This window comes from Vigna unguiculata, chromosome 6 (assembly GCF_037176805.1).
Source record: "Vigna unguiculata cultivar grain cowpea cultivar isolate G323 ecotype 2 chromosome 6, ASM3717680v1, whole genome shotgun sequence".
Classification (NCBI taxonomy): Eukaryota; Viridiplantae; Streptophyta; class Magnoliopsida; order Fabales; family Fabaceae; genus Vigna; species Vigna unguiculata.
The window spans coordinates 31,899,079-32,015,987 of NC_140797.1; the positions used below are offsets into that span (position 1 = coordinate 31,899,079).

A 116,909-nucleotide genomic window follows, 5' to 3' on the forward strand; every position below is an offset into this window, starting at 1 on the left:
TTCTTATTATTATTAATTTTTATTTCATTTCAATAACTCTTTTATTTCGCTAAAACAATTTTTGTTATTTTTCAACCATTGAGTATATATGTTGATATTTGAAAAGTTTTCTTAGATCTCTAAGATATTTTTCGTCTTATCATACCCTAAATTATACATTTATTTTTTCTTTGTGCAATTCTTTCCAATAGTCTCCAAATTGTTTATAAGACACACATTTGTTAATTTTTTAATATTTTTATTTTTGTTTATTTTCATCATGTAGAATACTATTTCGATAATTTTTATCTAATTATTTTTTATTTTCTAACTCATTACAATCATACTTTAATTTTTTCACTATAATTGTATAAATAATTTTTGTTTACTACAATATAAAAATTTAATGTAATTGTCATGAATATTTTTTTATCACCATCCAACATATATTGGAGTTTAAAAGATACAATATCTATGATAAAATTTTATTATGTTTATTATTTGTTCTTTGCGTCATTTTTTTTTATCAACCATTGAGTATATATGTTGATATTTGAAAAGTTTTCTTGATCTTTAAGATATTTTTCATCTTATCATACCCTTAATTATATATTTGTTTTCTTTTGTGTGATTCCTTCCAATAGTATCCAAATTGTTTATAAGACACACATTTGTTAATTTTTTAATATTTTTTTTTGTTTATTTTCATCATGTAGAATACTATTTCGATAAATTTTATCTAATTATTTTTTATTTTCTAACTCATTACAATCATACTTTAAGTTTTTCACTATAATTGTATAAATAATTTTTATTTACTACAATATAAAAAATTAATGTAATTGTCATGAATATTTTTTATTACTATCCAACATATATTAGAGTTTAAAATATACAAGATCTATGATAAAATTTTATTATGTTTATTATTTGTTCTTTGCGTCATTTCTTTATCAACCATTGAGTATATATGTTGATATTTGAAAAGTTTTCTTAGATCTCTAAAATATTTTTCATCTTATCATACCCTTAATTATATATTTGTTTCTTTTTGTGTGATTACTTCCAATAGTCTCCAAATTGTTTATAAGACACACATTTGATAATTTCTTAATATTTTTATTTTTTGTTTATTTTCATCATGTAGAATACTATTTTGATAAATTTTATCTAATTATTTTTTATTTTTTAACTCATTACAATCATACTTTAATTTTTTCAATATAATTGTATAAATAATTTTTATTTACTATAATATAAAAATTTAATGTAATTGCCATGAATATTTTTTTACCACCATCCAACATATATTGTGGTTCAAAAGATAATGTTAAAATTTAATTATTATGTTTATTATTTGTTCTTTGCATCATTTTGATCAACTAATGTATTATAACTTTTATTAGTGTATAAAATATAGATTCATTATAATTTAAAAAATTGAAGTAAACAAACATTTAAAATATATTTTAATTTAAATATTTTTTTCCTTTTATATTTTTTAAAAATATTTTTTCCTTTTATAGTTTTTTTAAAAAATATTTTTAAAGTTTATCAACTAGGTTTCATTAATGTTTGCAAATTTAATAAATGTTTGTGTTCTCATTAAATTTTATTTGGTATTCTAATCTAAAATGTAAACAATTATAATTTATTTCAAAGTATTTGATATCAAAGAAACAACCATACTCCTAATATTGAATATTTGATAATATTATGTTTCCTTTACCGTAATTTTTATTATTTTATAAAAATTAGTTAAAATTAATATTAAAGTAGTAAGTAAACGGGTACGGGTATGGGTACGAGATTATACCCGTTACCCGGTGGGGATGGGGATGGGACAAAAGTTTGATACCCGTTGGGTTTGGGTATGGGGATGGGGATGAATTTTTTTTACGGGGATGGGTATGGGATAGTGAAACCCGTCCTCGCCCCGCCCCGTTGCCATCCCTACCCGCACGAGCCTGCAGGCTCACTACCCTGGCCCGCCCCGTGTTTTTTCTGCGGGCCTGTGGGCCAGGCCCTAATTGCCATCCCTAGTCCAGAGTGAGCCCACTTTGGGGACCCCATTTCCAGCCCTAATGCCCTCACTTGTCTCATTTTAGAAAAAACAGTTTCTCCCCCTCCTTTGTAGCACTTAAGAGCTCTGCTAGGACACAAGAAACCTTCCATTTTCGAGCTAGCTAAGTCCGTTCTGCCTCCAAGTAAGTGAACCTAGAACTTTCTTGTCCTAAGCTTGAGCGAGATTAGCAGGTTTCTCATCTATTCACACCTACAACATCATTTTCAGCCAAACACACACACTCCAGAATATATTTATTCAGTGATCAACATTTCTTAAGCACCAGAAACGTAAAACAGATTAGGAATAAGCAAAATAACTAAAAAAATCCTAACCTTAGCTTTCCTTACCTGAAAAACGCTAGAACGGACTTAGCTAGCTCGAAAATGGATGGTTTCCTGTGTCCTAGCAGAGCTCTTAAGTGCTAAAAATGAGGGGAAGAAACTGTTTTTTCGAAAATGAGACAAGTGAGGGCATTAGGACTAGAAAGGGGGTCTTGAGAATCCCCAAAATGGGCTTACTTTGGATCCTCGGTCAGGTCGAAACCCGCTCTTAAAACAGACATTAATTAAAAGGAATCTCACATATATTATAAAAAAAAATTATTAAAATTTAATAATCAAAATAAAAATGTTATCTATCAACTCTCAACCAGAACGTAACAAATAAACAAATCAATGCATTTCGCTTGCCAACAACATAAAGTACTGTAAGGTATAATAATAATAAAAAATCCTAATAAATAGCTTATTAAATTCATCGTATTGTTAACCTGTCCCATTTATATTCTTTAGGTCAAAATTTGGTCCCTTCCCCACATTTATTTTTCTCAGTCTGTTACTTTCCTCATATTTAACCCTTAATCTAGAGAATTGCTCCTTCCTCGCATTTATTTTCTTTCTATCCCCAAGTTTGAGCATTAAAGAGACTTAGAAATGTGTGTGGTAATGTGACCCATTCATTTATTATTGCCAACTGCCACAGAAGTAGAAACGTGTCATTCAACTCTCTCTCACACTCATATATAAGCATGTACATGCAATTCCAATACCACGCAAAGCATAAAGATGGTAGCCATTGTTGCTTCTTACAGTGTCTTCCCAAGTAAAGAAACTCCCAAAGGTCATTTATGGCTATCAGATAGTGACCAAGTCGTGCGTTCAGGTCACACACCCACTATCTATGTATACAAAGCAAAACACAGTGATGACACCACCAAGAGGTTGATAAACTCTCTTGCTGAGATTTTAGTGCACTACTATCCACTTGCTGGCAGGTTGAGCTTAGCAGAAAGTGGTCGAATTGAAGTGGATTGCAATGCGAAAGGAGTGACTTTTATCGAAGCTGAAACCACAAAATCATTGGGTGATTATGGAGATTTTTCACCTTCTGAGTCTGTCAAGGAGCTTGTTCCAAAGATTGATTACACTCAACCCATAGAGGAAATTCCTTTGTTGCTTGTGCAGTTCACAAGATTCCGTGGTGGTGAAGGCTTTGTCGTTGGAGTGGCTTTCTGTCACCCTTTGGCTGATGGGCTTGCTGGCACTCAGTTCATCAATTTATGGGCAAAAGTGGCTCGTGGAGAGACACTTGAGCCACATGAATTGCCCTACCTTGATAGAACAATACTCAAACTCCAACACTCATCAGCATCACCATGCTTTGATCACCCCGAGTTGAAGCCTCTACCGCTAAAGCTAGGAAGCTCTGACGTCAATGCTGAGCAAAGCAAGAAGACAAGTGGTGTGTTACTGAAACTAACGCCAGAACAGGTGCAGAAGCTGAAGAAGGAGGCGAATGAAGAAGCCTTGGAAGAAGGGGTTAGAGAATATAGCAGATTTGAAGCTATTGCAGGTCATGTATGGAGATGTGCATGTAAGGGTCGTGAACTTGATGAGAAGCAACCAACGGTGGTTCGGTTCAATGCGGATATCCGCAGCAGATTAATCCCTCCTCTCCCTAGGAATTACTTTGGGAATGCTTTGGCAGCAACGGTGTCAGCCGAATGCTATGTGGGAGAAATAGTGTCAAAGCCGTTGAGCTATGGTGCACAAAAGGTAAGAGAAGCGATTGAAAAGCTTAGTAATGAGTACATACGGTCACAATTGAGGATTGTGTTGGGCGAGGAGCAATTGGATTGCATAAGGGGTTTGTTCTTGGGACAGGGAGAGCGTATGAATGTCCCTTTTGCTGGGAATCCGAATCTTCAAATCACAAGCTGGATGAGCATGGCAGTGTACGAAGCAGATTTTGGATGGGGAAAGCCTGTGTTCTTCGGGTTGGCGTATGTTTCTGCGCAAGATAGGGCAGTGATTCTTCAAAGTCCAGATGGTGATGGTTCCATTATTGTGTCCATGCACTTCCAAGAACCACATTTGGAGCTTTTCAAGAAATTCTTCTACCAGAGTTTGTGAAATTGACCCGCGTTAGGAGAACTTTATTCAGCTTTCGCACTGCCAAGTTTTACACGTAATTTGATCAAGTTTTCTTTGTGGTTCAGTTTACTTTGGATTGCGTTTTATGTTCACCCACTAGGATGTTTCTATCTGAATGTTTGTCTACGCTTCACGTTGATTACATCAAATTATTTGCCATATATAATTTGGGTTAATTAAGTTAAAATTATTCTAAATTTGAAAGATATACGTTCTTATTCAATATTTTATTTTACTTTTTTTTTATTAGATATTTAAATTTTTTTATATTTTTAATTGAATTCATATTTTTTAATATTTATATTAATGAGTGATGTGATCTTTATATTATAATAATAGAAGACACTGCTACGCAAATATGTTTAATATTTAAAAAATGTTCTAAAAATTTAAAAAAATATTCTCAAACAACTATAATCCCTATAATCCCTGTGTTTTTCTTTCACCAATTTCAATGACAAACTCATAAGGAAAAATATTTTTTGATAATTTATTTTATAAATTTAACAAAGTTTTTATAAATGAAATAAAAATAGATTAATTTAATATTTTTTAGCTAAAATAAAGTAATAAAATATGACTTTTTTTTAGTTAAAGTTTATAAAAAAAATTGTTAATCTATTATTTTCTTTATTGCATATGAAAAAAATCTTCTCACAGCTGTATTCCCTTTAGACAATCATTTAACCTTTTCGATGACAATTTAATTCCTAACTCGATTTAAGACATTGATTTTAGCTTTATTTCATTTTCTTGTTAAACCTTGATGAGTGACCCAAATCAAATTCTTCATGTTGCCTGCATAATATATATATATATATATATATATATATATATATATATATATATATATATAAACATTAAGTAAGAATCGCAAGGTTTAAAGAAAAATTTAAACAGGCTAACACTGTGTTAACGAGACCCTAAAAAATCTGAAAAGATAGTGATATTTGTAAAACTAATTAAGGATCTTTAAGATTTATAATTCTCACACGATAAATCATAATAAAGCACCAACCTTGATCCATGAGAGATCCTGTGAATATGCGTTCTTCAAATTTATAATCTTGTGTGCTCTTCAACCACCGTTTTCCAATCTATCTCTTTGCCTTTCTCTCTTCTCACACGTTCTTGATGGGTTACTGTGAAAAGAACCTTATGGCCAGAGACAGAACCCTAATTCCTTTTATACCAACGTCCATCAAGTTGGTTTTTATTTTATCTTTATCTTTATTTTATTTTATTATCACTTCCCATAATAATAACCAATAAGTCTTTATATTTTATTAAATCACAATTGGGCCCATCATAATATTTCAAATGAGTCACTAATAGAATTAATTCGTCAATTAATTCTAACATTCTCCCACTTGACTCATACGATGTCATAACATTATGTGATTTAATACATAAACATAATGCGCAATAAAAGACCTTGCATAAATTGGTTCCATCATTATTCATAATCAAAGATACAGAAATAATAAGAGTCATGGCGGTCACACATCATTTGATCGACATGATCCCTTCCATGTACTACTATATCATCCCTTTCTCCTTAATATGACCTTAAAAACGAGAAGTCCATAATGGGTTCAAACATAATGTCATTTTACAAAGCAATAACATAACATAATTTGTTTTCTTCATCATAATTTGCATGCATAAACATAAAGAAGAAAACACAGATTTCAGAAATTTATACATTAGGGAGCTCAAAGTGTCACATCAACATTAAAAACATTAACATTCAACATTTAACATTCACTAGTAGACATAATGCCCATATTCTTTACATGACCAGCATACAATATGGGCGGTAACCCTTTTGTTAAAGGGTCAGCAATCATAAGATCTGTGCTAATATGTTCTATTGACACTTTACGTTTCTGAACTTCTTCTTTAACGGCAAAGTATTTCAACTCCATATGTTTAGCACCTTTAGAATACTTGTCGTTTTTAGAAAAGAAGACTGTTGCAGAATTATCACAATAAATTTTCAGCGGCTTGGAAATACTGTCAACTACTCCAAGTCCTGAAATAAAGTTCCGCAACCAATTGGCCTGAACTGTGGCCTCAAAGCATGCCACAAATTCAGCTTCCATGGTGGATGCAGCAATGACAGACTGCTTCGCACTTTTCCATGAAATCGCTCCTCCGGCTAAAAGATACACATAACCAAATGTAGACTTTCTTGTATCCACACAGCCGGCAAAGTCTGAATCTGTATAACCTATCACCTCAAGGTGATCAGATTTTCTATAAGTAAGCATGTGATTCTTTGTTCCTTGTAGGTATCTTAAAACTTTCTTTACAGCTTTCCAATGCTCCAGACCTGGATTACTTTGGTATCTACCAAGCATACCAACTGCAAAGCTAATATCTGGCCTCGTACAGGTTTGAGCATACATCAAACTCCCAACAACAGATGCATAAGGAATATTTTCCATCTGTTTCCGTTCCAAATCATTCTTTGGACATTGCATGAGACTAAACTTGTCTCCTTTCTGTATTGGAACAGGAGATGCTGAACATTTATCCATTCTGAATCTCTCTAAAACTTTATTAATATATGCATTCTGAGACAAACCTAACAATCCTTGTGATCTGTCACGGAATATTTCTATTCTTATCACATAGTATGCCTCACCCATATCTTTCATTTCAAAGTTATTAGAGAGAAACATCTTAGTCTCACTTAATAGACCAAGATCATTAGTCGCAAGCAAGATATCATCAACATACAGAATCAGAAATATAAACTTACTCCCACTGACCTTCAGATATATACACCGATCAACGGTGTTTTCCTTAAATCCAAAAGACACAATAGTATCATTGAACTTAAGATACCATTGCCGAGAAGCTTGTTTAAGTCCATATATCGATCTCTTAAGTTTACACACCATGTGCTCCTTTCCTTCTTCAGCGAACCCCACTGGTTGGTCCATATAGACATCCTCTTCTAAATTCCCATTCAGAAAAGCAGTTTTAACATCCATTTGATGCAACTCAAGATCATAATGAGCTACTAATGCCATGATAATTCTAAAAGAATCTTTCTTAGAAACAGGCGAAAATGTTTCCTTATAGTCAATGCCATCTTTCTGAGTAAAACCTTTGGCAACAAGACGGGCCTTGTAACGTTCAATATTGCCTTGAGAGTCACGCTTAGTCTTAAAGACTCATTTACACCCAACTCTCTTGCATCCTTCTGGCAATTCCACAAGGTCCCATACGTCATTATGTGCCATTGATTTAAGCTCATCTTTAATGGCATCTAACCACTTATCAGAATTATCACCATTAATGGCTTCTGAAAAAGAAATTGGATCATTATCAATACTTAAGTCATTTTCTGACTCTTGTAGATAAACCACATAATCATTCGAAATAGCAGACTTTCTATCTCTGTGAGATCTTCTTAATACTATTTCTTGTGGTTGTTCTACTATTGGTTCATTGTTAACCTCGGGATCATTAATTTGTTGTTCTTCTTGATTGTTGTGAGTTTCTACAACATGTGGAACAACAACTCTTGATAAAGAAGTACTAGTTATAGGAACTTGTACTCTAACTTCTTTAATCTCCACATTTCGTGAAGCTTCACTCCCACTGGTTTCGCCATTTTCAATGAACCGAGCATTTCCAGTTTCAACGATTCTTGTACTATGGGTAGGACAGTAAAACATATACCCCTTTGATTTTTCTGGATAACCAATGAAAAATCCACTGATTGTTCTTTCATCCAGTTTCTTTTCTTGCGGATTGTATATTCTTACTTCTGCCTGACAACCCCAAACATGCAGGTGTCTCAAACTGGGTTTCCTATTCGTCCATAACTCAAAAGGAGTCTTTTGAACAGCTATACTAGGAACCCTGTTCAACAAATACATGGCAGTCTTTAAAGCATACATCCACAATAATACAAGTAAATATGAATTACTTAACATACTCCTAACCATATCCATTAAGGTTCGATTACGCCTTTCTGATACACCATTTTGTTGTGGTGTGCCTGGCATTGTGTATTGAGCACAAATACCACGTTTCTCAAGGAACTTAGCGAACGGACCAGGGTGTTGTCCACTTTCATCATATCTTCCATAATATTCACCACCTCTATCAGACCTTACGATTTTCACCTTTCTGTCTAATTGCCTTTCCACTTCATTTATATAAACTTCCAAGGCATTTACTGACTGAGATTTCTCATGCAGTAGATAGACACGTCCATAACGCGAAAAATCATCAATAAAGGTGATGAAGTACTTCTCTTTATTGAAAGAATTTACATCAAACGGACCACATATATTGGTGTGTATGATTTCAAGAAGCTGAGTGCTTCTCGTGGCTCCTTTCTTTGTGTGTTTAGTTTGTTTGCCTTTAATACAATCCACACACACATTCAGATCAGTAAAATCTAAATCCGGAAGGATTTCATTCTTTACTAATCTTTGCATTCTTTCTTTGGAAATATGTCCCAAACGTTTATGCCACAAGTAAGCAGATCGTTCATCCACTAAACTACGTTTAGTGCCAACATTGTGATGCAAAGTCATAAGAGTTTCAGCATATAAATTATCCAAATTCAATTTATATAAACCATCATAAAGTGTACCAGATCCAATCATAAAAGTACGCTTAAATAAACTGAAACAACCATTCCCAAACTTAAAAGAATATCCAGCAATATCAAGCTTAGACAAAGAAATTAAATTCCTAGTGATACTAGGTACATAAAAAGTATCCATAAGGTCTAAGTGATATCCAGTGTCGAGGATTAGACGATAAGTCCCGACCGCTTCCACTGGAACTTTCTCTTTATTGCCCATGAAGACAAACTTCTCATTTGGGTTTATGGTTCGGGTTGTAAGAAATCTCTGCATCACATTAGAAACATGAGTCGTACATCCAGAATCAATCCACCACGTATTATGGGGAACTTCAGTTAAGTTTGATTCAAAACATACATAAGCATTATGCTCACCTTTCTTTTCGAACCAAGCCTTACGCTTTATGCAGTCCTTCTGGAAATGTCCAGACTTCCCGCAGAAATGACATTTGTCATTTTTCTTCTGGATTTTGGTTGAGGACTCGTCAATCTTCAGTGGTCCTTTACCCTTTCCATGTTTCTTAGCAACTTTCTTTCCAACAGCTCCTTGATTCTTCACATATTGAATAGAGTGGCTTCCTAAGTTCTTCAGTCGGGTCTCCTCCTGAACTAGCATACTGTGCAATTCATGTACATTCCATTTGTCTTTCATGGTGTTATAGTTCATCTGGAACAGACCATACTCAGACGGTAATGAGTTCAGAATGAACTGCACGAGAAAACCTTCATCCACTACCATTCCTAAAGACTTAAGTCTTGCTGCGATATTTGTCATCTCGATCACATGCTCATGCATAGTACGCTAACCGTCAAACTTCATAGTGGTCAACGTACTCATCAGTGTCCCAGCGAGAGACTTATCAGCAGTTTGGGAGCGCTCTTCCACAAATTTCATGAATTCTTTTGCGTCATCAGTTTTGGGAAGAGCTGACTTTATATTACTTGCTATGCTCATTCTCATAAACATTAAGTTAAGTCTGTTTGATCTTGCCCAAGCTTTGTAATGGGCTTTCTCTTCATTGCTACTAGCATCCGTGATAGCAGCCGGCTTTTCAACTAGAAGAGCTAGATCAAGATCCAACACACCTAAGTGAAATTGGACTTGCTCACTCCAGTCAGGGAAATTCAACCCATTAAAGACTGGAACAGACGAAGCATGCGCGTATAAAGATACCGGAACAGAGACTGCAATTAACACATGCCTAACATTAATGCTTTGAGTCATAAAACTAAACGTAAAAACAGATTCAGATATAAACAATCATTCTATGCATACTAATGTTCTCCTTTGGGAGATCCACTAATACACAAACATAAACATAATGATGTTAATCATATTATAACATTATTGATAATTAAAATATGCATCAACTAGAATCACCTACTACCTTTGGGTATATAAATAAAACTAGTGACGCATACAAAATTATCTACAATCATGTTCATTAATTATGAGAACAATTAATCAACCTTTGGGCGATCCTTAAATGTCTTATAATTAATGAATTTTAATTAACCCATGAATTTAATTATTCATAATTTAGCATCCATACTATGGGTAATTAAAATAAAAAACATTAATAATTTGAAATCATATAAACTTTAAAATTTTGGCCACTTTGGTGACTAACAAAATTTATCATACTTAATTTCAAATAAATAAATACACTTACATTTAATTGCTATAAACTTTATATAGCTTCCTCATTAATTTTAATTTAACAATAACAAACATAAATATTATTGTAAATTAAAATAAAATTATTAATTATTTATATAACTAAAATAATTAATATTAATTTATTGGGAGCGTAAACCAATAAAAACATTACACTTTAATGTTAATAAATAAATTAACATAAACAACAAGTAAAATAGCGTAATAGAGAATGAATTGGAATTGGCACATACATACTAACGGTTTACATCACCGCATTCATTCCTTTATTCCAATCAAACATAATGCATATTCACGTAATCCTAAATCTTGAATGAAAATAAAGAAGTAACAGTAGCGAAAAGTAACTTCACACATGATGCACGTTCACATGTAACTTCACACGTAACGAATTTTTTTTTTCTTTTTCTTCAATGCCAAAAAATAAAGACACGTTACAGTAAACACGCAAACAATTCCGGTTAATGGCAGCACAATAAGATTCAGTTTCAACAGCGAAAAACAATTCTCGTTTCCAACCATGACATTCACATTCAATTTTAAAGTAGCGGAAAATTTAAATAACCCTTCAAACTTTAATTAGGGTTCATAAAAATTGGAAACGAACATCATAAAAGGAGAATCATAAATCCTACAACATAGGCTCTGATACCACATGTAAAACTAATTAAGGATCTTTAAGATTTATAATTCTCACACGATAAATCATAATAAAGCACTAACCTTGATCCATGAGAGATCCTGTGAATATGCGTTCTTCAAATTTATAATCTTGTGTGCTCTTCAACCACCGTTTTCCATTCTATCTCTTTGCCTTTCTCTCTTCTCACACGTCTTTGATGGGTTACTGTGAAAAGAACCTTATGGCCAGAGACAGAACCCTAATTCTTTTTATACCAACGTCCATCAAGTTGGTTTTTATTTTATCTTTATCTTTATTTTATTTTATTATCACTTCCCATAATAATAACCAATAAGTCTTTATATTTTATTAAATCACAATTGGGCCCATCATAATATTTCAAATGAGTCACTAATAGAATTAATTCTAACAATATTATGTTATTTTTTGCAATGTTTAATGTTTGTTATTTTTTCTTATTACTTGTTAACTAACAAATAACATCTCTCAATTTAAATTTACTTTGAAATAAATTAAAATATTATTTTAAAATGTAAATTTTAAATTAATATTAACGGTTTCAATATTATAATGAAATTAATTAATTAATTAACTTATTATTATCATTTTAAAATTTCGTATAAATTTGCAACTAAGAAAAAAAAAACGAAAAACTTAACTATCTATAATAATATTTATTTTAAAATGTTACAATATCATTATTAACATTAATTAGCATTCAAGGTAACATTTTATAAGAAGCATCAGTTCTGATACTCAATTAATAACTTTTTTTACATCAAAAATAAGATTTCGTGTAATAAATTTTGATATTCAGATACTTGTTAAAAAATAATCACAGAAATCATAACATTTATCTATCCAACCATAAAATAATATTAGATGTACCAGAAAAATATTGCTAAATCTAATAAATTTGTAGTAAGAATAAATTAATTAGATTACTACCTTCAGAAATTGATTTGTCAAAAATGGATAGACTCATGTCAATCCTTTCTATAAGATAAGATTTACATAGAATTTTACTTACAAATTTGTTACAAAAATTTAGTAGAAAATATATTTTTTTTGTTATTTTTTCTAAAAATCTTAACTAACAAGTAATTTTTTGTGAATAATTATTGTTTACAAAATTATAAAATTTGTAAGTAGTTTTTACAAATTTTGTTGTAAAAATTGTTTTATACAAAATATTTTACAAAAAATTGATAGTAAAATCTGCAAATTTTTTTTCATCACAAAATATATAAATATTTCTTACAAAAAAAAATTAAAACAAAATTAGAAAAAAATATAAATTTTTTTAGTAATTTATATATATATATATAATGAATTCCTATGTGAAACAAACTCATCCGTCCATGAGAATGCTTTCATTGTAAACTATTTTTTACTATTAGAAAAAAATCAAATTAAAATAATATACAAAACCTGAAATCATGCTTATAATGCAAGTTTTTTTTTATTATAAAAGAATATATTAAACAAAATGGAAATGGTATTTCTAAATACAAATGTTATTAAAAAAATAAAAAGAATATGAAAACAGATTCGAAGCACGATTTTAATAACAAAATTTCAATTGACCTCACAATTGTGTTTAAGAGTACGATTTCTTAATATTTTTCAAGTACGATTTATCTGTATCTTTATTTTTTTTCTAAAATTTATCTATTTACATAAAATCATGTAATATTACATCAATTTGATCAAAAAGTCGATAATACTTATATATTATATTGCTCATGTAATTATAATAGAAGGGATGGCAAAAGTATGTATTCTTATGAAGCTTTTTTTGTTGGTATTAAAATTCAGGGTGCAAGCTGAAATTCCTGATTTTATATGGGTCAGGTTAAAATAAAATATCAATCTATTCGGCGTAATTAATGATTGGTTGATAATATAAATGTTGAGTCCTGTGTAACCTTTAAATATCAAATATTTCTTTGAAAATATTTTGGTTATCCTTTCTTAAAAGATATGTCTTCAGTATTTTCATTCTTAACTAATTTAAGATATTTGCAATGAATTCTATAAAATAATAGTTTTCCTCATTTTTGGTCATTCAAAATCATTTTTCTTATTTTTTTTTCTAGTGACCTCTCTTGCAAACTTCCTTATTGTTCTCACTTCCTTATGTTATCTCTTTTAAATAAATGATAAAAATGAAAATATTGATTCAAATAAACGAATTTACCACATTTTTTCAAACTTATTCTCTCACATAAGTTTTTCTTATGAACTAGTTAGAATGCAGACACCATTTTTTCAAACTTATTTTACTTACAGAGGAACATGATTATCAACTTTACCATTTTGTCTTGAACTTAAAAGTCTAGGTCATCGTGAAAGAACCAATAACAACAACTTTTTATGTCTCCTACCATTCACACCAACCCATTGTTCCTACCAGCTATATATAGATAAAGTATAGTAGTATAAAAAAAATTGTAAATAAATAAAGCTATTTCTTCATCTCATTTTTTTATTAAGAAAATTATAAAAAAAAACTCTATGTTAAATGTAAAAAAACATACAAAACCTAAAATACTAGAAAAAAACTATCAAATAGTCACCAAATTTATGACCATATATATATATATATATATATATATATATATATTTAGAGACAAATTTAAAAATTAATTTATTAGTTAAAAACTAATTTAGAGACTAATTTAGGGACCAATTTTTTTAATAGTCAAAACTTAGATAGCTAATATTACTGACCAATTAATTTAAAGACCAGTTCATAATATAAACTATATTAATTACTATTTTAGATTTTAGAGACCAATTATAACTTTTTAAAACTATTTTAATTACTATTAATTTTAAATTTATAAATTAGTATTTAAATTGATCAATATTAATTTTCCATTACTTTTTAATTTTATTCTTTTTTGTCCAACAATACAGTATTTTGCAAGAAATGTTAGAAAAAGAAACTCAACTAAAGAAACCCATATAACCAAAAAAATTACATATTAGATCACTTTTGAATTAGATCACTTTTGAATATTGACGTGAGTTAATCATTTAGAATTTTCTTTTTAATTTAGATATTTTTATCGTTCAAGTACAGTTTCATCTTTTACATTTTTATTTTTCTTAAATATTTTATCTGACATTTTTTTATTTATTGAAATTTTTTTCAAACAAATTTTATTTATCTATACGAAATGAGTGTTGAACTAAATTACAACTAAAACAAATTATTATCATTTTTATTATTATTTTAACTCAATTTATTTCAGTAAAAAAAATATTTTTTAAAATCTACATTCATCTTAAAAATTTAATTCATTTTCTTATCTCATCAAGTAAGTACTTTACTTAAATAAATATACATTTAGAATATATAACTTTACAAAATTTGCTTTCCTTGCATTTATTTTAATTCTTTGAGTAGCCTTCCTTGCATTATTTTTTCTTTCAATCCTAAATTTGCGTATCAAAGAGACTTGAAACGTGTAGTAATGTGAGTCATGCATTTATTGGTTGGCAATTTCTGCAGAAACGTGTCATCCAACTCTCTCTTTCACACTCATATGTATGTATATGTAAGGTATAATCCGACAAGAAAAGGGTAATTTGAATAATAAAAAAAATAAATAAATAATTTTTTTAGGTGGGTTGGTGAGCCAACCCACTTAACCCACCAACCCGTGGTGGGTTGAGCCGGGTTACAAAATTTCTGGCTCACCAGAAAGTGAGCCGGGTTGGGTTCACTCATTTTGAACCCGGCTCGTGGTGAGCCAACCCGGCTCACACGGGTTGGCTCACTTTGACATGTAATTGTTAGGCGATGTGAAATATTTTTTTTAATATAGTGGTAGTAGCTAATTAAAGTGATGGATAGTTTCCTAAAATGTTTATATGCAAAAAGTTTCGTAAGATAATGTGTTTCTTAATTTTTCGGAGATTTTGAAACTTTTTTTGAGATTCTATAATTCTAAGGTTCAACCATAAGATATCATTTTATTTTATTTTATTCAATACTAAAAAGATAAGATCTTTCATTTGTGAAATTCTTATACAACATAAAAAAAAAATACACATAAAAGAAAGACATTAGTTGGAGTGACAATTTTTCTTTAAAAGAATTAAAATTAATAAAATCTATAGCACTTACAATTTTGTAATCTTGAACAATAATATTTCTCTACAATGTAAAAGATTATTCTTTAGAAAAACAACTCAAATCATTTGTAAACATGAAAAAAATGTTTTAAAACACAAGAAAATTCTTGACTTTTAAAAACAGTTTGAAAATAAAGTGACGGTTGACGAGATAATGGTTTATATTTAATTATAATCGGATTATTATATTTTTATATAGCATATAAAATGTTTTGAATTAGTAGAATTAATTATTACTAATCATAATTAATTATTTATGAAAGTTAATTTTCTAGATTCGATAATACAATTGAGATTTTTTTTTTAAATAATCAATTATTTGAGAAATTAATAAAAGTATTTTATTAATATAATTAATTTTTATTAATCATGTAACATATTATTATGATATGATATAATCAATTACTCACGAATGAAATGAATCCACTTTTTTTTTCTGCATAAGCTTAACATGATTAATAATGATAATAAAACCGAATATAAAATTTTAATATTAGATGTCGATCTACAATTTCCATCTAATATTCTAAATCGATCAATAATAATAAAAGAAAAATTATTTTTTGACTACTAAATTTTGAACAACTTTCTCTTACAACATGACGTGTCATTTTCTGAGTGATTTTTCATTTTTTCATTTTCTCATTCTCAATATTCCAAAACTATTTAAAAGATGACACCTCATAAGGCCCCTTTTAATTAATGTCTGTTTTAAGAGTGGGTTTGGGCCTGGCCTATTTGAAGGCCCAGAGTAGGGGTGGCAATGCGGCCCGGTCCAGTCCGTTTAGGCCCGGTCCGCATAAGGCCCGCACAACGCGGGCTGGCCCGCCCCACATACTCCTTGGCCCACGGGCCACGGACCGGCCCGCTTTTTTAAATTTTTTTTTTTTAATTTTTATGATAAAACTTTCAATGTTTAAAAATTGGGAAACTTAGTTCACAAAATTAAGTAAAGACTTTGGAGAATTAGATGATAAATTGATAATTCAACATTTTCATCATATTCATACTATGACATACACAATGTATTCTTTAAATTTTAGCACATTAAAAATTACATAATACTTGTCTTTTCCAATTATACAAGAATTTAAAATGTTAATGCAAGAGTCCATAAAAGAAGTAATTAATATACACAAGTGCAAGTTTTTTTTTTATGCGGGCTTGCGGGTCGGCCCGCGCAGGCCGCGGGCTAGCCCGAGCGAGCCGCAGGCCTATGCAGGCCAGGCCCGCACGTAGAGATGGCAAATAAACCCGTCCCCGTGGGTATTGTCCGAACCCGTCCCCGTTTTGACGGGGAATCCCCGCATTGACTGGGTATGGGTATGGGTATGGGGAATCCCCGATTTTTTCAATTGGGTATGGGTATGGGGATGGGGATGAATATATCCCCGCCATAATACCCGTCCCCGCCATATTTCCATCATCGTTTAAATTATTAAAATATTCACAATTAATTAAGTAACCCTATATATTCTTTTTATTTTTTATTTCTTCTAAATATTTGGTTTGTCATGAAACTCATTCTTATCTCCAATATATTTTTTATCTTATCATAATTTTTATGTAATTATGTTAAAATGATGTATGTCAATTAAAAAAAAAATTATGTCTGACATTTGAATATTTCTATTATTTTTTAATATTTTTATTTATTGTATATTTTCCTTTCACATGAGAATGTTTAATACTCTTAATTTAAGTGTTTAATAGCATAAACATTTCATTTACTTGGTAATATAAAAAAATCTTTTCTTATTATTATTAATTTTTATTTCATTTCAATAACTCTTTTATTTCGCTAAAACAATTTTTGTTATTTTTCAACCATTGAGTATATATGTTGATATTTGAAAAGTTTTCTTAGATCTCTAAGATATTTTTCGTCTTATCATACCCTAAATTATACATTTATTTTTTCTTTGTGCAATTCTTTCCAATAGTCTCCAAATTGTTTATAAGACACACATTTGTTAATTTTTTAATATTTTTATTTTTGTTTATTTTCATCATGTAGAATACTATTTCGATAATTTTTATCTAATTATTTTTTATTTTCTAACTCATTACAATCATACTTTAATTTTTTCACTATAATTGTATAAATAATTTTTGTTTACTACAATATAAAAATTTAATGTAATTGTCATGAATATTTTTTTATCACCATCCAACATATATTGGAGTTTAAAAGATACAATATCTATGATAAAATTTTATTATGTTTATTATTTGTTCTTTGCGTCATTTTTTTTTATCAACCATTGAGTATATATGTTGATATTTGAAAAGTTTTCTTGATCTTTAAGATATTTTTCATCTTATCATACCCTTAATTATATATTTGTTTTCTTTTGTGTGATTCCTTCCAATAGTATCCAAATTGTTTATAAGACACACATTTGTTAATTTTTTAATATTTTTTTTTGTTTATTTTCATCATGTAGAATACTATTTCGATAAATTTTATCTAATTATTTTTTATTTTCTAACTCATTACAATCATACTTTAAGTTTTTCACTATAATTGTATAAATAATTTTTATTTACTACAATATAAAAAATTAATGTAATTGTCATGAATATTTTTTATTACTATCCAACATATATTAGAGTTTAAAATATACAAGATCTATGATAAAATTTTATTATGTTTATTATTTGTTCTTTGCGTCATTTCTTTATCAACCATTGAGTATATATGTTGATATTTGAAAAGTTTTCTTAGATCTCTAAAATATTTTTCATCTTATCATACCCTTAATTATATATTTGTTTCTTTTTGTGTGATTACTTCCAATAGTCTCCAAATTGTTTATAAGACACACATTTGATAATTTCTTAATATTTTTATTTTTTGTTTATTTTCATCATGTAGAATACTATTTTGATAAATTTTATCTAATTATTTTTTATTTTTTAACTCATTACAATCATACTTTAATTTTTTCAATATAATTGTATAAATAATTTTTATTTACTATAATATAAAAATTTAATGTAATTGCCATGAATATTTTTTTACCACCATCCAACATATATTGTGGTTCAAAAGATAATGTTAAAATTTAATTATTATGTTTATTATTTGTTCTTTGCATCATTTTGATCAACTAATGTATTATAACTTTTATTAGTGTATAAAATATAGATTCATTATAATTTAAAAAATTGAAGTAAACAAACATTTAAAATATATTTTAATTTAAATATTTTTTTCCTTTTATATTTTTTAAAAATATTTTTTCCTTTTATAGTTTTTTTAAAAAATATTTTTAAAGTTTATCAACTAGGTTTCATTAATGTTTGCAAATTTAATAAATGTTTGTGTTCTCATTAAATTTTATTTGGTATTCTAATCTAAAATGTAAACAATTATAATTTATTTCAAAGTATTTGATATCAAAGAAACAACCATACTCCTAATATTGAATATTTGATAATATTATGTTTCCTTTACCGTAATTTTTATTATTTTATAAAAATTAGTTAAAATTAATATTAAAGTAGTAAGTAAACGGGTACGGGTATGGGTACGAGATTATACCCGTTACCCGGTGGGGATGGGGATGGGACAAAAGTTTGATACCCGTTGGGTTTGGGTATGGGGATGGGGATGAATTTTTTTTACGGGGATGGGTATGGGATAGTGAAACCCGTCCTCGCCCCGCCCCGTTGCCATCCCTACCCGCACGAGCCTGCAGGCTCACTACCCTGGCCCGCCCCGTGTTTTTTCTGCGGGCCTGTGGGCCAGGCCCTAATTGCCATCCCTAGTCCAGAGTGAGCCCACTTTGGGGACCCCATTTCCAGCCCTAATGCCCTCACTTGTCTCATTTTAGAAAAAACAGTTTCTCCCCCTCCTTTGTAGCACTTAAGAGCTCTGCTAGGACACAAGAAACCTTCCATTTTCGAGCTAGCTAAGTCCGTTCTGCCTCCAAGTAAGTGAACCTAGAACTTTCTTGTCCTAAGCTTGAGCGAGATTAGCAGGTTTCTCATCTATTCACACCTACAACATCATTTTCAGCCAAACACACACACTCCAGAATATATTTATTCAGTGATCAACATTTCTTAAGCACCAGAAACGTAAAACAGATTAGGAATAAGCAAAATAACTAAAAAAATCCTAACCTTAGCTTTCCTTACCTGAAAAACGCTAGAACGGACTTAGCTAGCTCGAAAATGGATGGTTTCCTGTGTCCTAGCAGAGCTCTTAAGTGCTAAAAATGAGGGGAAGAAACTGTTTTTTCGAAAATGAGACAAGTGAGGGCATTAGGACTAGAAAGGGGGTCTTGAGAATCCCCAAAATGGGCTTACTTTGGATCCTCGGTCAGGTCGAAACCCGCTCTTAAAACAGACATTAATTAAAAGGAATCTCACATATATTATAAAAAAAAATTATTAAAATTTAATAATCAAAATAAAAATGTTATCTATCAACTCTCAACCAGAACGTAACAAATAAACAAATCAATGCATTTCGCTTGCCAACAACATAAAGTACTGTAAGGTATAATAATAATAAAAAATCCTAATAAATAGCTTATTAAATTCATCGTATTGTTAACCTGTCCCATTTATATTCTTTAGGTCAAAATTTGGTCCCTTCCCCACATTTATTTTTCTCAGTCTGTTACTTTCCTCATATTTAACCCTTAATCTAGAGAATTGCTCCTTCCTCGCATTTATTTTCTTTCTATCCCCAAGTTTGAGCATTAAAGAGACTTAGAAATGTGTGTGGTAATGTGACCCATTCATTTATTATTGCCAACTGCCACAGAAGTAGAAACGTGTCATTCAACTCTCTCTCACACTCATATATAAGCATGTACATGCAATTCCAATACCACGCAAAGCATAAAGATGGTAGCCATTGTTGCTTCTTACAGTGTCTTCCCAAGTAAAGAAACTCCCAAAGGTCATTTATGGCTATCAGATAGTGACCAAGTCGTGCGTTCAGGTCACACACCCACTATCTATGTATACAAAGCAAAACACAGTGATGACACCACCAAGAGGTTGATAAACTCTCTTGCTGAGATTTTAGTGCACTACTATCCACTTGCTGGCAGGTTGAGCTTAGCAGAAAGTGGTCGAATTGAAGTGGATTGCAATGCGAAAGGAGTGACTTTTATCGAAGCTGAAACCACAAAATCATTGGGTGATTATGGAGATTTTTCACCTTCTGAGTCTGTCAAGGAGCTTGTTCCAAAGATTGATTACACTCAACCCATAGAGGAAATTCCTTTGTTGCTTGTGCAGTTCACAAGATTCCGTGGTGGTGAAGGCTTTGTCGTTGGAGTGGCTTTCTGTCACCCTTTGGCTGATGGGCTTGCTGGCACTCAGTTCATCAATTTATGGGCAAAAGTGGCTCGTGGAGAGACACTTGAGCCACATGAATTGCCCTACCTTGATAGAACAATACTCAAACTCCAACACTCATCAGCATCACCATGCTTTGATCACCCCGAGTTGAAGCCTCTACCGCTAAAGCTAGGAAGCTCTGACGTCAATGCTGAGCAAAGCAAGAAGACAAGTGGTGTGTTACTGAAACTAACGCCAGAACAGGTGCAGAAGCTGAAGAAGGAGGCGAATGAAGAAGCCTTGGAAGAAGGGGTTAGAGAATATAGCAGATTTGAAGCTATTGCAGGTCATGTATGGAGATGTGCATGTAAGGGTCGTGAACTTGATGAGAAGCAACCAACGGTGGTTCGGTTCAATGCGGATATCCGCAGCAGATTAATCCCTCCTCTCCCTAGGAATTACTTTGGGAATGCTTTGGCAGCAACGGTGTCAGCCGAATGCTATGTGGGAGAAATAGTGTCAAAGCCGTTGAGCTATGGTGCACAAAAGGTAAGAGAAGCGATTGAAAAGCTTAGTAATGAGTACATACGGTCACAATTGAGGATTGTGTTGGGCGAGGAGCAATTGGATTGCATAAGGGGTTTGTTCTTGGGACAGGGAGAGCGTATGAATGTCCCTTTTGCTGGGAATCCGAATCTTCAAATCACAAGCTGGATGAGCATGGCAGTGTACGAAGCAGATTTTGGATGGGGAAAGCCTGTGTTCTTCGGGTTGGCGTATGTTTCTGCGCAAGATAGGGCAGTGATTCTTCAAAGTCCAGATGGTGATGGTTCCATTATTGTGTCCATGCACTTCCAAGAACCACATTTGGAGCTTTTCAAGAAATTCTTCTACCAGAGTTTGTGAAATTGACCCGCGTTAGGAGAACTTTATTCAGCTTTCGCACTGCCAAGTTTTACACGTAATTTGATCAAGTTTTCTTTGTGGTTCAGTTTACTTTGGATTGCGTTTTATGTTCACCCACTAGGATGTTTCTATCTGAATGTTTGTCTACGCTTCACGTTGATTACATCAAATTATTTGCCATATATAATTTGGGTTAATTAAGTTAAAATTATTCTAAATTTGAAAGATATACGTTCTTATTCAATATTTTATTTTACTTTTTTTTTATTAGATATTTAAATTTTTTTATATTTTTAATTGAATTCATATTTTTTAATATTTATATTAATGAGTGATGTGATCTTTATATTATAATAATAGAAGACACTGCTACGCAAATATGTTTAATATTTAAAAAATGTTCTAAAAATTTAAAAAAATATTCTCAAACAACTATAATCCCTATAATCCCTGTGTTTTTCTTTCACCAATTTCAATGACAAACTCATAAGGAAAAATATTTTTTGATAATTTATTTTATAAATTTAACAAAGTTTTTATAAATGAAATAAAAATAGATTAATTTAATATTTTTTAGCTAAAATAAAGTAATAAAATATGACTTTTTTTTAGTTAAAGTTTATAAAAAAAATTGTTAATCTATTATTTTCTTTATTGCATATGAAAAAAATCTTCTCACAGCTGTATTCCCTTTAGACAATCATTTAACCTTTTCGATGACAATTTAATTCCTAACTCGATTTAAGACATTGATTTTAGCTTTATTTCATTTTCTTGTTAAACCTTGATGAGTGACCCAAATCAAATTCTTCATGTTGCCTGCATAATATATATATATATATATATATATATATATATATATATATATATATATATATAAACATTAAGTAAGAATCGCAAGGTTTAAAGAAAAATTTAAACAGGCTAACACTGTGTTAACGAGACCCTAAAAAATCTGAAAAGATAGTGATATTTGTAAAACTAATTAAGGATCTTTAAGATTTATAATTCTCACACGATAAATCATAATAAAGCACCAACCTTGATCCATGAGAGATCCTGTGAATATGCGTTCTTCAAATTTATAATCTTGTGTGCTCTTCAACCACCGTTTTCCAATCTATCTCTTTGCCTTTCTCTCTTCTCACACGTTCTTGATGGGTTACTGTGAAAAGAACCTTATGGCCAGAGACAGAACCCTAATTCCTTTTATACCAACGTCCATCAAGTTGGTTTTTATTTTATCTTTATCTTTATTTTATTTTATTATCACTTCCCATAATAATAACCAATAAGTCTTTATATTTTATTAAATCACAATTGGGCCCATCATAATATTTCAAATGAGTCACTAATAGAATTAATTCGTCAATTAATTCTAACATTCTCCCACTTGACTCATACGATGTCATAACATTATGTGATTTAATACATAAACATAATGCGCAATAAAAGACCTTGCATAAATTGGTTCCATCATTATTCATAATCAAAGATACAGAAATAATAAGAGTCATGGCGGTCACACATCATTTGATCGACATGATCCCTTCCATGTACTACTATATCATCCCTTTCTCCTTAATATGACCTTAAAAACGAGAAGTCCATAATGGGTTCAAACATAATGTCATTTTACAAAGCAATAACATAACATAATTTGTTTTCTTCATCATAATTTGCATGCATAAACATAAAGAAGAAAACACAGATTTCAGAAATTTATACATTAGGGAGCTCAAAGTGTCACATCAACATTAAAAACATTAACATTCAACATTTAACATTCACTAGTAGACATAATGCCCATATTCTTTACATGACCAGCATACAATATGGGCGGTAACCCTTTTGTTAAAGGGTCAGCAATCATAAGATCTGTGCTAATATGTTCTATTGACACTTTACGTTTCTGAACTTCTTCTTTAACGGCAAAGTATTTCAACTCCATATGTTTAGCACCTTTAGAATACTTGTCGTTTTTAGAAAAGAAGACTGTTGCAGAATTATCACAATAAATTTTCAGCGGCTTGGAAATACTGTCAACTACTCCAAGTCCTGAAATAAAGTTCCGCAACCAATTGGCCTGAACTGTGGCCTCAAAGCATGCCACAAATTCAGCTTCCATGGTGGATGCAGCAATGACAGACAGCTTCGCACTTTTCCATGAAATCGCTCCTCCGGCTAAAAGATACACATAACCAAATGTAGACTTTCTTGTATCCACACAGCCGGCAAAGTCTGAATCTGTATAACCTATCACCTCAAGGTGATCAGATTTTCTATAAGTAAGCATGTGATTCTTTGTTCCTTGTAGGTATCTTAAAACTTTCTTTACAGCTTTCCAATGCTCCAGACCTGGATTACTTTGGTATCTACCAAGCATACCAACTGCAAAGCTAATATCTGGCCTCGTACAGGTTTGAGCATACATCAAACTCCCAACAACAGATGCATAAGGAATATTTTCCATCTGTTTCCGTTCCAAATCATTCTTTGGACATTGCATGAGACTAAACTTGTCTCCTTTCTGTATTGGAACAGGAGATGCTGAACATTTATCCATTCTGAATCTCTCTAAAACTTTATTAATATATGCATTCTGAGACAAACCTAACAATCCTTGTGATCTGTCACGGAATATTTCTATTCTTATCACATAGTATGCCTCACCCATATCTTTCATTTCAAAGTTATTAGAGAGAAACATCTTAGTCTCACTTAATAGACCAAGATCATTAGTCGCAAGCAAGATATCATCAACATACAGAATCAGAAATATAAACTTACTCCCACTGACCTTCAGATATATACACCGATCAACGGTGTTTTCCTTAAATCCAAAAGACACAATAGTATCATTGAACTTAAGATACCATTGCCGAGAAGCTTGTTTAAGTCCATATATCGATCTCTTAAGTTTACACACCATGTGCTCCTTTCCTTCTTCAGCGAACCCCACTGGTTGGTCCATATAGACATCCTCTTCTAAATTCCCATTCAGAAAAGCAGTTTTAACATCCATTTGATGCAACTCAAGATCATAATGAGCTACTAATGCCATGATAATTCTAAAAGAATCTTTCTTAGAAACAGGCGAAAATGTTTCCTTATAGTCAATGCCATCTTTCTGAGTAAAACCTTTGGCAACAAGACGGGCCTTGTAACGTTCAATATTGCCTTGAGAGTCACGCTTAGTCTTAAAGACTCATTTACACCCAACTCTCTTGCATCCTTCTGGCAATTCCACAAGGTCCCATACGTCATTATGTGCCATTGATTTAAGCTCATCTTTAATGGCATCTAACCACTTATCAGAATTATCACCATTAATGGCTTCTGAAAAAGAAATTGGATCATTATCAATACTTAAGTCATTTTCTGACTCTTGTAGATAAACCACATAATCATTCGAAATAGCAGACTTTCTATCTCTGTGAGATCTTCTTAATACTATTTCTTGTGGTTGTTCTACTATTGGTTCATTGTTAACCTCGGGATCATTAATTTGTTGTTCTTCTTGATTGTTGTGAGTTTCTACAACATGTGGAACAACAACTCTTGATAAAGAAGTACTAGTTATAGGAACTTGTACTCTAACTTCTTTAATCTCCACATTTCGTGAAGCTTCACTCCCACTGGTTTCGCCATTTTCAATGAACCGAGCATTTCCAGTTTCAACGATTCTTGTACTATGGGTAGGACAGTAAAACATATACCCCTTTGATTTTTCTGGATAACCAATGAAAAATCCACTGATTGTTCTTTCATCCAGTTTCTTTTCTTGCGGATTGTATATTCTTACTTCTGCCTGACAACCCCAAACATGCAGGTGTCTCAAACTGGGTTTCCTATTCGTCCATAACTCAAAAGGAGTCTTTTGAACAGCTATACTAGGAACCCTGTTCAACAAATACATGGCAGTCTTTAAAGCATACATCCACAATGATACAAGTAAATATGAATTACTTAACATACTCCTAACCATATCCATTAAGGTTCGATTACGCCTTTCTGATACACCATTTTGTTGTGGTGTGCCTGGCATTGTGTATTGAGCACAAATACCACGTTTCTCAAGGAACTTAGCGAACGGACCAGGGTGTTGTCCACTTTCATCATATCTTCCATAATATTCACCACCTCTATCAGACCTTACGATTTTCACCTTTCTGTCTAATTGCCTTTCCACTTCATTTATATAAACTTCCAAGGCATTTACTGACTGAGATTTCTCATGCAGTAGATAGACACGTCCATAACGCGAAAAATCATCAATAAAGGTGATGAAGTACTTCTCTTTATTGAAAGAATTTACATCAAACGGACCACATATATTGGTGTGTATGATTTCAAGAAGCTGAGTGCTTCTCGTGGCTCCTTTCTTTGTGTGTTTAGTTTGTTTGCCTTTAATACAATCCACACACACATTCAGATCAGTAAAATCTAAATCCGGAAGGATTTCATTCTTTACTAATCTTTGCATTCTTTCTTTGGAAATATGTCCCAAACGTTTATGCCACAAGTAAGCAGATCGTTCATCCACTAAACTACGTTTAGTGCCAACATTGTGATGCAAAGTCATAAGAGTTTCAGCATATAAATTATCCAAATTCAATTTATATAAACCATCATAAAGTGTACCAGATCCAATCATAAAAGTACGCTTAAATAAACTGAAACAACCATTCCCAAACTTAAAAGAATATCCAGCAATATCAAGCTTAGACAAAGAAATTAAATTCCTAGTGATACTAGGTACATAAAAAGTATCCATAAGGTCTAAGTGATATCCAGTGTCGAGGATTAGACGATAAGTCCCGACCGCTTCCACTGGAACTTTCTCTTTATTGCCCATGAAGACAAACTTCTCATTTGGGTTTATGGTTCGGGTTGTAAGAAATCTCTGCATCACATTAGAAACATGAGTCGTACATCCAGAATCAATCCACCACGTATTATGGGGAACTTCAGTTAAGTTTGATTCAAAACATACATAAGCATTATGCTCACCTTTCTTTTCGAACCAAGCCTTACGCTTTATGCAGTCCTTCTGGAAATGTCCAGACTTCCCGCAGAAATGACATTTGTCATTTTTCTTCTGGATTTTGGTTGAGGACTCGTCAATCTTCAGTGGTCCTTTACCCTTTCCATGTTTCTTAGCAACTTTCTTTCCAACAGCTCCTTGATTCTTCACATATTGAATAGAGTGGCTTCCTAAGTTCTTCAGTCGGGTCTCCTCCTGAACTAGCATACTGTGCAATTCATGTACATTCCATTTGTCTTTCATGGTGTTATAGTTCATCTGGAACAGACCATACTCAGACGGTAATGAGTTCAGAATGAACTGCACGAGAAAACCTTCATCCACTACCATTCCTAAAGACTTAAGTCTTGCTGCGATATTTGTCATCTCGATCACATGCTCATGCATAGTACGCTAACCGTCAAACTTCATAGTGGTCAACGTACTCATCAGTGTCCCAGCGAGAGACTTATCAGCAGTTTGGGAGCGCTCTTCCACAAATTTCATGAATTCTTTTGCGTCATCAGTTTTGGGAAGAGCTGACTTTATATTACTTGCTATGCTCATTCTCATAAACATTAAGTTAAGTCTGTTTGATCTTGCCCAAGCTTTGTAATGGGCTTTCTCTTCATTGCTACTAGCATCCGTGATAGCAGCCGGCTTTTCAACTAGAAGAGCTAGATCAAGATCCAACACACCTAAGTGAAATTGGACTTGCTCACTCCAGTCAGGGAAATTCAACCCATTAAAGACTGGAACAGACGAAGCATGCGCGTATAAAGATACCGGAACAGAGACTGCAATTAACACATGCCTAACATTAATGCTTTGAGTCATAAAACTAAACGTAAAAACAGATTCAGATATAAACAATCATTCTATGCATACTAATGTTCTCCTTTGGGAGATCCACTAATACACAAACATAAACATAATGATGTTAATCATATTATAACATTATTGATAATTAAAATATGCATCAACTAGAATCACCTACTACCTTTGGGTATATAAATAAAACTAGTGACGCATACAAAATTATCTACAATCATGTTCATTAATTATGAGAACAATTAATCAACCTTTGGGCGATCCTTAAATGTCTTATAATTAATGAATTTTAATTAACCCATGAATTTAATTATTCATAATTTAGCATCCATACTATGGGTAATTAAAATAAAAAACATTAATAATTTGAAATCATATAAACTTTAAAATTTTGGCCACTTTGGTGACTAACAAAATTTATCATACTTAATTTCAAATAAATAAATACACTTACATTTAATTGCTATAAACTTTATATAGCTTCCTCATTAATTTTAATTTAACAATAACAAACATAAATATTATTGTAAATTAAAATAAAATTATTAATTATTTATATAACTAAAATAATTAATATTAATTTATTGGGAGCGTAAACCAATAAAAACATTACACTTTAATGTTAATAAATAAATTAACATAAACAACAAGTAAAATAGCGTAATAGAGAATGAATTGGAATTGGCACATACATACTAACGGTTTACATCACCGCATTCATTCCTTTATTCCAATCAAACATAATGCATATTCACGTAATCCTAAATCTTGAATGAAAATAAAGAAGTAACAGTAGCGAAAAGTAACTTCACACATGATGCACGTTCACATGTAACTTCACACGTAACGAATTTTTTTTTTCTTTTTCTTCAATGCCAAAAAATAAAGACACGTTACAGTAAACACGCAAACAATTCCGGTTAATGGCAGCACAATAAGATTCAGTTTCAACAGCGAAAAACAATTCTCGTTTCCAACCATGACATTCACATTCAATTTTAAAGTAGCGGAAAATTTAAATAACCCTTCAAACTTTAATTAGGGTTCATAAAAATTGGAAACGAACATCATAAAAGGAGAATCATAAATCCTACAACATAGGCTCTGATACCACATGTAAAACTAATTAAGGATCTTTAAGATTTATAATTCTCACACGATAAATCATAATAAAGCACTAACCTTGATCCATGAGAGATCCTGTGAATATGCGTTCTTCAAATTTATAATCTTGTGTGCTCTTCAACCACCGTTTTCCATTCTATCTCTTTGCCTTTCTCTCTTCTCACACGTCTTTGATGGGTTACTGTGAAAAGAACCTTATGGCCAGAGACAGAACCCTAATTCCTTTTATACCAACGTCCATCAAGTTGGTTTTTATTTTATCTTTATCTTTATTTTATTTTATTATCACTTCCCATAATAATAACCAATAAGTCTTTATATTTTATTAAATCACAATTGGGCCCATCATAATATTTCAAATGAGTCACTAATAGAATTAATTCTAACAATATTATGTTATTTTTTGCAATGTTTAATGTTTGTTATTTTTTCTTATTACTTGTTAACTAACAAATAACATCTCTCAATTTAAATTTACTTTGAAATAAATTAAAATATTATTTTAAAATGTAAATTTTAAATTAATATTAACGGTTTCAATATTATAATGAAATTAATTAATTAATTAACTTATTATTATCATTTTAAAATTTCGTATAAATTTGCAACTAAGAAAAAAAAAACGAAAAACTTAACTATCTATAATAATATTTATTTTAAAATGTTACAATATCATTATTAACATTAATTAGCATTCAAGGTAACATTTTATAAGAAGCATCAGTTCTGATACTCAATTAATAACTTTTTTTTACATCAAAAATAAGATTTCGTGTAATAAATTTTGATATTCAGATACTTGTTAAAAAATAATCACAGAAATCATAACATTTATCTATCCAACCATAAAATAATATTAGATGTACCAGAAAAATATTGCTAAATCTAATAAATTTGTAGTAAGAATAAATTAATTAGATTACTACCTTCAGAAATTGATTTGTCAAAAATGGATAGACTCATGTCAATCCTTTCTATAAGATAAGATTTACATAGAATTTTACTTACAAATTTGTTACAAAAATTTAGTAGAAAATATATTTTTTTTGTTATTTTTTCTAAAAATCTTAACTAACAAGTAATTTTTTGTGAATAATTATTGTTTACAAAATTATAAAATTTGTAAGTAGTTTTTACAAATTTTGTTGTAAAAATTGTTTTATACAAAATATTTTACAAAAAATTGATAGTAAAATCTGCAAATTTTTTTTCATCACAAAATATATAAATATTTCTTACAAAAAAAAATTAAAACAAAATTAGAAAAAAATATAAATTTTTTTAGTAATTTATATATATATATATATAATGAATTCCTATGTGAAACAAACTCATCCGTCCATGAGAATGCTTTCATTGTAAACTATTTTTTACTATTAGAAAAAAATCAAATTAAAATAATATACAAAACCTGAAATCATGCTTATAATGCAAGTTTTTTTTTATTATAAAAGAATATATTAAACAAAATGGAAATGGTATTTCTAAATACAAATGTTATTAAAAAAATAAAAAGAATATGAAAACAGATTCGAAGCACGATTTTAATAACAAAATTTCAATTGACCTCACAATTGTGTTTAAGAGTACGATTTCTTAATATTTTTCAAGTACGATTTATCTGTATCTTTATTTTTTTTCTAAAATTTATCTATTTACATAAAATCATGTAATATTACATCAATTTGATCAAAAAGTCGATAATACTTATATATTATATTGCTCATGTAATTATAATAGAAGGGATGGCAAAAGTATGTATTCTTATGAAGCTTTTTTTGTTGGTATTAAAATTCAGGGTGCAAGCTGAAATTCCTGATTTTATATGGGTCAGGTTAAAATAAAATATCAATCTATTCGGCGTAATTAATGATTGGTTGATAATATAAATGTTGAGTCCTGTGTAACCTTTAAATATCAAATATTTCTTTGAAAATATTTTGGTTATCCTTTCTTAAAAGATATGTCTTCAGTATTTTCATTCTTAACTAATTTAAGATATTTGCAATGAATTCTATAAAATAATAGTTTTCCTCATTTTTGGTCATTCAAAATCATTTTTCTTATTTTTTTTTCTAGTGACCTCTCTTGCAAACTTCCTTATTGTTCTCACTTCCTTATGTTATCTCTTTTAAATAAATGATAAAAATGAAAATATTGATTCAAATAAACGAATTTACCACATTTTTTCAAACTTATTCTCTCACATAAGTTTTTCTTATGAACTAGTTAGAATGCAGACACCATTTTTTCAAACTTATTTTACTTACAGAGGAACATGATTATCAACTTTACCATTTTGTCTTGAACTTAAAAGTCTAGGTCATCGTGAAAGAACCAATAACAACAACTTTTTATGTCTCCTACCATTCACACCAACCCATTGTTCCTACCAGCTATATATAGATAAAGTATAGTAGTATAAAAAAAATTGTAAATAAATAAAGCTATTTCTTCATCTCATTTTTTTATTAAGAAAATTATAAAAAAAAACTCTATGTTAAATGTAAAAAAACATACAAAACCTAAAATACTAGAAAAAAACTATCAAATAGTCACCAAATTTATGACCATATATATATATATATATATATATATATATATATTTAGAGACAAATTTAAAAATTAATTTATTAGTTAAAAACTAATTTAGAGACTAATTTAGGGACCAATTTTTTTAATAGTCAAAACTTAGATAGCTAATATTACTGACCAATTAATTTAAAGACCAGTTCATAATATAAACTATATTAATTACTATTTTAGATTTTAGAGACCAATTATAACTTTTTAAAACTATTTTAATTACTATTAATTTTAAATTTATAAATTAGTATTTAAATTGATCAATATTAATTTTCCATTACTTTTTAATTTTATTCTTTTTTGTCCAACAATACAGTATTTTGCAAGAAATGTTAGAAAAAGAAACTCAACTAAAGAAACCCATATAACCAAAAAAATTACATATTAGATCACTTTTGAATTAGATCACTTTTGAATATTGACGTGAGTTAATCATTTAGAATTTTCTTTTTAATTTAGATATTTTTATCGTTCAAGTACAGTTTCATCTTTTACATTTTTATTTTTCTTAAATATTTTATCTGACATTTTTTTATTTATTGAAATTTTTTTCAAACAAATTTTATTTATCTATACGAAATGAGTGTTGAACTAAATTACAACTAAAACAAATTATTATCATTTTTATTATTATTTTAACTCAATTTATTTCAGTAAAAAAAATATTTTTTAAAATCTACATTCATCTTAAAAATTTAATTCATTTTCTTATCTCATCAAGTAAGTACTTTACTTAAATAAATATACATTTAGAATATATAACTTTACAAAATTTGCTTTCCTTGCATTTATTTTAATTCTTTGAGTAGCCTTCCTTGCATTATTTTTTCTTTCAATCCTAAATTTGCGTATCAAAGAGACTTGAAACGTGTAGTAATGTGAGTCATGCATTTATTGGTTGGCAATTTCTGCAGAAACGTGTCATCCAACTCTCTCTTTCACACTCATATGTATGTATATGTAAGGTATAATCCGACAAGAAAAGGGTAATTTGAAAAAAATTTGTTTGAAAAACTTTAACAAAATGTTTTACTTTATTTTTTTAATTTCTATAAAAAAGTAAAAAGTTATTTAATAATTTTGTCAACTTTATTAATATTTGTCAAAAAAATTTCGAATCCAAAGATCTATAAATAGTTTAATAAATTCATCATAAAACAAACTGTCCCATTTATACTATTTCACGTCAAAATTTGGTCATTTAACCCTTGTGTTTGAATGTTAAATTTCAATAACCGCAACAAATTAAAATATTTAGTAATTTTTAATTAAATTTTATTTATTTTTTTAATAATTAATTTGGATGACGTAACTCAAATATTTTGGATTTTAAATTTTTTGTTGGATAAAGCAATTTAATTTCATTTTATGACAAACTCAAATCTATATTTGAGTCTAACTTAACTTAGTCCGATTTTCAATTTAGTATGATTAATCTTGACCTTTGGCTCAAGTCAACTCAAGCCAATTCAACCTTAGTTAGTTTGACCTACTCCAATTTGAATTGATTCGACCTCAGCACAAATTGCATCGATTCGACCTCAGCCTATTCGAACCGATTCAATTGGAGTTGACTCGATTCAACCTAAACTAGTTTAAACCTTATGTTTATGCTAAGTCGACTTGACCTTCGGTCCAGACCAACCTAGCTTGACTAGGGCCAACTCAGGTTAGAGCCATTTCATTTGGACTTTCGACCTGGGGCCGACTCGGTTCGGTCTGGGTCGACTAAGCTCAACATTCAACTCATAATGACTCAATTGACTTACAACCCAGACCGACTCGGCTCGAACTAAGGCCCGACATGACTCAACTCGACCTGGGGTATGGGCTTACTTGGCTTGACCTTCGAGTCGTCTAGTATCGACCTTTGGCATAGGCCGATTGGGCTTAACCTCTTGTTGGACCGACTCGACTCGACCTATTACTTGGGCTGACTCGGCTTAACCTTCAACCGAGCCGACTCAGCTTAGAACCAAGTTGTCTCGACCTTCGATCAAGACTGACTTGGCTTGACCTTCGATTCAGGTCAACTCGGCCTATCCTTCGGCATGGATCGACCCTCTTGACCTTGGTCCCAGACTGACTTAGCTGATCTTCATTTAGGGTCGACGTGCTTAACCTTCATTTTAGACTAACCCAATTGGCCTTCATTCTAGATCGATCCAGCCCGAGCTGGCCCGGTTGGACCTTTGTCTCGAGCTGGCCCGGCTGGACCTTCATCCCGAGCTGGTCCAACTAGACATTCGTCCCGAGCTGTCCTGGTTGGATCTTTAACTCCCCCAGCTCGACTCGACTTTTGGACCTATGAACTTTTATGTCTTAACTAATGAACAATTTCACAACTTGAAGAATTTTAATTTCCTTTTTTTAGTGAATTTAAAATTTGAAATACCTTCTTAAAATTTTAAAAACCCAAATTATTACTTGGTTTCCTCTTAGTTTAACACACACAAAATGTTTTCGTAAGAGAAGTAAGAAAAACCTAGGAATAGAATAAACCTGAAATGAAATAAAAATCAAACATGAATAACCTAAATACTTACCCCTAAACTTCAAAAAACAACAACTTTTTTCTTTATCCTTGCATAGAATAAACATTAACAACAGACAAGATGCATCAGAATATAAACCAAACCCTTTCGATATATAGAAAAAGAACTCACTTTTAAATTTTTGTCCCATGACGTTTTTTAGCTTCATCGTCTTTTTCCCAACAAAATAATGTTTTGTAGGAAATGTAAAAGAGAAGCCCATATAACAAAAAACCACATATTAGACAGGTATTAATAAAGTAAATATGGGTACTAAATTATTTTTTTTTTTCATGTTTATTGAAACGTCTCATTTAATAAATAAATTTACTTAAACGACACGTCACACAATGTAATTAAGAGCAAAGGTTCAAAGTATAAAGATCACTCCTTAAAGATATCCAAGGTACTTAAAATGGAATCCCGAGGCACACCATGATGACAATACAAGATAGAGTACAAAGTTCAACAGTAACCACGTTAAGATTAAAAGACACGTCAATACATGGGCCATAGCCCTAAGAGGAACTCAGATGCGCAGAACCAGCCCAGATGGCTATGCAACGGAACCTCCATCACCCTGATGACCATGGGGAGTTCTTGCATCTGCTCATATCAATAAATTGATGATCATCGTAAAAAGGAGAAAACCACACACAGGAACACAAGCAAGCAGAAGGGTAAGCTAGAGTCAAAAACAATTTATCATATAGTTACATACAATTTCACAGTCCAAGATGCATATGTCAACCAAACATGTTATGACTTTCCAAACAGTACACTAAGACTCAAGACACGACTCATCCGGATACATATAATTAGTCGGATTCAGCGAATGCTTGCACTTGTGGTGACCTTTCCCACGCTACTGAGTTGCACTATCGAGCTATATGTTACAGTGTTTCATCCCCCCACACAAGGTTAGCCCTTAATGGGTTTCAGGCCTCCTACTACTCTCACCGCTCGAGTCAGTACGCTCTATGTAAGACTAATTAACTCTTTAGAGTGTCAAGATGCAATCCTTACCTTGAAACCTTACTAAATTATATAAATGGGGCACCACCATGAAATCCCACTAACAATGGTCATGGAATTACGTCCCGACCAACTGAGGCACCACCATGAGGTCTCACCTAGAGGCTCATGGAATTACGCCCTAACCTATGAGGCACCACCACGAAACTATCGTGGAATTACGTCCTAACCACATACAAATCATGTTTCACCAATCAATATATGATCATTTCTCATGCCAATTCCATACTACTTTTATAACAATCCTTTCCATACATCTCATATGCCAAATATCATGTTAAACTTATCCATCACAGACCCTAATCCATGTTACTCATGCATTTTCACTCAATTCATGCTTTTAAAGAGTAATCAACCCAAATATATGGCAAACACCCAAAAATAGAGAAAGAAACAGAACAAACACACCTTCTCGCTCAAGCAGACGAGTTTCGCTCATGCAAGAGGTTTCCCTCGCTCATGCGAGCTCCCTTCGCCTAGGCAAGAACTCAAAAAGTGGAACAATGGGGTTGTCGCGCTCTCTCGCTTAGGCGAGACATCCCCGCTTGAGCGAGATGGGCTTTGGCTCAAAACAAGAGCTCGTCGCCTGAGCGACAGCTCGCGCAACACCTAGGAGGGGTTTTCTGATACACTCGCTTAGGCGAGCTCCACTCGCTTGGGCAAGATTATCAGATCTCCTCAAGTGTTCACGCAGGCCAGTACACATATTCACCCAGAACAATGTGGAATATACATTCCTATCATGCTGAGCATCATACACACACCATAAGTACGAAACAGAACTAAAAAACAAGCAAAACACATCCAAACTCGAAACCTAGCTTTCCTTACCTAGAAAGAGCTAGCAAACTACTTTGACACCTAAGCCCACAAACACAGCAGCTCCAAGAGCAGATTTAAGAGTTGGAAATACTGACCCAGACATAAAAACAAGGTTAAACTCATAAATCTCTGTTGACTCACAGAAAATAGAGATTAAGGGAAGAGTATATGGACTAAAGGTCAACTTACGTGGAGAAGAAACAAGATTGAGGTAGCTTGCAGGGAACTAAGGATCAAACCCTAGCAGAGCTTCTGGAGAGATTGAGAGTAGTAGGGTGGTTGTTTTTCTGTAAAGTGATAGAAATAAGAGTGTTAGCTAGTTTAGGGTCTTTGGCTCCTTATGGGCTAGCCTTAGGCCCAACTGATTTGGGACCACCCCTTTAAAATTAGGGTATAAAGAATAGTGAGCCTTACATTTATACCATTTTTGAATATTAACGTGAGTTAATCATTAGAATTTATTTATTCTAATTTAGACATTTTTATCGTTCAAATACAATTTCGTGTTCTACATTTTTATTTTTATTTATTTTTTTCTTAAATTTTTTATCTCACACTTCTTTTATTTATTGGAAAATTTTTAAATTTTATTTATCCATACGAAATGGGTGTTGACACTTACAAACCAAATTACAACTAAAACAATTCTTACTTTCTTTTATTATTATTTTAATTCAATTTATTTCAGTAAAAAACTTAATTTTTAAAATATACATTCATCTTATAAATTTAATTCATTTTCTTATCATCAAGTCAAGTCATGTACTTTACTTAAATAAAAAGACATTTAGGATATATTACTTTACAAAACTTACTTTCCTTGCATTTATTTTCTTTCAATCCCTAAATTTGGTTATTAAAGAGACTTGAAACGTGTAGTAATGTGAGCCATGCATTTATTTGTTGGCAACTTCTGCAGAAACGTGTCATTCAACTCTCTCTCTCTCTCTCACTCATATATAAGTATGTATATTACATGCAATTCCAATAACACGCAACAGCATAAAGATGGTAGCCATTGTTGCTTCTTACAGTGTCTTTCCAAGTAAAGAAACTCCCAAAGGTCATTTGTGGTTGTCAGACAATGACCATGTCTGGCGTTCAGGTCACACACCCACTATCTATGTATACAAAGCCAAACACAGTGATGACACCATTCAGAGGTTGAGAAACTCTCTTGCTGAGATTTTGGTGCACTACTATCCACTTGCTGGCAGGTTAACCTTACGAGAAACTGGTCGAATGGAAGTGGATTGCAATGCCAAGGGAGTGACATTGCTTCAAGCTGAAACCACAAAATCATTGGCTGATTATGGAGACTTTTCACCTTCTGACTCTGTCAGGGAGCTTGTTCCAAAGATTGATTACACTCAACCCATAGAGGAAATTCCTTTGTTGCTTGTGCAATCCACAAGATTCCATGGTGATGAAGGCTTTGTCATTGGAGTGGCTTTCTGTCACCCTCTGGGTGACGGGCTTGCTGGCACTCGGTTCATCAATTCATGGGCAAAAGTGGCTCGTGGAGAGACACTTGAGCCACATGAATTGCCCTACCTTGATAGAACAATACTCAAATTCCAACACTCATCAACATCACCAGGCTTTGATCACCCCGAGTTGAAGCCTCTACCGCTAAAACTAGGAAGCTCTGACATCAATGTTGAGCAAAGCAAGAAGACAAGTGGTGTGTTACTGAAACTAACGCCAGAACAGGTGCAGAAGCTGAAGATGGAGGCGAATGAAGAACCCTTGGAAGACGGGGTTAGAGCATATAGCAGATTTGAAGCTATTGCAGGCCATGTATGGAGATGTGCATGTAAGGCTCGTGAACTTGATGAAAAGCAACCAACGGTGGTTCGGTTCAATGGTGATGTCCGCAGCAGACTAGTTCCTCCTCTCCCTAGGAATTACTTTGGAAATGCTTTGGCTGAAACAGTGTCACCCGAATGCTATGTGGGAGAAATAGTGTCAAAGCCATTGAGCTATGCTGCACAAAAGATAAGAGAAGCAACTGAAAAGCTTAGAAATGAGTACATAAGGTCACAAATGGAGATTGTGTTAGGAGAGGAGCAATTGGATGGTATAAGGGGTTTCTTCTCGGGACAAGGAGAGCGTAATAGTTTCCCTTTTGCAGGGAATCCAAACCTTCATATCATAAGCTGGATGAGCATGCCAATGTATGAAGCAGATTTTGGATGGGGAAAGCCTGTGTTTTTTGGGTTGGCGTATGTCTGTGCACATGATAGGGCAATGATTCTGCTAGGTCCAGATGGTGATGGATCCATTATTGTGTCCATGCACTTCCAAGAACCACATTTGGAGCTTTTCAAGAAATTCTTCTACCAGAGTTTGTGAAATTGACCCTCGTTTGGAGAACTATATTCAGCTTTGGCACTGCCATGTTTTACACGTAATTTCATGAAGTTTTCTGTGGTTGAGTTTACTTTGGATTGTGATTTTATGTTCACCCACTAGATCTTTCTATTTGAAAAGTTTCTCACATGCTTCACGTTGATCTCATCAAGTTATTTGCCATATATAATCGGTGCTAATTAAGTTAAAAGTTACTCCAAATTTGAATTATATAAGTTTTTATTAAATTTTTTAATTTATTTTTATTTTTTTAGATATTTAAATTCTTCATATTTTCTAATTAAATTTATATTTTTAATATTTATATTAATGATTGATGTGATGTTTATATTATAAGAGTGGCAAAAGGAATTAACTAGATTTCTTATCGACTTGTCAGAAATGAGTGGAGCCTGGTTGGTGTTAGGAATAATCTAAATGAATCTAAATTTTTCATCGGATAAAGATAACACAATTAAACATTATATAAAAGAAAAGATTTATAAATTTATTATCTAAGACTCATTATATAACATTTATATAATAATCTAATGAATCCTATATAAAATAAATTCATCCGTGATATCAGAGTTCAGTTGACCATGATCTCTGCTTAAATCACTATAACAACAAAAACACAATGGTATAAGTATTTGGTGACATTGATTTCATTGTAAATCTACTATTAGAAAACAAAAGAATCAATTTATAATAATATACAAAACCTGAAATCATGCTTATATATGTAAACTTTTTTTTATGTAAAAAGTATATATTAAACAAAATAGTAGAGTTATCAAAATGGGTTGGAACCCACGAGTCAATCTGGCCCGTCACAGATTCGAACCGGGTTAGGTTGAAAGTTTTTTACAAATTTCAATGAGTTGATTTTTGACTTGACCAACCTAGAATCCAGCTCATCCGAGTTGAACCCATGGTGAGCAGGGTTGACTCACCAACTCAAAAATAAAGAGTCACGCAAATTTGTTTTTGTTAAGTTGGACTTTACATTTAAGTTAGTGTAGGTTATTTTTTTTAGCCAATATAGATAATTTGTATTTATGTAATTTTGGTTTGTATTTGGATTGTATTAAAGTTTATTTATATTTTAATTATAATTATAATTTAGTTTTGATTGAAAAAAATTAAAAAATTGTATTTTTTTTAATTAAATGAGTCCGTAAGCTAATCCATTTAATCCACCAACCCGTGGTGGACCGAGTCGGATTCAAATTTTTTTGACTCGCTAATAAGTAAGTCGGATTAAGTTGACTCACTAAGTAATTAACCCGTGATGAATTAAATTGAATCAGACTAGATTACTTGTTTTGACATCTCTACATATGGTATTTCTAAATACAATTCCTATTAAAAAAAAAAATATGAAAACAGCCCCGAAACACGATTTTAATACAAAAATTTTCAAATTGACCTCACAATTGAGTTTAAGAGTAATCCTTTTCAAGTACGATTTATCTTTATGTTTAATTTTTAAAACAATTCTCTATTTACATAAAATCAATTTATATTACATCAATTTGGTAAAAAAATCAATAAAACTTATATATTCTCTTTCTCATGTAATTATAAGGGGATGGCAAAAGAATTAGTATGTATTCTTATGAAGCTTTTTTATTGGTATTAAAATTCAGGGTGCAACCTGAAATTCCTGATTTTATATGGGTCGGGTTAAAATAAAATATCAATCTATTCGGCCAAATTAATGATTGGTTGATAATATAAATGCCGAGTCCTGTTCTCTTTACCACTTTTAAATATCAAATATTTCTTTTAAAAAGATTTTGGTTATCCTTTCCTAAAAGATATGTCTTCAGTATCTTCATTCTTAATTAATTTGCAATGAATGCTATGAACTATGAGATAAATTCTTTTTTTTTTTTATAATGGTAAAAGATAACTAATTCAATAGATTGAAAATTATAATTCTATAGTTATTGCTACGTTGATTAAGTGGAATTGTTTTCTTATTAAATATTCAAAATGAAAACGTCGTATAGACGCAGCATGTTTAATTTATCAAAGCAGCCTGATTTTTCAAAAGTGTTGTATTTTTTTTTCTTTTTCATTTTGAATTATATGTTAGAATATTTTTCCCTTAAATATATTATTTAATATTGGTAATGTATTTATTTATAATCAATATGTGGATCAATATAATGGTTTCACGTTACGATCAATGTTGAGAATTTGTAACAATGCCATAATATTTGAAAATATGATTCGGAGGAGAAATTGGTGAAGTTAGTTACTTGTTGCATTTTCTTTTTCAATTCTACTTTGGCGATTTTTTTGAGCATTAACACTGTGTTTGCATTGGAAAGTTCATAATTTATAAGATTTTAAAGCATTTTTAAATTTGAATTATAAGATATTTAAGTATTTCAATCTCTCAAATAATGTCTTGGTCTTAATTAAGTTGATGATTAAGTCAATTACTTATAGAGGAACATGATTATCAACTTTAGCATTTGCCTTAATCTTAAAAGTCGAAAACCAGTAACAACAACTTTTTATATGTCTCCTACCATTCACACCAACCCATTAATAAACTTGTTCCTACCAGCTATATAGATAAAGTAGTAGTATAAGAAAATTATATATATATATATATATATAAATAAAAGAAACTGAAATCATTTTTCTAAACATGTTTCTTATTAAAACTAATGGAAAAATACAAAAAGTGTGTTTTGCAGCGTGTGAAATTTCCAATTGATCATAAATCGTGCTTGAAGTTGAGAGTATTATTTTGTCATTTTAATTCGTGCTTTTATAAGTACGATTTATCCAATATGTAAATTAAAAAAGAAAAATTCTTTTGTGTAATATTACACCAATTTTGATAAAAAAATCGATAAGACTCGTATATTCTCTTCCTCGTGTAATTATAAGAATAGGTGACAAGAAAGATAGTTTGTACTCATTTAAAATTTCTTGTTGGTCTTAAAAATGATAGGGTGTGAAAATTTCTTATTTATTTGGCTAAAATAAATTGAGAATCTAAAAATAGGAAAATATTTCACTAAATTAGTCGCTGGTTGACAATTTGAGAGTTGGTTCGTGTCTACTTTATCACTTCTAAATATAGAATAGTCCATACTTTGATTATCCTTCTTATAAGACATTTCTCCGGTTGTTTTCTATATATCTTAATAGTCTTTTTGTTACAATATTTTGCCATAAATATTATAAATTATGGAAAAACCAAAAAAGATTTAATAGTTTTGTTTAGATGATTTGTTTTGTTTTGTGATTATGGAATTTAATTATATTGATATGTGGTCTTTTGTTTATGATTTTATGTAGAATCCAAACTGGCAACGAAAGTGGTAGATCAAGTTTATGTTCCATGACTATCTTTTTGGTATGTTGTTAGGGATAAAAAAAAATATGTATTTGCGGGTACATCTGTGGATAAAACTCGCGACGGGTAGGAAATGAATACATGCATGTAATGAGTATGAGTAATTTTTATACCTACATGCTAACGGGACAAGTATGGGTATCATCATAGTATCCATATCCGTAGATATCTATACTCGCTATACTTTAATTTGAATTAAAAAATTATTAAAATATTAACACATTGATTTTGAATGGGTTATTTTTTATTAATTAATTTTAAAAAATCTTCACTTATTTGTAAACTATCATTCAACACTGTTTAAATGAATTATTTTCACTTTGTTTGAAATTTATAAATGTTATGCATTGTAGTTTTATTTGAATTTATGGTTAATTTTTTTTATTAAATATTAAATATTTCTTTTGTAAATACCCACAGGTAGAGCTATCAAAACGGCTAACTCGACTCGGCTCGGCTCAGCCCGGCTCGACCCACCACGGGTTGATCACTTAATGACCTAACTTAACCCGACTCACTTATTTGCAAGCCAAAAAAAATTGAACCCGGCCCGACCCAACAGGGGTTGGTGGGTTAAACGAGTTGGCTCACGGGCTCACTTATTTAAAAAAAAACTACAATTTTTTTTTCGGTCAAAACTAAATTATAATTTTAATTAAAAGATCTAAATTAACTTCAATACAATCCAAATACAAACCAAAATCACAAAAATACAAATTATCTATGTGTTGGCTAAAAAAAACAACCTAACATGACCCAGATGCAAAACCCATTTTAACAAAAAACACTTGTATGACCCTTTATTTGCGGGTTGGTGAGCCAACCCGGCTTACCATTGGTTCTATCCGGACGAGCCGGGTTCTAGGTGGGCCAAGTCAAAAATCAACCTGTTTTGAAATTTTTAAAAAATTCTCAACCCAACTCGCCCCGAACCTGTGGTGAGCCAGGTTGGCTCGTGAGTTCCAACCCATTTTGACAGCTCTACCCGCAATGGATATCTGTGGATATTAAAAAATATGCAGCTACCTGCATAACGGATACCCACATGAATATGGGTACGGGTACGGGCGAATATTTATCCAGCGATTAGCGTACGGGGGAGCTACTACCCATACCCTACCGCATCGTTGACATCCTTATTTGTTGTATTCTTGTAATTTGGTGGACAACAATTATGGAAGAGAAAGATATGTATGGTTTATAATTTGTATTGATGATTTTTTTCTTTGTTTTTTGTATTTGGGTTGGGACTAGGGGTGTCAAAACGGACTAGTCCGGCTTGTTCTTACCCAGTTCGCCCGTGGCTCGCCAAAAACGAGTCGGGCCGGGCTGGCCTGCCACCAACAAACGGGTCAAATATTGTAATCCATCATGTCTTAGGCAGGACTGGCCTGCCACTTCTTTTTTAATTTTTGTAATTTTCTATTAACATTTTTTTAATCTTTGTTTATAATTTTTTATATATAAATTCATTTACATAATATAAAAAAATTATTTTTTAATTATTTTTTATTTTGAACATAAAAAAAACAGATTGGCAAGCTAGGATGGACCGACCCGTTTTGGCTTACCAAACTAACGGACTAGGCGGGCCGGACTTTTGCAGGTTGAAAACTCCAACCCGACCCGCTCTTTTTTTTTACAGACTGGCGAACCGGTCCGTCGAGTCTGACCCACTCTAACATTCCTAGTTGGGACAATTTATTACTCCTATTAATATATTTGTTATTGCTTATAAAAAAAACTATAAACTATAACATAAATTTAAGTTTTTGAGAATGGTACGCGATAACTGCTACAAATATTTAATTGAGTCGAAATCATGAGTGGAAAGAGTGAATAGGTGATTTGGTATATAACCTAAAAATTTACAATAGATTTAACTATCAAAACCATCAAAATCTACTATATATCTAAGAAAATGTTAGTATAATGAAGTTACTGAATTAGACATTGTCATTCGTTGACATCTGTCCAAAATTGAGGTTTTTTGGTCTTTTTGTTGTTGTTTGTGTTTTGGCCCGTGATAACTTTTGCATTAATTGGTGATTGACGTTGGCAGTCAGAAATTATTATTCTTCCTCTCCAAGCCAAGCTATTTTGAATGTTGGATGCTACCTTAAGCACATTTGTGGTTATTTTCTCTGTGCATCCTTCTACTTCTTGACGAATGTTTGAATTTTTTTTACTATTGCTTCTTTTCCTTCATGAATCGATCTTCTTCTTCTCCAAGAAAAGTTATTTTCATTCTTCTTCCTCCACAAAAAGGCAATTTTACAGAACCAGAACAAAACCTTTCGGCCTCAAGGTTAGTTCTCCTTCTTGGCTTTTTTTTTTGTTCTTCCTTTTTGAAAGCCATTTTCAGATTTGCTTTTACTTTTGCTTCATGAAAGCTTTAAATTTTTTGAGCTTTTTTGTGTTCAAGATGGTTTCTCTGTCCATCTTCTTCTTCTTCACGAAGGTTTGAATTTTTTTTATTATGTTCTTCTTCTTCTTCTTCATGCATCCTTCTTCTTTGTGTATCCTTCTCCTTCTTCGTGAAAGGTTCTATTTCAAGTGAACTTTGTTTCTATTTCGTCTCTGCAGGTCTCCTTCATCAAAGGGTATTTTTCTACTTTTTATTCGGCCAAATATATCCAGACATCCTTACTGTTCTTAGATCTTGCTGTTCTTCTTCTATTTTTTTTTAACTGAACTTTGTTTCTATTTCGTCTTTGCAGGTCTCCTTCATCAAAGGGTATTTTTCTACTTTTTATTCGGTGATATATATCTGTTGTTCTTATATCTAAGAAGTTGACTTTCTTTTGGGTATGTGGAGGTTTGTTGGGTATTTTTTTTTTCTAATGTTATTGTCGGGTTAGTTGGGTATATTTTTATGTTTTTGTTCTATACTTAGGGGTTTGCTAAATTTTGTTGTAAAAAGCTTTGGTTTGTGTTTGCTATGGATGTTGTTGATGAATTATTTGTTTGCTTTGTATGATAGTCTAAAACAAGCATTAGCTTTCAATCCTATTGACTTGAAGTTTGAGTTGAGTTTCTTCTAGGTCTGCGGAGATATAACCTCAAGACCCTGTTATGAGATTTCCTGCAGTGATTACTGATTTTTTTGGTGCTTTTTTCCTTCTTTTGTGTTAACCCGAATCTTCAAGGTAGGTGTTTCATAATCTTCGTTTTGGAAGAAGGTTTTTTCGTAGCTTTGTATATTTTAGATGTTATCTTCGTATGTTATCTTATTTTGTTGGTTCTGTTACTATGGAGTGGTACATTTAATATCTATGTATACTTTTGTCCATGTTTTTGTACAAGATGAAGATGAGCATAATAGAGTGCCACTCATTGAAATTGTTTCTTGCTTTTGTAGATTAGAGGATTTCAAACCCATATGATCAAATGGATTGAAGTATGTGGCTGCATCATAACAAAATCAAGTTATAGAAATTTCATATTTTAAGTCCTCCTTCACATCTTATTGTTTGCAATTAGGCTCATTGTTTGTTTGAAATTTTCAGGATGGACGGGTACAATGGCAGAAGCATTGATCATAGGGCTTCCCATAATTATCTGATAGGATGGCTAACAAGTTTGATAGCATAAAGGAGGTTGCTTTTTGTTCTCAAATAACTCAAGGTATCCAAAGTATGATATGTGCTTAATTTATTATTTAATTTTTGACTTTTATGAAGTGTGGTTGCTATGAAATTTCATATGAATTCATAGAAAATTGGGAACTTTGAGAACTGGATGAAAATCATGGAATATGATTGTAAAAATATCACCACAAAATACCAAATATCACCATGTAATTCTAAGTATCTAATCATTTTTTATATGTTTTTCTACTCTAAACATAATACCAAATATCATGTATTAGTTTTAGATAATCATTTCATTTTGTTGTAGTAATCGACATTCATGTCATAGATTTTAAATTGTAGCAAAGGTCACCCTCAACACACTATTATGTTGATCGGTGGAAAGGCCGTTGAACTTCGAAGTTATATGGAAATGCCCAATCAAAGGTGAAGAGGATTCTTTTGTTGGTAACTATATTGCAAATTGTATATATTTATGTGTGTGGATGTCATTGCAGACAATGATATATTGATGCGCACACCCAACTGTGGTTAAATCCTATAGAAGAAATTTTGCAGTATGTTGATACTGGAGATCCAATAGATGTGACTTTCAGTGTAAAAGAATTGAAGGTATGGTAAGCCTAGCCTTTTGTTTGCAAGTTTTTGTTTGACATAGGTAAGTTTAGCAAATGATATTAGAGATTAAGTCAAATGATATCATGTTTTTTAAATTTTGTCATGTTATCTCTCAGAATTTGTGTTATTCTTTCTTTCTTCCATTCTACGATAAATTAAAGTATTAAAGTAGACTTGGTACTTTAAATATTTGGAGCAAATAATTTTTTGTTAATCAAATTTTTCATTAGCTTTTTCATTGTGCAGCAAGTGCATACAAAAGCTTTAGTCCTTTGGAAGAGCAACATGCACAAGGAGAAACAATTTTGTATGATGATGATGGAAGAGAAATTCAAAGAATTACAATGCAATAAATTACAATTCAAACACCTGGTTGAATTGTCATAGCAGATACAAAGTTTGGGGTGCTCAAACTACACACTAGGAATATTGTCCAAAGCTTTATTAGCTTATAATATATTTTGTACCTTCTCATCTTTATTACTATAATTAGTGATTGAAAATGACCGAAATCCATGAGTAAAACAATGTGAAAATAAAATGTGTATCCAACTTAAGATTTTTTTTCCAAACAATTACAGACCATTGGTTATGTATTAACTCAAGTATGTACAAATTGGAATGGATTTATACTATCAATAATTATATGATTTGTTTCTAAAATTGTTTTATTAATTGACCGATTAATTTCATTCATTGTTTTTAATGTTCTAATTATAAATGAATTTTGTTTTATTCCATCATTTTGAAATCGATTAAACTTATACATTTGTAATTAATAATTATATGATTAGTTTATAAAGATTTATTATCAATTATAATTAATTGTAATTATAATTAATAATTATAAAGTTAAATGTCTCATAAAATTCCAGGATCCATACTAAATATATCAAGAACTAATTTTGATAATTGTTATAGATGAAGACATGTCTTTAGAAACACCAATTCCAATACGGTCTCTAGCTCGAAATCCATTTGGAGAGAAAAATTGTTTCCACTGATAATTGAGATAGAATTGTCTCGCATATCTTCCTCTCCATCTAATAGTGCAGGTCAACATCATTCATTCCTTGCTGACCAAAATGTAATTCTTACAACCTATAAGGAAAATTTTTGATGCAAAGTTTGCATTAAGGTACTGACAACAATAAAATTTAACTTAATTAATAGAAATAATAAGGGTATGAAAGATATTAATAACAAATAAAATCAAGGAATATTATTTGATAGCATAACTGGATAAAAAAATTCCATAGATCAGGTTTACGCCTGAGCATAAAAATATCCGTGAAACATTTTACTATTAACTTTTTGTGTTTATTTATTCTGCGCAAGATTATATTACATAATATATTTATATTTTACTTTAACAATAATTTGTGCATGCATATTTCATTTTAATACAATATATAACTAAAAAATTTAATTTTAAGTTTTATCCTATAACAATTTTATTTTACTATTCAACACCGATCTTAATACAATATATCTAGGTTTTACATAACAATGAACATATATATTTTATTTTAATTTAATATATAATTATAAATTTAACTATAAATTTTAATAATATAATAACATTATTTTATTACACTTTATTAATTAATTATATATCATATATAAATATTAACTTTTTTTAATCTGATAATTGTTATTATTTGTATTAATTAATTTAACTAAAAAAACTTATAATTAATGATTTACGTATCCAATATTATGTGATTCTTTATTTAAATTATATTTATAATTGTACATAACTAAATTATTTAATTAAAATTATTATTATTATTATTATTAGTATTATTAGTATTATTTATATATACATTTGTTTCTATTTAAAAAATTTACATCAATTTCATGTTTTATTTATTTTTGTTATTACATAATATATCTACATTTACAAATTTTAACATCAATCTTATGTTGTATTTATTTGATACTGGACCATATTACACAGTATACCTACATTTTACTTTAACAATAACCCTAACATATGCATTTCATTTTAATGTAATATACATGTATTTGTATATGCATGTGTTCCTGTTTCTATCTAAAAATGTTAACATCAATTTTATGTTATATTTATTTAGTACGAGACAATATTATATAATAAGCCTACATCTTACTTTAGCAACAACATGTGCGTACGTATTTCATTTTAATCTAATATACATGTGTTTATATCTACATGTGTTTCTATTTAAATTTTTTAACATCAATTTCATGTTGTATTTATTTTATACGGGACCATACTATACAATATGCTTACATTTTTACTTTAACAATGACGCGTGGATACACATTTTATTTTAATATAATATACATGTATTTATATCAGCATGTGGTTTTATTTAAAAATTTTAACATCAATTTCATGTTGTATTATTTTATACAGGACAATATTACACAATATGTCTACATTTTACTTTAGCAACGACGTCATGTGGATACACATATTATTTTAATCTAATATACATGTGTTTATATATACATGTATTTCTTTTTAAAAAATTTAACATATCAATTTCATGTTATGTATATTTTGTACGAGACCATATTACACAATATGTCTACATTTTACTTTAGCAACAATATGTGCATATGCATTTCATTTTAATGTAATGTACATGTGTTTGTATGTACATGTGTTTCTATTTAAAAATGTAACATCAATCTCATGTTATATTTATTTTGTGCGGGACTATATTACATAATATGACTACATCCTACCTTTAGCAACGACCCATGCATACTCATCTCATTTTAATATAATATACATGTGTTTATATCTATATGTGTTTTTACTTAAAAATTTTAACAACAATTTCACGTTGTGTTATTTTATACGGGACAATATTACACAGTAGGTCTACATTTTACTCTAACAACGACCCGTGGATACATATTTTATTTTAATATAATATACATGTTTATATCATTTTGTGTTTCTATTTAATAATTTTAGTATCAATTTTATGTTATATATATTTTGTACGAGGTCATATTACACCATATGTCTACATTTTACTTTAATAATGACTCATACATACGCATTTCAATTTAATATAACATTCAAGTGTTTAGATGTACATGTGTTTCTACTTAAACACATGTACATATAAACATGAAACACAAGTGTTTAAATTACATATAAATTAAATACAACATGGATATCAATTTCATGTTGTATTTAATTTATACGGGACCATATTCCATTATATGCCTACATTTTACTTTAATGATTATTCATGAATATGCATTTTATTTTAGTATAATATAATATACATGTTTTTATTTATATCTACATGTGTTTATATTTAAAAATTTTAACATCAATTTCATGTTGTATATATACGGGATCATATAACATCATACGTCTACAATTTACTTTAATAACAATCCATGCATATGTATTTCATTTTAATATAGCATATTTATATGTACATGTGTTTCTATTCAAAATATTTATACATATGCATTTCAATATAATTTAATAATAATAATATTATTATTATTATTAATACTATTATTATAAATTGTTATAATTAATTAAATCGATAATATATTTAAATAATAAAATTAATTATTATATGCAATTAAATTAATAATAATAATAATTCAAATAATTGATTTATATAATTACAACAAAATTTCGGTTTTAAAAATTACAAAACATAAAAACTAAAAAAACACGAACCGTGCGTATGCACGAATCTCCTACTAGTCGAAAGGAAAACAATAATTAGTTAGTTAATATTTTTTTTAAAATTAATATTGTTCTCTAAAGTTACACGTAAAAGTTAACCAAGCACAATGGTAAAAAAAAGGTTTTAACATTTTTTTTAATACACGATAAGTTTGCTTTTTAAAGAGTGTTTAAAATATTAATGTATTGCATTAACTGTTTTTTAAACTTATAAAAAGTACTGATTATTATAAGAGAGAATTTTATTAAAAATGCAAAACAAGTTCTAAATTGATTCTTTAAATAAAAAGAATTAATTCAAACTTTTACACAAATCTTTTAATTATTTTTAATTAATAATATTAATTGTTAGTATTTGTTAGCGAAAAATTGAACACTTTTGTAATATTAGAAACTCTGATAAACGATAAAGTGCATTTACATACGTTGCCACAAGATTTTAGTAATTTTACACTAGTCTAACGATTTTCGTGGGATGATTTTATTTTAAAATTAATCAGTATTGAAACTTAGAACTTTAATATTTCCTCCTTGGTTGATTTAAGTGAAATTCTTTTTGAAAGTTTAATTTATGAAACTACTGATTAATTGTTCACGAAGAAAAATCGGCCTAGTTGTGCGATCTTTTAAAGGTGTTCTATTTTTGTTTCTTTTTCTTGCAGAAATTTGGTTACCATAAGCATACATTTACAGGTTAGATTCATTAAAAAAATTGGTTAAATATATTTTTATCTCTTAATTTTGAGTAAAAATTAGAATTAATCAATTTTTTAAATTTGGTCCAATTTAATCCTCAACTCTAGATAGACGTGAATTTAATTATTTTAATCAAATTTTATTAAGTTTATTTAACATTTCAAATACATTTCATAATATCATTAACATAATATTAAAGCAGAAAGTGTCAAACGATATAAAGAAGTCAAATGTTATTACTCAATGTGTCAAACAATATAAATTATAAGACTCACTGAATGCAATAACAATTTTAAACAAACTATTTTAAGTATATAATTAACCAATTTTTAAAAACAAAAATATATATTAACAACAAATGAGAAAAATAAATATTTCAAATAATTAAATACAATATCAAATAAAATTTTTGAAGCCAATAGCCATGAGAGGAACTTAGGAACATTCTGAGACCATGCTCTTTTGGAGGTGTTTCCTGTTTAGAGACAATAACGAATGATGAATTGGGAGAATTTTTACGTTCTTTTATGTGAATTTGAAAGTGAAGGAGGGCGTTGATTTGTGGGATTGCTCTCTATACCCTATCTTGTTAGCAAGGTGAGATTGAAGAGTGATTGGAAACATTTTATGATTATGTCCTCGTTATTTTATTCAAAATAAAACAACCTATCAATGCTTTTCGGGTCTATAAGTGAGCTTCACGATGAGGCGAAATTTTCACGAAAATGGATCTGTACAAGGATCCCTTTTGGAATCGCATCTGTTTTTTTGTTTATTGAATGGAATCGGATCTGTTTTTGACAAAAGCAAATAGAACCTATTCCCTTTTATTTAGATCCTATTCCAACTTCTTAACCACACATGGTTCGTTTTGTTTTTCTAAATTAAAATATTGAAATTTTTAAATTAAAAATATTATTATATTAATTTTTTTTCAATTAATAAATATTGTTAATATTTTTATTTATGATAAAATATATCAAAAATTAACTACAACTTATCTAAATATCATTTTATATTCTTTTTTAACACTAAGGACAATTAAGTAATTTTACATTTTCATATATTAAATTTCTTTTATCAATTATATCACTCAAATTTTTCACAAACTTTCATAAAAGTTACTCTCAAATCTACTCCACTGTCACCTCCAAATTCATAAAAAAGAACAACATGCACATCACCTTCTAACCAACCAAAATTAATCATCTCTCTCCCTCGAATCATCACCCACGTACGAACACACCTTTAATATAGACTCAAAAGCTGGAGACGGCGACAATGGGTAAGAATGCACCATTGGGGCCGCTAAATGTGTTTTGGAAGCTAAAAATATGCTTCACAGTGACAATGGCGATACCAAAAATGGTTGAGTGTGACAATGCAAAACTTGGACTCCAATGGCAGCACCAAATGCGTCACTACGTTAGAGGTATGAAGGAACAGCAGCGAAACAAAAAAAGAAAAAGAGGAAAGAGAGAAACGAACCTTAACGAGTCACTTTGTGGAGGAAAAATTGGAGGAAAACACGAGTTTCGGTGTATGAAGAAGAAACTAGACGAAGTATGAGTTTTGTTTAGGAGAGATAATGAATATGGAAAGGGTTACATGAAAAGAATTATCAGTTCACTTATTTTGCTTTCTTTTTCCTTAGGCACTTTTTGCTTTTTCTTTTCTTCATTCTCTTTCTAAAAAAAAATCGCATCGATAGTCATATTACCTTATTGCAGAATTAATTTTATGAAAATTAGACAATCTGTATGGACATTTTTTTTTTTTTGGATTGCAACGTGGTTATGGGTCAAAAGGTTTTTGAATTAAAGGATATAAAGCCCAAATAAATGTTTGTGGTTATTACTTTTTAAGATAAGGGTTACATTTAAGTATTGCATAAGTTATTTATCTTTTTATTGTTCACATTTTTATTTTTAATTTTATCTTTTAATAAATAAATTTTTTTAAATTAAAATAATTGTTTTATCAACTGTTTCTTAGATTGAACTATTTTATTCATTTAACTTTTTTTAATTAATCAGTTTTAAGTATTTTTAACAAAAAAAACTCTACATACAAAATAAATAAATAAATAAATATTTCTAATAAAATTTAAAAATTTATTTATATTTACTTCTAAAATTTAAAAAGGTAAACCGCGTATGTGTTTTCACCTGATATAATAAATAGTATTCTACGCATTCATTATGCAGACTCATTTATTTTTAACTTTACATCTTCTTAACATCAAAGAATATTTAGGAGTTGAATAATCTCTAACACAAATGGACACACTTGCACAATGCAGAATCATTTTCCATTTAAATTCCACAGAATCTTCATGTCTCACATTAATATCCACCACAAGAAAAAACAAAAATCCTTATTCTTTCTCCTTATGTAACCACTGCAGAATTATCTCCACCCTCTTCATCTCCCCACACACCAGCTGTTACGAACTCTCTCCCACTATTTAAATCCCACACAAGTTTTCACCAAAACCACCCAAGTAAAAAACCCACGTTGTTTTCTGCTAAAACTAATGGCTTTCTGTCGCATACCCTTTGTTCTGTCGGTTCTTGTGATTACTGCAATGGTCTTACATGCATCTGTTGCTGATTCTAGGGCACTCTCGGACCCATCTACCCCTCTAAGCCTTGCTCTTAGGTTGAAGGTGGAGGGTGAACCCTCTAACTGTTGGGAATCACTGTGGCGAATGCAAGCATGCAGTGGAGAAATCATAACGTTTTTTCTGAATGGTGAGACCTACCTAGGGCGAAGTTGCTGTGAAGCTATTAGGGTTATTGGACATGATTGCTGGCCTAACGTTGTTGGTTCTCTAGGGTTTACCTCTGAAGAAACTGATGTGTTGGAGGGATATTGTGATGAGGTTGTTCATTCACCACCACCACCACCTTTATCAGTAGATCCTTGAAGGGGTTTGAAAGTATGTGCCAAATCTAAGTGAATAACAATGTCATTAGACATTGATGAATCAATAATAAAAATCTATGTTTGTTTCTTTTCTCATAGATTTCTATACATGTCCTTGCCCTCGTTCAGAAACTCAGTATTATTTAAAATCTGCTGATATATGATCTGCATGAGCATATAATATTGTGTTTCTTTGCAGAAACATTTCTGTTTTTAGTATACTTTAGTTTGACTTATTTCTTGTTTAATCGATAAAATATGAAAGGATAAAAATTTTGTGACACGCTTTTACAGTTATTTAACACATAATTTTTAATTTATTTAGTATAAAAATTATGTTAAATGAGTTTTGGTCTTATGTGCTAAGTGTTCGATCTAATACGTCGTATAGTATGTCACGAGTTTAATAGTCTAAATATAGTTTAAAATATTATAATAATTTGTAATATCAAAATCTAGTGTTTTGAAATATTTTTATAAATATTTGTAATAAAAAGAAAAGTATAGTGTAAAAAACCTATAGGATTAAAAGAAAAGAGTAACTATTATACTGGGAATTTAGTGTTAAAAGCAAAAACCTTTTATGTATAAACCTATTTGAATTTTGCAACCTAATTCACATAATTAAGGAAAATTGTGTTGGATTTGATTATTTGTGAAATTCAGAGTGTGGCGTGGAATTATTCCTTTTAAGATCATATCTGGTGGCTTTTTAATAATTTTAGTAATACGTATTACTTAAATTACTAATTTTTGAAATTATATTTTCCCAGCATAGGCTAAGAAATAACATTTCTATTTTAAAAATGGACTCAGTAAAATAATTTAAATTAAATATTTTTCTCAAAAGTTAAATAAATTTATCCTTGAGAGCAAGAACTGAAAGAAATTTATCTTTAGAAATTAAATCTATGATTTAAAATTTAAAATTTACTTACATTAACAATTTTATTCTGATACGTGTAAATTACCTTTAATATCAAATTTCTATTTTTTGTTTTAATTATCAAGTAATTATCAATATTTTATGTTTCTTAATTAATTAATTATTTTAACAAATTTATAGTTGCCCATATTACATCTACTACCCCAACTTTGTATATAGTCACAGGAATCAACTTAAAAACTGAATTAATAATATAATTTTAGCCTGAACTAATTTTATTTGTGTATGTAAATATATTTTTTTGGCACACAATTTACTTTGAATGAAAAATAGCAACGAGATTAGGAACTCATTTTTGGATGAGAGCATTATACAGAAGAACATTCCAAGCATCAGGAACACCAGGAAGACACCAATGGCTGCAATCCAAGCCCCTGTGCCCTCCATTACCATAAATAGAAGGATGTCCATCTTTTCTTAGCTGTGAAAGTGTAGTAAAGTCCAACAACTCCACTGCCTTTCTCATCGATCTTATCACTTTCTCTACGCTCAACTCTGCTGGAACTGCTCCTCCTGGATACTTGGATCCCAAAACTGGCCTACTTTCCCTCAAACATGTGTTTCCTGCATTTGCACCCCACTTTTGTGCACTGGAACAATTCACACTTCTGTTAACTCCAAATTTTGAAAAATTATAGAAGAGATTTGTAATGTTCCGAAAGATGAATTTAATGGCAGAAGTACTTACTCCTCGTGATCTGGAGAGACCCCTTGGAAGAAAACCCTTGTTTGTGCAGGGTTAACATTGGTGTCAACCCATTTGGCCCATGTTCTCATTGCTTTCTCATATGCAACCAATCGATCCATGTCTCTAACTGTTTGATTCCCGTCTTCAATGAAATCCCATCTGCAAAATTATGAGAAGAAATTTTGAATGTGATGAAGTGATGAAGATAGTGAAAGCAGCTTAATTATGTGGTTTTACATACGGTTGCTTTCTTCCTGTGTGAAGCCACCAATGCCAAGAGTCAAATATCAGTACATCTATTCCTTTCCACGTTTGGCCACCTTCAATTGAATCTAGTTTTAGAACTCGACCATTTTTTTCTCCGACAATGTCCACCAGAAATGCATTGCGTGAGAACATCAACTTCACATCATAGCTCTGCAAATTATGTCATACATTATTAACTTATGTGCTATTCACCCAGTGAATTCAATATGAAGTTAGATTGGCATAGAAACATGTTTCAAGTTTCAAATTACATTAACTTTTGTTAGATCAAGATCAACTCTATATCAGACACTGTTGTCGACATGTTTTTGTATAATATAATACTTACCAATATACCACACACATACGATTATGTTCTTCTCTTGTGTGTTCTTAAAACTTTTAAAAGAACAGTACTAAAAACCTAATAAAAAATATAAAATCATAACAATACATCGTTTAAGTTCTGAGAAAATAAAATGATTTGTTTATTGGTCATTGATGACTAATTGTTAATTTATTATTTGTGGTTAATCTGCAAATTTTTGTGCTTAAAATGAAAATTATGACGAAATTTGCCAGAGCCTTTTTTCCAATTGGGTCAGTGCCTACCTAATAATACAAATGTTATATGAATAGTTAATTAATTGGTTATTATTTATCGTTGTGGACCAAGATAATGATTAGTTACATGTTTCAATAATTGAGTTGAGTTTATAGTCAAGAACTAGGATCTTAATAAGTTGTTTTCACACATAATTTTAAGACCAACCTACAGGTGTTATATTTCTTTGGGATAGATTCGTTTCAAACTAAACAAATTCTTTTTTTAAAAAAAGGTCGAACCATTATTAGTTTTTGTACTCTGTAAGTGAATCCGGTTTTGGTTATAAAAAATTTAAAAAGAAAATCAATTCTTTTCCTTAAACTTTAAAAATTAAATTTTAGTTCTTCAAGTTTATAAACTAAACATGACTTTGAAAATCATTTTAGTGTTTTAAATTCAATGTTTAAAGATTAAAAATGAATTTTTTTTATTTGAGAGACTATATATAAAATTTTGGAATTCACTTCTAATTCTAAAAATTAAAAACCTAAAGTAATATATTTTCCGACTTCAACAGTGTCAAACATACATTCACACTACCTATTAAATCAATAGCTATAACTATATATGTATTACGTACCTTCTTCTTTTTTGTTTGAGGAAAGACTAAGAATTTCTTATTAATGCAATTATGCTATACAAAAAATTATGAGGGTAACTACATTATTTGTTTCTTTCTCCTTCTTTAATTATATGTCTGTGTGTTTTCAACTATTATCTTTTTTCTTCTGTTATGTGTCTGAATAATTAAAAACATATATGTCATGACTGTTCAATGATGGAGAAACCACACCAAAGCATTAAATCAATTCTTTTCAATTTTTTGTCAACATCACCTTCCTTCTATAAATGTTGTTTTCCATCTATATGTTTCATTCAAATCTATAATATTTTGAGACTCATACATAGTTAACTAAGAGACCAGTTGTTAGAATGTATCATTAATATATGTTACATGATTGCATTGCAATAGTCATTGTTTAACAACAACAATGTTATATTTAATTTCAAGATTGTCCATGCATGCATGTAAGATAAAATTTATTTGGAGTCAAAATTGGAAGCACAACCACCTTGGCATAGCTAAAGCAACTGGTGTGAATGTGAAATTGTGCAGATATGATAGGTTTGTGTTGTGACAGTGAATAGGAAGAAGAATAAGAAAGATGAAAGTCGAATTTGAATTTTCTTCTGGGTTAGGCTTTTATGATTGCTTTTTTTTACTGTGCTTTCAAAATATATTGATTTTAATATTTTAAAATGTATTAAAAAGAATTTTATCATACCAACATTCGATATATTTTTAATGTTTAGCAGAAGATACTAAAAAATTCAATAGAAAATCTGAAGTCAGATAAAAGTCGGATAAAAAGATGTCTGACCGGGAAAGTGAAAATGGATAGACCACCATTCTTCACCGATGAGTATGGAGCAGATGGCAGAGCTGAGTGAAGCATGCAAGTCAGTGACTGCCATTGGTTCAAACTCAAAGAGTCACCCACAAACATGAGACTCTTCCCTTTTAGTCTTCTTAAGAAATCTTCACCATTGAATCTGCACAACAACAAGGTTCATATTCAGAGTGATGATAAGTGGGTCCAACACATTTTGCATGCATATCTTTCAAATGATTTTTGTTTGAACCTAAAATGTATTCTAATTGAGGACAAATTTTGTTGAAAGCAACCTCACAGCAGCATTCTCTTAATGGAGGAAATCTCTGCTGATTCAAGCTCTAAATTTATGAGGTAGTTCAAACGTACAACCCTAACAACCTTATTACCTAATTTTTCTTTTATCGATAAGAAAGGAAATGTAAAACGAAAAACACTTGGAGTGTTCTAAAAACAGACAAAAGTAAGGTTTGAAACATAAAAAGAAAAAAAACAAGTTAAAGGATACAATATAAAATGTTACAAAACAAGAAATTGTGACAGAAAGAACCGCACTCTTCTCATGTTTTTTTATTATTCTAACAAAACTCTAGAGAACTTCAAAAACCTTCATTGCCAATGATAATTTGTCAAAACCATAAACATAATATTATTATTCCTTAATGGATCAGATAAGAATAATGATTCAGAAGAAAAACCTGAACAGTTTAATAAAGTTAACTGGAGATGGCTGCTATAGAGATCAAAAAGCATAAGCTGGTTCTGACATGAATAACACTGACCATTGGTTTGTGTATTTTTTTTTTTCTTCCCTTCTCATTTTTAGTAAGAAACATTTTAAATAAATAAAAGTACTATTAATGAATTAGTAGCAATGAAATGGAAATTTGTCCAAATTGAAGTTATATTTTTAACATAAAATGAACAAATAGAGTCAGGAAATAAAAATAGATACACTATCAAACTCTTGTTCAAGATTTCTAAAATCACAAACAAAACTGAGTCATGCAGCTTACTTGTAAATGTGATTTGCTACCACATATCTACATATTTGTCATAAGAAACAAGTAAAAGGCCCTTTCATGATTCAAACATTTTCCTTTTTAATAAGTTTTCACATAGTGTTTTTGAGATAACAACACCATCTGATATTAATTTCAATGTTCTTGATTTTTATTTTTACATAATAGTCATTATTTGACAAAGGTCTTTTACCATATAAGGTTAACTTGTGAATTAGTTGTTGATATGTACTCTTCATATATTTCCAAAAGTAAAAGGAATTTCATTACTTGAAGAAAGAGTACTGGATAAAGATACTTCCCTAATTTTCTAATTTCCATTGAAATTTCATGTCCAGAATTTTTTCTTTCTATATTCAAGTATGGAAGGTCATGCCAAAAAATGAAAATTTCTGTATTTTTTCTCTTGTGACTGTGTAAGTGTTTTCTAGTTCTAACATGGCAAAAAGTTAAGTAACAAGAAAGCTTTGTTATAGTTCAAAATTACCAACAAAATATGATCAATTTTAATGAAGAATGCAAGTAGCAGTTAGCCTAATAGAGATCATTCATTCAAAAATCATTAAGGAAAAATCAGACTTTCAAAATGAACAGTTAAAATAAGAGAAATCTGGGGGGATTCTGTGCAAAACATTTTCCAGATATACGTGCACTTTAGGGTGGAATATAAAAAAATGGCACCTATTGTATTGATTTTGTTGCAATATCACTATTACTTGTGGAATATAAAGATATTTAGTAAAAAAAATTTAACTTGATATTTTAATTAATTGTTATTTTATATAGGCTTGAACCAGAGAAAAACATTATTAAAAAATGTGAAACAAAACACTCGAAATGAACCCTATTTTCTCTCTCAGTGTAATTAATTAACTTTATCTTTCTCTTTCTCTAATAGAGGGTTCGATCGTTACTTACTTTCTTATATATATATATATATGTAGAAAGAATACATTAATTCTGTATAATTACTGAAAATAATGTTAATTATTATAATTCTTATGATTAATATCATGTAATTAATTCCTCTTATATTTCTCTATAACTTTATTCAAAAATATTATATATAATTTTTCTATCATTTTCTTTTTTTTTAATAAATATTAACAATTAATTATAATAAAATAAACTTGTGTATATGCATATATAATAATTTATTTCCTGATATATATATATATATATATATATATATATATATATATATATATATATATATATATATATATATATATGTATGTATATATGTTTGTTTACGCAATTAAATCTTTATATTTGTTAATACGTTCTTTGCGTTAGATTAAACATAAACGTCATTTTTAAAAAAGATTACATGTTAAAATATGGATCATTTATTATATTGATTGATTTCTTTTCTCTCTCCATCTTCAATTACGGGAATTCATTCAATGATTTTGTTTTTCGAGAAAAATCTAGTAAGTTATTTAATTTTATGGTGGAAAGTAGAGCTGGAAAAAGGTGGAGAAAGATGAAAACTAATTTATAAAATAAAAGATAATTCAAATTTTAACATATAACATTTCAAAACAAAGGTTTACACCAACTTAATAAAAAGGTTGAAGAAAAAATATATATATATATATATATATATATATATTTAAAATAACTAATTTTAAATATATAGATATTCTAGTTAAAATAATTACGATCCTTAATCAATACAATATAATAAATTACTTATTTATATATTTATACAATACTGAATATAATAATATAGTATTAAAGGTTAAAATACGTTTTCATTATATAATATTAAGGTTAAAATACGTTCATAATTGGAGAGAGGTGAAATTCCATTTTTAGAAAAGTTAGGATAAAATTGATTCAAAATAAAAAACTAGAGGATTAAAATGATTTTTTTTTTTTAATAACAGTCGAAGTTAACATCAGTATGATATATGACATTGTTACTATCCTTTAAAATAATTAATTTTTAACTCAAAATATATTTAATATATGGAAATTCTAATTAAAACGGTCACGGTCCTTAATCAATATAATAATTAATAAGTTAGTTATTGATATATTTATATAATCGTGAATGATAATAATATTAAAATTTCTATTCAAAAAAGAATTTATGGTAGAATTAAATTAAAATAATAAATATATGAATTGAATTGAAATTTTTCAAACATTTGGACGTTACACCGACTTATAATACTGTTATTGTCATCTAAAATAATTAACTTTTAAATGAAAAGATATTTAATATATAGAGATTTAATTAAAACAGTTACAACCCTTAATCAATACGATAATTAATAAGTTACTTATTTATATATTTATATGAATGATATCAATATTAAGGTTAAAATATTTTCTCACAGGTTTAGAGAGATAAAATTGTACTATTTAAAGAAATAAGGATAAAATTGAATTAAAATAATAAACATAAAAACTAAAGAGATATGAATTATTATATTGTTAGTACAATATTAACCGAAAAACTAAATTATATCACATTTATTAAAATAAAGATCCAATTAAGCCCTATAAAAATATGGTAACCTAATAGAAATTTGGGATTATGAAATCGAATATTTTAACCTATTATTAACTTTATGTGAAATAAATATTATTGATTTACAATAAAAATTTATACTTTTGGCTACAATATTTATGCATATTAATTCTCTTAATTCAATATTTGAGAAAGAATTTCTCTTAAACAGTGGGTTCTTTTTATCAGGAAAAGAACATATAAACTAGAAAGTGTCTCGGCCCTTTTTTTTTAAAAAAAAAAAAAAAACAGAACTCCTTTCTTCAAGGGTGGATGAAGTGTAAAAGTCAACATATCATTTAACCAAAAAGACTTAATTCTGGAAACAGAAAAAAATAAACATGAAAGAAAACCATGAATCTGAAGCAAAAGATTATGCACTGGTGAATCTATGTCCACCGGAATGGGTAGTGAGAAAAAAAAAAAAAACCAGAGACACGGAGAGAGAAGAAAGAAGAGATGTACCTGGTTAAGTTACACCCTGTTGGTTGCCATCTATAGTTGAGATAGAACTTATCTGGTCTGCCATTTTTTTCACAATCAAACGCGGGCTCTATGAAGGGACACATTGAGCTATGATAAAGAGGGTATGAATCATCATAAACCCAGCTTCCTTCGAACAAGTTGCAACCATTCTTTTGAAATCTTATACCATTTCCATGAATCTGAACCAGAAGGGTAAGAGACAGCACAACAGATATGGAGAAAGACCACCCCATGAAACTGAAACAATGGTGGTGGTGGTGGTGAAATGTAGAAGAAGAAGTGTGGTTAAAGGAGTGCTGAGAAGGAGTATTTATAATGAATACAGAGAGAGGGTGGTGATGTTTGGAATTTCAGTTTTCTAAATATGACGCAATAAGATGATTGAATTGGTATGAAGGAAGAAACCAGTTTCAAAACTTTGTTTGTGTTGTTTTCTGTCAAAGAATCAATTATGCCACTTGGGCATTCTGAGAAAAGAAAAAATATAACATTAATGCTTTTAAATTAAGGATTATAATCAATAACCTTTTTTGCAAACTAATATTTTCTTTTAAAGAAAATTTCCTTAAATAGATTTACCGGAGTGTTATATTACTTCTCCAAATGAACGTATTTACTCTATAAAGGTTTTCTTTTCTTCCTAATGAGAAAAAGTAAAAAAAATTAAAATTATGGAAAATAATTTAAAATAATTAACTAAAATACTTTATTTAAATTTTAATTACTTTATGAAAAGGGATAAAATATAAAATAATTTATGATTTTTTAATATAATTTGAAATTAAATTTTTTATTATTGATTTCTTGAAAAATAAAAATATAATAACAAAAAAATATTTATGATCAATGATAGCTATTTTGCAAAATTTTATACTTATGTTTTATTTCTCATTTTTTTTAACAAACCGTTATAATAATAACAAATTTTAGTTCAAAATATTTGGAAAAAATAATATCTTCAAATATTTTCTTAAATAATATATTGGTATAAATATTTGGTTTAAACTTATGTTTGATTTTTTAATTTGGTTCTAATTTGTTTCTATTTAATTAGTTGATAATATTTGTTAATTTTATTACTTTTTTATTAATATCATTTAAATAATTAAGAATAACACGTAATAATTATTGTTCCTTTTTCAGTTAATTACTTAAACAGCATTAAAAATATAAATTAAATAAAATGTATAAATATTAAAATTAAATTGAAAATGAAATATTAGACAAAAAAATTAAAAAAAAATTATAATCATAAGGATATTTAAGCCTAATATACTTTTAAATACTTTCTTCAAATGGATGTAATAGAGTATTATTTCTTTAAGGAGGGCCAGATTCAAATGATTTATTTTTTTTTTTATATTTCTGGTGAGAAATTCTTTTGGAATTCAGTTCTCATAAATCGAATTTTTAGAGTGTTTCTTTTTCTTGTTTCTTAAAAAGGGAAAGAAAAAATTGGAAAACAAATTAAACATTACAAATCAAAATTAAAATGAGAGGAAATTAATTTAAAATAATTAATTAAAAATTTTGAGAATAAATTTTACTCAATTTGAGAGAAGAAAAACTAAAAAATAATTTAAAAGTGAACAATTTTTAGTTTTGTAATAAAATTTGGAATAAAATTTCCTATTATTATAATTATTTTACAAAACGATAAATAAGAAATAAAAGATAAATTTGAAATTTGAAAACATTATTATCATTGTTGTATTATTATTGATGATAAATATTTTATATTATAATATTTTTAATTCAGCGTATCTATTTCCTTCCATCTAAATGGAGATTGTAAAAGTTATTGTAATTTTGTTTAGGCAACATTTTTGTTTGCTGTAATTTTTAATATTTTTAAAGATACGAGACATATATATATATATATATATATATATATATATATATATATTATATAAAAATGTGTTATTTTATATTATTTTATTTTATTCATGTAATATATATTACTTTTTAATTTTTGTTTTTTTCTTTTCTCTATGGAATTACATCTTTATTTAATTTTTTAATTTTTATTGTATTTCTTCTTTTATCATCGTATCGTTTTTGTTAATTGTGTTATATATTTATAATAATATTGTAAAAATAATAGCGTTACACTTGTTGCAATGTGAGCAAGCCTCCTCCTTTTTAGGATGGTGCATGTTGTTGTAGCCAGATCTCCTCCACTATCCCACATCCACTTTTTATGGGATATTATTTTCCACACTAGGATTCAGTTATAGATTTTTAAATCTATTCATCACCTATAAATAGGAGCTTAAATCCTCTTCCAAAATAACCTTTCTCATATCTCCTTTTCTTATTTCTTCCTTCTCTCTTCTCCTATATCCTGGGTTACTTATCTTGATTTATTCTTATAACCGACTACACTTAACCTTTGTAATTTGAATGTTATTTTTTTTTGGTTCTTTTTTTTTTAAAAAAAAGTAATAACTAGCAAATACACATGCGATGTCGCACCGATGTGTTTGCATTTTTTTAATTTTCAAGAATTGTTAAATATAAAATTAAAAAAAATATGTAAGAAGAAAATTTAAATAATTAAGACAAAAGAGATTTCTAGAAAAATGATTAAAAGTAAATTATTTATAAAATAATTAATTTTTAAAATAACTAAGGGTAAAACGGGTATTATGAAATGTGGACACGAAAAGAGGAATCATCTTTATTGTTATAGATAGCTATAGATAATAAGGATTGGCATTGGAGGTGAAGAAAGAAAACACAGCACAACAGCCCAGAAAAATCCTCGCTATCTTCTATACACTACCAGAAAAACGTTAATTACCGACGGTCAGAATCCGTTGATAATCTCCATAATTCGTCGTTAATGATGTTTTACCGACGGACTTCCGACGGTAAAATATCCGTCGGTAAACTGCTCGTCGGTAATCATTTACCGACGGATTGTTGAAATTCGCCGATAATTACCGATAGAAATATCCGTCGTCCTTTCCGCCGGTTATTTCTGACAGATCTGTCCGTCGGTACTTACTGACAGACAGTTCCGTCGGTAAATCCATTCGTGGAGTCCATGTCATTACCGACGGATAATTCCCTCGGTAATTACCGACGGACATATCCGTCGGTAATAACATGGACTCCACAAATGGATTTACCGACGGATCTGTGCATCGATAATTCCGTCGGTAAGATAAAAAATTTGGTCTGGGTTGGTTTGTTTTTTAGACATTCCACAATACCTGCATATACAAAATTCCAATACAGACAAATCCAACAGTCCAGCATTCCACTATATCAAATATTGTATCATTATCAAACTCCATGACAATATATATCAAATGACATAGTAAATTGTTCATAAAACAGAGAAAATAATATGTATCACAGGAAAGTTTGTCAAATATTACATAATCACGACCAGTACCAAGAAGGACTAATAGTACATAAGTTTATTAAGTAAATTTTGAACAAAGTTTTTCTTAAGAACATGAAAAGCTAATAATCTTCATAATCAGGAGAAGATTCTTCATTTAGGTTATCGTCTTCTTCATTATTTTGTTGCTGAGAATGGGGTGGAGGGATTTCAAAGTTTGGTTGAGTAGGGTTTGGCTGTTGTGGTTGTGGCTGTGGCTGTGGCTGTGGCTATGGCTGTTGAAATGAAACCAAAAACAGAACCAATAACAATTCAGACAATTTCAATTTAGACTAAGCATTAATTAGCAATCAAAACAAAAACAAAACCAATCCAAATGCATATAACAATTCAACCAATCTCAATTTGGACTAAGCATCAATCAACAATAATTAAACCAAAAACAGAACTAATCGGCAAACACACCTTACAATGGCTCCTATCTCGCAAACACACCACAAGATCAGTGCTCTGGGACCAAAATTAGCGCTCTGTGGAACAATGCAGTGGCTGGCCAGCGAGAGTGAGGGCACCGGCAATCCAGAATACAATTCCTTACCAATCAAAAACCAATGAGAAAACCTAGCAGCATAACAATGGCAAGAAGAAGAATCAATTAAACTCACCAAAACCAAGGTCACGGTCGACGAACGCGGTGGCCGGCAAGAAGACAGAGCCGCTCCGACGTGGAACCCAACCGAGCTTCGAACGTGGAACTCAGACCCACGATGGTAGCGGAGAGGCGACGGCAGCAGCGAGGTGACAGCAGCGCAATGGCGACGTCGGTGAGCAGCGGCATCGCAATTGGCGTGGTGAATTTGGGGGAGCGAGGTGACAGTGGAACTCCGATCCACAGTGGCAGCGGAGAGACGACGGCAACGACGAGGCGACGACACCGGCGAGGTAATGGAAAAGCAATGGCGATTTCTGTGAGAGCGGCAGCGGCGTGGTGATTTCTGTAAGAGAGGCGAGGGGGAAATTTCTGAATTTGGGGAAAAAGAAGGTGAGGTGTGATTTCATAATACCGCACACTTTACCGAAGGATATAATCCGTCGGTAAGTCAGCGACTCCGTCGGGGCTAATTTCACATAGACATTACCGACGGATGAATCCGTCGGAAACTGGGTTCAAAATTCCATACAGTCATTACCGACAGATTAATCCATCGGTAATGTTAATCATGGGTGTCCGTCGGTAATTTCGTCGATAAATGGCAATTACCGACCGATATATATCCGTCGGTATTAATCCGTCGCTAAATATGATATTTCTTGTAGTGATATTGTCAAAGGCACACGATAATAATTCAATGGCAGTACTACGTTCGACAAAACACATGCAACTTCTCAACATTTACTATATCTAATTTGAACATCCATCGCCATCGATGATAACGTCGTCGGCATCTGCATCCTGTAGAGGAGAAGATTCGAGAGGAGGTTGAGAAGAAAATCAGAAAAGCGTAGAGGATGAACTTATGCGTGCTCTTTGGGTTGAGTGTGTTGGAAGTCCCACATCGACTAAAGATAAGGCCAATTCACAATATATAAGTGAGGTGCAAACCTCAACTTACAAGCCGATTTTGTGGGGTTGAGTTAGGCTTAAAAACCCACTTCTAACATGGTATCAGAGCCAAGTTAGAGCCTATCCTACCGAACTTTCTTGGACATTCTGTTCCACCCGATATCGGGTCGCTAACGGACCACCCACTAATCTCTTGTCCCACGCACGAGATGAATATACCTCGGCGTGAGGGGGTGTGTTGGAAGTCCCACATCGACTAGAGATAAGGCCAATTCACAATATATAAGTGAGGTGCAAACCTCAACTTACAAGCCAATTTTGTGGGGTTGAGTTAGGCTTAAAAACCCACTTCTAACAGAGTACGAGGTAGTAGAAAATAAGCTCTTTCCAATTAGTTGCCACATCGATAAACTCGGGACTCGTCACCACCATCTCCATGGAGCGTCGGAAATCCACGTCAGGGTCCAACGAATACATCTCTACCGCAACGCTGCCTTAGAGCACCATTTTCGCCTTTTCTTCAACGGTAGCGACTGGATTTCCTGGCGAGGATGAGGAGGTGGCGCAATCGGTGTCGGTGACGGTGGATTCGACGATGGAGCGACGAGAGGGGAGCGACGACACTTCTGGTAGCGACTGATGACGTCGCCGACAACTCTGACGGAGCTGGTTCAGATTGCTTCTTGTGAAGTGAACCAGAGGGCGACGTCGAGCCGTTGAAGCTACTGGTGCTGATCGGTGTTGGCCGGCATCGTCACCGATGACTGCGGAATGCAAGGCAACATCATGGAGACTTGCCCGAGATGGTTCATGGCAACGTGATGAACGGTTACTGTTTGGAGTTTGTTAGATGAAGAATAAATTGTCCCTCACGTGCCTAAGAAAGAGGAGAAGTTACGAAAAAAGAAGAAGATTTTAATGCATGAAGACAAGCATATGCTGGTGAGTGCTGGTTGTCCCTTTGTTGAATAATTTAATTGTTTGAAGAAATGGTGGTGGGCCATGGATGTGAATTCTACAGAAGTGGTATATATTCAAAATTGGAAGTCTATAATATTAAGGTGCAAGGTTGGTCCACAATGTTTTGAGATATTAAAGTGGTCTTTCAGAATGAACTTTCGTGAGAGCTCATCTTCAAGGATGAAGTTTCAAGTATTTATTTGTTTGCCAATCATGAATATTTAAGATTGTGGGGGTTAGATAATTTTACTCAATTATTTAAAAAAAAATATGTGAATGAGTTTAACCCATTTTCAAAGAAAATAATTATTTGGGATATGGCTTTTAACTTGATAGTTTCTAGATGAAGCCATGTGATTTTTTTTAAGATAGAATCATAAGGAAGGGTGATAGTATTACTATCCCAAAAGTGTTCTTGAGAAACTTCTTAGAAAGTTTAGAAATTATAAATGAGTGATTATCCCTTATGATACTAATTAAAGAAAAATAGAGGAGAATTATTTTCTCAACCTTAGTATGTCCAAATAATTGGGAGCTTACTACCTATGATGGTCTTTTCTAGACCAGGTGTTGTTTATGCAGTGAGTAGACTAAGAATATACACTTAATATTCTAATTACGAATATTGATATTTATGAGATGCTTAAGAGATTCAATGGAAGATGTCATTGAATATAGTGGATTTTCCCATTGTACTAAAAGTGTACAGTGATGCTAACTGAATCTTTGATTTAGACGAGACAAATCTATTAGTGGTAATAGATTCACATTTGGATTGGGCTGGGTTCATGGAGATCGACCAGACAAACAATTATTGTTAGATCAACAAGAAATATGAGTATGTTGTTCTTGAAAGGCTGATAGTGAAGCTGAGTAGTTGACGAACTTCTTAGCTAACATTTCACTAGGAATGAAAATACATTATGATTGCCAATCGGCAGTAGCTACTGAAGAGTGAAATAATTTCCATTGAGAATGTGAAGTCATAATGAAATCTGGTAGATCCTCTGACAAAATCCTAGGATGAAATATGATTATAGAAACATCGAGGAGAATGAGACTTGAGCCACTTGAAACAAACAAGTGATGGTAACCCAACCTTTGTGATTGGAGATCCCATGAATAAGGTTCATATGGGTAAGAACAAGTCACTTGTTAGTTCTGATAGCACTAAATTGATTGATTTTTAATCAATTATGTCCATTCCTATGGTGTGTGTGTGTGTGTGTGTGTGAAAGTGCTAGAGACTGCATTATTGAGAGGTTAAACTTTGTAATTAAAATTCTTTGAGGTGTAAGAATTTTAAACAAAGTTTTAATGGTTTTCATATCCCTTATGGGTGGTGTATGATTTGCAGCATACACTTAATGAAATCACCTATATGAGTGTCGAGTGGGGCCGCTTGTATAGATCTTGGCATGATTTCTAGAGCACTCATGAATATTGGGCACGCGCATGGCCTAGCAGCGCAACACAGCGATAACAACAAGAATTGTGGGGGGTGTATTGTGATTGATAAACCGCTAACACACATCAAGTGTCCTTGGTTCATATAGCTTGCTATACCAGCTCTAATGCATTACATCTTAGTTGAGACCCAGGATTTTCTTTCTTTCTATCTCTTATATCCTGGGTTACTTATCTTGCTAGTTTCTGCTATCCTCGGGATATATCCGATATGTTCCTGTTGTACCCTGGGGGTTTTGCGCATATACTGTGGATAAATCCTTAAGGGCAGTGTTTTTACACGCCTCAGGAAATCTTTTTATTTTATGCTTTTATCAATTTTATGCACATTTGTTAACAAATTGTTAATTTTATAAGTGCTGATTGTGGATTTCATGGTCGTGACATTGGACCTTTGAGACTTTTTTGTATTTCGGGGTCTATTTAATCTCAAATTTGTAAAAATGGGTCCGTTGATTTTCTTTTTCAAAATAGGATTAAGTCGTTAGAGTGGAGGACGACATTACAAGTGAAGTCGTCCTTTACCCTGCCGGTTTCTCTTTTTTTTTATAAAAAAAAAAAGTAAAGTCGTATTGTGGGAGACCAGTTTCTATTCACGTCAAAAGTGAAGTCATCTTCGTACATGACGACTTAACTTTTAAATTTTTTTAATTAAATACATTTTTTTAACGTTGAAGTTTTATATTTTTTTGTATAATAGCGTGGTTTTATGTTTTGTCTACATGATAGAGTGTACTCACAATGTGTAATAACTTCATACGAGTGGTTAGCAAAGGTAATCTAACCATAATGGCTTGGGAACTCATGAATGAGATTAGATGTCCTTATGATCATTCAGGAAACACAATGCAAGGGCTTTATAAAACTGCAACGTTAAAGAAAATTATATTTAATTAAAAAAAATCTGAAAAGTGAAGTCATCATGTATAAGGACGACTTCACTTTTTGACGTGAACAGAAATTGGTCACTCATAGCATGACTTCACTTATTTTAAAGGAAAAATAAAAGAAACCGATAGGGTGGATGACGACTTCACCAGTAATATTGTCCTCCACTTTGACGACTTAACCCTATGATGCAAAAAAAAAAAACTCAGTGGACCCATTTTTACAAATTTGAGTTCAAATAAACCCTAAAATACAAAAAAAAAATGACCTTTGATGAATTTTAGAATATGAGTCTTCATCTATTTTGTTCACTTGGACATCAAACTTCTTCCACAATTATTCATCTTTTGATTTTGATCCTTCTTTTATATTTTCTTCATTTGTAGTTAATTCCTCCTTCATCAAATTCAAACCAAATATGTTGTCTTTCATATGAACTTTGAATACTTCTAAGTAGGTAGCATTTTTTATCACACAAAGTTTGTTTTCAATTGAGACCTTAAAACCTTCCTCTAACATTTGAGAAATACTTAATGAATTTTGGGTAATCTCAATAACATAAAAAAAATAAAAATTGATACCTGAATGAGTTTTAATTGAAAATTGTTCTTGTACCTTTCCCAATAAGTTGTTCTTATTTTCAATTCTTACTTTAGAAATATCTAATTTTTTGAGCTTTTTGAAAAGTTTTTTATCATAAGTTATGTGGTTTGTATAACCATTGTCTATCATCCAACCTTTTGTAGAATTGTTGGTTGTAACATATAATGTTAGTAGTTCCTCCTTTGATTTATCCTCTACAACCTTAACATCTTCTTGAGGATCTTGAGATTTGCATGCCTTTTTCACATCTCTCAATTGACTCCATTAGTGGCATCTTATATATTTATATATTGCCTCCACCAACACTTGTTAGGTTGGTGATTATTTTTCTTGCAATTGGGACAAGATGGAAAAACATGTTGTTGTACTTATTCTTTTTTTTTTGTTATTGACTAAGAGAGCAATCTCGGTAATACGAACTAAAGCACCTTCAACTGTATGATATTCTCCTATTAATCTTCGTTGTTCTTGTGCTTACAAAGCATGTATCACCTTTGTCAAAGTAATTATAGACAAATCTTTTGTGTTTTCTAATGAAGTAATAGATGTTTCATATCTCTCTGACACTGTCACCATAATTTTTTGAATGAGTCTGAACTCTAGAAACTCCTTTTCACACAATTTTACATTGTTAACAATACCCAACAATTTGTTTGGATCCTTAACTGTCTCACATTCTTTCATCTTTGCATCTCAAACTCCCTTATCAAGTTTAAATAATCCCATATTTCTTTGAGTGACTTAAGAGTCATGATTTTGGTAAGGATCATTTGTGAGACGCCAACAAACAAGCATGATCTCGCTTTTTCCTTCTTCTCTTACTTTCCCTTTGCATTTTGATTTGAGCCATGGTGGGATTTTCCAACAATTAATCATCATTTTCCTCCAATACTTTCCATAAATCTAGTCTATCTAAATAAGTTTGCATTCTTACCGTCGATAGATCATAACTTTCATCATCAAATAGTGGAACTTATGATAAATTTGTTTCATTCTACAACCCCGTAAGAACAATGACTCTTGATACCAATATTAAGAGATTTGAGTGTTTTTTGAATATATATATATATATATATATATATATATATATATATATATATATGAGATATTAAATATATAAGAAATATGTTTTATTGATGAAATTATTATTTTATTTTATCCATGTAATATATATATATATATATATATATATATATAAACATAATATCAAATGTTTACAATATCTTAATATTATTTTTTTAATCGAAATAATAATTATTTTTTAAAATTGAAAGATATTTCTAAAACTAAAATACTTTCTAAAACTAATTTAAGATGCAAAAGATCTCAAGTAAATATTCTAATGTTCAAAGGTACAACATTCATATTATAAAAAGGTTTAATTAGTTGGATAAAACCCATTTTCGTTTAGATGGTAGGAGATGTAGGACACTATTATACGTGAACTCCACCAATGGCAACATATCACTCCAAGTAACCAAGTGATCCAACACACACGTTCTCAGCAAGTCCTCCAATGTATGCATGGTTCTCTCAAACTGACCATCGATTTGAGGATGATAAGATGAGCTCATTCTCAATTGAGTAAATCTAAATTAAATTTCCTTTTTGCTAAAATTAGTTTTGGCATGAAGGTGAAAGGATAGAGAAAACCCTAGCTGAATGAGCAGTCAAGGGAGGCTGGAAAAACAGTTCATAATGACTAATTGAATCGCAATTATCATGAACATTAAGCCATTTTCGTTTTAGCACATTAAACTACCATTAAGGCACCATTAAAAGTCAAATTTTGAGTGAGAATGAAGGTTTTCTGTGCTGCCTTTGTTGCTTAGTGAAAGGAGTACGAAATTGGAGAGTGTTGTGTGATAATTGAGTCAGAAGTAGAGCTAACATGGGAAAACAAGGGGTGTCCATTCTCATCAAAGAAGAAACCAAGAACCTCAAGTTTAGCAAGGAAATCAGATTATGGGAGCTTTACACATTAATTTTACGTTTAAGTCTGATTGGCATGGTGGATATAGTATGATTATGTTTGAAATTATTTTATTTCGTTTACGCCACTGTTTCTGGAAATTTCCAGAAATTGTCTGGCCAACGATGAATTGTCGCTAGACGACTCTTTCCTTTTCTAGGTCATTTTGGGTTCCTGCAGAGGAACCACCTACCAAATATAGTGTAAAATAGTCAATTTGACCAACTTTGACTCGTCCTTGCCTAGAGTGACTGGTTGACCAGTTTAGACTCTTTGATTATCCATTGAGAGGCTACCACGTGTCAGAGTAGTCTCTCTCTCAAATCAGAATTCTCTTCCCACCATTACGGTTTTACTGCTGTGAGTGGTTGCACGAAGGTTACGGTGGTTGTTACGGTGGCTACAGAAACGCCGGAGGTGCTGAGTCCATGGTTCTTGTGGAAAGATGGTGATAGGTTCACATTCTAAACCGGCAGTGGTGGTTGCGTGAATGGCTCGCGACTGTAGGTCACGGCAGTGCTGCCATAGAAGGATCGAGCTTGGTAACTTCGCGTCATGAATGCATGTGCTGCCATGAGCGCATTTGTGACTTCGCGTTCGAGCATGGTGCTGCCATGAACGTTGTCGCGATGACAAAGGTGCAAACCGTGAGTGGTGGTTCTAGGTCTGTTCCAGTGAGTTGCAGGCACGAAATACGCAAGTCTCGCGAATGCGAGTGGTGCTGCAATGGTGGTTCCGGCAGCGTGCTGAACAAAGACAATGGTGACGCGAAGATGTTGGCCACTGCAGGTCTCCCGAGCAATCTTGGTGCAGCAATGGTGGGTCTCGACGTGTGTGCAAAGATGGTGCAACCATGGTGATTCCAATGTGATGCGAAGATGGGGTTGCAGTTCTGGCGTGAGCGCGACGGTTGTGGCAGCGTGATGAACAGAAAGGACGAGACGCGAGTGCAGGTGCGAGTGTGGTGGACGACGTCAAGCACAGCGGTTCGTGCGAGAAGATGGTGGCAAGTGGTGTAGGTGTTGTCGGAGTTTCTAGGGGTTGTTTCGGCGAGTTGTTGGCGCGGAAGAGGTAGGTCGACAACAGTGTAATGACTGTCGAAGTCAAGGGCGGCGACTGCGGCATGAAGATGGTGGGAGAAAAGGAAGATTAAGGTTAGGGTTTCTGATTGTGTGAAGAAGAGATGGTGATGAGGTGTCAAATTGTAATTGGTTATTTTATTGAATGGAGGATTGAGGACGTGACAAGTTTTAATTAGTTATTTTAGTGAGTGGAGGATTGCCATGTGGCATGATTTGATTGAGGGGAGTTTAAGTGGTTGAAGGGGTGCAAATTAGTAAAAAGTAGGGGTACATAATAGATTTAGATGACCCACTTATAGGAGGGGTGTGTAAAATAAAAATTGGAGGTGCAATTAGCTCCTGAAATATTCCTTTCCTTAATTAGATGGTCCAATGGCAGAAGGGGTGTGTTAAAATGAAAATTGTGGGTGCATTTAGCTCCTGACTTATTTCTCTCCAGAATTTCTGATTTTATACTTATTTTATGACTTAAAATATTCTCAATTCACACTCTTAAGGACCGAAATTAAATTCTAGTTACATTATTAAACTAAGAATATCCAATAATATATTATGCAACTAAAATCAATTCTTAAGTGAAAAAATGATATTAAATCCCCAAAATGTAAATACTTAATGAGGGCAAAAGTTTGAACGCATCACAACCGCTAGGTGGTTTGGAAGTCTGATGCGCCTGGTGCCCTGTGCGTTGCGCTAGGTGATACCGTGAAGCAAAAGTGTTTTTTTTTCTTTGATGTGCGTGGTCTACAAGACTTCTAGGATATCTTAGAGATCGGCTTGCTGGTGTTCCTTGAGTGGTGGCTCGGAACATCCCTTGAGTTGTGGCTCGGGATAGAAGTTAAGCACGTGGTATTCCTTGAGTTGTGGCTCAGAATAACATCTCTTGAGTTGTGGCTCGGGATGGCGGATGAACACGAGGAACTCTTGAGTTGTGGCTCAGGTTGGCGAGTGTTGCCGGTGTGAGTGTGCACGTAATGGCATGTACGGATGGGTCTAGTTAGATTGCCCTCCTCAATAATTAACTGACGAGTTTGGTAGTCTTGGGACGTTACGAATGTTATTCGTATTGGGAACTCCACTTGGCGTTACGGTGTGTGATCTGTAGCATGGTTTCCCGCACATGCTCTATTAGTTGTGGCTGATAGGTGTGATAGCAAGACATCTTGAGGTACTCGCTAGAAGACATAGAACATGGTTGACATGGTAGTGGCCATGTGTGTGAAATTGAAGGATGAGTTCCTTTGGTGTGATTGAAATTATATGAATTGTGTGTATATGTTTTATTCTGTTAGATCACTCTATCTGCTTGTGTTTGGCGATGATCGTGTTCGCGATACACGAGAGCAAATGATATTACAGGTGGATCTGGTGAAGCCTAGAGACAGAGCGAGGCTAGTATTAGGAGAAGATTTTATCAGAGTTTTACTAATTATGTATTTTAAGGATTTTGTAAACATTTGGAGTATTTAAGCATGGTTTATATATATATATTGGAATTTTATGAATTATGAAATTTGAGTTACATTATATTGTAATAAAGTTTTAATTTTCCTGCATTTTTGGGAATCTAAGTTATAATAAATGAAGTTTTATTATTTATTTCTTTATTATATTATTTAAATCCGTAATATCCGGTCGGAATGTTACAGGAGTTACAAACCCATTAGGAGGAGTCGGTGGAATGGGTTTGGGATGTAGTGTGCATCCTCCGATGGAGAGATTGGTGATAGGTTTAACATAAGAAGATGTGTAGAGCTTGCTAGAAAGGCTTTTGGGTATACCAGCCCAATCCATTGGTGGGGTGTGTTATTGTAAAGAATGGGATAGTTGTTGGTGAAGGGTTCCACCTAAAGCAGGGCAACCACATGCTGAGGTACCTACCTTCCCTCTCTTCCACCTCTCTCTATCTGAATTATTCTACGTGTGTAAAATAAAAATGATTGTTACTATTCGGGTGAATGTTACATAAAATTAGGAGATATTCTGGTAAAATGTTTTGATTGTGAGATATTATTGGTTTTTACTTAGCCTTTAGATAAAGACCTTGTGTTTCTGAGTATGTTGAGTTAGGGAGATGAGATTGTCAGGTGTTTGCTTTGAGGGATGCTGGTGATTTGGCACAAAATGCAACTGCTTATGTAAGCTTGGAACCTTGTAATCATTTTGGTAGGACTCCACCTTGTACTGAAGCTCTAATTGAAGCCAAAGTGGAAACGGTTGTTGTTGGGATGGTGGATCCAAATCCTATAGTTTCCTTCAAAGGGGTGGAAATATTGAGAGATGCAGAAATTGAAGTTGTTGTGGGTGTAGAGGAAGAGTTGTGCAAGAGTCTCAATGAGCCTTACATTCATCGCATGTTGACGAAAAACCTTTCCTTACTTTGAGGTAATTCAACTCTCCCTTTGTCCTTTGACACTTTCACATGCTTTTTCTAACAATTATAACGGTTCTTTGGATGCATTTTGGAGTTTGGTTGATCCTCATGTGTTTTAATTCTTTCATAAACATAACTTCACAACCTAGCATGTAGTTGCATTATAGATATTCTCTTTTTGTCAATGGGAAATTTTTGAACCTGCTTGAGAATGGAGCTGCAGACCGTGGTAGTTACTTTCCAAGGCTATTATAGGAATATGATGTAGTGGTAATGTCTTCTTCTTTCTCACCAAAAACTTTTAAGTACCTGCATCTCAACAACATGGACTCATTTCTTTCATTGAGTTGACTTAAAACAATACAAGAATCGAAATCGAAAGAAGGCTGATCATAACTAAACTCATATTCTCATCTTGAGAAATCAACGCACAAATTAAAAGTAATAGACTCAATAACATCAAAACAAATTATTCTTTTGAGCAAAATCTCCTAATTGTTTAAATTATTATCATGAAATACGATAAAATTGATTTTTAAATAGATTATACATATAACATAAACTTAAAATTAAAAAAGATTAAAAATATGAAAATATCCTTTCTTATCGTCCTCTTGTCATTAAGATGATTAACTACAACCAGAGTGAATTTTGCAAATCTTTTCCAATCTTGAGATACATTTACACTATCCTTCTCCACTCCAAGATAAATTCTGATGGGATCATCGGTGCCCCCAGTTCAGGAGAAAACAATGTACCTAAACAGCAAAGTTCAAACAATTAATAAAACTAACATAATACACAACATCAGAACCACAAACAGTAAACAAAATTTTAATAAAACACCAATTGAGATCATTCACTATGAAACTTTTGGAGATAATCTTATCTTTGAGATTCAATGTATGGAAGTTGATATGCTTACAAGTATTTCTATGATACATCAATTTAGGCCAATGGTTGTTATTTTCCATTGTAGTAACTTCAACCTGAAAGAGGTGTAAAAAACAATTAAACGCGGGAGGTGCAAGGAGCAATTAAATTAAAAAAAAAATTGTGAGGTGCAAATAGTGAAAAAGAGGTGTGAAGTAGTAAACAAAATGCAAATAATATGAGGGTAGGAAATTGAAAATTTGGTGCAAAAAATTTGGTACAAAATACAAAAGATTATATCACGTACACTAACATATATTACGTACAAAACTTATAGTGCATACAAAAAATTATATCACGTACACAAACATATATTACGTAAAAAAAATTATAATACGTACAAAAACTTATAATACATACCAAAAATTGTATCACGTACAAAAACATAGTTGCGTACAAGATATAAAATATATTACGTAATAAGAAAAGAGCACAAAGAGAGATTAGGAAGACCTATCGAAGAAAATAACCCACATGTATGAAAAAAGACAAATATGTTAGTTAACAAACTAATAAGCAGCTGCTATTACTCACCAAAGTTTCCTTGCAAAACTACACATCATGGAGTAACCAAAATAATGACATACCATGGACAACACGCGTCACTATAAAACATTATGAAATATAGTTTGGAAAAAACTAGAACAAATGATTTTTCAAATATAAGCTAAATTCCTTGAGAATGGTGAAATTGAAATTCTAACATTAACTACATTGGAAATTTTAGGTCAAAGTATAATGATTTATTTCAGGTTAGTTTATGTCTACAATTTATTTAAAAAGGTGTCCATTCCATGTTCAAATTTTAAATCCCAAGCAGTCTCTACAAGTCTTTTTTTTGCTTCCATCAATGTCTTTCTTGCCATTTCAAGTTCCGCCATCAACCTCTTTGTTTCATTTTGTAACCTATCCACGTTATCCTTGGCCCTTGTCACATTTACTGTTAGAATATGTGGTTCTCATTCAATTCCTAATACCACACGTTACTTAAGCACTAATTATTAATTATTTACTGCTTAAGTTTTGAAGACTCTTCATATGGCCTATTTACTGGTTCAGTTTTGAAGACTCTTCATATGGCCTATTTACTGCTTCAGTTTTGAAGACTCTTCATATGGCCTATTTACTAGTGCAGTTTTGAAGCCTATAAATAACATCTCCATGACTTGAAAAAAAATATAGAAAAACATTTACAGAGACACACTTTGTAATAGACATCTAAGTATTTTTTGGTGAGGATTCTTGTTCCCATTTAAGAGCTTTGTACTCTTCTTTTCATAGTAGAACTTTGTTCATTATCGTCCCGTGATTTTTCCTCTTACATTCAAAAGAGGTTTTCCACGTAAATCCTTGTGTGTTATTTCTCTTTCTCTTTTATTTGCTTCTCTTTAATTTCCAATTGCAAGAAGAAAGATGGCATTCCCGGGGTTGAAAATGCAAGATGCAAAGCACGACTAGTCGTTAAAGGCTTTAATCAAAAGGAAGGTATTAATTTTAATGAGATATTCTCACCTGTTGTTTGTCATACTTCCATTCGTGTTTTGCTTGCTTTTGTTACTCTGTTTGATTTGGAGTTAGAGCAGCTAGATGTAAAGACAGCTTTTTTACATGGAGAGCTGGAAGAAGAAATTTACATGGAACAATCAGAGCGATTTATTGTTCCTAGAAAGGAGCATTTTGTTTGTCGTTTGAAGAAATCCTTATATGGCCTCAAGCAAGCACCTAGGTAATGGTACAAGAGGTTTGATTCTTTCATGATTGGGCAAGGTTACTGCAGGAGTCAATTTGATGACTGTATTTATTTTCAAACATTCCAAGATGGATCTTTCATATACTTGTTACTATATGTTGATGATATGTTAATTGCATCACGTGACAAGTTTTCTATCAGGAAATTAAAAACTCAACTAAGCAATGAGTTTGAAATGAAAGAATTAGGTGCAGCAAAGAAAATTCTTGGTATGGAGATTCGCAGGGACTGTTAAACTGGTAAATTGTTTTTATCTCAACAAAGGTATATTAAGAAAGTACTTGATAGGTTTAATATGAATGATTGTAAACCTGTTTCTACTCCACTTGCTGCACATTTCAAGTTATCCTCAAATCTTTGCCCAGATACAAAGGAAGATATGGAGTACATGTCACATGTTCCTTATGTTAATGCTATTGGCAGTCTTATGTATGTCATGATATGCATCAGGCCAGACCTTGCATATGCTGTTAGCATGGTAAGCCGGTATATGCATAATCCCGGCAAGAAACACTGGAGTATTGTAAAATGGATTTTTCGGTATCTAAAAGGTACTTCTCATGTTGGATTGGTATTTGACAAAAAATTGGTTGCAACTGATAATGTTATAGGATATGTTGACTCAGATTATGCTGGTGATCTTGATAGAAGAAGATCTCTCTCAGGTTACATCTTTACCCTTTGTAATAGTGCTATCAGTTGGAAAGCAACACTTCAATCTATTGTTGCATTATCTACAACTGAAGTAGAGTATATTTCAGCCACAGAGGGAGTGAAGGAGGCTATTTGGCTCCGAGGTTTGGTAAATGAACTTGGTCTAACACAGAAAGTTCTTACTGTGTTTTGTGATAGCCAAAGTGTTATTCATTTAACCAAGAATAATCGTTATCACGACAAGACCAAACACATCAATATAAAACATCACTTTATTAGAGATGTTGTTGTTGGAGAAATTATGGTTGTAAAGATTCATACTTCTGAGAATCCAGCAGACATGCTTACCAAGCTACTTCCAGTTACCAAGTTTGAACATTGTTTGGACTTGGTTGGTCTATACAGCATTTGAATGCCCTTTGGGGCTTTATCGGACAATGAACACTTGTAGAATTCGAACCAAGGTGGAGATTGTTAGAATATGTGGTTCTCATTCAATTCCTAATACCACACGTTACTTAAGCACTAATTATTAATTATTTACTGCTTAAGTTTTGAAGACTCTTCATATGGCCTATTTACTGGTTCAGTTTTGAAGACTTTTCATATGGCCTATTTACTGCTTCAGTTTTGAAGACTCTTCATATGGCCTATTTACTGCTTCAGTTTTGAAGACTCTTCATATGGCCTATTTACTAGTGCAGTTTTGAAGCCTATAAATAACATCTCCATGACTTGAAAAAAATATAAAAAAACATTTACAGAGACACACTTTGTAAAGACATCTGAGTGTTTTTTGGTGAGGATTCTTGTTCCCATTTAAGAGCTTTGTACTCTTCTTTTCATAGTGGAACTTTGTTCATTATCGTCCCGTGGTTTTTCCTCTTACATTCAAAAGAGGTTTTCCACGTAAATCCTTGTGTGTTATTTCTCTTGCTCTTTTATTTGCTTCTCTTTAATTTCCAATTGTCACGATCCTGTGCTTCCGCATACTATGATACCATAACATTTACCATATTCTGCATCTAATTTTTCATATCTAAAGCACATTTAACATTACCTTCTACCCAACCCAAATTAAATCCAAAAGAGTTAGCTTCTTCCCATAATTGTTCCAAATGATTCCACATTTCATCATTCATATCTTCGATCTGTTTAGTCTTCAAATAATTAAGAAGGTGACCCAAAGTTGAGAATGTCATTTACCTATACTTGCCACCTCTCTTTTCTTGACTTACAAGCAATAAGGGATGTTCTAAACATACATCTCCTAAAAATGGAACAAAATCTAGATTCATTCTTGGAAATGATGTTAAAAACATATTATGGAAAAAAATATTATTGACGTCAGTGAGAAGGTAATCATCAATGTTGATTAGAGGTCGATAGGGTTCACTGTACACATACTTAATGACAAAAAATCAGCTTCAATCATTAGAGTATCATTCAAAACAAACTCATTTCTTTCATTGAGTTGACTTAAAAACAGTAAAAGAATCGAAACCGAAAAAATATTGATCATAACTAAACTCATATTCCCATCCTGAAAAATCAACACACGGATTAAAAGTAATAGACTCAATAACATCAAAACAAATTATTCTTTTATGCAAAATCTCCTAATTGTTTAAATTATTATCATGAAATACGATAAAACTGATTTTTAAATAGATTATACATATAACATAAACTTAAAATTAAAAAAAAGAATATGAAAATATCCTTTCTTATCGTCCTTTTTGTCATGAAGATGTTAACTAAAGCCAAAGTGAATTTTGCAAATCTTTTCCAGTCTTGAGGTAAATTTATACTATCTTTCTCTGCTCCAAGATAAATTCTGATGGGATTCTCAGTGCCCCAGTTCAGGAGAAAACAATGTACCTAAAAAGCAAAGTTCAAACAATTAATAAAACTAACATAATACACAACATCAGAACCACAAACAGTAAACAAAATTTTAATAAAACATCATTCGAGATCATCCCCTACGAAACTTTTGGAGATAATCTTATATTTGAGATTCAATGTAGAGAAGTTGATATACTTAGAAGTATTTCTATGATACATCAATTTAGGCCAATGGTTGTTATTTTCCATTGTATAGCTTCAATTTGAGAGAGGTGTAAAAAGTAATTAAATGCGGGAGATAATTTTATCTTTGAGATTCAATGTAGAGAACTTGATATGCTTACAAGTATTTCTATGATACATCAATCTATAGGCCAATGATTTTTACTTTCCATTATAGTAACTTCAATTTGAAAGAGGTGTAAAAAGTAATTAAACACGAATTAAAAAGAATTGTGAGGTTCAGATTGTGAAAAAGAAGTACTAAACAAAATGCAAATAACGAGGGGTAGGAAATTTAAAATTTGATGCAAAAAATTTGGTACAAAATACAAAAGAGATTATATTACGTACACTAAACTAACATATATTACATATATTACGTACAATACGTACAAAAACTTATAGTGCATATAAATATTATATCACGTACACAAACATATATCACATACATACAAAAATGTATAATACGTACAAAAACTTATAGTATATACAAAAAATTGTATCACGTACAAAAACATAATTACGTACAAACTTATTCCAAATGATTCCAAATTTTATCATTCATATCTTCGACTTGTTTAGTCTTTAAATAATTAAGAAGACGACCCAAAGCTGAGAATGTCATTTCACTATACTTGTCACTCGTCTTTACTTGACTTACAAACAGTAAATATGCAGATCCTAAAGATGAAACAAAATCTGGATTCATTCCTAAAATGATGTTAAAAATATATTATGGAAAAAAAGATTATTACGTCAACGGGAAGGTAATCATTCCTAAAAAGATTCATTCCTAAAATGATGTTAAAAATATTATTATCAACGGGAAGGTAATCATCAACGTTGAGTAGAGGCCGATAGGGTTACCCATACTTAATGACAAAAAACCTGCTTCAATCATTAGGATATAATTCTGAAACCGGTAAAAGAATCGAAACCGAAAAAGGTTGATCATAACTAAATTCGTATTCCCATTTTGAAAAATCAACACATAAATAAATAATAGACTAAATAATATCAAAACAAATTATTCTTCTTCTGTACAAAATCTCCTAATTTTTTAAATAATTATCATAAAATACGATAAAACTAACTTTTAAATAGATTATACATATAACATAAACTTAAAATTAAAAAAATAATAAAAATATGAAAAATATCTTTTTCTTATCATCATCCTGTCATTAACTACGGCCAAAGTGAAATTTGTAAATCTTAACTCCTAGTAAATTTCAAAGGGATCGTCGGTGCCCTCAGATCGAGAGATAACAATGTACCTAAAAAGCAAAGTTCAAACAACTAATAAAACTAACATAAAATATAACATCAGAATTATAAAAAGTAAACAAAATTTTAATAAAGCATCATTCATCCGGTATGAAGCTTTTGGAGAGAATATTGTCTTTTAGATTCAATGTAGAGAAGTTGATATGGTTGCAAGTATTTTTATGATACATTAATTTAGACTATTTGGTGTTATTTTTCATTGTTGTAACTTAAATTCGGAAGAGGTGCAAAAAGCAGTTAAACGTGAGAGGTGTAAGGAGCAATTAAATAAAAAAAATAGTGAGGTGTAAGTAGTGAAATATAGGTGTGAAGTAGTAAACAAAATGCAAATAATGTGGGGTGTAAGAAATTAAAAATTTGGTAAAAGCTTAAATATCGAGACCACCTAATATTCAGACATCACCAATATAAGTCACCTAGCCAAGTAGTCGGTCGAGACCGACTACCCGAACACACCTGCTAAGTTCTCCAAAAAGCTAAGGAGACCCCCGCATTCAATAGGCCTCTAAGGCCTGGGTGGGGGCCCAGGCCCACTCATGGCCCAAACTAGGGCCCAGGTCAAGACCCAGTCCATGTAATGGTCAAACGTCATTAACATTCTATAAATACGCGTGGACCCCATCATTTAAAGGTACGCATTCATTAATCATTGATTTGACTCTCTGAGAGCTTTGACTTACTTGAGCTTCGGAGATTCTTCTGCAGGTAACCCCTCCCGGGTCCAAGCTGACATGTATCGACCAGGAAGAGGCCAACTGAAGAGATAGCGGACTACATGGTAAGGTGACGCTTGTGCCTAACTTATCTCATTTGTTCTCTGCAGGAACAATTGGGTGTAACTTGATAAAAAAAAGGGTCAAATTGCAAACCACTCCTAGAGACAACTTCTAGCATGATTTTGATAAAGAAAAATTGTAGAGAGTGATTTGATAAACTATTCTAGCATGATTTGTGCCATCAGACCTAAAGAAAATTTTGCAAACAACTTCTAAAGACAGTAAATGATGCTAAATAGAAGTGAGGGTTGGGTAATGAAGTGTCGAACTAAAGTAAATGATTTAGTAGAAAATATGGAGATGCTAAATGATTACACATACAATAAAAGATAATATGAATGAATATATTGCGACAAAAGTTTGAAGTACAGCATTATAGAGAAGATGACAAGATTTGTTTGCAGTGATTTGGTCATGTGACAAGAATGTCAGATGGATAACCTAATACAATGAAATGAAAGTAGATCAAAACCTAAGAAAATATTTTTATTTTGAGAGGTGCAAAAAAACTGTGTCTCTAGAGTCTGTCTATCGGAATCTTTTATTGGCTTGATCGCTGCCCTTTCTAAATATGTGTTGTCGTATTTGATTAACCGAAGACAAGTAATTTTTGCAACATGTATTAGCTAGAGTTTATGGTGTTCTATAGTTCTTCGAAGACATCAGATAAGGATGATACTGTTTTTCTTAGAATGCTAATGCTTGGTCCAGAACACTCTGAGAAACAGTTATACGAAAACGAAGTCTTGCTTGTGCATGTTCAGTCAATGCACTGAATAAAAATAAAAATAAAAATCTTGAAGTACAAACTTAGTTGCGAGAAGAGAATGAAGAAGAAGAAGAAAATCATGGTGTGTCGAGTGTGTGCTAGGGTAACAGAAAAACAACTTAAAAAACTTAAACAAATAAAAAATAAAAAATATATCAGATCGTACGAAAAAGAGAAGAGAGATCAAGAAGACTGTACGAAAACTAAGAATAACTTCTTCTTTCTCCTCTTCCTTAATCTTATTTTATTTTATTTTTAAAATTTGTTTTAAGTTTCAATATATAGTATTTATGATAGATGTCTCCTAAGCAAATAAAAATTATTATTATAAAATAAATTTTCAGCATATACTGAAGAAAATATTTATTTTTATGAGTTATATTTATAGCATTATACGAAGGTTCATCATTTCAATATTTAGATTTCTTTTTCAATCATATCTTTTAATAAAAAGAATTAAATTAAATAATTATCTTAGAATCTTTACTTTTTAAGCGATATTTTTAAAAATTTAATTATTTTTATTTAATTTTTTAAAATTTTACCTTTTCTATTCTACTGTTTTTTCAAAAAATTAATTATTTTATAAACTGATATAATTATTTATAATAAAAAATTACTTATAAAGTAAAATTATAAAAATATTTATATTTCTTTTAGAATTATAATTTTTTTATTATTATATAAAAATTAACGTAAATGCTCCTATCATATGTGATTTGGCCAGTAATATAATCATTTTTTAAATACTTGGATATGTAATGTTACTAGTCTTATATGCAGACCGGTTAATTACATTTCATTTTTAGTATAATTTAAGTCTGCGATAAATTTGAGAATTTTTAATTAAAATTTTATTTAATTCTTTTATTGAGTACTTAATAAATTAATTTTTTTTAATTTAATTTTCGTAGTTAACCTTTTTGTTAAACCGAGTAATATAGAAGCTAAATAGTTTACATGATTTTTATCTTTGTCATGTTAGTTAATTGTTGTCATATATTATTTTATGTTTTCTTATTTTCTATTTTAAAGTTTAAAATTTTATATTTTATAATTTTGTAATTTTATAATTGTATAATTTATTATTAATGTAATATATGTTACAATATTGATGTGACATATAATAAAAAAATTCAAAAAAATTAAAAATTAAAAAAGAAATAAGAGCTGACACATTTTAAAATTTATGAACCCAATAAAAATTAATAAAAATTTGGAAAATTATTTATGAGTTTTGTAAAAAATGAAGATAAAAAAATATTTTAACCTACTAATTAAGTTTAACCATTCATATTACACATTACTCGGTTCTTTGGGGTTACTACTCTACTTTTCTTTACATAATCTATAATAATATATATAAAGAGAATTTTCTTTTTTATGTCCACATTTTAAAATATTGATTTTATCCTTTAAAATATATTTATTTATTAATTTTTTTAAAATTAACTGTTACTTTTATAAATTTTTTATAAAATTGTCTACTTCGGTTTCTTCTCTTTTCTTTATTTGTGAACGATTAGTCTTTCATCTTTTCTTATATATTTTACTTAATTTTTAATAAATATAATTTTATTTTATATATTAATTTAATAACATTATAATATTATCACCTACTAATATAATATCACGTGTATAAAAAAATATGTACACACAAACACAATAGTGCATATTTACACTAGTTTAAAATAATAATAATAATAATAATAATAATAAAACCCAATTTATTCTAATTACATCCTATTTTTCTTCTTACGAAACTTTTTTTTTATTAGCGGTCCAATGTCGCGTTTCATTTTCACACTCTCATTCTTATTTTCACACCCTCCGATATTTTCACCAGTGAGATGTGGCAATCTCTTTTCTTTCACCTAATACTCAAATTCACTCACACTCACACCTGACGCACACATCACACAACCCTCGCGCTCGCTCAACCCACGCTCAATCACACCGGACGCATACATCACACAACCCTCACACACACTCACGACTCACGCGAAAAAAAAAAAAGATTCACACACCATAACAAAAAAATTACCACCAAGAGGCTTCTGGATTCTCTTTTAGCTTTTCACGGTCTTCTTCTTCTCCCACCAGCATTTGTTCTGGACTTCGTCGAACAGAGCGTCCAATTTCGCTCAGAGAGTCACCACCGTTGAAGCCCACGGCCAAACCCCTCGCCTTCGTCCACCACAGACTCTGTCGTTCACCACGCTCACTGAACCGACTTGACATTGTGAGCCGCCACGAGATTGTGCGCTTAACTCCACTTGCATCCCCGTTCCTCTCTATTCTCTATATCGGTATCTCTGAGGTATTTCACTTTCCTCCTTCCTCTATTTTTCCGATTTGGATTTCACATTAAATGCTAATTGGGGTTTGTTTCGGGTCGTAAGCTGTTGGAACCAAATTGAATTGATGAGGCTATGGTTTAGTTTGGGATTAATGATTGAAATTCTGACGTTGAAGAAATTGTATAACCTAACCTCTGTTTTGATTTAATTTGATGTTGTTTATGGTTTAAATGCATTGAGCATCGCGTTGGATTTTTTGTATTTGGTTTGAACATGAATTTTGATGGATGTAGTTTCCAAGTTTCTGGTATGCGGAAACCTGGGTTTCTAAATTAGGATTGGTGCATTTTGGCTTTGATAAATATAAGAGAATGGGTTGTTGGGGTAAACTTTTTATGGTCGAGTATATGTGTACGGTCGGGTTTCAATTTGATGTTGATTAATTGGTTTGTGATTGAGTAAGAATTTACTGATTGTAATTGGTTTGTTGTTAATGAAATTTTGGGCTTGAGTTTTGACGCAAACCCTTTAGTATTGGAAGTGGGAATTCCTGAATCACTTTGTCGTGGTGAATTTGAAAAGGAAAAAAAACGTGTGAGAGTATTTTTGTCTTGGATTGATTGATTGTTGTGGGAAGCATTGAATTTATGGGTTTACTTTACAAATATTAATGCTATTTTTACTGGAGTGGAGAAAGTAGTTGCTACTATTGTTCCGTCATATATACTATTGCATAGTATTTGGTTTTCTTATTTTGCACGATGAGTTTTATGGGTTTATTTGTGGATTTCGGAATTCATGGTTGAGTGTGTTTAAAGTTGACAAAATGCTTTGGTGTAAAGTTGAAGCAGAAACAGGAAAAGTAGAATCTGAAGCATTGGGGTTTTTGAATTTATTAGTGTTAACCTTTTTTTTTAGTGAATTCTTTGACGTCTTATTTAATTTGTTTGGAACTGTTTAATACTTATTTGAAGATGAACAGGATTTGTTTGGAACATCCTAGTCTATGACCCGAAACACTCGATTTGATCCAGACAAATAAAGACAAATAAAATGTATTTTTAAAAATTAAAAATAGAAAAAAGTAATAATAGATAAAAAAAATGGTTGAAATAAAGTTTATAAAAAGAAAATTTAAAAGAAAATTAATTTATAAGTTAATTAATAATTAAAAACAATAATAACAAAAAGATAATCATTTAGAGTCCATATTCTTGATCCATTTTTTATTAATAAAAAAATTAATAATAAAAACTCAATCTATTCTAATTGTACACTACTTTTTTCCTATTCTTACCCATTTTCTTTCAAAGAATCTAACTCCTATCTACTAATCCCACACCCTTTTTTCTATTACTCATATTCATAAACCCTCATCCACTCTTGAAATGCCACGTGGCACTTCAAAAAAACCCTCAGCCTCGTACAAACCTCACACACCACAACGCAGCACCCACTCACCTAACATCCACTAAACTCACACATACATCTCACTCACGCACACACACGAGGCATCTCACTCTCCAAAATCCTCACGCACACCACTCACGCCAGTCAAACACTATTCACTCAATCACACACCTCACGCACCTAAACATCGAAGACACGAACCACTCAGTCACCACATCACTTACGCACCTAATGCACACACCAATTTGGGGATTTTGGTTTGACTCACCAGCACTCACCACAAATTCAGGACCCATGCCTCATCTTTGAGGGAGGAACGCATCACGCACACGACGGTTCTCACCAACACAACACATCTGCTTCTTCTCCACGAAACCCTCACAAACATAGGGAGAGGCCTCCATTCACCCCCAATCTTCAAACATTGCAATCCATTGTCGAGGTCACACTCATCGATTGGAGGCGCTGAACTTTCTATCTGGCAAGCTTCAATCACCACGGTCACCGACGTCCATTGTTGAATAATTAATTTCATGGTAATGCATTTGGTTTGGGCTGGATGAATGTAATATTTTTGGATTGCTTTGTTCTTACTTTGATTCATTATTTGATGCTTGAAAAGTTACTTGGGCAAGTAAGCGAGTTGGGATTGTGGGGTTATAATGTTTCTGGATTTGGATTTGGATTGATGAGTTAGAGTCAGTACTGCCTATGGGATGTATTGAGGAAAGGGCCGTGAAAAAGTGCTGGATGAATTGCATTGGTATAGATTTAATTCCATAATTGATTTGTTTGAGCAGTTTCGTTAATTGGTAATTTGGGCCAATGCTTTTTGCTGTTTTCATTAATTGTTTTCAGTTTATAGTTGTGATTTGAATCTGAATTTCTGGTGTTGAACGAATGGTAATTTATGTGTTCGTTTTAGCATATTCTTGGGTTGGGATTGATTTAAGTTGCTGGTTCAAATGCACCGAGTGTTTGTGTTTTAGTTCACGATTAAATGTGATTTTGTATGGGTTTGATTTCTTTATTGATGAATGTTTTAGAAAAAATCTATGAATGAAGTTATGAATTCTCCTGGTGTTATGATAGTGTAAGCTGATTATCCGTGGATCTTGGACTGTAATGATTTGAAATCATATAATATTCAGATTGGATTTTAATGCTTAGTTTGATTTTGTTTGGATTTAGAGCTGTTTTTTTTGTGATAAAGGGCTTTGCACAAGGTTTTGTTTTGTTATATCTTTATATCATTTGGGTTTACTTTAAAATCAATTTAGGTTTAGGCCATCAGTAGGTTTTCTCTTTTTATTCGCAAAGCCAATTCAGGCCCATTTCAATCTATAAGCATAATTACATTAACATGACCCAATTTCCTTTATTAATAAATAAAAATGAAAACAAAGCTAGTTTCACATGTTTTCTTAAATAAATTTTGGATATCTATAGGTTTTAAAACAAAAGCATGAGTACTCAACCGCATCAGCCTTGTACTTTCAATGCCTTCCGTTTTTTTTCATAAATAATTAAAATATGTTTTTAAAAAGTATGAGTACTCTTTTAAAAGGTATGAGTACTCAAGCGATCATCTGCAACCGGTCTAGCATTTAATTCCTTTCATTTTTTTATAAATAATTAAAATACCTTTTTAAAAGGTATGAGTACTTGAGCCATCAACTTAGTACTTAATGTATTTCTTTTTAGTCAATAATCAAAATGGTTTTTAAAAAAGCATGAGTACTCGATTGATCGTCTGCTTCGGTCTAGTATTTAATGTCTTTCGTTTTGAAGATGTCTGTCTGATGGCTGCTTTGGCAGGGAGTCAATGGATACCGAATTTGAAACAATTGAGGCGAGAATAACATCTATGCTTCCGCAACTCCAATCTGAGTGTGGCATTCTACAGAGAATAGTGTACAAAAATAAGAACCAGCACCGACGCTCTTCCTATTTCCAGCGTCTTTTGAAGGTTCACTGCATGTTATGTTTTACAGTTTTTCCAGTCAACATTCAATATGTAATTGCATAATGTTTCACAAATATCATGAAAGTTTTTTTTTCTTTGTAATATACTTTTTTTAAAAAATGATTGCATCTGTGGGGAAAATTGTATTTACATCTCTTGGGGTTTTGTTTGTTTTGTATTGAAATTTGTAGGTGAGAAGGGATTTAAGACTTCTGCAATCAGCAAACTTGGAGGAGCTTGTAACATCATGCCTCCATGTTATCAAAGGAGATAAACCAAGACAGAAAATTATTCTTTTAGAGAGGTAGCTCTATATTATTAACAATTATTTTGCTTGGTGTTTTCCAAATCATGTTCAAAGAATTAATTTAGCTATACAATTGTGATAATGGCAAGGAAGTATGATTGGATGTTTAAAATATGTTGTATTTATATTTTTATTGTGATGATATTTCAGGAAATTAGTCTCTGGTGCTTAGCACTTTGTCATGAGGATTCTTTGTTTATAAGATGTTGAATTTTGTTTGCCTTTTCCTTATGTGCAAGGCAAAGAAAAAGGAAATGGAAAACTTTGAAATTCTCATTTACATGATCTCATAAAAATAGAAAATGACTATTTTTAAACCGTTATATAGACCTGCTTGCTGTACACATATGGTTAAATGTGTGAATGTGGATCATGCAGCGGTATTCTTCTTACATATGATGATATTATAATTTATAACTCCTGTCTTGTTGATGATGATAGTTTTTGACATACTGTTCTTTAACAGCTTAAAAAGAAGAAAATGTGATGGTGAAAAAAAGCACAATTTTATGGAGCGATTGGTAGGAGCTGCACGCTTATTAGCTGAGGTGAAATTGCTGATCAATAATATTGTTGCTCTAAATTCTAAATATTTTCCTTATTTAGTACTCTAAGATCAACGTATATATACTGTGGTAGGTCATTAGCTGTCCTCTTCCCATGTATACAATGCAATGCAGTATAATTATAATGAGGATTTGGTACAAATTGTATGATTCTAATTGAAATAATTTTGTCAATTCATCTTAATAGAGTTAACCTGGGGTTGTTTATATTTATGAAATCTGCTCTCTTATTTCAATTTATGTTTTGTTTTCTTATGCAGATGGTTGAACCAATATTGAAGGCTGCTTCGTATCCATATATTTTAATGCTTGGCTCATTTATTCTACAATTTTATAAATTGGCCATACTATGATCACGACATGATGCTAATATTTTTTCTTATTTCTTATTACGGGTACTAGTTAGTTGGTTCTTGGTGTTACCAAATGATAGATGTGATTAACATGCTCCACAATAGGATTGTGGTATTCTTTTTTCATTATCTTTTCCCCCATTTAACTACAATCCTATCTGTAAACATAAGAAGCTTACTTGCATATACTGATTCTATACACCAACTTAATGCTGGATTTTATCTTTTGTGTTCTGTCTTTTTTGTTTCTTTTTTTATGCTGATATTTTTCCCACTGTGTTTGTTGATTGATCTAGATTTTCATTGAAACATGGACTTCTCTATTCGTACTTGCCATGTTGATTTCATCTCCACTTCCCTTCAACAGTCCCATATTATGTTGTTTTTGAAGTTTTACATTTCTGATTTTGTTTGGTTATGGTTATCTAATGTGATATTTTGGTATTTTATTTTATCCATGAATCATCATTCTGCTCTATACTTTGGAGAAGTAGAATACACACACCCTTGAAAGTTTTTATCACCATTAATGTCAGTAGCACTAGAAGCCCTTTAATATTCTTTTTTATCATTTTATGAGAATCTGTTAAAATTGCAAAATAAAAGCTCTTTCCTTGACAATTTCATAGTGAGATATCTGTATTGTTTGCACAATCCTTTTTTACGGGATTTTCTCTGACAATCATGGCTTTGCTTGCACGTCTTCGAGTCTTGGTTCAACAAGTAAGATTTCCAAGTTTATATATTGAATCTTGACTATATCATTTATTAAGTTTCAATTTAGATAATGTAAGCTAATTCAGAGGTACTTTTCAAATTAGCTGGAAAGTAAAAGACATTATCAGATTGATTATAGATACTGTAAAACGTAAATTATACTTCACTGTGATCATGCATTTATTGTATAGCATTATTGATCGAATTGACTTGAACTCTTTTATCCTCCTTGCACAGATATTACTTGATGTTGTTTCATTGTTCAACATGGTTTCTTCTCTCTCTATAACCAAACAGTCAACGAAAATAACTCTTAATGGAATTGAGGTTAGTTTGTTCCTCTAAGTTTTCCACATATGAATGTGAAATGATAGGCTGATATGTTTTCTTCTCCCTTATTGATATATCCTATGACGCAGGTTTTTAGAGATTTCTATCCTGTTAATGATGATTTTGTTACATTAGATTGTGTTTGGGAATCAGACAAGTTTATATTACACGAGAGGACGCATAAAAGGAAAAATGAAACTCAAGCCGAGGACTATAATGAACATGCCTCTGTCCAAACTTCAAATGTGAATTATAATAGTATTGAATCTTTTCTCGGGGGTAAGAAGCATGATGTGCTTGTTTCTGCTGTTGCATATTCTCGAAGTCTTCTCTATTTTACTATTTAATTGTGTTAGTTCAGTTCATGGCAGTTTAACTGTTTTATATTGAACGTCTTTCTGGTGTTTGAAACAATGTTGTCCCTTTCATATTACTATATTACGTTAGTCAAGCATTTTATACAAGAAAGCACGGAATTTGTTGTATCTTGTTAATATGACTTATTTCTGTAGCTTCTCTTTTTCTGTTCAGAATAATTGTGAGCCAATGTTCTGTTTATTTAGTTATTGTTGTCATGGCTAGGTCTCAATCATGCGAGTGCTATTACACATAATACTAAGTAGTTTGATTGAATTGATCATGTCACCATAGAAGAATATTGGCAGAAATTATTAAAAGGGATCTCATGATGAATAATATAATTTAGAATTTAGGTTTTAGCCAAACACATTTACATTGCCTGGTCAATGTGACCAAACGTACTATTGCTGTTGAATTGATCTTGTCATCTTTGCTTGTTTTCGTATACTTTGTAGATTTCTTTCTATTGGGCTTACTAAATGGCATCTCATTTGTTGATAGTTTCTGCAAGTGGTTACATGCATGAAATTGTATACAAATCACATAAATAATATAATTACTTTTCTCTCTTCTTTCTTTGTGGTATTTCCATTTTATATCCAAAAAATTTAATGTTCCCTTGTTTCAGAAAGCCGTTCTCTATGTGAAGGTATGAGGGAAGGTCATTGTACGAAACTTATCTTTGCATATACGCAAAGAGGTTGTTTATGGTTGGTGCCTTTGTTTTAACCAAGGTTTAGTAAATTTTGTTGTGTAGATGATCAGCTTGAGGGAGTGGAAGCTGTTGCTGCCAAAGATCTCTGTCATGTAGACAATATGAATACTGATTTGTCGACTGACTCATCACAATTTGACTCTAAGATAACCATGTACCATGAGGAGGGAGAAAATCAAGACACCACAAAAGCCTCCATCAATGAATCTTCACAGCAAGCTGGTTTGCATACATCTTCAAGGTCTTCTACGAATGATAAACTCCACTCTATGCCAAAGAAGGTGGCATTTGTCTCCGTCAAGAATCTTACGTCAACTCGATCCACATCTTAGTGTCTGTTTGGTTGTTGTTGCACGTTACAGCACTTAGACCATGTTTCGGCTGAAGCAACAATTCATGGCTTCTGCATAATATTTTTTGCTGGATGGCGTGAAAATTTGGCCAAAAGTGAGTCATGAGCTATTGATGTTAAGATATTTTTCAACTTCATGGGAGATTGCGGTGGCCAAACAAGGGATGATGCATGGGAGATAGGGTCATGACTAATGATCTTTATTTACTGATGTAAATGCAAAGACTAATTTTAAACATAACAGGGTAGTTTTATTCTTTTGATTTCTTAGCTTTTGAACACTCCTTGGTAGGTAGGAATCATATTTTTTTGGGTCGAGAAGCATTAATCATATTTTAAAACGAATTGTCATTTGATGGATTAGGGAAAACTTGGGTTTGGTTTCACTTTTTACTTAAGTATATTTTATATTTAACTAAATTAGTTTACTAATTTATTATTTAACACACGATTTTCTTGAAGTACCTTTCTATTTAAAAGTACCTACACCTTACATTTTAAGAAGAAAACTAAGAATTGACTCTATTACTATGATATTGTTAAAGACTACGGGAAATGAAATAAAATTTCGAAAAAAGTGAATGTTAATTAAGGTCCCTGTATGTGTTAAAACACAATAAGAATTTTTTTTTTTTAAAATGTAAAATAGTACACCAGACCAGTTCATAAGACGGGTTGTATTTTTTTTAATTTTATATATTAAAATAATAAAGTAATGAAAATATTATGTAATGAAATATTATGAAAATTAGATTATATTGTTGTAAATGTTATTATTAAAGTAATGAAGTAGTAAATTATAGTGAATCGATAATAATTTTAGTTGTAAATATAATAAATAAAATTGATATTAGATAGAGATGTCAAAATAGGTTTCAACCCGTGAGCCAACTTGGCTCACCATAGGTTTGAGTCGGGTTGGGTTGAGAAAAATTTAGTTTTTTTTAAAAGTGGGCTGAATTTAACCCGGCTCACTTAATCCACAGGTTAAACTGGTTCGAGCCGGGTTGAGGGTGGGTTGACCCACTTAACCCACCAACATTTTTTTACAATTTTTATTAATAATTATTTACTACTACTAATTATATATGTTCACAATTTCGTATTTTTAAATACTAGAATGTTGCTCAATAATATTTGAATACTTTGAATGTTTAATTAATTTGACTGTTAAGTTATATACGTTGATACTTTAATCTTTAACTATAATCTTTATAGTAATTTACTCAAGCAACCGTTTTATAAACAATTTTTTCTAAATTAGCATGACAAACATGTGTAGTTTTTTTATTTATATTTTTGTTGAATAGCATGACGAAAAATGTGTAATATATGGACACTTTCTTGAAAATAATTCATCATATATTGGTGGTGAGCATGACGAAAACATTGGTTCTTGATTTTACTGTGATTGTCATCTCATGGGTTGCTTAAAAAATTATTTAAATATTTGAATACTAAAAAATATATACATAAATAATTTTTTTATGTAGGTTGGTGAGCCAACCCACTTAACCCGCCAACCCACTTAACCCTCCAACCCGTGATGGGTTGACCGGGTTGCAAAATTTCTGGCTCACAATAAAGTGAGTCAGGTTGGGTTCACTTATTTTCAACCCGGTTCGTAGTGAGTCAACCTGTGTAAGCCGAGTTGGCTCACTTTGACATGTCTATTATTAGAATATAGTGTAGTTAATTAATTTTACAAAAGTAAGCATGATTTTTTTTTGGTTTTGTTTTTATTTTAAATCTTTTTAAAACAATAATATAATTGTTATTATATTTATTTAACCTTTAAAAATACTAATAATAATAATAATATAAATTTTAAAAGATTAAAAATCTATTTAACAAAAATATTTAGTATAATAACATTTTTTATATTTTAAAAAAAAAACTTGAAATAATAAATCCACTATGAATAGTAATAATAACAATAAAAATAATAATGATACCAATAATAACAAACTAATGATAATAATAACAATAATATTTATGTTATAAATATTGATGTCAATGTTAATAATAAGACTAATGTTAACGATAATAATCTATAATTATATACAAAGATATACATCAACAACAAAACGAATAAAAATGACAAATACTTGAAATATGACCTGTAGTAAATAACATTAAAATGTGTATCTAACTATAATAGTAATAATATCATAATAATAATAATAATCGTAGTCATAAAAATAATAATAATAATAATAAAACAATTAACATTTAAAGAGATACACATTTTTTGTTTCATCTTTTTTTTTTTTAATTTTATAATCTTAATTATTATTTGTTAAATTAAAATAATTCTTCATAATAACAAATCATTTGCCAATTTTATCATTTTACTAATTTTAGTAACTATTTTTTTAATTCAAATAATTACACAGTTATATGGATAAAATGAACAACAAAACAAATAAAAGTATAAGGAATTAATATATGATCCCGTAGTAAATAAAAGTAAAATGTGTGTCAAACTATAATAATAATAACAATAATAATAATAATAATAATATCACTATAATATCGCGTAGTAATAAAAATACTAATAATAATAATAATACAACTACATATATAAAGATATAGACATCTTTTGTGTCCTTTTTTGTTTTTTCAATTTTATCCTCTTAATTATTATATTTTAAATTTAAATAATTATTTATAATAAAAAAATTATTTAGTTTTATTATATTACTAATTTTAATAACTATATTTTTGAATTAAAATAATTGTTCAAATGTAAAGACAAATGAACAACAAAATAAATAAGAAGGGCAAAATTGAAACATGATCGTACAAATTAAGATGTAACCATAATAATAAAATAATAATAATAGCTATTATAATATAGTTCTTAATAATAATAATAATAATAATAATATAATAATAGAAATAATTATACTTAATAATAACGATAATAATACTTATAGTTGATAGTAATAATGATCATAATAATTATAGTTGATAAAAATAATGATAATAATAATTATAGTTAATAATAATAATAATTTTACTTAGAGTTAGGGATGACAACGGACCGGATCGTGTATAAGTAGTACTTACTCACAATCTCACCCCGCAAAAGAAAATCTACTCGTTAGGTACTCACTTAAAAAGTATCCCAAAATTTCTTAAAACCCTAAGTACCTATGAATACCCACATACCCAAGAATATTTAAAAAATATATATATTTCATAAAAATTATAAAAAATAAAATAAAATAAAATATTAATTAAATTAAATTTTAATTTTAATTAAATTTAAGCTAATAAAATATAATTTCAATTTCAATTTTAATTAAATTTAACTTAATAAAATTTAAATTAAATTTTAATTTTAATTTTTTGTGGATAATGGATACCTAGTATGATACCCACACTCGACCTGTTTATATACTGACATCAAAATACCTGCTACCTTCTACACGTGGATATTTATTGGTAGTAACTACCGCAACGGATTTTATTCGTGGATACCCACGGATGTGAGTATTTTTGTCATCCCTAGTTAGATTTGAATAATAATAATAATATAAAAATAAAATAATGATATCATGAAAATTATGTTATATTGTTGTAAATGTTATCATTAAAGTAATGACTTAGTAAATCTAAGTGATATGATGATAATTACAGTTTTAGATATAATAAATAAAATTGATATCACAATATTATGCAATTAATTGATTTTCTAACATAATTATAATAATATGTGACCCATACGTGCACAATTTTTTTTCCAAATATTTTTAGAATAATAATATAATTATTATTATATTTATTTAACTATTAAAAATACTACTAATAATATTAATATAAATTATAAATTTTTAAAAGATTAAAATATATTTAACAAAAGTATTTAGTATAATAACGTTTTTTATAATTAAAAAAAATACTTCTAATAATAACACCACTTTGAATAGTAAAAATAATAATGATACTAATAATAAAAAAACTAATGATAATAATAATAGTAAAAATAATAGTGATACCAATAATAGAAAAACTAATGATAATAATAATAATGTTTATGCCATAAATATTAATGTCAATATTAATACTAAGACTAATGTTAACGATAATAATTTAGAATTATATATATAAAGATGTACATCAACAACAAAACAAATAAAGACAAGTAATTGAAATAAGATCCAGTAAATAAAATTATTTGTAACTTTTATCATTTTACTAATTTTAGTAACTATTTTTTTTTTCATTCAAATAATTTCATAGATATAGAGATAAAATGAACGATAAAGCAAATAAAAAGAGTAAGTAATCAAGCTCTTGTGAGCCAAGCTAGATATCTTAATACCATATTAATCACAACAAAATTGATTAGAAGTAATGTTAAACTCCGATAAAAGTATTATATTAATCAATTAGAGCTACTAATGTAATCAATTGTATAAGTCTGTTCAATGGACATTAAATTCAGTATTGAATTAATCAATTTTATTAAAATGGTGTAATCAATTAATTATGACAGAAAAGAGAGATCAGAGAGTTCTTGGAGCGTTCTTGAGTGAGCACTAATCAATTCCAACTACTTCATCAAGATTTGTTCAAAGATTGATTGGTGTGATGGTGTTCTTGCTTGGCTTAGGATGATCATGTAAATTCGGCTTGATTTACAAGTGTATTCATTCCTTAGATTCTGTTATTGATTTACATTTCTGTATCACTATGTAGGTGATGATGTTCTTGATGCAATTGTGTGTAGCATTGCATTAGGAAGTAATTATTGATAGGGTTATCAAGATCTTGATATCTTAGGGTTTAGAATTATTGAGGAGTACCTATAATTCTTGTAAAACTCTTTGATATAGTAGAAACGTTACTCGGATTGCTAGAAGAAGACTAGACGTACTTGAACCAAAAGAAGTAAATTTTTATCACAATTAATTCACCCCCTATTGTCTCTGAGTATTAGTCTCATCTATTTTGACACGGTGAGCCTCATTTAGAAATGAGGACGACATTGGTTTCTCAAATTTCTTTTATATATAGATTAATATATAACTTAATTTTTTAGTTTTAGTATATTTTATATATTTCACATTCTAAAAACTTTTATATTTTTATAGAGATTTATAACTCCTAAAATATTTATTGAATATTAATCGATGCCCAAAATAAATATCAAAATAGTCTTCTTCTTTTTTCATCATATATCCTATTTAAAAAAAATTGTTATAAATTTTTAAAAACATTTTACCACTATTTCGTAAAAAAAACACATTTATTAATTTACATCTAAATAATTACATTGTCCATATACAAAGAACTAATAAACATTTAAAGCATTTTCTCCCAAAAAAAAAAGGCTAACAAATAATAATTTATTAGATCTACCACTTGGATTTCTCCCCCATAATCTTTCCTAAATGAACTTTACAACTTCTTTTCAACCATTGTGTTGTTTCAGATAAGCAAAAAAAAAAAAAAAAAAAAAAAAAACGCATTCAAGTTTTAATAGTTATAGAGAAAAACGAATTTATCAAATGCATAGTTAATAAAATTCATATGTATACATATTTAATTTAATTAATTATATAGGTTACTTTTCTATATGCAATCATATACTCTGTGGCCAAGTTGGCTAATTCCAACCTCTATACATTTCATAACATTATTTGTATTAATTGATCACTATGACCTTATATATAAAAGAAATTGTTAAAACAATTATTAATATTATGCTTTACTTTTCACAAAATATATTAAAAGACTTGGTAAGATTTATTACAAAAATTCAGAGGGATATATATTGTTGTAATAAATACATTTAAATAATTTGTTAAAAATTAAATGGTTTAAATAATTAACCATATTTAATATGAGACCCTTTTTATAAATAAACTTTTCTGTATTTATAAATTGTTACGCATTTATCGTAATTGTTATACTTGTCGCATTTTTGAAAAATAAAATTATATTGAATTGTTTTTGATAAAGGTTAATATAATATAAATTATCATTTTATTATTTATATATTTATTTTTCACATAATCTTAAATTAATTTATATATATTATGAGGTTTAAATGAAAAGAGTAAAATAGAAAGTTTTACATATATTTTATTGAAGTTAAAAAACTAATTACATTGAATTATCAAAAAAATATTAAATAACACTTAGAAGTAACGGAATACCAATTAAATGCATATATTAAAGAAAATATTTAATGCATTAAAGAAAAAACAGAGAAGGTCATGACAACAGACAATATATGTGCTGTCAGTAATATCAGTTAAGGAAATGTTCTTCAATGTTAATGTCTAAATGTTTAATTATTATTATTATTATTATTATTATTATTATTATTATTATTATTATTATTATTATTATTTTATAAAGTATAGAGACATTAATTACTTTATTTGTATTGACAAAAGGTTTACCATGCATTTTTCTTAAATATGTTATTAGTTTCTACAGCCAACATAAAAGAATTTATTTGTTTTTCATCGTTTTATTATTGTAAAATTATGAATTATAAAATATGTTATTTTATTTTCATTTCTTCAAATTTGAATCCATTTTTTAGTTCACAATATTCATTTCGAGATAAATAAATAACATTTATTTTAAGATCTTAAAGGTAACATATTTTCACAATATATTACAATATAGTCACTTAAAATGGTTATTTAAATATTTAATCCTTTACAATGTATTTAAAAGTCAACACATTTATTACAATTAATACTTTATTTTTGAAACCATTTAATAAGATAATTATCCATATTAAATGTATATACAATAAACTATGTTATGTAATTAATATGTTTAATTTAAGAGAGTTACTTCAACCCTTGTTAAAAGGCACCAACCCACTCTGTGAAGTGTCTTGCTTTTACTCAAAAACCTCTCATTCATCATCGTTTCAACTTTGTGTAGCACCACAATTCCATGGATGCCACCAACAACAATTCAAATCTTCTCATTTCCCCAAAGGAGGTAACAACTTCAAATATTCCTTTTTTTTTCTCTTAAGTTATATGTTTTGGTAGGAGAAAAGATTATGAAATATTTTTTATACGTACTTTTTTTTTTTGTATATGTTTTAGATTCTTGTATATGTTGGTCGGAACACTTCAAATGTTTCGTGATTTATAATTTTTTTTTCTTGAAGGTACTCTAATTTCTGTGTTGTATGTGGATTTTTGTTATAACATTGTTTGCTTGGATGTGATTTATGTATGATTCAAATCTATTTGTATGAAAAACCCTAGAAATATGTTTGAATGATGAATGAAAGGATGATTGTTTTTAGTAGAAATTAAATATTTTACAATAAAATATATTATTTGGATATATAAAAGTTCTTTAAGAAAAATGAATACTTATCTCTCTTTTTCTCAGTGTTTCTGAACTCTCTTCACTCACCCTATCTTACCAAGAGAGTTATTTTGAAAAGGTTAAATGTTAAATTTAAATTTTTGAATAATTATCTAAAAGTGAATTTTCAATATGGACTAACTTAAATGGTTCAGTTTAAACTAGGAATGTGAATTGATTTATACATACGAAATATTTTTTAAAAAAATCAAATATAAAGAATTCCAGAATGACAATTTTTGCACGAAACAAGAGAGAGGCTATTAATAATATTTAGTTAAATTTTGGTGGCACTAACATTTTGGGATAAAATTATTACAGGGATTATATGATTGTGAAGTCAAATTTCATTTGTTTCAATTTGCCTAGTTTTTCATTTCTAGATTCAAAGACACAACAATAATAATGTGAATTGTAGTTCATGTATACAAAGAAATAGAGTGAGAGACACATTAATACATTTACCATTTATGTATACTTCAATTCTGATAAGTTTAGGTCTCAGAAATTTGGAATACATCCTTATCATTCTCAAGTACATTTTCTATACAATATGATTTAGGAATTTTAACCAGAGCAAGAATTTGTTCACTTAAACAAAAATCAAATTGAGAGCAAAGGTCATTTTTTGCTTTATTTTGGTTATAAAATTTCTCTTGAGTAAGGAAAATTTTGCTTGAATGAAAATATCATGCAGCAAATGAAAAACTAACATATGCACCATTTTAAAGAAACTTAAAATAGCCAAATACAACTATGAATTGTGCCATTATTATACTTCACTTATTCCAACTCAATTTGAATCATTATTGCTCAATACAACATTCATTGACATTGAGTTCTTAAATCAATACATATTTTACTTTGGAAAAAACTAGCTTTGCTTATGCAATTCAAAGTCAATTTAACGCATGCCTCAACTCCATATACTAACATGCATAATTTTTTACCATACCAACATTCCAAAAATATATAGTAGTAATCTATAACTTCATAACTCATAATTTCACAATTTTTAACTTAAAATAGCATTCTTACTCCAATTTGTAACATTATTTCTTACAAAATAATCAATAAATTTACTTTACTTTTAATATGCAAAAATTTAGTAACTACTTTCTAACCTAAGCAGGAGAATCAGTCAAATACACAGTTTTTTTTTTTTTGTCATTAAAAAACTAATCGGGTATAAATAATTCTTAGTTTTCAAGTCAGCAAGGTATAATAATATTTTAAAAGATACAAGCTTTAGAGAAATGGATGTAGAAGGAAAGTAGAGAGTGAGAACATTGAGAGAGAAAGATATATAACATGCAAGTAAGAAAGAAAGAGAAGAAAATAGAATTTTGAAAAAAAAAAGTAGGAGAATTTAAATATATCTTTCTTTAATTTTTTGATACAACAAAACTGTAATAGAATTTCAAGTTTCAAAATGACCAAAATCTTGTGTTGTAATTTTAAAATTTACAATACAAATACATGTTCTTTTGTTTTGTTGTTTAATGCTGTTGAATACATGTTAAATATTGACTAAGTATACTTTAACTATCTCCTTGAACTTAATATAGGAGGAATTCCAAACACCTCCATCAAAGGTTTCTGATTCAAGAATAAATGAAGAACCTATTGCTGCAAACCCAATATCATTTTACATTTCTGAGGACTCTCTTATCCATTGCCATGATATGGTTGGCATGCCAACAAATAAGGTATATATATTTAATCTTTGAGTTAAATGTGCATTTTACATATGTCAAATCATCTTACCTTTAATTTATTTTTACTAGCTTATGGACATATTTAGGTCAAAATTGTGAGCATTAGGATGCACTTTTGTTCGTTTTCCTTTCATACACATCATGTAGTTCATTAAAGAAAACTGTTAGTTATATAATCTCAAACATATGAGTGTTCTTTAAGTAATCACTGTTTGAATTTTTCATATTTTATGATATTTTTCTTATAAAAAAAATTAGAAAAGATTTTTTATATCATTTTATTAATAATTTTAATTGATAGATAATTTTTTTATAAATAATTATTTTCTACAAATTCCTAAATTTGTAACTATTTATTTCTTACAAGTGAAAAGTATTTTATATCAAATATTTTGTAAAAAAAATTGATAGTGATTTCTTATAAATTATTTTTCGTAATAAAATTTATAAGTATTTTTTATGAAAAAGATATCTAAAACAAAACTAACAGGAAATGCATATATATTATATGTATTCTCATAAGCTTAACCATGAATGAATCAGTTATATGTCAGGAATTTTTCTGCTCATTTCTTAGGAAGTACTAGTGTTTTGTTTGGACTGGACTGAGATACAGATTATTATCGAACAACAGTAATGTAAATTGTTTTATAGTCTATATTCATTGTATTTCTATTAGCTTTCTTTGTCCTTTTTATAATTTACAGATTTAATATTTGTCCGTAGTAAACAAATTGGAGTATTCTAAATACTTTTATATTTATAATTTATTTTTTTCTGATAAAAAGAAATTTGCCAGCATATATACCTAAGACTTATTATCAGCTACTGATAAATATACACACTTTTTGAATCAGGAAAAAGAAAATCTAAAAGTCCCCACTGATGAAACAATGATATGTTACTTGCAGAGTTGTAAAAGGACAGTGCATATTATTTTTATCTTTTTTTTTTCATCAATAACCTTATATATGCTGCGTATTATTAGCCTGAAACTCCATCTTCAACTCAAAATTCAAGTTCAAGGAGAGGAAGACGCCCTAAACAAGCACCTGAATGGATTGAAAACTGGGATGTTGAAAGCAAAAAGCGACCAAATGGTAACAGATTTGATAAGGTATATGTAATCTTCTTCGAGTAATTTTTTCTATGTTATAACATATCAACATTAAAGAAAATTTACACTGTTGATGGACATGGCAAAACATTAGAAGAAACCCCTTTAGTTATGTCTATCTCAAAGCTTTATTTTTAATATGAAAAATTAATTATATATAACTTACTTCCTTCATTGTCAGACTCAAAATAGGAAGGCTAATTCTAAATCCACATCTTTATATATTATAGAAAAATTCTAGAGAAAACATTAACATACATGTTTAAATTGTTTAAATGTATATTTGATATGATAGATTGGTACTATATATATTTAGTCATAGAGATTTATGTCTTGTTTCTGTACATGGTTTATTTCAAAGGCGTTATTTCATCTTTGCTTTGTGTTGTGATCACTCATTTTACTGCAAAATTTTGGTTTTGCAGACTTATCGTCATAAGGAGAAAGGGTTTCTGTGTCGATCTTTGCTAGAGTGTGAGAGATATGAGATGCATGGTATTCGTCCTCAGCCTCGCAGAGTGAAAAAACAAGAAAAAGAAAAAGAAGAAAGTAGCAACAAATCTAAAACTGAAACGGAAGTAAGTATATATATATGCTTATTTTCAAAATACTATGAGCTATAATAGCAACACACTCACAGACATGATGCATGACATGTTAGCAAATAAACTTTGAATAAACTTATTTACTTCCTTATATTGTTCATGTAAACAAAATATTACAATTTATAGAATTTATTTTGGCTTTTCGTCTCCGATCCTTAAACTTTGTCATCAAGACATAATTATTACCTATTAATCAATACAATAAATTCATGACCCTTCCACTCTAAAACACACCAAAAAAAAAAAACTCTTAAACAAATTAACTATTCATAAAACAACTCATTTAATCTTATTCCATTTAAGTTTATCTGACAAAACTTCTCCTTAAATTAAAAATCTTCTTTATGTTAGGTCTTCTATCCTTCATCCCAGTTTTGCCAGGTGTAGTCAGCACCATGCTTACTCATTTCATGAATTGTCGGATTCTTCACTATTTTTGTAGTTGACTTGCTATTCTCTTTGGCCTACTTATTCTTCTTTTTGACTGATGTGTAATTCACTCTCATTGTGGCTAACTTGTACTTCACATTCTCAACGACAATTTTGTTTTTAACCAGATTCTTTGTTATCTTATCATCTCACTTGTTCTTACCTGAGTTCATATCAATATACCAATCTCCTTTTGAGTTGTCCACTTGCTCCACCGAGTTATCCACATGCTCTATTGAGCTATACAAGTTGTTAAGGAAACTCTCTTGGCTATTTGAGCTTTCCATGCCCCTCATTGGACTATCTGAGCTTTCCTTGTCCCTCTCCGAGCTACTCAGTTGTCTAGTTGGCCTATCCACGTTTCTCAGTTGTTTTGCTGAGTTCACCACACTACTCGATTGTTTTGCCGAGTTCTCCAATTTCCTGTGCTCACCCCTGAGTTATGTTCCATCATCAACAACATAGCTTCTTCTGCAAGGTTGATCGTTTCTTTCTTTCCACTCTAAATCAACACTCTATTGCAAAATGTCTGACCTTACCACAACTAAATCATTGTTTGAGTAACAGTCCTTTGCACAGTGGCCAGACTTGCCACACTTGAAGCCCTCAATGTTTGAGTTGGTTGACCGACCTCCTCTCCATGGACCTTATCATCTTTCGTGCCAATTTTTGGATCGGTTGTTCTTTTTCTTCTTTTTGTCCTCAACTTCTACCACCATAATTGATTCCTATACCTCCTCGGTATCTCCTTGTGCCTTGAGTATTCTGAGCCTCTCTTATTTGGAGTAATTCTTTTTCAAGTGACTTCCATTTCTTCTTTTGTTGCCCGTGAGCCTCAAGGATCAGACAAACTCTTCGGCCGAGAGCGTTGACATGTCCTTAGATTCCTCAATCGCGCACACCACATTTCTTAAAATCATGATAATTATATAATTGTTATAGTGGAAATTCACATATATTAAATATTATCTAAATAAAAAGATTATAAATTATTATAATCATAAACATTATGGACATTTTAAATTATAAATTAGATATTTTACTTATAACTATTGATAAAATATCTTAAAACATTATATATGAATAAATGTTGAACAAGATACGTAATACTAATTGAATGATTGGTACAACGTAATCACAAACGCATTATTCTTTCTAACATATATGGAAGTATACCAAACACATGGGTAAGGAATAATGATATAGGGTGTTACATTTTCTATATGATATTTCTCATTGAGGTTTTTCATATGCCATAGTTTAGGGCATTTTGGAAATTGATATGTAACTGTAGTACTGAGTGTGCTTATTTGGGAGTTTGTTATCTTTTTTATTTATATTCAGTTAATGCTGTTTTAAAATATTGCTTAAATTTAAAAAAAAAAATTATGGATAACTATGAAGAAGAAAGTGGTGTTCCTTTACTGCTAAAAGTGTTTTTCAAAATAAGGAAGCACAATATGAGGTAAGTACATATATTTAATGGTTCCTATATTTGATAAAAGTGTCGTTTTAAAATATTGCTAAAATATGTAGGAAATGGTCCTGGGTAACGAGAACAACCAAGTAGCAGAAACTGAGGTGAGTGTGATCGTTTTGATTTTGGTTTTTCATATCTTTGCAAAATGTTTTTTTCCTCTTAAATATTGCAGATACAAGGAGAAATATTTGCTGTTGAAAAGAACAAAGAACCAGAATTTAAATTCTTTTTTCAAATTTAGTGTACTTCATCCATTCACCATGGAAATTTAACTTTTACTGTCAAAGTTTATTGCTCATGACAGAAACAGAAAAGAAAAAAGGTAGAAAATGGAATTAAACATATTTTCATGCTTTGCTTTGAATTTTCCAGGAAGCGATTATTGCTCGAAGAAGAGAAGAAGCAGAAAGTATGAAAGACATTGTTGAAGAGTTTCTTGCAGAAGCTCATTACAATCAGCTTCACATGTTCAACCCTTGATCCACATGTGGGAAAAAAAGGACTTTAATTTCAAACTAAATGATAACTTATTATCATCATTTCCATGATTCTGATACATTTTATCTTGACTTGCTATGTTGATAACTTTCATTCAAGTTAGGTCTTAACTTTCTTCTATTTGATATAACATGTGCATGAACTGTGAACAATTTTCTTTCAAATCCTCTTCCTTGTTATGTTATCAATGTTTCCAATTTTTTTTGGCATCTAACCCTTTTTCCTCTATATTCCTAATTTTGGTAATAACTGCTTTAAAATATTTATAGTAACTGTGTTTCATGCTAACAAAAGTTTTGCATAAGAAGACACAGAATAATCAGAAAAAAAAAAATGGTCTTAATCTTTATATGGAAAAAATTAGCTCTTGGATTTCAACCATAATTTTTCTAACTGGCCCTAAACTTAGCATTTTCTTGCTGTTTTTATCTGCAACAATATGAGTATATACTAGTTGTAATTACTGTCAAATCTAGAACTTTCAAATGAATTATTGTTTATAGAAATTATCAAATAAATTCAGAATGAAATATAAATTATTTTATTGTAATTTATGCCAAATCAAGCTAGTGTTTTAAATATAATATTTGTTTGGCAATATATATATTTTTGTCTTGGAGGTAAAGATCTTGTTTTATCCTTATTTGTAAACATTCTTGAAAATTAAATGCATTTATACATGAGTTATTTTTATTGTTATTTGTTTTCTTCTCATGAATATACTTCATCTATTTCTATATTGGTTTCTTTTAGTGTGATACTTGGACACATCTTGATCATTATTATAAAAATATGGTTTCTTTTAGAGTGATACTTCATTTATATCTTAACTTCGGTTTTTATATATTTATCATGTAAGAGAAACTTATTTAGAAACATTAATTCTAATTTTTATATTTTTTTTTCATTTTTAACCCTCACTTTTTACTTTTACTTCTTTTCTCAAAAATATATCTAATTAAGATAATTTTCTAATAGATTTAAAAATATAACTATCATTACAAGAAGGGATGACTTTTGTCTATGGTTAAGTACAAAAATAGGACATTCAGATTTTGTATAAGGATTGAAACATTGTTAGCATCTCTATAAATATATAGACATATCTTGTTGAAAAAAAAAACAATTATTTCTCAATGAAAATTAGGTTAACTAATTTTATACTATTACAATAAATTAAATTCAAAACTAAATTGTACTAAATTTATAAATTTAAATGTATGTCAAATAATTGTTTTTGGAATGGGATACGCCACTGCGATAGGTAGGAAAGTTTTTAGACAGTAATTATGTATGTATAGTTCATTTAGGGTTCATTAAGGAAATAAAGATTGTATATAAGTGTAATAGGATTTTAACATCCAAAATGTTTTATAAAAGATTAAAATATTGTTTACTGATAAAAAAAAGTATATCAAATAAACTTTTAAATGAAATGTTGTCAAATACAATTATGTTTAAACTTTAAGTGAAATATTGGATTCATTTTGTATTATGTTATTGGTCTAATTAGTCTTTCTTCAAACATAAAAATCATTTCAATATTCTCCTAATTTATATTCTCATAATATGTTTTTCTTCACCTGTTTGTCACGCTTAATTCTTTATCACCTCTTCGGAGGACATTGCAAAGTATTAATCATATATTTTTCATGCTATTTTCTCTCTTTTTTATTCTCATCTACAAGCAATGAGTCTTTTTTATCTCGCGACAATTGACAACACTTTTTTAATGAGAAATATTCAATAACAATTTTAGAGACATGATTATGGATTAAAATGTGAAAAGAAAAATATCCTAAAATTCAAAATACTTACATGAACGTTATACCAATAAATTGAATACAAAATGTATGCCTAGTTAAAGGTATCTTTTATGCAATATCTCTTGTCATTCATGGATCTTGGGTAGTAATATTATCTTAGGCGACTTTTTCATCAAGTAGACAAAAGTTTAAAGTGAATAAATAAAAAAAAATTTAATGATAATATATTAAAATTATAATTAACTTTATCTGAATGATTAAAACCACACAATGAAAAAAAAAAAATACTTCATTAAACATGAAAAGGTAGTAGAGTGTTATCGTTTTTATTTCTAGACCAGTAGAGTGTTATTGTGATTATTTTTATGCCAGTAATGTTATATAACAGTGAATTTTATTGTTTACAATACACTTTTATTATGATTTGGAAAATTGGCTTTCCAATTCACTATTAGTATCCTAATTCTACTAATTATTTAAAATTTATTTTTGTTGAGAAATTATATGTATTGTTAAGTCTCTTTAGAAGATATATTCTAACTCTTGGGAGAGTGATCTCATTCTCAAAAGATTAGGTTACGGTTGTATTTTATTGTCTTTTTCATTCCATTTTCACATACTCCAACACTTATTGAAAAATATTCCACAACGTATGTTAGGAATCTAAAACCTCATCTTCTTAGAGAATTTCTAAAAGATATTAGATTCTCAACCCAGTGCACCATTTTGTAGTTTAAACACACAACTTAAAATGTTGCCTAAAGTAAAAAAAAAAAAAAAAACGTGGTTCTAATACCAATTGTTAGATTGAGCACTCACCATTAAGTCAAAAGTTATAACTAATAGTTAAAGTGCAACTCTTTCTTCTTAAGATTGTAACAACCAAAGTGTCATGATTTGATTATGACATAGCCTAGTTACCCTCCACCACAAGACAATTGAGCCATCTTACAATAATTTAATTAGGTCACATGATGGTAATTTAAATATATTTAATGTTAAATTATGACAATTTTAAAAATGTGGTCTAAACTATCCACATTTTAACAATTGTTGTCTATAACTATCAACATTTTCTACTATATTGCTTAAAATAAATATACATTTTTGTGTATACTCTCTAGGTTTAAGGCAAGTAAAACTCACTATATAAGTAACAGTAAAAAATATTGTGGCTTATTCCTATTTTACGCAATGGTCTTCTAGTTGTTGTCATGCTAGCGTTTCCTAATCTACAAGTATGAAAACGATTCATAATGTATAGTATAAGGAAAAACACAAGAGGCCACAATTTTATTGTTTTGCCCACATTTTCTATGGGCAACTTTTAAAAAAATGTTGTATAAATAATCAACGATTTATAAAATATGGCCTTTAGTAGTTTTAAGCCACACTTATATATTTGTGATCATTTCTATATTTAGGCAACACTTTTATATGTAAGACCCAGAAAAAATTAAATAAATAAATAAATATTTATTTAATAAATGTGATTGAAGAAATTTATAAATTAGTTAATGAGGAAAGTTATAACAAGAAGCAACGGTAGCCTAAGTAGTTAAGCATGCTAAGTGTCTTGGTTCAAGTCCTGTGTATGCCATTAGTGTGACATTTAATTATTATGTTTTTTTAGGTATGCATGAACATATGATATGTACTTTGTATTTATTTATGTACATCAAATGTCATGAAATATGTAGTGGCATGATGGTTGTGCATATGCTTCGTGATTGAAGGGATGAGAGTTTGAACCTTGGCTAGTGCTAAGTAGTTCCTTTTACGTTGGAATTATTTTGCTACGTGGTAGAGAATTCAGAAACCCTAGTCGTCTCAGAGTAGCTAGAAGGGTAGCTTATGGCAGTTATGGTGCAGGAACTCATGTAAATACAAGTTAATGACCATTAAAGTAGTTCTTTTTTATTTTATTTATTTTATTTGGGTTGAAAAAAAGGAGTGAAGAAAGAGTTTAGTGAAAGGAAAAAGGAGGGGCATAGTTGTGGCAAGCAGAGAGGGTTTTAAGAGACCAAAAATTTTGTAACCCAAAGAGTGTAAAGAGTGTTAGTGAGGGTTCTTAGTGATAGGCAAGGGTGAGATCGATTTTGGATCAAGAAGGAGCTTATGAGCACAATTAGAGCAGGAAATCCAGGTAAGGGGAGTTGCTTTATGTGCTTATATCATTGATTATGTTTTTGTGGTATGTTGAATGCATGTGGTGCCTCTTCTCTGTCATTTTTTTCCTGTTTTTGCATTTTTTTGGTTTCTGCTCAGGAACCGCTTAGCGGTGTTCATGGCCTGCCAGGCAACTCATACAATGCAGGTTTAATTTCTGGGTTTTGCCAAAAACCACCTGGCGGCAATTATGGTCCGCTAGGCGACACATACTGAGTTGTTCATTTTCTGTGTTTCTGTTGAATTTTGTGCACTTGTGAGTTTTTGTGTGAATATATATATATATATATATATATATATATATATATATATATATATATATATATATATAAGTTTGAATGTGGGATGATGTTATAACTAGATGATAATTGTTATGTATAACATGACCTTGATGAATTGATGATTGCACTACCATACGGGGGAAATTTGGGGTTTGGGCATGAATGGAAAGCATGAAGGCCATGTTATAATTTTTGTGTTCTTCTGCTGCCTGATCTAACGAACCATGTATGAATGTTGGAGATAAGAATTAATGTAATTCTCGTGCAATTGAATGTATGGTTTGATTTGGGGTTTTGGGGTTCGCCTAAAGGAGAAATCTGGATTCTGCCATGAATCCTGAAGCATCGCCTGGCAGTAGTTATGCACCGACAGTCGATGCCCAGTGTCCAGTAGGGCATAATTTCTATGATATGTTGGTGCAAATTGGGTTGTGGTTGAAATTTTCCTTTGAATGCATAATTTTTTTGATGTAAAAGCAATCTATGGTTTCTGTTGCGAGTCTAATGTGTGGGATATGGATATACGATGATGTTAACTTGATTTGGTAAGTGATAATTGAACTAAAAAGGGACTATTGCAAGGGTTGGTGAGGTAAGTTATGATTGTGCAAGGGTTGTTGTAAGACCCATGAAATTAATTAATTAAATAATTAATTAATTAATGCGAGTAGAAAGAGCCTTTATGGCATTAATTATTGTTTGATGTGATGTGGAGGAGTACTAGCTCAAATGGTTGAGAGTACTTTATTTGTATGAGAGGATTTGGGTTCGAGTCCTATGTATGCCAATTATGTGTTGTTTGGTTTATTATTATTTTGTTTTGGTAATGTAATTGTGAATGGTGAGTGATAGTATAATCATAAGATTATAATGGTTATCACAAAATGTGATTTGGCATAGTGGTTATGCTTTGTTCTTATGAGTGGAAGGTCACGGGTTCACACCTTGATGGACATAGAGTAAGCTTTATTTTTGCTAAATATTAGTTGTGGTTTGAATGTGAAGAGGGGAATAGGGTTTCTGTAGTTTGGTTAGTTCACCTATAGAGAGGAGCACAAAATTGAGGCTGGTTAAGAATTGGCTGAGAATGAGGAATACTGTAATTCTCGCCCAAGCAAAGCAGATCGTTCTCGCCTAAGCGAGAGAGAGTTTCACTACTGGTTTAGGGGTCGAGCATCTCGCCCAAGCGACTGACTTGGTTTTTGAGCGACTTGGTCTCTCGCTCAGGCAAGAGCCACTCGCCTAAGCGAGGTCGCGACGTGACCTGAGTGTTTTAAGCTCGCTCAGGCGAGGTGAACTAGCCTAAGCGAGGCTGAGGGCTTAGCTTGGGCGAAAGTCCCTAACTTAAGCGAGTTTATGCGAATTTCCAGGTTTGTGTGTGCTTGTGTGTGTGATTTGGCTACTTTTTCCTAAGTATAGGAAGTATATGCATGTAGTGTGGTGTTTGCTTGATGGTTGGACACATGATGGGCATGGAACTGGTTGAGTTCCCGTCGGCTACTAATGGGCGAGGATTCCTTGGTATGGTGATTACATGTGTCGGGCGCACGATGGGCAAGGAACTGTTATGTTCCCGTTGGCTACTATTGGGCAAGGAGTCCATAGTATGGTGATTGCGTGCGTGCCAGGGTCCAAGTTGAGAAGGCTTGGATGTTTTACTACAGACGAGGAGTCTGTAGGGCAGGACTATGAGCGGGATAGACTCATAGGGTTGGACCACGAATGGGTTAGTTTCGTGGAAGCACAGTGAAGTCCTAAGACCTAGTTCATGTATATAACTCATGAAGGACTATGAGATCATGGATGGGTAATTTGAAAACAATGAGATATTTAATTATGCTATTTTGGGATGGGTGACATATTTATTTCATGTGTGTTTTTATCTATTGTGCATAGCTCACCCTTTTTGTGTATTTATGGCGATGATCGGATAACTCGTTATCCGGGAGCAAATGATGTGACAGGCGGGTCAGGAGATGCATAGACTCAGAGCGAGAGATAACATGGAATTTTGTATATATATTTATTATTTTGTTTTTTAGATAACTTTGTAACCCTTTTGGGAGCCATTTGAATATTACTTTTGTTTTATAATTATGGACTCCTGTTTTTATTACATTGTATTAAAGTTTTAAATTTTCTATGTTTTTGGGAAATGATATTATATGAAATGAGGCATTTATTTTTATTTCTTATTTTTATATATTAAATATTAGTAATATTCATTAGAGATGTTACAGTTGTATGTAGTATTTGGGTTGTTGATTTTGGAGTCCCTCTTTGGAACGCGTGATTAATATGAGAGGAGGTTCATATTAATGATACTCTCGTGTAAGGTGTAAGACCCGTGGAATTTAATTAATTAAATAATTAATTAATTAATAAATGCGGGTGGGAAAAATCATTTATGACATTAAATTATGATGGGTATGACGTGGAATAGTACTAGCTTAAATAGTTGAGATCACTTTGATTGTGTGAGAGGACTTAGGTTCAAGTCCTATGTATGTCAATTTTGAGTTATTATTTGTTATTATTTTAATATATGTTAATCATGCTGTGAGATAATATGATAATGGGATTATAATTGTTAGCATGAAACATGAATTGGTATGATGGTTTGACATTGATTTGGCAATTGCATAGTTGGGGGTTCAAGTCTTGGAAAACACCAAATTAAACTTTATTTTTCTTTTGGTAATGTTAACTTTGGATGGAATTGGAAGGGTAAAGGAAACCCTAACTTGAATCAACAGAGGGGCTGTAACCACAATTCATAATGAGAAATGAATGGCCATTAACACATAATTAGGTGCATTTTCGTTTTTATCTTTGGACTAGCTTAAAGCACTAGTTTAAAAGGCAAAAGTGAGGGTTTAGGAAAGGTTTTGCAAGGCTGAAAATATACCTAGAAAACAGAGACGAAAATTAAGAGTGAGGGGAGTGTAGTGAGTGAATTATTGAGGCTGGGTTGAGGAGAATCAATGGTGGCCATTGGTGATCAAAGGAAGAGCTTGAAATTTCCAAGTTTAGCAAAGGAAACCAGGTTATGGGACCTGGACTCCGTTTTCTTTGTCATTTTATTAATTACGTGAAAAATATGATAACTTGAATGCATGATTCCCATTTTATCTGCGAAATTTTGATTTCTGAAAATTTTCCAGAAACCGCCTGGCGTGCTATATATAGTCGCCAGGTGGCTCATGCCAATTTTACGTATTTGTGGTGTTTCTGGAGGTAGCGCCTGGCGATGAAGCCCTGTACCGCCAGGCGACGCAAGTTGATAATCTAATTCTGGGTTTCTTTAATGAACTGCTTGGCGGTGATGAATTTCCGCCAGGCGACACGAGTCTATTGACTCGATTTCATGTTTCATGATTCTGTGCATCCTGGGGGAAATCCAATCGGGGGGAATTCGAGGGTTAGTGGTTACGAGATAATTGAGGTGGTATTTTGTTGAATTCCAATATGAATGACCAATATAATTGATGGAACAGTGTTAAGGTTGGAAAGAATTGAGACCTTGCTATTAGACCAAATGATGTTGAACTTTTGAGTGGGAAAATGGTAAGGGTTGAGTAGAGAATTACATATTGGGCTATATACGAGTGAGTGAGAGTATGAACTAAGGGAAAATTGGGTAGGAAACGTAGCAAGAGAATGAGGGAAGTTGTTAAAGGATGTGACAGAACCTGGGAATTTCCATAACTGATGCACCGCCTAGCGGTGCGGAGCTTGCCGCCAGGCGACAGTGCAGAGGTGGCATTTTCTGGTTTGAGAGGGAGTTGAGGGTCTGAGGAAGTTTTGTGAGAATGGATTCACTAAGATGGAGCCTGGAGTCATGGGATGGTGAGTCTATGAAACGAAACTACCAAAAATGGTAGATAGGTTATGTGTAAATGAATACATGAGAATAATAGGGAATAAAGGTAATTGAGATTCTGGTATGAGTCATAAAATAGTGTGAGGGTAATACGTGATTTTGAGTGGTCTATGAGGAATACAGTAATGAATACTTGAGATTGGTGGATAAAGGAATATAAGATAGCGGGATAAACTTTTATAGTTAGGTAAGTTAAATAAACCAGAGTTCTGTTTTGTGTGAGAAAGGTTGAATTGTGAAACCTTAAGGTTAATTGGTACTGTCAAATTGGAGTTTAAGAGCAAAGGTGGTAAGTTGTAATGGTGAGATATATTAACCTTGGTAGCATTTTAATTTAATTATTGGGAGTGTGTGGAAGAGGATTGGGGAGAAATTATATGGAGAGGTTTGGTGAATTGAATCATAGTGTAATTTGGTCGGACCATTTGGAAGCCAATTCTGTGCAGGTTACTGATATGGCGCCTGGCGGCAGAGTTGAGACCGCCAGGCGATAGCCAATATACAGAGGGCCTCTGGAGCGAGTGGCGCCTGGCGGAGAGGAAGATCCCGTCAGGCGAACGGAGCAGAAACAGTGGGGTTCTGGAATGTGGCGTCGGGCGGTGGTGACTGAACCGCCAGGCGGTGGTGACTGTGGTTACGTGTTTTGAGGCGCTTGGCGCCTGGCGGTACACGACACCCGCCAGGCGGTATGGGAGCTGGCAGCGCCTGGCGGCACGTGTCCCCTGCCAAGCGATTTGTACTGCTGCAACTTGGAAACTTTGATTTCATATGTGTGATCTACAAGGCTTCTAGTGATGCTTTAAAGGTGGGATTGTTGGTGTTCCTTGAGTTGTGGCTCGGAACGTTATCCCTTGAGTTGTGGCTCGGGATAAGGGTTAAGCACGTGGAATTCCTTAAGTTGTGGCTCGTAATAGCATCTCTTGAGTTGTGGCTCGGGATGGCGGATGAACATGAGGAACCCTTGAGTTGTGGCTCGGGTTGGCGAGTGTTGCCGGTGTGAGTGTGCTGGTTGTTGTCAGTACGAATGGGTCCAGATAGATTGCCCTCCTCAGTAGTTAGCTGACGAGTTTGGTAGTCTTGGGACGATGCGAACTATGTTCATATTTAGGAACTCCACCTGGCGTTATGGTGTATGATCCGTAACATGGTTTCCCGCACGTGCTCCATCGGTTGTGGCCGATAGGTATGGCAGCAAGTCATCTTGAAGTATTCACTAGAAGATGTAGAACACAAATAATCTGTTTGGGGTCAGGTGGCATGAATTAAAAGATGGAACAATGTGGGATGTTTGTGTTATTCCTAGTGATGTGTGTGTGTGTGTGTGTGTGTATATATATATATATATATATATATATATATATATATATGTAAAATTATATATGTTTTATCTGTTAAGCTCACCTTATCTGCTTGTGTTTGGCGATGATCGTGTACGCGGTACACGGGAGCAAATGTTGTTGATGTAGGTGGTTCAGGTGAAGCTTAGCTGCAGAGAGGGGATAGACTACGGAAAAACTTTTGTTTATTTTCCTTTAGCTTTGAAATAAAATGTAAACCCTCACGGGATTATTATAAACATGTATTTAGTGATTTTGGACTTAAACTTTTGCTGATTAATTAATAAATTTCGAATTTTCCCGCGTTTTGGGAAAATGAGGTATTATTAAATGTTGCGTATCTTAAATTATTGCTTTTATTTATTTATAAATCCATAATATCCTGACGGGATGTTACATAAGGATACGATCGGAGAGGTTCGTATGTTTCGTGCTCACACTTGAGAGTTGTTACGAGTAGGGAGGTTCATAGATGGTTGGATCACGCGTGTTGGACTACGGGCGGGAAGGTCCATAGAGTTGGACTATGAGCGGGGAGGTTTGTAGAGTTGGACCACAAGAGGGCAGGTTCGTGGAAACATTGGAATCCCTAAGAGCAGGTTGAGTGGGTATTGATCTTGTATAGGTCCGGTTTATGAGAATGGGAGTTTTACCTGACTTGGAATGATGACTTTGAGTATGAGACTTGTTGAGGCATTCCTTTAGTTGTGGCTCGAAATGACATTCCTTGAGTTGTGACTCAGAATGGAGGGTAAACACGTGGCGATCTCGGGTTGTGGCCTAGTGATATTGGTAACTAGGGTGAGTATGCAAGTTGTGGCTCGTATGAATTTTCTCCACTTGATTAGGCAATCACAGGTTGTAGCTAGTGACGTAGTTAATCTTGTGTCGAGAGTACGAATTGTAAATCGTATTGAGAACTCCACCTGGTGTTAAGGATGGTGGTTCGTAAAAGGATAGTCTCACACGTGTATCTACGGGTTGTGGCTTGTAGAGGTGGAACCACGAGTTGTGGCTCGTGTCAGCAAGTGTTGTCTCAAGGTCATTGTCAAAGTGTGTAGAAGCTGGTTGAACAAGGTGGAAGGCCATGATTTCTAGTGCATAATGAAAGCTTCTCAGAAAAGGGTTTGGGATAAATTATTATGCATTGGGTGAGGGTTTTATATTGTTTATGCATGTTTAATTATCTTCAGCTCACTCTTTCTGTGTGTGCTTGACGATGATCGTGTAACTTGTTGTATGGGAGCATATGATGTTTCAGATGGAGCTAATGATACATAGAGCCGAAGTGAGAGTTAGCATGGGGTGATTTTAATCAAGCATGGTTTTCTTGTATTTCCTTTATGAAGGATGTTTACCTTTGGAACTTGTAATATTTCAGTTTAAATTTAGAATTTTGGAACTATGCACATTAATGAAGTTTTAAATTTTCTGCATATTTGGAAAAGTGATTTTTATTAATTGCA

General features: G+C 30.9%; 3 protein-coding genes and 5 pseudogenes across 4 annotated transcripts; 7 read left to right on the top strand and 1 right to left on the bottom strand.

The window, feature by feature from the left end:
* The first annotated feature begins 2,998 nt into the window (after nucleotides 1-2,998).
* Nucleotides 2,999-4,685, top strand: LOC114187552 (hydroxycinnamoyl-CoA:piscidic acid hydroxycinnamoyltransferase pseudogene; annotated as a pseudogene).
* Nucleotides 4,686-20,310: 15,625 nt separating this feature from the next.
* Nucleotides 20,311-21,998, top strand: LOC146885804 (hydroxycinnamoyl-CoA:piscidic acid hydroxycinnamoyltransferase pseudogene; annotated as a pseudogene).
* Nucleotides 21,999-36,603: 14,605 nt separating this feature from the next.
* On the top strand, nucleotides 36,604-38,230 carry LOC114187412 (spermidine hydroxycinnamoyl transferase pseudogene; annotated as a pseudogene).
* A 14,374-nt stretch (nucleotides 38,231-52,604) lies between these two features.
* On the top strand, nucleotides 52,605-53,074 carry LOC114186836 (egg cell-secreted protein 1.1 pseudogene; annotated as a pseudogene).
* Nucleotides 53,075-54,145: 1,071 nt separating this feature from the next.
* On the bottom strand, nucleotides 54,146-61,213 carry LOC114187409 (protein trichome birefringence-like 43). The gene is made up of 5 exons (XM_028075663.2): nucleotides 60,904-61,213; nucleotides 56,884-57,055; nucleotides 54,890-55,065; nucleotides 54,649-54,807; nucleotides 54,146-54,550 (listed from the first exon to the last, which is right to left on the bottom strand). The coding sequence occupies exons 1-5, from the start codon at nucleotides 61,155-61,157 to the stop codon at nucleotides 54,250-54,252; spliced, it is 1,062 nt and encodes a 353-aa protein (XP_027931464.2). The 5' UTR covers nucleotides 61,158-61,213; the 3' UTR covers nucleotides 54,146-54,249.
* An 11,517-nt stretch (nucleotides 61,214-72,730) lies between these two features.
* LOC146885805 (riboflavin biosynthesis protein PYRD, chloroplastic-like) lies at nucleotides 72,731-75,537 on the top strand (annotated as a pseudogene).
* An 11,569-nt stretch (nucleotides 75,538-87,106) lies between these two features.
* LOC114188080 (uncharacterized) lies at nucleotides 87,107-93,187 on the top strand. Of its 2 annotated transcripts, XM_028076593.2 has the most exons (10): nucleotides 87,107-87,671; nucleotides 88,954-89,104; nucleotides 89,293-89,405; nucleotides 89,875-89,956; nucleotides 90,235-90,263; nucleotides 90,957-91,050; nucleotides 91,282-91,371; nucleotides 91,464-91,653; nucleotides 92,363-92,395; nucleotides 92,492-93,187. In XM_028076593.2, the coding sequence occupies exons 2-10, from the start codon at nucleotides 88,961-88,963 to the stop codon at nucleotides 92,779-92,781; spliced, it is 1,065 nt and encodes a 354-aa protein (XP_027932394.1). In that variant the 5' UTR covers nucleotides 87,107-87,671; nucleotides 88,954-88,960; the 3' UTR covers nucleotides 92,782-93,187. The 2 variants fall into 2 exon arrangements, with proteins under 2 accessions (XP_027932394.1, XP_027932396.1); XM_028076595.2 differs by lacking the exon at nucleotides 92,363-92,395 and having other exon boundaries at nucleotides 87,146-87,671.
* A 6,474-nt stretch (nucleotides 93,188-99,661) lies between these two features.
* On the top strand, nucleotides 99,662-106,137 carry LOC114186781 (uncharacterized). Its single transcript, XM_028074794.2, has 6 exons — nucleotides 99,662-99,779; nucleotides 101,729-101,869; nucleotides 102,867-102,995; nucleotides 103,421-103,573; nucleotides 105,566-105,610; nucleotides 105,882-106,137. Exons 1-6 carry the CDS (start codon nucleotides 99,732-99,734, stop codon nucleotides 105,987-105,989), a joined length of 624 nt encoding a protein of 207 aa, XP_027930595.1. The 5' UTR covers nucleotides 99,662-99,731; the 3' UTR covers nucleotides 105,990-106,137.
* The last annotated feature ends 10,772 nt before the right edge of the window (nucleotides 106,138-116,909 follow it).

Excerpts from the sequence above, each read along its gene's own strand:
- LOC114187409 (XM_028075663.2), bottom strand. The coding sequence starts at position 61,157 with ATGGGGTGGTCTTTCTCCATATCTGTTGTGCTGTCTCTTACCCTTCTG. Across the intron at positions 57,056-60,903 it reads ACAGGGTGTAACTTAACCAG|ATTCAATGGTGAAGATTTCT; the intron begins GTACATCTCTTC and ends GTTGTTGTGCAG. Across the intron at positions 55,066-56,883 it reads TATCCATTTTCACTTTCCCG|AGCTATGATGTGAAGTTGAT; the intron begins GTCAGACATCTT and ends CATAATTTGCAG.
- LOC114188080 (XM_028076593.2), top strand. The coding sequence starts at position 88,961 with ATGGATACCGAATTTGAAACAATTGAGGCGAGAATAACATCTATGCTT. Across the intron at positions 89,406-89,874 it reads AAAATTATTCTTTTAGAGAG|CTTAAAAAGAAGAAAATGTG; the intron begins GTAGCTCTATAT and ends GTTCTTTAACAG. Across the intron at positions 92,396-92,491 it reads ATGTGAAGGTATGAGGGAAG|ATGATCAGCTTGAGGGAGTG; the intron begins GTCATTGTACGA and ends TTTGTTGTGTAG.
- LOC114186781 (XM_028074794.2), top strand. The coding sequence starts at position 99,732 with ATGGATGCCACCAACAACAATTCAAATCTTCTCATTTCCCCAAAGGAG. Across the intron at positions 101,870-102,866 it reads TTGGCATGCCAACAAATAAG|CCTGAAACTCCATCTTCAAC; the intron begins GTATATATATTT and ends GCGTATTATTAG. Across the intron at positions 103,574-105,565 it reads AATCTAAAACTGAAACGGAA|GAAATGGTCCTGGGTAACGA; the intron begins GTAAGTATATAT and ends TAAAATATGTAG.